General features: G+C 48.7%; 52 protein-coding genes across 52 annotated transcripts; 28 read left to right on the top strand and 24 right to left on the bottom strand.

The window, feature by feature from the left end:
- Window positions 1–526: 526 nt before the first annotated feature.
- LCP9604111_7634 (uncharacterized protein) lies at window positions 527–2785 on the top strand (the record flags this gene model as incomplete). The annotated part of the gene is made up of 2 exons (XM_039075688.1): window positions 527–958; window positions 1007–2785. 2 exons carry the CDS (start codon window positions 527–529, stop codon window positions 2783–2785), a joined length of 2211 nt encoding a protein of 736 aa, XP_038926249.1.
- A 1007-nt stretch (window positions 2786–3792) lies between these two features.
- Window positions 3793–5285, top strand: LCP9604111_7635 (mitochondrial 37S ribosomal protein uS4m; the record flags this gene model as incomplete). The annotated part of the gene is made up of 3 exons (XM_039075689.1): window positions 3793–3828; window positions 3890–4321; window positions 4380–5285. 3 exons carry the CDS (start codon window positions 3793–3795, stop codon window positions 5283–5285), a joined length of 1374 nt encoding a protein of 457 aa, XP_038926250.1.
- Window positions 5286–6129: 844 nt separating this feature from the next.
- On the top strand, window positions 6130–7623 carry LCP9604111_7636 (uncharacterized protein; the record flags this gene model as incomplete). Its single annotated transcript, XM_039075690.1, has 1 exon — window positions 6130–7623. One exon carries the CDS (start codon window positions 6130–6132, stop codon window positions 7621–7623), a length of 1494 nt encoding a protein of 497 aa, XP_038926251.1.
- Window positions 7624–8048: 425 nt separating this feature from the next.
- Window positions 8049–9485, bottom strand: LCP9604111_7637 (pyruvate dehydrogenase (acetyl-transferring) subunit E1 alpha; the record flags this gene model as incomplete). Its single annotated transcript, XM_039075691.1, has 4 exons — window positions 8049–8554; window positions 8626–9080; window positions 9151–9284; window positions 9363–9485. 4 exons carry the CDS (start codon window positions 9483–9485, stop codon window positions 8049–8051), a joined length of 1218 nt encoding a protein of 405 aa, XP_038926252.1.
- Window positions 9486–10467: 982 nt separating this feature from the next.
- LCP9604111_7638 (uncharacterized protein) lies at window positions 10468–11139 on the top strand (the record flags this gene model as incomplete). The annotated part of the gene is made up of 1 exon (XM_039075692.1): window positions 10468–11139. One exon carries the CDS (start codon window positions 10468–10470, stop codon window positions 11137–11139), a length of 672 nt encoding a protein of 223 aa, XP_038926253.1.
- Window positions 11140–14971: 3832 nt separating this feature from the next.
- On the top strand, window positions 14972–18781 carry LCP9604111_7639 (VWA and PH domain-containing RING finger protein; the record flags this gene model as incomplete). Its single annotated transcript, XM_039075693.1, has 3 exons — window positions 14972–15074; window positions 15318–15806; window positions 15864–18781. 3 exons carry the CDS (start codon window positions 14972–14974, stop codon window positions 18779–18781), a joined length of 3510 nt encoding a protein of 1169 aa, XP_038926254.1.
- Window positions 18782–19518: 737 nt separating this feature from the next.
- Window positions 19519–21086, top strand: LCP9604111_7640 (M48 family metallopeptidase; the record flags this gene model as incomplete). Its single annotated transcript, XM_039075695.1, has 8 exons — window positions 19519–20168; window positions 20246–20486; window positions 20549–20573; window positions 20633–20678; window positions 20734–20797; window positions 20845–20876; window positions 20929–20987; window positions 21037–21086. The coding sequence occupies 8 exons, from the start codon at window positions 19519–19521 to the stop codon at window positions 21084–21086; spliced, it is 1167 nt and encodes a 388-aa protein (XP_038926255.1).
- Window positions 21087–21376: 290 nt separating this feature from the next.
- On the top strand, window positions 21377–23278 carry LCP9604111_7641 (chaperonin-containing T-complex subunit CCT8; the record flags this gene model as incomplete). Its single annotated transcript, XM_039075696.1, has 3 exons — window positions 21377–21435; window positions 21550–21920; window positions 21996–23278. 3 exons carry the CDS (start codon window positions 21377–21379, stop codon window positions 23276–23278), a joined length of 1713 nt encoding a protein of 570 aa, XP_038926256.1.
- A 406-nt stretch (window positions 23279–23684) lies between these two features.
- On the top strand, window positions 23685–24400 carry LCP9604111_7642 (mitochondrial 54S ribosomal protein bL12m; the record flags this gene model as incomplete). The annotated part of the gene is made up of 2 exons (XM_039075697.1): window positions 23685–23930; window positions 24068–24400. 2 exons carry the CDS (start codon window positions 23685–23687, stop codon window positions 24398–24400), a joined length of 579 nt encoding a protein of 192 aa, XP_038926257.1.
- Window positions 24401–25156: 756 nt separating this feature from the next.
- On the top strand, window positions 25157–26378 carry LCP9604111_7643 (uncharacterized protein; the record flags this gene model as incomplete). Its single annotated transcript, XM_039075698.1, has 2 exons — window positions 25157–25289; window positions 25369–26378. 2 exons carry the CDS (start codon window positions 25157–25159, stop codon window positions 26376–26378), a joined length of 1143 nt encoding a protein of 380 aa, XP_038926258.1.
- A 357-nt stretch (window positions 26379–26735) lies between these two features.
- LCP9604111_7644 (velvet factor family protein) lies at window positions 26736–28195 on the bottom strand (the record flags this gene model as incomplete). The annotated part of the gene is made up of 2 exons (XM_039075699.1): window positions 26736–27738; window positions 27927–28195. The coding sequence occupies 2 exons, from the start codon at window positions 28193–28195 to the stop codon at window positions 26736–26738; spliced, it is 1272 nt and encodes a 423-aa protein (XP_038926259.1).
- Window positions 28196–30943: 2748 nt separating this feature from the next.
- Window positions 30944–32896, bottom strand: LCP9604111_7645 (uncharacterized protein; the record flags this gene model as incomplete). The annotated part of the gene is made up of 1 exon (XM_039075700.1): window positions 30944–32896. One exon carries the CDS (start codon window positions 32894–32896, stop codon window positions 30944–30946), a length of 1953 nt encoding a protein of 650 aa, XP_038926260.1.
- Window positions 32897–33137: 241 nt separating this feature from the next.
- Window positions 33138–34165, top strand: LCP9604111_7646 (pre-mRNA-splicing factor SYF2; the record flags this gene model as incomplete). The annotated part of the gene is made up of 3 exons (XM_039075701.1): window positions 33138–33344; window positions 33426–34064; window positions 34118–34165. 3 exons carry the CDS (start codon window positions 33138–33140, stop codon window positions 34163–34165), a joined length of 894 nt encoding a protein of 297 aa, XP_038926261.1.
- Window positions 34166–34332: 167 nt separating this feature from the next.
- horA (ubiquinone biosynthesis protein COQ11) lies at window positions 34333–35363 on the bottom strand (the record flags this gene model as incomplete). Its single annotated transcript, XM_039075702.1, has 4 exons — window positions 34333–34754; window positions 34809–35149; window positions 35208–35262; window positions 35318–35363. 4 exons carry the CDS (start codon window positions 35361–35363, stop codon window positions 34333–34335), a joined length of 864 nt encoding a protein of 287 aa, XP_038926262.1.
- Window positions 35364–35676: 313 nt separating this feature from the next.
- yaf9 (YEATS domain-containing protein YAF9) lies at window positions 35677–36526 on the top strand (the record flags this gene model as incomplete). The annotated part of the gene is made up of 3 exons (XM_039075703.1): window positions 35677–35709; window positions 35763–35787; window positions 35841–36526. 3 exons carry the CDS (start codon window positions 35677–35679, stop codon window positions 36524–36526), a joined length of 744 nt encoding a protein of 247 aa, XP_038926263.1.
- Window positions 36527–37192: 666 nt separating this feature from the next.
- LCP9604111_7649 (indoleamine 2,3-dioxygenase) lies at window positions 37193–38597 on the bottom strand (the record flags this gene model as incomplete). The annotated part of the gene is made up of 3 exons (XM_039075704.1): window positions 37193–37555; window positions 37634–38248; window positions 38301–38597. 3 exons carry the CDS (start codon window positions 38595–38597, stop codon window positions 37193–37195), a joined length of 1275 nt encoding a protein of 424 aa, XP_038926264.1.
- An 826-nt stretch (window positions 38598–39423) lies between these two features.
- LCP9604111_7650 (uncharacterized protein) lies at window positions 39424–40995 on the top strand (the record flags this gene model as incomplete). The annotated part of the gene is made up of 4 exons (XM_039075706.1): window positions 39424–39580; window positions 39635–39972; window positions 40038–40515; window positions 40577–40995. The coding sequence occupies 4 exons, from the start codon at window positions 39424–39426 to the stop codon at window positions 40993–40995; spliced, it is 1392 nt and encodes a 463-aa protein (XP_038926265.1).
- Window positions 40996–41145: 150 nt separating this feature from the next.
- On the bottom strand, window positions 41146–43445 carry LCP9604111_7651 (transcriptional regulator family TF; the record flags this gene model as incomplete). Its single annotated transcript, XM_039075707.1, has 6 exons — window positions 41146–41598; window positions 41656–42545; window positions 42598–42989; window positions 43048–43103; window positions 43169–43322; window positions 43375–43445. The coding sequence occupies 6 exons, from the start codon at window positions 43443–43445 to the stop codon at window positions 41146–41148; spliced, it is 2016 nt and encodes a 671-aa protein (XP_038926266.1).
- An 899-nt stretch (window positions 43446–44344) lies between these two features.
- On the bottom strand, window positions 44345–44954 carry LCP9604111_7652 (cytochrome c oxidase subunit 7; the record flags this gene model as incomplete). Its single annotated transcript, XM_039075708.1, has 5 exons — window positions 44345–44365; window positions 44439–44470; window positions 44531–44591; window positions 44673–44751; window positions 44923–44954. 5 exons carry the CDS (start codon window positions 44952–44954, stop codon window positions 44345–44347), a joined length of 225 nt encoding a protein of 74 aa, XP_038926267.1.
- Window positions 44955–45250: 296 nt separating this feature from the next.
- Window positions 45251–47761, top strand: LCP9604111_7653 (uncharacterized protein; the record flags this gene model as incomplete). The annotated part of the gene is made up of 1 exon (XM_039075709.1): window positions 45251–47761. One exon carries the CDS (start codon window positions 45251–45253, stop codon window positions 47759–47761), a length of 2511 nt encoding a protein of 836 aa, XP_038926268.1.
- A 430-nt stretch (window positions 47762–48191) lies between these two features.
- Window positions 48192–49381, top strand: LCP9604111_7654 (uncharacterized protein; the record flags this gene model as incomplete). Its single annotated transcript, XM_039075710.1, has 2 exons — window positions 48192–48561; window positions 48612–49381. 2 exons carry the CDS (start codon window positions 48192–48194, stop codon window positions 49379–49381), a joined length of 1140 nt encoding a protein of 379 aa, XP_038926269.1.
- Window positions 49382–49670: 289 nt separating this feature from the next.
- On the bottom strand, window positions 49671–50350 carry LCP9604111_7655 (thiamine-binding protein; the record flags this gene model as incomplete). The annotated part of the gene is made up of 4 exons (XM_039075711.1): window positions 49671–49734; window positions 49788–49890; window positions 50137–50242; window positions 50297–50350. The coding sequence occupies 4 exons, from the start codon at window positions 50348–50350 to the stop codon at window positions 49671–49673; spliced, it is 327 nt and encodes a 108-aa protein (XP_038926270.1).
- Window positions 50351–51269: 919 nt separating this feature from the next.
- LCP9604111_7656 (inositol-pentakisphosphate 2-kinase) lies at window positions 51270–52412 on the top strand (the record flags this gene model as incomplete). Its single annotated transcript, XM_039075712.1, has 2 exons — window positions 51270–52109; window positions 52206–52412. The coding sequence occupies 2 exons, from the start codon at window positions 51270–51272 to the stop codon at window positions 52410–52412; spliced, it is 1047 nt and encodes a 348-aa protein (XP_038926271.1).
- A 477-nt stretch (window positions 52413–52889) lies between these two features.
- Window positions 52890–53780, bottom strand: LCP9604111_7657 (uncharacterized protein; the record flags this gene model as incomplete). Its single annotated transcript, XM_039075713.1, has 1 exon — window positions 52890–53780. The coding sequence occupies one exon, from the start codon at window positions 53778–53780 to the stop codon at window positions 52890–52892; it is 891 nt and encodes a 296-aa protein (XP_038926272.1).
- A 3110-nt stretch (window positions 53781–56890) lies between these two features.
- On the bottom strand, window positions 56891–57465 carry LCP9604111_7658 (VOC family protein; the record flags this gene model as incomplete). The annotated part of the gene is made up of 4 exons (XM_039075714.1): window positions 56891–56909; window positions 56964–57055; window positions 57105–57267; window positions 57326–57465. The coding sequence occupies 4 exons, from the start codon at window positions 57463–57465 to the stop codon at window positions 56891–56893; spliced, it is 414 nt and encodes a 137-aa protein (XP_038926273.1).
- Window positions 57466–57943: 478 nt separating this feature from the next.
- Window positions 57944–58698, top strand: LCP9604111_7659 (uncharacterized protein; the record flags this gene model as incomplete). The annotated part of the gene is made up of 2 exons (XM_039075715.1): window positions 57944–58591; window positions 58648–58698. The coding sequence occupies 2 exons, from the start codon at window positions 57944–57946 to the stop codon at window positions 58696–58698; spliced, it is 699 nt and encodes a 232-aa protein (XP_038926274.1).
- Window positions 58699–59548: 850 nt separating this feature from the next.
- LCP9604111_7660 (uncharacterized protein) lies at window positions 59549–60668 on the top strand (the record flags this gene model as incomplete). Its single annotated transcript, XM_039075717.1, has 4 exons — window positions 59549–59552; window positions 59620–59634; window positions 59719–60322; window positions 60374–60668. 4 exons carry the CDS (start codon window positions 59549–59551, stop codon window positions 60666–60668), a joined length of 918 nt encoding a protein of 305 aa, XP_038926275.1.
- A 161-nt stretch (window positions 60669–60829) lies between these two features.
- On the bottom strand, window positions 60830–61476 carry LCP9604111_7661 (nucleotide triphosphate diphosphatase NUDT15; the record flags this gene model as incomplete). The annotated part of the gene is made up of 3 exons (XM_039075718.1): window positions 60830–60991; window positions 61111–61313; window positions 61389–61476. 3 exons carry the CDS (start codon window positions 61474–61476, stop codon window positions 60830–60832), a joined length of 453 nt encoding a protein of 150 aa, XP_038926276.1.
- Window positions 61477–61865: 389 nt separating this feature from the next.
- LCP9604111_7662 (nitroreductase family protein) lies at window positions 61866–62786 on the top strand (the record flags this gene model as incomplete). Its single annotated transcript, XM_039075719.1, has 3 exons — window positions 61866–62330; window positions 62408–62522; window positions 62581–62786. 3 exons carry the CDS (start codon window positions 61866–61868, stop codon window positions 62784–62786), a joined length of 786 nt encoding a protein of 261 aa, XP_038926277.1.
- Window positions 62787–64384: 1598 nt separating this feature from the next.
- LCP9604111_7663 (chitin deacetylase) lies at window positions 64385–65316 on the bottom strand (the record flags this gene model as incomplete). The annotated part of the gene is made up of 3 exons (XM_039075720.1): window positions 64385–64446; window positions 64514–64878; window positions 64967–65316. 3 exons carry the CDS (start codon window positions 65314–65316, stop codon window positions 64385–64387), a joined length of 777 nt encoding a protein of 258 aa, XP_038926278.1.
- A 391-nt stretch (window positions 65317–65707) lies between these two features.
- Window positions 65708–67116, bottom strand: LCP9604111_7664 (CCDC47 family protein; the record flags this gene model as incomplete). The annotated part of the gene is made up of 3 exons (XM_039075721.1): window positions 65708–66083; window positions 66144–67017; window positions 67062–67116. 3 exons carry the CDS (start codon window positions 67114–67116, stop codon window positions 65708–65710), a joined length of 1305 nt encoding a protein of 434 aa, XP_038926279.1.
- Window positions 67117–67638: 522 nt separating this feature from the next.
- Window positions 67639–69384, bottom strand: LCP9604111_7665 (MDM34 family protein; the record flags this gene model as incomplete). Its single annotated transcript, XM_039075722.1, has 2 exons — window positions 67639–68974; window positions 69050–69384. The coding sequence occupies 2 exons, from the start codon at window positions 69382–69384 to the stop codon at window positions 67639–67641; spliced, it is 1671 nt and encodes a 556-aa protein (XP_038926280.1).
- Window positions 69385–70490: 1106 nt separating this feature from the next.
- LCP9604111_7666 (uncharacterized protein) lies at window positions 70491–72479 on the top strand (the record flags this gene model as incomplete). Its single annotated transcript, XM_039075723.1, has 2 exons — window positions 70491–71974; window positions 72035–72479. The coding sequence occupies 2 exons, from the start codon at window positions 70491–70493 to the stop codon at window positions 72477–72479; spliced, it is 1929 nt and encodes a 642-aa protein (XP_038926281.1).
- A 587-nt stretch (window positions 72480–73066) lies between these two features.
- LCP9604111_7667 (cytochrome P450) lies at window positions 73067–74873 on the bottom strand (the record flags this gene model as incomplete). Its single annotated transcript, XM_039075724.1, has 4 exons — window positions 73067–73235; window positions 73326–73495; window positions 73622–74737; window positions 74805–74873. 4 exons carry the CDS (start codon window positions 74871–74873, stop codon window positions 73067–73069), a joined length of 1524 nt encoding a protein of 507 aa, XP_038926282.1.
- Window positions 74874–75409: 536 nt separating this feature from the next.
- On the bottom strand, window positions 75410–76862 carry LCP9604111_7668 (nucleoside transmembrane transporter FUN26; the record flags this gene model as incomplete). Its single annotated transcript, XM_039075725.1, has 2 exons — window positions 75410–76595; window positions 76690–76862. The coding sequence occupies 2 exons, from the start codon at window positions 76860–76862 to the stop codon at window positions 75410–75412; spliced, it is 1359 nt and encodes a 452-aa protein (XP_038926283.1).
- A 513-nt stretch (window positions 76863–77375) lies between these two features.
- mdr2 (ATP-binding cassette permease mdr2) lies at window positions 77376–79825 on the bottom strand (the record flags this gene model as incomplete). Its single annotated transcript, XM_039075726.1, has 3 exons — window positions 77376–77867; window positions 77921–78556; window positions 78614–79825. 3 exons carry the CDS (start codon window positions 79823–79825, stop codon window positions 77376–77378), a joined length of 2340 nt encoding a protein of 779 aa, XP_038926284.1.
- A 478-nt stretch (window positions 79826–80303) lies between these two features.
- On the top strand, window positions 80304–81812 carry LCP9604111_7670 (Hsp90 co-chaperone CDC37; the record flags this gene model as incomplete). The annotated part of the gene is made up of 2 exons (XM_039075728.1): window positions 80304–81262; window positions 81323–81812. The coding sequence occupies 2 exons, from the start codon at window positions 80304–80306 to the stop codon at window positions 81810–81812; spliced, it is 1449 nt and encodes a 482-aa protein (XP_038926285.1).
- A 420-nt stretch (window positions 81813–82232) lies between these two features.
- On the bottom strand, window positions 82233–83385 carry LCP9604111_7671 (clathrin light chain CLC1; the record flags this gene model as incomplete). The annotated part of the gene is made up of 4 exons (XM_039075729.1): window positions 82233–82584; window positions 82694–82794; window positions 82864–83096; window positions 83157–83385. 4 exons carry the CDS (start codon window positions 83383–83385, stop codon window positions 82233–82235), a joined length of 915 nt encoding a protein of 304 aa, XP_038926286.1.
- A 275-nt stretch (window positions 83386–83660) lies between these two features.
- Window positions 83661–85136, top strand: LCP9604111_7672 (CTD-interacting domain-containing protein; the record flags this gene model as incomplete). Its single annotated transcript, XM_039075730.1, has 5 exons — window positions 83661–83758; window positions 83818–83909; window positions 83965–84023; window positions 84075–84216; window positions 84271–85136. The coding sequence occupies 5 exons, from the start codon at window positions 83661–83663 to the stop codon at window positions 85134–85136; spliced, it is 1257 nt and encodes a 418-aa protein (XP_038926287.1).
- Window positions 85137–85500: 364 nt separating this feature from the next.
- Window positions 85501–86920, bottom strand: LCP9604111_7673 (t-SNARE syntaxin TLG2; the record flags this gene model as incomplete). Its single annotated transcript, XM_039075731.1, has 4 exons — window positions 85501–85740; window positions 85798–86141; window positions 86239–86759; window positions 86898–86920. The coding sequence occupies 4 exons, from the start codon at window positions 86918–86920 to the stop codon at window positions 85501–85503; spliced, it is 1128 nt and encodes a 375-aa protein (XP_038926288.1).
- Window positions 86921–87863: 943 nt separating this feature from the next.
- On the top strand, window positions 87864–88706 carry LCP9604111_7674 (calmodulin; the record flags this gene model as incomplete). The annotated part of the gene is made up of 6 exons (XM_039075732.1): window positions 87864–87866; window positions 87969–88025; window positions 88103–88118; window positions 88205–88330; window positions 88386–88598; window positions 88672–88706. 6 exons carry the CDS (start codon window positions 87864–87866, stop codon window positions 88704–88706), a joined length of 450 nt encoding a protein of 149 aa, XP_038926289.1.
- A 336-nt stretch (window positions 88707–89042) lies between these two features.
- On the bottom strand, window positions 89043–90091 carry LCP9604111_7675 (uncharacterized protein; the record flags this gene model as incomplete). The annotated part of the gene is made up of 2 exons (XM_039075733.1): window positions 89043–90027; window positions 90078–90091. The coding sequence occupies 2 exons, from the start codon at window positions 90089–90091 to the stop codon at window positions 89043–89045; spliced, it is 999 nt and encodes a 332-aa protein (XP_038926290.1).
- Window positions 90092–92939: 2848 nt separating this feature from the next.
- On the top strand, window positions 92940–94902 carry LCP9604111_7676 (glycoside hydrolase family 47 protein; the record flags this gene model as incomplete). Its single annotated transcript, XM_039075734.1, has 4 exons — window positions 92940–93640; window positions 93696–94481; window positions 94537–94794; window positions 94854–94902. 4 exons carry the CDS (start codon window positions 92940–92942, stop codon window positions 94900–94902), a joined length of 1794 nt encoding a protein of 597 aa, XP_038926291.1.
- A 79-nt stretch (window positions 94903–94981) lies between these two features.
- LCP9604111_7677 (uncharacterized protein) lies at window positions 94982–96751 on the bottom strand (the record flags this gene model as incomplete). Its single annotated transcript, XM_039075735.1, has 5 exons — window positions 94982–95807; window positions 95870–96012; window positions 96079–96303; window positions 96358–96462; window positions 96557–96751. The coding sequence occupies 5 exons, from the start codon at window positions 96749–96751 to the stop codon at window positions 94982–94984; spliced, it is 1494 nt and encodes a 497-aa protein (XP_038926292.1).
- A 1615-nt stretch (window positions 96752–98366) lies between these two features.
- Window positions 98367–100300, top strand: LCP9604111_7678 (putative GABA permease; the record flags this gene model as incomplete). The annotated part of the gene is made up of 7 exons (XM_039075736.1): window positions 98367–98525; window positions 98573–98643; window positions 98699–98812; window positions 98872–98954; window positions 99011–99412; window positions 99471–99796; window positions 99860–100300. 7 exons carry the CDS (start codon window positions 98367–98369, stop codon window positions 100298–100300), a joined length of 1596 nt encoding a protein of 531 aa, XP_038926293.1.
- A 1778-nt stretch (window positions 100301–102078) lies between these two features.
- LCP9604111_7679 (FAD binding domain protein) lies at window positions 102079–104129 on the top strand (the record flags this gene model as incomplete). The annotated part of the gene is made up of 3 exons (XM_039075737.1): window positions 102079–102082; window positions 102142–104066; window positions 104118–104129. 3 exons carry the CDS (start codon window positions 102079–102081, stop codon window positions 104127–104129), a joined length of 1941 nt encoding a protein of 646 aa, XP_038926294.1.
- A 738-nt stretch (window positions 104130–104867) lies between these two features.
- LCP9604111_7680 (uncharacterized protein) lies at window positions 104868–105470 on the bottom strand (the record flags this gene model as incomplete). The annotated part of the gene is made up of 1 exon (XM_039075739.1): window positions 104868–105470. The coding sequence occupies one exon, from the start codon at window positions 105468–105470 to the stop codon at window positions 104868–104870; it is 603 nt and encodes a 200-aa protein (XP_038926295.1).
- A 1411-nt stretch (window positions 105471–106881) lies between these two features.
- On the top strand, window positions 106882–108366 carry LCP9604111_7681 (uncharacterized protein; the record flags this gene model as incomplete). Its single annotated transcript, XM_039075740.1, has 1 exon — window positions 106882–108366. The coding sequence occupies one exon, from the start codon at window positions 106882–106884 to the stop codon at window positions 108364–108366; it is 1485 nt and encodes a 494-aa protein (XP_038926296.1).
- A 4997-nt stretch (window positions 108367–113363) lies between these two features.
- LCP9604111_7682 (homeobox domain-containing protein) lies at window positions 113364–114836 on the top strand (the record flags this gene model as incomplete). The annotated part of the gene is made up of 6 exons (XM_039075741.1): window positions 113364–113371; window positions 113577–113589; window positions 113688–113696; window positions 113768–113863; window positions 113928–114629; window positions 114696–114836. 6 exons carry the CDS (start codon window positions 113364–113366, stop codon window positions 114834–114836), a joined length of 969 nt encoding a protein of 322 aa, XP_038926297.1.
- Window positions 114837–124012: 9176 nt separating this feature from the next.
- LCP9604111_7683 (transcriptional regulator family TF) lies at window positions 124013–126165 on the top strand (the record flags this gene model as incomplete). The annotated part of the gene is made up of 5 exons (XM_039075742.1): window positions 124013–124230; window positions 124311–124703; window positions 124757–125170; window positions 125222–125451; window positions 125510–126165. 5 exons carry the CDS (start codon window positions 124013–124015, stop codon window positions 126163–126165), a joined length of 1911 nt encoding a protein of 636 aa, XP_038926298.1.
- Window positions 126166–126648: 483 nt separating this feature from the next.
- On the bottom strand, window positions 126649–128661 carry LCP9604111_7684 (alpha-amylase; the record flags this gene model as incomplete). Its single annotated transcript, XM_039075743.1, has 9 exons — window positions 126649–126933; window positions 127006–127246; window positions 127326–127472; window positions 127540–127702; window positions 127773–128001; window positions 128065–128173; window positions 128232–128347; window positions 128399–128437; window positions 128503–128661. 9 exons carry the CDS (start codon window positions 128659–128661, stop codon window positions 126649–126651), a joined length of 1488 nt encoding a protein of 495 aa, XP_038926299.1.
- Window positions 128662–129802: 1141 nt separating this feature from the next.
- Window positions 129803–132968, bottom strand: LCP9604111_7685 (glycoside hydrolase family 31 protein; the record flags this gene model as incomplete). The annotated part of the gene is made up of 4 exons (XM_039075744.1): window positions 129803–131486; window positions 131537–131707; window positions 131758–132165; window positions 132238–132968. The coding sequence occupies 4 exons, from the start codon at window positions 132966–132968 to the stop codon at window positions 129803–129805; spliced, it is 2994 nt and encodes a 997-aa protein (XP_038926300.1).
- Window positions 132969–133086: the final 118 nt, after the last annotated feature.

Below are 133086 nucleotides of genomic sequence, written 5' to 3' on the forward strand. Positions count from 1 at the left end.
CACCTTACCAGGTCTACCGTGCGCCTCTATTCCACACCCGTGAGCTGACAGGGCCTGGTGCCGAGAAACGTACATACCACTTTGATATTGATGTCACCGACTACCCCGCCGAAAGCGGGATGGTTGCCTTTGTAGTTGGCGGTGCAATTGGCGTGTGCCCCCTCCCTGCTTGGCATATCGGATTTTAACGTGTTTTGCCCATGTTAAGGGCCGCGTGCGGGTCGCTTCAGCCCCAGGCCCGTGTTTAAATTTTTTTTTTTTTTTTTTTTTGCTTATATCTTTTATATCTTTTCTATCTGGTGTACTATTCGGGTTTATTAATGAATCAATCATCATTTGACCTTCAGATATTACGTTCGTGACTAGAAATTGAAATTGGATGTGCAGGGTTGTTGTCCAGGTGCCTTGAACTGCCGTGCTCTCTCCTCTTCCACACTCGGAACCGCTCGAACTCGAGAATGATCAAAAGCCTTCCGTGAAGTTGGAACCTGTCAACTCCCTCTGGTAGTCCATTCATGGCGGGGGCATGGAAGACGACGACGACGACTACGGCTCCGACGAGTTCGACTCCCTGCCACCGGGGAAGTTGTATGAACTGGAACAGAATGCGTTTAAAGCAACGCAGGCGTCAGCCTCACAGTACCGCCCAAACCCCATAAACAACAACCCCGTGCTACGCACTCAAGCAGTACCATTAAACAACAATGCTGGACCGTTTAGACCGCCGCCTCGCCTCCACACCGGGTTAACAAACGACTACAATACACTGGAGATGGGGGAATTGGAGGCCGAGGTGTACGATAATGTCAATAATTCGCATGTCATTCCGCATGCTCAACATGTACTCGCTACAGATCCTGGATTTGCGGTCAACGAGCAGCTGGGCGATGCCATGGATGTGGACGAGTACTATGCGCAAGGGAACGCCCCCGCGGAGATCAATGCACGCCTGGCGCAGGTGGGTTAGATGAAAGATTCTTTGTATAAACTCTAACAATCCTTGTAGATGGAGCAAGAAAGAGAACAAATGTTACAGGAGCTAGCCGATGCGAGGATGCAAGTGGAAACGAAATCCGGTGAAATCTCGATCATTCGAAGGAAGCAGGCAGCGATGACACAAGACTACGACCGGCAAATAGCGGCTCTACGGAAATCCATGGCCGACGAAATGGCGAAACACAAGCAAGAGGTTGAGGCAGCCATGTCCGAAGGCAAGGTATTGGCGACAGAGAATGTATTTCTTCAGCAAGACCTTGTGGATGAAGCCTACCAGCTTCGGAACTACAAATCCAAGCATCGCGAGATGGAAGCCCCAGTGACTCCTCGAAAGTCCCGGGTGCTTCCTCTCCGCGATGGATTTGACGATGATGAAATCGCCGTGGTATCGCCCAGCAAGTCAGCAGCACGTTCCAAGCGAGCCACGCCGACAGTTCCAGGAAAACGTAAACGGCAATCAAGCCAGGATAGCCCTGTGCCACTACAGCTGAATACTGCTGGTGGGGAGCTTGTCATGACTGATGCGACTGATATTTCGGCCGATGTCGATGAAGTGAAGCGCAAGTCTGCAGAGGCAGGTCGCAATCAGCGATTTATGATGCGACTTTTGAGTCACCGTATGCATCCTAACCAAGAAACGGATCTCGAAGCCATGTCAAAGCTTGCGTTTCCCTCGGAACCGGATCAACCCATGTCCAGCTTCATTATGGAGATCATGGGCCATGCTGACCCGAGCAGTTACGTATTAGAATATACGCAAGCGATCGCCTCACTGTGGCAGCGCGCCATCAACGAGAAGTTCTACGAGCCGATTCCCCGTTTCGAAGCTATCATAAAATATAGTCTGATGTCGGATGACGTGCCACTCTCCGAACTGATTACACCTTTAGTTGGAGTCTTGCAGGACACCGTGGAAGTCAATGCAGTTCCTCGCTTCAAGTACGCCCCGGCATCACGAGATAAACGAATTGCTCGACAGACACCACAATCAGATCTGCAGCCCCTAGTCGACTCGACTGGGGCCATGCGTCTACTTTACCAAATCGCGTGTGGAGTACTGCACATCAAAAGTGCAATGGAGCTATTTTGGCAAAATATCCGGATCTCGTTCATTCTCGTGATGCTGCACCCGTCACATCCACTGGGTGACATTTTGCTTTTGATGAACATCCTGTCAACAAGTATTCGTGCAGATTCTTTTGGTCCGATCAGGAACTCTGACCAGGACCAATTGGATGTACAAAAGTGGATAGTGGACCGCCTCACGCATATGCTGAGCGAGCCCGCCATACCGGACGAAGGTGTCGAGCCATACACTGCATGCGACATTTGTGCAATGCGCCTCGAGGTCCTACTGCTGCTGGAGTCACTGGCATTCAACCCTATGGGCCAATCCCAAAGGCATGCCAGTACGATCCTGGCCTTGCACCCGAATGCACTCGCTCGTTTATTCCGGTCGATGCATGATGAGCTGGATGCACTTTACTCATCTCCGCCAGAGTCAGACCTACGTGTCGCGCTAGTCAATGGCCTTATGCGGCTGATTTTCGGTGTCATGCGGCTACACGGCCCCTTGATCAATATGCAGGAGAAACTGGCATGCGTACCTGGCAGCAAACAGAAACACCTTGTTGTGTTAACCCGCTTGGCCTTTTGTGATGGTACCGTGCTGGAGGCAGGCATCGATGATGAAACCGTTGATATGGCACATGAGCTACTGGAGGAATGGACTAATCCGCAAGAAGCGGACTCATTAGCGGAGGCTTTCCCAAGTACTAGGAGAGAGTGATATAGTGATCATAGGGAAGATGCTTAACGTTGTACGACTGGGATTTGTATGCATTGGACATGGCGCGATGTGTTGTCTAGGGGGTAAGAATATTTTCTGTACCATATACCAAACAATTTCATTTCGTACTTTATATCATTCAAGAGATCAGGAATGGTATACGTATCTTCAGTGGGAGGGATTTAAGACAAACGTGAGCGGCAAGTTGCAACAGTAGTAGACATCTTTCTCAATGCTTCACCGGACTTTTTATCTTTCAGCTGTGAAGGGAGAAGTGATAAAGAAATCATGTGCATGGCAGGTGCGACACGACATGGCGGGAATGTGCCAGAGAGATGATATCGAAGGACCAGAATGCCCCACGGGGTCGGCACAGAGAAGGGGAGATTGGGTATGGGGGCAGACTTGAACATTTCACGAGAAAGATTTCACGCGTGGTAGACAGGCTTAGGACACCATGGCCTCACTTAGTTACAAATAAGTGTGGCTACAACGCATCAACTAGTACATTACTCGTCTCCAATCTCGTGCCACTGGCTCGAGGATTGATGAAAAGAAGATATTCCACGAATGGAGGTGCCAAAGAATACGCCTGTCAATGACACGAGTGCCATTGAACAAACTGTTCCGCCGCGATGTGCAATGCAGGGACCAGCCTGTGGTGAACCGTCTTATTGATCACAGTCACCCAAACAAGGTAAGTATGAAGAAGAAAAAAAAAAAGAGGAAGAGCCTGGGGGGGAGGCATCCTTATATACCTTTTCCCTGGGGCGGTGGCAGATTCATACAGGGCGGTGGCATCAAGCGATATTTGATTGACCAATCATCAAGAGGATCCCCTTACATAATATGCAAACCAGGCAAACATCGAATCCAACCAGCAGTTGATTCCTGAAATTTAAGGCATTAATACCATACAGTCACGTGCTCTGAAGTTTTGAGACTCGGCCAATTCGGACTAGAAAGCATATCATTTTCTACAGCATTGTGTTTACCGAATCGCCATAATGAGGAACAGAGCTACCAATACTTTGTCGAAAGGCGTATGTATCTACACTGTACTCAATTCCCCCAGTGTCAGAAGACTAACAAGACACTGTTCAGAAAATCCGTCAATCATGGAGCAAATACAACCTGTATAACATGCAACGATTCCGCAGCCCACCCACCATCAATCGCACATTCTTCCAGCAGAAATGGTCTGCTAAGGCTGCTTCCCGTGCCTATCATGGCGAGCAGGTCCGCGAGGGACAGTGGAAACGCATGTTCAACCATCGCATCCGCAGTGTTATCCCCATGAATGCATCCGACTTGGCCGCCGATGACGGTTCCCAAGCTTCATCCGGTCGCGGCTCAGGACTCGATATGGGCGGCAAGCCCGCTTACCAGAAACGTCCTACACCTTACACCCAGATGACCTTTGCGCCCCTAGAGCGTCGGTTGGATGTAGCCATCTTCCGAGCTCTCTTTGCTAGTAGTGCCAGACAGGCGAGACAGTTCGTCATCCACGGAGCGGTCACTGTTAACGGGCAAAAGGTATGATGCGACGTGGGAAGCTACCGATTCCTTATTTACTGACTCGCTTTTGTGCTAGATGAAACATCCCAGCTATCTCCTCAACCCCGGTGACCTTTTCCAGGTTGAGCCAGAGCGCGTAATGTACGCTACTGGTCATACGAAGACTGCGTACGAGCGGCGTCAGGGCCGATTGGTTCGGAGAAAGGCGAAGGCACAGACCTCAGAGGAAGAGGTTGAGGCGGAGTCAAAGGAGACCGCAGAGGAAGAGACCAAGGAGACCGCAGAGGAAGAGGCCAAGGAGACCGAAAAGGAGGATCCTAAGGAGACTCTCAAGGCGCTTATGGCACAGGCCAAGTCTATCATGTCTGCCGGCAAGGATACACTCGCGCCCCAACGCAAGCAGGAGCTCCGTGGCTTCCAACAAGCTGTCCGCCGCGTATTGTCCCGCTCCGAGTCCAGCACTGTCCTCGCAGACAGCTTGGAAGCCCAGTTTTCCCAATTAACCCTGCTTCTCAAGGCCAAGCGGGCCGAGAAGAAGCCAGACAATAAGGACGTGAAACTCCGTCCAGAAGACGCCTTCGCATCCGACAAGGGAGATAGGGAATTGGCTGCCGCCAGGAAAGATACAGAAACCGCAGTAAGCGACAAACTCTCCGAAGCCTTCTCGCAGGCAACACTAGGTAATGAAGTCGATGCCTCGGAACTCAGCGACGAAGAGTTCGAGACGCTCAAGCGCGCTCTTACTCAAATGCGCGATAATCCTCTCGACAACAGCAAGACCTACTCCACCCCCTGGCAACCACGCCAATACATGTCTGCCTTTGCCTTCATCCCGCGCTACCTCGAGGTCAATCAGAACATTTGTGCAGCCGTGTACCTGCGCCACCCGGTGGCCCGTCCCGGTTCCGCCGAGGTGCCCACTCCCTTCGGCGAGACCATTGCCACTCCGGCTTATGGCTGGTACCTGAGGAGACGGTGGTAGAGGATTCGATTGGCCTGTCTTTCTCTGCCTAGCCTGTCCCTTCCTCGTTTGTCTCTACTGTTCTACTATTTCCCCCTAAACTTCCCATCTGTGTATTAGTGGGCGCTTAGATCTTCCTCCCTTTCTGCATATTTCTGGATCATGTTGACCATGGTGTTGGTTCCTGTTTTGCCTGTCTTTGGAGCTTTTTGTGTCAACCCCACCCCCTGTACCACCATAGCCATGATGTGTCGTAAATGGATATATTATTGATGTTGATGTTTTATGACCCTTGCGTAGACCTGGCTGCTTTGCCTACCTGTTATAGGTAGATATGTCGAGCAGCTTATTCTTGATGTACTAAGCTCTGGTTCCCCAAAAACTATTAGAGCCTCACATGAAGTTGTGAGGACATGACAGAACTTGTTGGCAGGTACCTAGAGGTGGTTGAAGCTCCAACATATACATCGCGAAAGTATAAATGTGCAGCACATGAATACTCAAATCCTATGAGAACTATAGAATTCAAATAGCTACATATAATTAGGCAGAATCAAAACACGATCAAATTGTCAAATGACCCGATTGAAGCTCATCCTCAGATACAAGACTGTACGGAGCCAGAGCTGCCATACTATGCTCGGCGCACGGGCCTCGTGGAAAACCCTCAGGTGAAATCCATCGCAGCTTTATCTTTATCCCCACAGATCGACAAGGACTTTCTGCATTGGTCTGCTACACTATTGTCACCCTATTGATGGCTATTTTGAACTAGGGAGACTATCCCCTGGGCCAATAGACCACCCAACGTGCACTGTTGGTCTCCCACAGCGGCTGCTCGGCCACCGCGCAAGCTGCTGTGCTCATGACGCGCATTCAACCACACGAATACTGCCATCCTTCGTATCATTATCCCTCACAAAATTACTTCGGGACAGTACCATCAGACCTGCGCTCAGGGTTCAGCCTAGCTTCCCAGTCCGTGGTAGTGAGGCATCCACATACGACCGATAACGCATCACAGAGCAGCCAAGGGACACATCGAGGGGCAAACCTAATCAAAAGTGACTCACGTGAAGGAGGCATCGTCGAAAGCGATCTATACTATGCGCCGATGCCGGTGGGCGTAGCTCAAACCAGCGAAGGAGTTGGGTCAAGGCTGATGTCAGGATCAACCACCAACAGAGGCACGAAGCGCAATCACAACGGCGACGATGAGTTCGATGGTGACACTTCACGGCAGCATAGACGTCTCACAACCAAAGAAGAAATAGTGCTGTTTGAGATCTGCAACCAAAATGCAGGGACCTTCGGCAGCCGCAGTAATCTGTGCAAGTGGTGGATATCCATCGCCGCCGAGTTCAAGCGTGTCCATGAGGGGCGCTCATACTCGTGGCACTCAGTGCGGCGCAAAGTCGAAATGGTCACAAGGCAGCGCATCAAGTTCCTCGAGGACCAGCGACAGCGGGTCTCAAACGCAGCCGGCTCAACGGCCGAGGAATTGATGAACCCGCAATGGCTCGCTGCTGTCGATGCTTGGCTTCCGACCTGGCAGCGGTGGGAAGAAGCCGAGAATCGACGCATTGCAAAGCGCGACGAGCTCAAGAAACGTAGACAGCCGCAGCCCTGGCGGCAGAATTCTCAAAATGGAGACCAGGACCCATGGCGGAACATGTCTGGGTCATCTGTTACTAGCCCGACTGATGTCAATACCTCAATTATGGATATGATGCATCAGCCTGTCGCGGATACCGTCGGTGATACTGCCCTCCCGGCTACCAGCCCTACACCCTCGCCCTCGATTACTGGTCCTACGCCCCCCGCGCATTTCCTCGAATCGCCCTCTACACCTGTCTCCGCGATCAGCTCACTGAAACTACCACCGGGGTTTGAGAATATGTTCTCAACCCCACAAGTCACTGCACCTCTTCCCTCCACACCCCCAATTCCACAATCCGACGGCCGTATAGTCTCAGCCGTCATCGAAACACTTGGAAAACTCAACAAACACCTAGAGGCCGCATCCGGGGGCGATATAGACGCCAGTGCCGCCTCACCCATGATCTCGGCTTTAGTACAAGCTGCCCCAGAACCCCCGGTTCTGGCTTTCCCCCGGCAACCACAGCACTCGCAGGTACAGCCTGCATTCCACCAACACCAGCACCAACAGTCACGGCCGCAGGAACAAGGTCTCAGTCACATCCAGATTGAGCAAATGAAGCAAGAGCTACGCCAGGAGATGCAGGCTCAGTTTCGAGGTGAGTTGGAGCGCGAACGTGTTGTGATGGAAGAAAAATTGGATTCTGTGCAGCGGACTCAGGACCTGATTCTTGAAATGTTGAGACAAGAGCCTGCTTGATGTAGGTTGAGCCTTGCTTTGGTACTTTTTCTAGACATGGCTTGTTGTCTCCCTTCTATTCTTGCTTGTACTTTTACTTTTTTTATTTCTTTTTGATGTGATACCCATAATCGACTGCGAAGGACGGCGTGCCTATATATCTTCGATGGCTGATATTGCTAACCAAGGCTTGTTTAAAATTCCTGATGAAGATATTGCAAGACTACTTGCTAAAATTTGATGTACTGAACTTGAAAAGGACCCAGCCGATGGCAATTGCTCTCTACTCTAGAACAGGAAACAAGTAAACAAACATAAGAGGAAACAGTCATCGGGCTAAATTACAGATAAATGATAGAACGACGCAAGAATATCTTCCCGAGCCTTCACACAACAATTAAAAAGCTCTTCCATGATGCACAGAAGTGCCTATAGGGCAAAACAATCTAGTAGTAGAAAGTCTCATCGACAGTACGACCACGCATCCACTTAGGCTCAGAGCCACGAACATAGATGTCCTCGAACAGGATGCGGGGAGTGTTATCGGGGACGGCCATAGCCTCAGCTTCAGCGACCTCGGCGTCGACGTTGGCACGGGCGGTCTTGTCGAGACCCTTGAGCTCCTCCTCGGAGACGACGCCCCACTCGAGCATCTTCTGCTTAAGGCCAGCGATAGGATCGTTGGTGCTGCGCATGCGCTGAATCTCCTCACGGCTGCGGTAGGTGGTACCGGGGTCGGACATGGAGTGGCCACCATAACGGTAGGTGACGTACTCTAGGACGAGGGGTCCGTTGCCGGTGATGGCGTAGTTCTTGCTGTACTGGACGGCGGCCTTGGTGGCTAGGACGTCCATGCCGTTGACCTTCAGACCGGGAATGTACTGGCCACGCTTATAGTACTCGGTCAGAGCGGAGGAGCGTGCGGCGGAGGTACCCATGCCGTACTTGTTGTCTAGAAGAACATAGCGTCAGTACATCTGCGGACTTTTTTGATGCTATTAAGACTTGGAAGAAACGACTTACTCTCACAGCCGAAGAGAACGGGAAGGTTCCACAGCTTGGCCATGTTGAAGGCCTCGAAGACCTGACCCTGGTTAGAGGCACCATCACCGTAGAGGACGATGGAGGTGTTGGGCTCCTCATTGTACTGCTGAGCGAAGGCCAGACCGGCGCCGACGGGCACCTGGGCACCGACGATACCGTTACCACCGTAGAAGTTCTCGGCGAACATGTGCATAGAACCACCCTTGCCGTACGCGATACCCTCACGGCGGCCGAGAAGCTCACCAATGATGGACTTGACGGTACCACCACGCATCATGGCGAAACCGTGGCAGCGGTAAGCGGTAATAATCTTGTCCTTGCGAGTGATGGCGTGCTCAATTCCGACAGCGACAGCTTCCTGTCCGACCGACAGATGGCAGAAACCGCGGATCTTCTTCTCCTTGTACAGACGATCGGCGGCCATCTCCATACGTCTGCAAAAGAACACACAGTCAGTCAGCGGCTAGCTCAAACATCAAAGATCCCATGCCATGCTTATCGTACCTCATCGCGACCATGTCGTAGTACATCTGCTTGAGCTCCTTCTTGGAGGTCTCGAGAGTGTACGGGGGTGGGTCGAGCTCATAAGTCTCGAAGCTCTCATCGGAGAGACGGACAGTGAACAGCTTGTGATCCTCCTGTTATAGCGCAAGCATTAGCAATGGAAACCCTACAAAGATTGAGCAGTTTCAGTTTTCCGGATAGGGCTAACATACATCAGGCAGTGGGCTCTCGACGTTAGCTGAAGCTGCGTCGGTGGTAACAGTGCGACGGGCAAGAGGAGTGAAGGCATGACGCCTCAAAGGCGCAGCTTGACGGACCGCGGCACGGAAGAGCATTTTGTAAAGGAATTGGAGATGGTATGTTGAAGGTGATGCACCTTTTTCCCAACAACTCTCTTCACTTTTGCCGTCTTAGTCAGCTTCCAGATCGGGGCCGCCCGGTGAGCGAAGTCAGGCCGGGTCCGATGCTTGAAAGTACTTCGCTCTCTGAACATGAATACTGTGATATTTGAGGTCTTCTTGTATTTGGCAACGTCTCTGGGGGTATTCGATGAATTTTCCCGACTAACAACTGGCATTTCTGCCTCTAGGGACTCTATTCGGGGTTTGATCTCCGATATCTCCACGGTGCGGTGCATCTCTATATAACATCGCAACTTCAACCCTTCGGTGATAGGAATATCAAATTCAAGCTTTTCTAGAGGACTAGTTACTTCTTCAATACCTGTAGGTGAAGTATTCTGTCTTTAACAAGCTTCACAAACAATGTATAGTCTTGTAAAGCAGAATATATACAAGGCTGTGATATATCAGTGACTGAGCTATTAACAACATGAACCTAACCTGATAAATAATTACAGTAGCAGTCACAAGAACAGACTCGCATATACTACATTCCGAGATATGTATGCTTTTACTATGACAAGACTCCCAAATGAATATCAAAAGGCAATTGATGTCAACCTCGGGACTATTGAGAGGAATAACCATTGACAGGCTCAAAAGGCAAAATAGCCTTCTCCCTAATCCTTTTGAGCCTTTCAGAATCTATATCCTTAGCTCAATAAGACCCCAAGAGGATGCTCTATTGGCTTTATTGACTTCAGTTATTCACCCTCCACATAGCAGTACAGTTTGTTCACGCATCGCATGTTGAGCAATGAACGCCGAGCCTTACTGTTTAAGATGCTGCTTTCCCCCTCATTGTCCTTCCTTTCTCTGCATCAGCTTCTGAACCGGTGTGACTAAGGTATTATTGTACCATACCTCTATCTAAGGTCAAAAATCTAACAAACCATCAAGTAACACTGATCTCGATATGGCGGAACCCGCTGCCATAGAATTTGTGACCGGTCCTCCCATCGGCCCCCCCATCACTACTGCAGAGCCCCTGATTGTGTTCGTTGCTCGTGGCGCTCCCCCTGCCGCACGTATCGACCCTGACCAACTGAAGTACTACCTTCGCCCCGCCCTGATTGAGCTCCAGGCAGAGTATGTGCGCAAGTATGGGAAGCTGGAAGGCCGTTCCTACTGCTACTGCCCATTGATTCATAAATCGATCACCCCTCTGCAGCCTGATAGTGACTCGTTCGAGTCCTTGACCGACATACTCGTGTATGGCCGAACCTACGGCCTCGACATCATGTTTGTCTTGAACCACTGGGACTCCATCACCAGTGACGGACCAACCTTTGCCAATATCTTCAAAGGCTTCCCGGATGTCAAAGTAACTATTCGCGTGTACGGCACGATTTCAGTTAACAACAATTGCGCATTCTATGATCTCGACGCCCACAGAGTCAGCGCTCACTACCAAGGCTTGATCAGACTGGAAGATGAGTTTGTTATTGATGATGGACTGCGTTATGTGGTCAGAGTCGAAGAAGTCCGCACAGTCAGGATCGGAGTGGAGGAGTCGATTGGCCTGATGATGCAAATGACCGGCCGACCCGAGTCAGAGCTGCGAGAGAGAATTCTGTGGATGCTTTGATGCAGGGAAATGAACCGAGGAATTGGGCTCTTATTCATGGAGATATGAGGAGATCTGGCGGACGTTCTCTCTCCATGGGTTTAGACATGTTATTCTATGCCCAAATTCTTTGTCCGAGGTTTGAAGCACCTGATGTATCTTCGCCAAAGCTTTGAGAAAGTGCACTTACACTTTCCGGGCAAGGGTTGATCTTTGCTTGTCTTTATCAAATGAAACAATACATTCATATCTCTTACTTCCTGTAAATGATTATTTCAGGCATTCTATAGTGTGGCCATGGATCGTGTTTATCCTACATGCACTCACCCAAAGCCGAAATTGATTCCATCCATGGATAGTCATAAAGAGAATCCTCTTGAAGCAATTGCTCAAGCATGCCGTTTCCGACAAATTCAAGATTGAAAAAGCTCGTCGTATGAGAAAAACCAATGAACTAGCCAGTGCATTAGTTGAACAATGATTTGCACCTTGTTTGATGTCACATTCTCTATGTTAGATCATGAAACCACCCAAGCCGATTATTCTGAACTTCGAATCTATCTATACTGACCATACTAGTATAAGTCAGAGTTGATTAGGAGCTTTGGGCTACATAACACAATTCTGCCGTACCAATCAGACGACACCCATGCATCAAGCGTGAGCGTTGTTACGCCAAACATTGTATAGACTGTTTCAAGTATGAACTCGACACATCACAGAGGCACGATTAAAGCCGTTGAACAAAGACAAGAACAGACATGTCATATTATCTTGACTAATACTAAGAAGATACGTGTCAGAAACATCAACACAAATAGTACAGAGTAAACGATAGACATGTCCAAAATTACCTTGCTGCAAAAGTACGAAAGCGATAGATCCAAAAAAAAAAAAAACGCTAGACGTCGTTAAGTTGTATGGGGTTGGACTGACGAATGACGCTACGTCCCCATCAGTTCGCGCATTGGCTCAAGTTTATATATAAATTATATTAACTTATATTACAATTTATTCGAATGGCCATGCTAAGTCTTGCAAATAAGATAATGGGTTGATTCAACTGAGACAATCCTAGTGGCCCGGGCTGATAGGATCCAAGACATCCTCGCGTAGGACCATGAGATACCTCGTTATGTACTTTGTGTGAGTCGATATGTGTGAGAACGAGTGTGTTCAGGAGCCCTTCATGGATTTGAAGCGTTCACTTGCATAGACGATCTGTTTCAGGTACACTAGACTATAGATCGGGTCTATCACACGTTTGATAGAAGTCGGCTTTGAGTTAGCCAACCCGAAAGGATCTATATCTTCGTTGCTACGTTGGAGCTGCAAGTCTGCATTTACCAAAGTTGACCAAAACCTCAAGGTCTCGAGTCTTTTATGCGCTAGAGATCATCAGGTCTCGGGATCGGCCCGGCCAATGAGACCTGCATGTACATGCATCCACTTGCATATACCTGCACGTAAAAATAACTCAACTGCATACAACTATTAAAAGACCAGGGAGTCGCCTTTCAAAACTTACGATGCACAAACTAGGAGCGTGCCATATCGCAGCCCTGTATCATCGGGATCAAGCCACTTGAGCCACTTCCAACTTGTAACGCACTAAGGAAGCGACCAGCTCGTACTCTGAAACCAGTGTTTCATAGGTACCTCAGAATTGGGAGGAGAGAAAAGATCAACCTGCTAAAAGGAGTTAGACTGTATTTACATTGTCTCCGCTCTGAAAACCTCAACGGTCATGATCGTTGAGTGATCTATGCGCTTCGTGTACAAAGTACATATATGTGGATCGTGATATGGATCATTATTGTAAGAATGCAGAGAATAGCCGGATATGTATGCTAATTGACAGCTCAGGGACGAGCAGTGAGGAGTTGTTACCAGTCAACTCCACTTTCCGTTGCAGTCTCGATTATCCTGCATGACAATTCTCCGACGCAGGATGACGTGCAGACCAGCACAAGGGGCGTGCCTACATGCATAGTTCGCAATAGATACAATAGCAAACCTCCACCTCAAAAGGGGGAAGCGTTGCCAATCGTCATCTACTGCTCCGTACGGAGTAGTCAGTGTTGTGTCTAGACGGCTTTTCTGAGACAGTGGAGAAGTAGCTAAAGTAAGCACAGACGCTCTGCAGTATCCAAAAAGACAGGAGTATGTCGATCACCGCGTAGACAACATGCGTACCCACCCCGGCAGCCGGTATGATCCATAAACGGGGGAGCTACAGTCAATGATGTGCAAGCCAATTTCTTCTAGCTTCGCCTCTCCTATTCCTAGCACAGATGGCTAAGCGCTAATGAGCGTGACGAACAGGATAGACCCGCCGGAGTCCAATGCAGACGTGACGAGGGAGCTCAGGAGTGAAAGCGAAGATGAGCCAGACCAATTGGGCCAAGGGCTTTTTCGTTGACCCAGTTGTGGTAGGAGCTAGGGAGATTGTCATAACCACTCCGTCATGTTGCTCATGACATAAACTTTCCGTTGGAGTCCGTTGAAGGAGTGATCGTCAAAGCTCCAGAGGTGCGTCTAGACGCCACTGCGTTCACGACATCCGGACCCGACCAATTTTGTTGATGATCCAGATGTCGATCACCGACAGCAGGGAGAGCTTGGAGCTGGGGTAAACCCTGGAAGGGTTGAAGTTGAAGAGAGATTGCGTCATTGCAGAATGACTTTGCCTGACAAAAAAATAAATCTCCGGTTTCCATAATTCTTCAGAGCCAAACCTTTTGACAGGGGGGAAGCCGTTGGATCGACAGAGAAACTTGCCACTGTCCGATGTTCCAGGCGCGTGGTCCTTAGCCAATATTGAGTGGGTATACGACTAGCGGATATATGAGCCACTTTCGATCACGTGACTGATTGGTACTTAGTCCCGCGTATGCCAAGTTAATCCGATCCGAAGTAAATCCACTAGCCAACCTTGTTATCACCACTCACGGATCCAGATGTCAAATGTTCTTTTGGAACGTCTGGAGTAATTCCCCGAGGTTGGTGGATCTGCCAAATATTTGGGTATCTAGAGTCCATGGAAAAGATGAACCCAGACAGAGGCCAGATTTAGAGTCAAGGTATAGCATAAGAACATAAGATGCAGAAGAAGAGGTTAATCAGTCCAAAGGTTAATAAATAATAGTTATAGTAATATAATCCAGGTACTACTCCATTTGTGCTCCATAGTAAATTAAATAAACCCGATTCCAGGATCAGATCCCCTATGTTGTAAGCGGATTGTAAAGCCGATCGGATATCCGATGTCACCCCGAGAGGACCACAATTGCATTGAAGGACCAAGGTACGGAGTAGGAGGACCCATTGACTAGTTACCACCTCACCCTCTGCACGGAGCCGTGGAATGCAAGATGGAATAAGAAGAGATATCACTCGTTCACTATGTATAAGGCGGATAATAAGGGGTGCAGTAGCGCCAACTACTGTAAAATATTCAATTAATTCAGGGGATCTCCACCTCCAAACCCATGGTTGAGGGTGGGACTATTGTCCTACCCAAGATCTTGACCAATTCCATGGTTTCTTTTTTGTTTTTTTGTTTTTTGTTTTTTTCTCTTTCTGTTTTAGTCTTTCAGTTAACCATGTGTCCACTCTAAAACGTGTTGTGTATACTCCGTGTACCCCCCTGTTCAGCTCCATCTTTCTTCATCTTTGTATACGAAGTACCACTATTACCTCTTGAAATGCCTGGATTTAATGTTTATTGTATTTGGCTTTAATTGTTTTTTATTTATTATCCTTTTTTGATTACTTTTCGATCTCCTTTTGCTTTGTTTTTTTTTTTTTTTCCTTCTTTTCCCCCCCACCTCTTTGTTTCCTTTGAGAGTCGATGTGGAAACGTTCACTTAGATCGGAGGACAACTCTGGGACCGACTCAACTCAACAACATCTAACTGAGCTGGGTCTCCTAGGTCGATCCAAAAAGCCCAAAAGTAAGTGTTCTGTGTCTCTCTTCCAGTATCTCGGTCTAGGGCCAAATGTCCTAGATCTGAGACTATTGTGGCCGGTTCTAGATGCCTCATGGGACAGGTCGGACTGAACCACTCTCCCCTGAGTGTGGTTTGCGCCTTTTTATTCTCTCTTCTATCCACATCTTCAATCCTTGAGCTTCGACCTCAATCTGCTATTAGCCTTGAAAGGTCCCAACTTGCTAACCGGATACCGGTGACGTATAGAATTTCAATTGCAGCCAGAATCATCCTCTCGTTCACCTCTCCGTTCATTTCGTTCGTTCACTCGAGGCGTGATAGACCGACCTAGCAGCAGTCTTTCCAACCAGGCCGATCTTACCCGGTCAAGAGCAACCTCGACTGTCGCCGGACAGATCAATTCTGCTTACCCGGAACTCGCTGGTCAATCTGCGCATTCCAATCGCTCTCGGGCATCATTTCATTCAAGGTCGGGACGGACCACCGGCCCAATGGAGGTAGATCGCACCCACACACGGAGGGACCGGACCTTTGTCGGGAGCGAATGCGCCGTCTGCGAGGAACCCTTGGAGCATACCCTACGCGGCGAGCGTGTTTTGCAGCTCTCGTGCTCCCATGTCTCCCACGAGGCCTGTTTCTATGAATTTCTGCGGGAATGCGATGGTCAATACTGCCCAACCTGCAATGCGCCATTGGCCTTGGACACAAGTCGCGGTGGAAATGTCTTGGATATCGGTACGTCCCTCGCGCGGGGTTGAGAGGGGCTCAGAAGGCTAATGTGATTGTCCCCAGAGAAAATCAGTAATATTGTCCGCTCAGTGACATCGAATGATACCGCTACAGTACGCAGTGGCTTGACAACACCAACTCCATGGGAGCAACAGTTGGGTCGACGACCAAGTGATACCGGCAGTCGTTACACGTCGGGTACCCGAGAGCCACCTTACAATCCCTCAACGAGGGAGCCACCTTCAATGAGGGAGCCATCTTACAACCCTTCAGCGAGGGAGCCACCCTACAACCCTTCAACGAGGGAGCCATCTTATCACCCCTCACCAAAAGAACAATCCTACAACCCATCGAGAGATTCATCATATAGTCGGCGAGATAGCCGTGATACCAGCAGCCAGCGTGAGCGCGTAGATCGATTGACTGTGGCCTCTAATCCTCGTCAACCCCACTCCCGGAATGGTAGCGCGGCCGGCTCATCGGGCGAATACAATGAAGGCCAGCACACCAGCACTGGACGGCGCCATGATTATGATGTACAGGCTATGGAGTCAGACCTCAGTCCTCGCCCTAAGGTCGCCAAGAATCCCATTCCCGCGCCGATAGTCACCGTCCGAAGCGAGTTCCCGACTTTGAACAGATCCCGCCAACAGCAGACCCTCACGTGTCTGATTACGGTCGAAGTGCCAGATGCCAATTGGCGTCCGGACTTAGATGACCTACGACACACGCCTTCGGGGCAATCGCAGCCGGATGGGGTCTACGCGGGACGATCAGGTGGTGGACAGGATGCTCGATCAATCCAGTATGAGCCAACAGAGAATATGGAAGAAGTGGCTGAGGAATTGCGCAGCCGCGTGGACAATTGGCACGGTCTTGAATTCAACCGGTTCGGCAAGCTGCGCCTCCACGGACACATGCGCGTGGGCAAGGATCGAGATTCCTGGCAGGAGTTAGAATGCTATCTTTTCAAAGAGATGCTTATCTGTGTGAAGGAGAAAAAATCATCTGACCCCCAATTCGATGCGACCGGACGACGCAAGCCTGTTCGTTGCAGTCTCAAGGGCTCAATTTTGATTAAGAAGCATTTAAAGTCCATCGAGGTGTCCCCAGATGAACCTGTTCTCTCCTTGAACCTTTCCGTCACCGAGCTGCCCTGTTTCTACCTTCGCTTCAAGAATCGCAACGAGCTGAAGACGTGGCGTCGGTCTTTGATCGATTTGCACCCAGAAGCCAATTCACGCCAAAATGACTATGACTATGATAACTCGGGGGCGGAGGACGATGACTACCGTGGTAACCGTGGAATTCAACGACAGGCTTCTATCAATTCGTCTTACGGCGCAGCAAAATCCATCAATACCGCCATTACAGACTACACCAACCCCGAATCAGAATTCCCTGCAATCAACACTATTCATATTCCCCTCGATCTTGTCGTGGTAATTCCGGTATCCTCATCTATGCAAGGCTTGAAGATTACTCTCCTGCGTGATGCCCTCAAATTCCTCGTGCAGAATCTCGGCCCTCGGGACCGGATGGGCCTCGTGACTTTTGGCTCGAGTGGTGGAGGTGTGCCCCTGGTTGGTATGACCACCAAGCCCTGGGCTGGATGGTCGAAGATCCTCGAATCGATTCGGCCGGTTGGTCAAAAAAGTCTCCGTGCAGACGTGGTTGAAGGTGCCAATGTCGCCATGGATCTTCTGATGCAGCGCAAATTCAACAACCCCATCTCAACCATCCTTTTGATCAGCGACTCTTCTATTTCCGACCCCGAAAGCGTTGATTTCGTGGTCTCCCGCGCGGAAGCTGCCAAGGTCAACATCCACTCGTTCGGACTTGGATTGACCCATAAGCCTGATACCATGATTGAGTTGTCTACTCGTACTAAGGGATCTTACTTGTATGTAAAGGATTGGATGATGTTGCGAGAATGTGTTGCTGGATGCCTGGGCGCGTTGCAGACAACCTCCCACCAAAACGTCAAGTTGAAGCTCCGCCTACCTGAAGGATCACCCGCCAAGTTTGTTAAGATTAGCGGCGCTCTTCACACCACAAAGCGTGCAACTGGTAAAGATGCAGAAGCTGCACTGGGTGATCTCCGATTCGGTGACAAACGCGACGTCTTGGTTCAACTTGTCATCCAGCCTGACAATGCCACGCAGGACAGCATGCCGCAGGATCCGTGGGAGAGCCTAGTCTCCGGATTGGAGGCTCTCGGCGGCGGTTCTGATGGCGATGATAGCCGAGTCATGAGCGTTGAAGAGGTTCCATTGATCCAGGCTGATTTAACCTACGGCGACCTCCTCCGTGATGGCCATCTCACGCACTCCCCTCGACCTTCACTCCTGGCCATTACTATGCTGCCTCCTAATCCTCGGGCCAAGGGCCATCGATCCCCTACGCCACCAATTCCTCCCCACCCCTCGATTGTGCAGCGCCGTATGGAGCTTCTAACATCCGACATGCTGACCCGTGCTCTCACTCTGGTATCTCGGGGCCAGAATGATCGCGCGATGCACCTTCTCAGCGAAACGCGCAGCATTCTCAAGGGCCTGGGCAAGGGTGGCCTACCACCGCTGCCCCCGGGTGCTTCCCGGTCCGACAGCGATGCCGACAGCCGTGGTGACACCCCAGTCTTGGCCTCCTCTCCTAAATCATCTACCTTTAGTGGAACCCATTCATCCGCATCCGACACCAACACTATCACACCACCCTCCGCGGTCGATACTCAGACGATGATTGCCCTGAACGCAGATCTGGAATCGTCCATGGAGTGGATCAACCACCCGGCAGTCTTCGGGCGTGATTCACGCAAAGCAGTGCTACAAAGCATTGGTGTGATCTCCTCGCAGCGCGCCTACACCTTCCGCACTCCATCCGAAGCCCACTGGGCCCAGCGTGTCTCCGGTGTGCGTCGGTTGACGGAGCGATCCCAAGACTGGCGCGAGACTGGCGACGATGCTTTGACGGAGGAGTAGGGAGTTAACTCTCTATAACCTTACGTCTTTTTCTTCGTGTTGACTTTTTTTTTTTTTTGAAACGCTTTCCTTTGTCTTACATTATTGACTTTTACATACCGAGTCGACGTGTTATTTCCCCTTTTTCTTCCCCCTTTGCGATTTCTTTTGCCATCCCTATGATACCACTTTGTTCCCATGACTACCCAACATGATACCAGGGGCTTTGTTCTTGATGTGTTTCCGCTGTATTTGGACATAACATCTCTGTTTCTATGTAATTGCTGACGGTCTCGGCTATGGTGCGCGGGTGGGATGGGGTTCTGTCGGTTTTTTAACTTGTTTGAACATATGACGATTTACCGGACTTGATTTTCTTTTTCTATACATCCAGCCTTGCTAGACTGAATCTATGAGTTGCCTTGGATTAGTACATACCCACCTCATCGAAACTGTTCTTTCTTAGGTGAATCAACTCGTAGGCCTGTCTATGTATGTACTGAGAGGAACGGTAAACTATGTCAAGACTAAATTTGAAGAAGAAACTAGGATATCCTCATAGTAGAGTGGGGATTCTGGAGACATGACGTTGCTCCCCGATGTCACGAAAACGGGGAGAGTGGCTGCTTATCGCCGTGTTGCTCAGTTCAACCTTCATGCAACTTCCCCGGGGAAGGTCTGGTTTACCTAGGTCATTGCAAGTTCTTGAATTCTCTCCTTCTCGGCATTTGCATAGAGAGGTAGACAGGTTCTCGACCATGCTCCGTCAATCTATGGCGCGTGCTTTTCGCAGCGCATGCGCATACCCTTTCTTATCGCCGAAGCCCTCCACCAAGCTCAAGGCCGCTTCACTAGCAGCTCAAACGTCACGCTCATACAATACCCCAGGGCCTCAGCTGTCTATTTGTTGGGCTCCCTCTCTGCTACGACAACCCCGACCGCGATCACAGCTCTCATTTCCCACACCTTGCCCAAGCAACCGGCGTACCTTCTCCTCAAGCCATAAATCCCCCTACCAACAAAGACGCAACCAATACAACCGATTTCGAGGCAGCGCCCGCCAACCCCTCGTCTTCCGCTTAGTGCAGAATGCAAAGCCGCACCACTTTGTTGCGATTGGCGTGGGGATATCCGGACTTTATCTATACAACACGGAGATAGTGGAGATGACCGGCCGACGACGGTTCAATTGTGTCTCTCGTCACCAGGAGCTAAATATGGGTGAAGAGAGCTACCGCGAGGTACTCAGTTCCGAGCGTGGGAAGATCCTGCCCCACAACCATCCTCTTACTCGTATGGTTGACGGCGTGCTGCAGCGGTTGATTCCGCAGGTGAATATTGAGGGCGCTGATTGGAAGGTTCATGTTATCAAGGATGATGGAATGGTTAATGCTTTTGTGCTCCCTGGGTAGGTTCTGTTGGGTTTGTGGTGTTGATGGTTGGATTCTATGGTGGACATCGCTGACGTTGTTTTGCTTCGCTTAGGGGGAAGGTATTCGTTTACACAGGTATCTTGCCCATTTGCAAAGACGAGGATGGCTTGGCTGCTGTTCTGGGACATGAGATTGCTCATGTTGTGGCTCATCATCCGGCTGAGCGTGTGAGCAACAGTTTCATTACCCTAGGAGCTGTCTTCGCTATCTCTTTCTTGTTCGATGTCTCCGGGCAGTTTTCTTCTTTTCTTTTGAATCTCATGTATAGCTTGCCGAACTCACGGACGCAAGAGGTATTGTTTTTTTTTTTGTTTGTTTTTTGCTATACGGTCACTTGGCTAATTTCTATCTACAGGCCGAGGCAGACAATATCGGGCTAAGTATGACCCCTTGAAGTTAAGGATCAACTTACGATTATGTGGCTAATGATTGTTGTCAGTGATGATGGCCAGAGCCTGTTTCAACCCCGAGGCTGCCGTTAAACTGTAAGTCAATATGATAGAATGGGCCATCGTCTTGGGCTCTGCTGATACTTGCTAGATGGGCTCGCATGTATGAACAGGAGAAACAGGCTCCTCCACAATTCATGTCCACTCACCCATCGGTAGGTTTGAAGAATTGTTTGAAGGGGTTATTACTAACTTATAGTAGAGTTACAACCGAATGGAAGCTATTCAAGGATGGTATGACCGTTTCCTCTGCGTTGCCCTATTTGTTACTAATTCGACTAAATAGGCTCGACAAGGCCAACATAATCTACGAGGAGAATGGATGCAACTCTATCAAAGGATACAGTAAGGTTTCCTTTCTTCGTTCCATATACTAAGCTGCTAACATTTCTAGTGCCTGGTTTCCACACTGCTTATAATTCGCATGTCTCATATTTGAGATGATCAATAGAGCGATGGTAACTGTATAATACCATTAAGCGATGTATTGATAAACATGAGAGCATCTCCATAACACACCTCATAAAATATACAGCAAAACCATATAAAACTTGAAGGATTAGACTCGTAAGCTGATCTATACTGAGCGCCAAGCCCTGGGCAACTCCCCCTCGTGCAAACCAAGCAAACCCACCACCGCAGCTCCAAAAATTGCCCGGCACAACAGCTCCAACTCTCTCACATCCAACCCATTTGATATCCAGTCGCATCTCAACCGGACGCGACCTAATATCATGTCACTATCAATTCCAGGTCCCTCCCAGGCGGGGCTCTTCAAGGCCGGGTACCAGAGGTGAGTTCGAAAAGTCGGGAAGCCCGAAAACCCACCGCAATAGGGACCTCCTTATCTGGCGCCCCTCCAAAAAGAAGCAAAGCAATTGACTGATCTGTATTTTCTGCTATACAGCCACGATTCTGAAGATGGTGCCGTTATCCGTAACATCGAAGCCTGCCAGGCTATCTCAGGAACCGTCCAGACCTCCCTGGGCCCCTATGGTCGCAACAAGATCGTCATTAACCACCTGCAAAAGATGATTCTGACCTCCGATGCGGCTACAATTCTTCGTGAGCTGGATGTTGTTCATCCCGCTGCTAAGCTGCTTGTTATGGCGAGTCAGCAGCAGGATGCGGAGATGGGCGATGGTACCAACTTGGTTATCGTGTTGGCCGGTGAATTGTTAAAGAAGGCAGAGGAGTTGATCCGTATGGGTCTCAAGACGAGTGATATTGTCTCCGGATACGAGAAGGCTCAGATCTTTGCCTTGTCGGTTCTAGAGGGTATGTTTTGCCCCCTCCCCCCCATGATTGGTTTGTCGATATACAAATGAGGGAACCGTTTCTGATTCCATCTAGAGCTCGAGGTCGACAGACTCCAGGATATGCGATCGGCAACAGAGTTGAGCAAGGCTCTCCGCACAGTGGTGGCTGCTAAGCAGTCTGGTACGGAGGACGTGTTGGCTGCGTTGGTTGCGGAGGCGGTTCTGGCTGTGCTGCCCAAGAACCCCGTTAACTTCAACGTCGATAACGTGCGAGTTGTTAAGATCATGGGTGGTAGCTTGGAACAGTCGAAAGTGGTGAAGGGTATGGTCTTCCCCCGGGAGCCCGATGGAACCATCAAGAAGGCCAGCAAGGCCAAGGTCGGCGTTTTCAGCTGCCCCATCGATATCAGCCAGACCGAGACCAAGGGCACAGTTCTCCTGAAGAATGCCAAGGAGATGATGGACTTCACCGCGGGCGAGGAGGATCGTCTGGAGATTGCCATCAAGGAGCTCTACGATTCCGGCCTCCGTGTGGTCGTTGCTGGCTCCACTGTTGGCGACTTGGCCATGCACTACCTCAACCGTTTCAATATCCTCGTCATTAAGATTCTGTCCAAGTTCGAGCTCCGCCGCTTGTGCCGCGTTGTCGGTGCCACACCTCTGGCTCGCCTGGGTGCCCCCATGCCCGATGAGATGGGCCATATCGACGTTGTAGAGACGACCGAGATTGGCGGTGATCGAGTGACTGTCTTCCGTCAGGAGGATGTTAACGCTATTACCCGTACAGCAACCATTGTCCTACGTGGTGCCACCCAGAACCACCTGGAGGATGTCGAGCGTGCCATCGACGACGGCGTCAACGTCGTCAAGGCCATCACCAAGGACCCCCGTCTCGTGCCTGGTGCCGGTGCTACGGAGATCCAGCTCGTCGAGCGCATTTCCAACTTCGCCGACCGAACCCCTGGTTTGCCCCAGTACGCCATCCGCAAGTTCGCCGAGGCCTTCGAGGTCATTCCCCGCACACTCGCCGAGTCTGCCGGTCTAGATGCCACCGAAGTTCTCTCGCGTCTGTACACTGCGCACCACCGCGCCACTGCCCCTGGCGAATCATCTTCCGAGGATGAGGGGGAGGGCAGCTCGTCTGAAGAGGAGGAACCACACTGGACTACCGGTGTGGACCTTGAGATTGGCGAATCTGACGGCACCCTGGACACTGTCGAGGAGGGTATTCTAGATCTTATGGCCACGAAGATGTCTGCGATTCGTCTGGCCAGTGAGGCTGCCCGGACGGTGCTGAGCGTCGACCAGATCATTGTCTCGAGACAGGCAGGAGGCCCCAAGCCACCGCAGGGTGGAGGTGATTGGGACCAGGACTAATTTAAAAAAAAAAGGAGCGATGAGGGTCTGGATGCTGTTTGATAATATGAGGCCTATAGATCTTCGTACGATGATACGCTTTTCGAGAACCATTGTAAATTGGACTACGTTTCTCTTCTAGTATTTTTTTCTTTGCTCTGCTCTCCTTCTATATTACTACAAAGATATCTTATAATGAAAGAACTCATACAAGAATATCGTGAGTGATCATACGTTTGGTGCTTCGGCCCTGTTTGCCTGCTAGATAGACAAGGATGCCTGAGGCACTATACATCACGTGCCACTCCCAGATTTTCCTCGAGTGTTTCCTTTCGGCATTAGTATCGACGAGCCGCGATTCCAATCCCCACCACTTTCGTCTAATTTTCCTTTCTCTCGAGCTTCCCGCCTCTTTCTCACCTCCGCCATGTCCTTCTCCACCCAGGTCGCAGCCCGCTGTGCTAGACAGCTCTCCGGCTCCGTCCGCCCGTCCTCCCTGCGCATCGGGGCCTCCGCTACATACCTCACAGCCCGTCGCACACCCAGCAGCCGACGATGCGAATCCACCCAGGCAGCCCCTGCTGCTGCTACCAACCCCAAGATCTCCCAGATTGTCGACCAGATCAGCACATTGACGCTGCTCGAGACTGCCGACCTGGTGTCTAGCTTGAAGGTGCGTTCGACAAACTACACATAATCGATTGGTTTCTAAGCAGGATATGCGGACCGTGCATACCTTTCTATCTACATCATCCTTTTACTCAATTGACATAAATGTCCGAACTATTGCTAATCAAAATGTTTGCACAGACTCGCCTGAACATCCCCGACCTTCCCGTTGGCGGCTTCGCTATGGCCGCTGGTGGTGCCTCCGGTGCGGCCGCTGCTGCTGTTGAGGAGGAGGAGGCTGCTCCCGCCGCTGCCGAGAAGACGCTGTTCAACCTGAAGCTCGAGTCCTTCGAGCCTACCTCCAAGCCTAAGGTCATCAAGGAGATTAAGACCATGCTTGGCCTGTCGCTGGTGGACAGCAAGAAGTTCGTCGAGTCTGCACCAAAGATTCTGAAGGAGTCTGTGCCCAAGGAGGAGGCGGAGAAGCTCATTGCGACGTTCAAGGCGATCGGAGCCAAGGCGACTATGGAGTAGAAGCTGTGTTATTATTTAGGCACGGGGAGCGGATAGATTGGGAAGAGAGTCGGGGAGGATGTTGTTGCTTTGGTCTTTTCCTCTCTCTTTATCTCTTTAAATTCTTGCTTTTGAGAGATCTTGTTGAGCATTTATTGTGTTTGGCCTGGCAGATCAAGGCAAAATGTACATTATACGCATTGTGTTCTGAGACCGTCTGGTACAGAGGGTTTGTTTGGTTAATTGATGCATTTAGCATATCAATGCTATTCTATTATCTTTAAAATCAGTAAATATCTTTAAATACTACTCTGGCGTATCGTCAGGTTGGTAGATCTAAATGTCGGAGCAGTTTGGTGAAGTTCCCGAACTCCAAAACTTCAGAGAAAACCTCCCCTCACCCTACCACCCCCACGATTTCCCTCACTCGTTTTCATGGCCAGACCATTGATTTTGCCGTTACAATGGTGTCGATTACATCAAGTTCTCTCTCCAAAAGCCCATGTCTTGCGTCACCACGGCGCGCAAGTTTGCACCACTCGAGCTGTCACCAATAGCAACACAACTACATCGAAACGACCCTTCCACACCACTCAAAATCGATCAGCTGTCAGGCCTTCTCGCCGAGCACCATCTGTTCGAAGACAGAATGCGATACCCGAGCATGTGTTGGTCACCGAAGATGGATTTAGAATAGACCGTGATGGGTTTTGGAATAGACACTCTACTGCGCACGTTGAACCAACGTTGGCTGAGTTCAGGCAATTTGCACGCAAAATGTATGAAGCTTATGAAAGTAACATACCGCCGGGCGTCAACTTGGCGACGTTCGTGTCCGTGGGTGAACAGTTGATCAGGCTATCGCACTCGCAGGTCCCTACCGCCAGTCTTGTTCGGAGTATCTCAATAGGTGAGTTCAGACTTCAATTGGTATACAGTGAAACGCTACGGATTAAATGGTTCTGTACTGATTATGCACTTTGTTATAGATGTCGACGCCATTTATCGAATCTCGATCCTTCTTGCAGATCTTCAAAAAGGCCACCACGTCTACCAATGGGCGTTGACCGGCTGCGCAAAAGCACATTCGCGCCGAGCCATTGTTCACCTCGTGAACCGGTATATCAGCACGCCAGGTGTGGACATTTACCGAAACACCGAGGGCATAGCGCAGGTCAAAGACTTGGCTCTTAAAGACGAATTCCCTCATGCGATTATGCTATATGCCAAACTGCTCATCTGGCGCGGTGAGAACGCAGAAGCCGCCCAGCTTCTAGAGCGAAAGATTCTGCCATATCTGCAACCCTCTAGCAAACGCCCTTCCTTGTGGGAGGATATAACGTTAGCGGGCGCATTTGAATCGCCCTGGCGGATGTACGCTGTGGCTATTGAAAAGGAACAGGGTCTAGCGGGTATCCTGAAGGCCACTGCGCGAGCCGCCACGGAGTTTCACGACCCGATCGCCATGGCTGATTTCGCCATCTCCGTGTTGGAAACGGAGGCCCCCAACAAGTACGAGACGTACGAGGCGTTCATGGGTGGCGCTGCAATGTGGGGAAATATTGCAGCCAGCTTTTACATTGCTAATTTTTATTACCTCACCTCCCAAGGCCAATTTACCACCGAAGCAGAGAGGAAGGCAAAAGAGAGGGAAGATGCTAATGCTGCGCGCAGCGCCTGGTTGAAACCCTTTGAGTCTATAGCGAGTGGGGTTGTTACGTTTTTCAACCAACCCAAGGATCATAAGACATACCGCAAGCTCGCGATGGATTGGTACGAGCTTGCTTTTGATGGAGGGAACAACGAGGCTGGGTATATCCTGGCCTTGCTCCTTCGCGAGGATGGCGAGATGGAGAAGAGCCGTGAGATGTACAAGCTTGCTGCTCGAAAGGGTCTTCCGGCCTCGTTGTCGAAGAAAAGCCTGGCGGAGATGAAGGATAAGTGGGAAGACCGGACATTCAACCCTGGTCTGCCTCCTAAGCTGTTGAAGCTTGCGTAGGTGGTTTAGAGCTGTTGTACTTATATCTCTGCTGTAAATTTTTTTGGCCTGTATTCCACCATGTATCATAGCAATGTTTCTTTATGTTTCTTTTTGGGCCTTTGGTTGATATCTGTTCTTCTATATAGCCCGTATCCCAAGCTGAAACGACAGAAAGAGAAACCAAAATGCCAGTAAGATACCAGAACTGTCGTCATGTTCGAAGGAAATAATCGAACGCAATCCCTGTTTCATCCTCGAATCAAATTTCCTTTCCTCGTGCCAAACCCGAGACAAAGCCATTCAGACTCCAAACCAACAATCAAGATATTCGAAGGATGATAATGTCAACACAACAGGAGAAGAGAAAAGAACCAATCACCGCCTCTTTTTCCCCTTTCCCTTCCCATGCCCCCTCGTCTTCAACTCTACAAACCCAAGCTCTTTCAACCCCTCGGCAAGAATCGACGAATCCCTCATCCCCGGAAAATCCTTTGCAGGATACACACGGAACGGATCAGACCACGCCTCCGCAAGAATCGGCATCGACTGCCCCGTATCCTCAACAGAGCCCCAATTCATCAATCGGAACTGGAGCCTATAGAGGCCCGCCGAGCGGATCGAGAGATCCGCAAAGATGAAAAAGGTAGCTGGTTGGTGGAGGCGCGAGGCGGCATTGTTGTAGGCGTGGTGAGGGGGGTTGTCTAGATGGGCATCGGTTATGGAGGATGGATGTGCGGGTGCGGAGTTGGGGTCTGGGTCGGCGTCGACGTAGAAAGGGGACATGAAGGCTTTGCCGGACAGTAATGGGGTTGAGAAGTTGTCGTCTGTACGGGCAACGCCGTCCGTTTCTCTTTCTCGTTCTCGTTCTCGTTCTCTATCGCGATTTCGATCTTGATCTCGATTCTGGTCGCGCTCGCGCGGATGTGTTTCTGTTGGCTCGGCCCATGGTAAAGAGGGTGAGACGGGGAATAGTAGACAGCCCACTGTGAAGCGGGGGTCTTGGAGGAGATCCCGGTCTTCCTGGGAGTTCGAGTCGAAGTCGGTAAGGAGGATCTGCACGATTGGAGGTGGGTCGACGGGGCGGCGGTCTCTGTCGCCTGCGCCACAGGCTCGTGCGGCGATGGGCTGTTGCCGGATGTGGAGATGGTATCTGGATTCGGTGGATGGTCGTCTGGGTCGTGGAGGAGGTGATGGTGATTGCGGCTCTGGGTCATGGTGGAGGAGCTTGTCGAAGCCATGTGGCATTCTGTAGTTCGCGTTTCGGGATTGTGGTTTCGGACCTTGGTGGGTACTGGCTAGTATAGGATTGAATGCGTGCGTAGCTGCACTTTTGTCTGACCAGACGGGGCTGGGCATGGCCGTGGAACTGTTGCTGTGTCTATATGAATTTCGCGGTTAGAATGTGGCCCTTGATCGAATGTCTCCCTGCCTTGTGTAACCTGTCACAGATGTGACGTGAGAGGAGGATTTTGTTCAAAATTCTCAAGCCAAAGACATCGCATCAGGACGGATGACTGACAGATAGAGGTGGTTTAATCGACAGAAACGAAAAGAGAGGGACTTTACTGGGACTCCACGTCGTATGTCCAGCTCCGGTGACTATCATAGTCACGGGCATGGCTCGAACTTGGGTACGTTCTCTCTTCGTATGGGTTGTAGTAACCACGGGCATCAGAGCTTCCAGGAGGTTGGTGATGGGATCGCAGAGGGAGCGTTTGGGACATATGTTGTGTATTCAGGTAGGCAATGTCGGACGAGAGCATATATCGTGGATCTGCGTTTCTTTCGGGAACAATCAAGGCAGGAAGCCTTGGGCCAAGGGGCGCCCCGTGCATAGGGTGCTCATAGCTCGTGCTCTGGGGTATGGTCTGTCGAGGTTCATGTCGGTATGGATAGGGCATTGGTATCGGGCCGCGGTGTTGAGTGCGGGGGACCGATTCGATGTATGGCCGCTCCGATGTGGAATTCCCACATTGCTGTGGCGGTGGCCTCGACATCTATCGGAGATTTGCGCAAGTGCCGACAGTTGGTCCTTGTGTTATAGTTTAGATATTGCCGTATTCGGGTTGGTTTCAGATGAGGCATTGAATATAACGCACAAAGCGATCAGATAATCACGACCAGAACAGAGCCAATGTCCCAGATATAATTATATAGGTTAGATGGGAAAGATAAACATATTCGGTCAATGAAAGCATCTGATAATCGGCATGTGAATGCAGCCGGTTAACAGCAATGCCTCATGACACGACTTGGGTATGATCCTTTTCTTCGTTGGCCCTGTAAGATTGGATCTATACTTCCCTAGGGGGTATTCGTTGGCCACCGGGTTTCCTCAGGGACCGAAAAAAAACGTCCACGCACAGCGCAAAATTTAAACACCCCTGTCCGGGTTTCCCGAGCTGTCCAATCACCCGAGGGCTGGAATATGACAGGGACCGAGGGCGAATAGCAAATGGCATCAACAGTATACTTCTTCTTGTTCTAGTAGAAACACATCCTCGACTGATGCTCTACGATTGGCGCCGTATCCACCGATGATGAGAAAGGGAAGAGCCGGGGGAACGGGCCGAGCGGGTTTTGCCACAAGAAGGGGAAACCAGTACTAAGACGTCTGCTGCGGACAAAGGTGTGGGCTGTGCCTCCATGGGAAATGGTGCGTGGAGGAGCTATATGAACTAAATGGACTGGCACTGTTCCTGGCAGAAAAAATGGTCCCCGACTCGGGGTCTTTGATCTCTTGAAAGACGGTCAGGCAATCGAATATGAGTGGAAGCTGTTCTGCATTGTGGAACTCGCGTGTACAGCTGGAAAGCTTTCCCTGGGAACCGGGGTGCGCTGAAGTATCTCGTGTCGGCATACGGGTTGTCAGTTTTGACCTATCAGGATATTGCTAATGGGGTCGAAAAAACGAGGCAAAGTGACAAAGTCCTTGTCGTGGAATGATGCCTTTTTGCGAACCGGTTTACGGAGTAGTACTCCGCAGTGGGCCACGAATTGGACCATAGGGCGGACTATCGTGTCTTAGTCCGTCGAAAATGATAAACAGTACCCCCGGTGTAATGGGCTTTGGAGCAGAAAACTCAGATCTCCGCTTTATAGAGTACAGAACAGCAGGTTTGCCGGATGCTGACCGACAAGCCTTCGGAGCAGCCAGCTGGTATCGACCCGGTTTTCAAATCCCAAGTGGCTGGAGCTGGGAAGCTGCCGTGAGGCGCGGTGATTGGCGTTCAACCGTTGCTTGGCAATCCTTCAGAAAAAAAGATCTGCCCCTCCCCCCACAACAGGGAATCTGGAAGCTGTGTTCACTGGGACTTACCGTGATGGCGGGCTGATCCTGGTATATGATGCAGTCCCGGAGTATACTTTCGACAGTGGTAAGCAGTAAGCCCTTTCGGAGGAAACACAGACGCATATAAACTAGCAAGTTCACGAGATACCTTTCCTGGAATTCAAGGTCAATTAACATTCCAGGACAATGCACTTACCATTGCACCCCCCCAAAATTATGGGTCTTCGGGCGGACTTTGACACCTGTTCCAATTGGGGATGGGGCAATGATCGTTTGCTGTCAGATCGATCGGCGAGGCAGCTGCAATTTGAGGCGAACGAACTAAGGGTAGTCGGACTCAACTGGGCCCAGGCGCTAGATACAGTCTATTGTAAATATAATGGATCCGTAAATTGTGGCTACATATATCATATGCGTTGCCAATGCTGTGGACTATTCGTGAAGATTTTGCAATGTTGGAAGAATTGATCTGTCCCAATAATGGGATTGGAATTCTTCGACCTGCAAATGCAGGAGTTGTCAAGGGTGACCGTTTGAAACTTCATTGGCAGGTGTAGGAACTAAGGCCCCGTGAGCTTCCAGGTCAGTTCTCATGCGTCGACTTTAGGCTAGACGCAGATCACAATGACCCCACTGCAGTACTTGGTGGTTGATAATTGTCCTATGATATAGCGCGACTGAGAAACTATGCAAGTCAAGGTTTTTCAGTATGCACCGCCACGTAGAAGTGTGGCTGCGCTGGCTGTTATAGTTCCCTGCAATAACTGCCTCGAGAGCGTTGCTGATCTGCGGTTACTGTGTGCTGCAGGGGAGAAGTGTAAGCCAGAATAGGAAGAGATATTCCGACAAATTACCATTCGTGGCCAGGCACATCCAAGACTTCGATGGTGTGCCCCATCCTTACGGACAATACTTGATATTGAAAATGGCTTGGGTGGCTTGACTCTAATGCAGGGAAAATTAATCTCAGTGCATGTCACTCTCCGAGGACGCCGGAAGCAGGCCGATCAGGCATAGGGTATAGGGTACATGGGTAGGATCTCCGTTGGATTCTAGTCGGAGGAGGCAGAATATCGTAGAGTTTCCGTTTGTTGAGAATATGGAAGTGATATTGGAGATGGAAGAGTAGCCGAAAAGGATATGCCCGGTGACTACAACGTTGTGGTACATTTGAATTCTGCCGAAGCACATCACCGCTCACTCATAACAACATCCAGTCATCTCAGTGTCCAAAAGACATTTTCATGATTTCATGATTTCATAGATATCTCACAGAGCTGTAGGAAAACGCTCAATACTCTAGATCTGCACTTGGATCTACATCCAGATAGTAAGGACCCCAGCAGTTCCGAGAATGAGTGCGCGTGCCCCTAGGATAAAATGTTCGCTCGTCAGGATTGGTTGAGAGCGATAGATGCATCAAGGCACCAAGAGGGCCATCCGAAGGTGCTCCACAGCTAATGACACCAGTGTTCTGCCCAACATACAGCCCGAGGAGTTCCCTGTGATGACGATCCCAAACCACGATATATCCAGATGGCTGCCATGGTTGGTCTGGACCATGCCGCATATCCATGCAGCCGAGTTGCATCAAATGTAAATTGTCGATCCCCATTTGAGGAACTGCATGAATGATCAAACGAGCCCGAATAAGGCCTAGGGTAGATGGGGTCATAGGCCCAGAGAAATCACGTATCGCCGGAATCCGGGAGTTAGAGAATTCAATCGGTGAGTGTTCTGGTACCCATCGGAGTTCCAGAGATTTAAATTTGGACCGAAATTCATTAAGCCGTGCCGCATTGTAATCAAGATGAGTGATGATATTCTGCGACTGTCCATCGTGGTCATTCAACAGATCTACGACCCTGGCCAGTGCAACCGGAGACTTGGAGCAGCCATGAACGCGAAGCTCTGCATACAATTGCCCGCCATGATCATAGCCAGCATATTTGTTATCAGTCTTGGGTAAAGGCTGATCACCAAATGCTCCGTAGATTGGGTCCAAGGCCGTACTGAAATGACTTTGACTCTCAGGGCTCCATTGAACACCCATCCTTCGATCCATGTCCTCAAGACAAAACTTAAGTAGTTCGAGGTAGTCCTCTCCCCTCACTAGGTCAGGTAGTGCCTCGCCTATAATAAGGTCATTAAGGAGGAATCGAATGTCCGGGAATTTCGCAATGAATGGCAGGTTATCACCACAATGTTGAGAGATATCTTCCAACCATTTCACCGCTGTTTCGGACTGAATATTTTGGACCAGAGCCAACACTACCTGATAGGCAGCGATGCAGCTTTGATAGTTCTTAGGTTGAATGTTCTTCAAGAAATGAGACCAGCATCTGTGAAGCACTTCATCATTACCAAGCCTAGTAAGTAAACAGATATAATCCTGGGCTTTGGTCTCATAATTGAATCGGTTGCCGATTTGATCAGTAGATTGCGTCCAGAATAAGGTATCATGCAAATTGCGACTTTCGGTCACAGATTCTCCTTCGCCTGTAATCTCGGCAAGAATGGGATTGGGGTCATAGTATGGGTCTTCAAAAACTTTGCAGTCAAGTGCTTCAGAGCAATATCGGACTATCCGCAGACTTTCCTTGGGACTTAGAGCTGGAGCGCCCATGTGGTGTTGGCCATCCAAGAAATACCTGAGATCAGAAGGCGAAAGATCAAGAGATGCGAAGTATAACGCTATAGTGTACATTCCAGGCCGGATGGGAAGCTGGAGACGCTTCAGCCTTGCAAACAAGTCACGTAGCACCGAGAGGATTTCTGCCAATGTGTTGTTACGTTGGCAGCGTCGCAAAGCGTGATGTAATGGTAAACAATTATTCGTCTGCAAAATCTCTGCTCCATGTCTGTCGTTGACATATCTCTCAATTAGACTCCGCAAGGAAGAGACATCGGCGATGTCGCTATTGGAATTCCACAACAACTCTTGGTTCCGCGATGTAGGCCCTTTGAGGGAGGTCCACAACGGGGAAGGCGGAGTATTCAACTTCCATTCGGTGATAAAAATCCCACGAAGGTATTCAGATAAGACCTCGTTAACATTCGAGTCATAAATTGGCTCAGTGGAATCTCTTAAAGCGAATCGAAGCATTTCAGACGGTGATGGGTCATGTGGTCGTTTAATCGTTGCGGGATAGAGACTGCGCACCAATTGCCGTGACAGAAAATTCCCAGTGTTAAGCCGTTGCCTGGCTTGCAGCAGCAACAACCGATTGTGTAGCCCTCCCATGACGACTAGAGTAAAGCTGATCCCAGAAGATGTGGAGAAGATAAACACGGCCCGATAAGGGGTGGAAGTCTGGGGTTTCGCCAGCAGATCAAGGGCGGTGTGGGAGGCGGCAATTGACCGCATTCGCGCTTTTATTTCATCTTCAACCACCTTCCATTTCCTATCAACCTAGCTGCCAACAAAACAATTACCGCTCTCTGTCCATAGCTGCTATTGGCCTATTGATTAACCCAAGGAAATCATGGTTCGAACCAGAAATGCGGATAAATCTGCCAAGGACGAGGCGAGCCAAGAGCAGTTCATTGAGCAACCGACCGAGAACACGAGCGAATCTCCTGTCGCAACTTCAGAAGACAAGGCCGAAACCCGAACAGATGAAACAAAGGATGACGCTGCATCTAAAGCGCGCGAGAGAATGAATCGGTTCAAAGCCTTGCAGGCTCGAGCTGTAAGTGGCTTCCAAAAATGATTTGCGCGGATCAATAGACTTGGCCAGACCAACCCCTTACATAACTGACATACCATATAGAAAAATGCAACGGAACGCAACTTAAAAGAGACTGCAGCTGAGTCTCAGCGTTTGACCACCGACCCGGCCCTGCTAAACACATTGTCCCGCAAGCATGCATTCGCCTCCCACAACCTCCTTAAAGCGGACACGGAAGCTGAAGGCGAGGATTTTGAACGCAAGCGTGCATGGGACTGGACAGTGGATGAATCGGAGAAGTGGGATAGGCGCATGGAGAAGAAACAACGTCACCGAGATGACGTGGCTTTCCAAGACTACACTCAAGATGCCCGGAAGATTTACAAGAGACAGTTGAGAGAAATGGCGCCAAACTTGGAGTCCTACGAGAAAGACAAGCTTGCCGCGATCGAGAGAGCCGCGGCCAATGGCGATCTCGAGATCGTGGAGACCGAGGACGGTGAAATGATTGCAATCGACAAGAACGGTAGCTTCTATTCCACTGCGGACTCCACTGGCTTTACGGAGAGCAAACCAGATCGGGCTGCTGTTGACAGACTGGTCAACGATATCCAGAAGGCAGAGGAAGTGCGCCTCAAGAAACGTAAAGAGCGCCGTGGTGGTGATGATGACGCGGATGTGACATATATCAACGAGAAGAACAGGCAGTTCAACCAGAAACTCGCTCGCTTCTACAACAAGGTCAGTGTCCCCTTGCTTTGTCTTTGTGTGATCTTTTGCTAACAGTTCTCTAGTACACCACCGAAATTCGGGACAGCTTCGAACGTGGCACTATGATTTAAGTTAAATGTGAGATTGATTGCGATATTTTACATGAGTGGACGTTCCAAGATATACAGCTGTACTTGGACAAGACATCAATCAACCAGCAGAGATTCCACGCGTTTTCCCCTCTGCCAAAAAAAGAAACATTGTTTACAAACATAAGTCACTTGATCAGCCAACAGACTTAAAGCATCGTCTTTCTCCAGGCTTTTGTTGCAAGTGCCTCGATCTGTTTTGTTCCGACTGCACCCTTGGTGGACTCGTCCTCCAATGCCTCGACCACCGCTTCGCTTACAACGTCGGCTTTGAGGGGCTTTTCGGCCATAGCTCCGAGGAACCCAAGCCTGTTCCCGAGGAATGTGTTGAACTCCGAGGCAACAAAGCCACCCATTGCAATTGGCAGCGTGAACTTCCGACTCGAGTCGTACATGAAGCCCGGGCGTATGAAGACGCTTCGTAGGTCCGGGAGAGTGGATATGATAGCTGCCTCTGCTTCTCTTTTAGTACTGATGTACCTAGCAGGCAGAACCGGTGCCCCGGCGGCTGCAGAGATGTAAACGAAGGTCGGAACATGTTCATTGGCGGACTCTTGGGCTAGTGCAATTGCTAAATCACACACATGTTAGCTTTTGAAACAGACTTTGGAACTCTTGTACGTACCCGAATCTCGATTCATCAGCTCATAGGTCAGCTGCCTATCTTTCTCCTTTGGTTCCAAAGCCTCGCCCTCTTGTCTTGTCAGAGTGTTCTGGCTTCCGAGCTTAGATGTACTAAAAGCTCGTTGAAGGCCACTGAGAATTGGCACTCTCCCTTGCACAACTCCCTTGTAGTCTGCTTCCAAGAGAATGCCCATTGAGTGAACAACAGCAGATGCACCATGCAGATGTGGCTTGTAGCTCTCTGGCTTGAGGATATCGGCCTTGGCCCATTCCACGGAGCCTGCCCAGCTGGGCCGTTCCTGAGAGTCGGTGACTGTGTCCCACCGGGGCTCACCAGATCGACTGGACAGCTATCAGTATCGTGCTCTTCCGTAGATTCATAAATAGGTGGGAAAGCTACCTTAACGATGTAACTGTCCATCCTCTTGCTGCTGCGGCTTTACAGATTCTGGAACCTGGAATAGCTAGTTAGTGAAATGATATTGATACTCTGCGCTGGCTATCACATACCCAAAAAACCGCTTCCTCCGGCGACAACTAGTCTTTTGTTCGGCATGCTGTAGTTTTGGGATAGCTCTGGACAATGATGTCACTAAAGAATTGGAACAATATTCCTAGCTATTTAGGCTCGCAATCGAGACTTTAGGGGTGAGCAAAGGAAGTCAATATGAAGCTTTTCAATAAGCAAAATAGTTAAATAATTCAAGGTAATTGTTCCTTGACCAGAACTCTAAAGTTGGTGTTCGGTATCGTTCGCCTCCTTGTCAGGCTTGAGCCCCGGCGGATTATCCTTCCTCCGTGCCTTTCTTGCGCCCTTGCTGCTCTGGACAAACCATGCCCATCTGGTTCTACCACAAACAACTTACAAGATGGTGTCTGCGACAGGAAACAAGCGCGTCAGGGTATGCTTCAATCTCTAGAAATATTACAATTAAATTAACTAACACGCTCGCAGGGTGTCTCGGTGTTCCGACCATTTGGTATGTCCGCAAAAAGCGCATGATCGCCAACAGTCACAAACTAACAAACACAGTATTTGGCAGTATAGCGCACCCCTTCGATCCCGATAACAGGCCCCCAGACTGTCCTCCAGATCACACCCACAGGTGGGAGATATTCGTCCAGGGAATCAACGGCGAGGACATCTCCTACTGGCTAAAGAAAGTCCAATTCAAGCTACATGAGACATATGCCCACAATGTGCGCTCGATCGAGCATCCGCCCTTCGAAGTTTCTGAGACTGGCTGGGGTGAATTCGAAATTCAGATCAAGCTTTACTTTGTGCCCGAGTCAAATGAGAAGCCCCAGACCCTGTGGCATAGCCTGAAGCTACACCCTTACGGCCCAGATGCAGAGGGAATGAAGGAGCGTCGAGAGACTGTGGTCAGCCAGAACTACGAAGAGATCATTTTCAATGAGCCCGTCGAGCCGTTCTACGAGATACTTACCGGAGGCTTTGCTGGTGGTCAGCTTGGCAAGAGCAAGGGGAAGAATACCAAGCAGGTTGCGCAGAGAACGGCGGACATTCCGATGAGTGATGCGCCCGGGAACCCATACAGTCGGATGACCGAGAGAAAGGAGCTTGATCGCATGGCCGAGGCCACTCAGACAGTTGAGCAGATGATCAAGGAAGAGAAGGAGCGGTTGATCAAGAGGGAGAGGTATCTGGCCGAGCTGCGAGAGAGTGAGGGTGTGCCCGCCAACACGAAGAAGCGGTGATTGCTTTACACGTTTCTCTTAAGCCAAAAATCCAGGCCATCGCCGTGTGGTTGGCTTTTGGGCACCCAGAATGTGCCTGGCCAACAATTCTCATCACCCTGGTCCAGATTTCCTAAGTGCTGAGACTTTGAGTTTGTCTACTGCTCTGAACAGTCGAAGTTCGTGTCTTTATGCTTTTGATAATCGCTTGACCACACGATACAACCTGTCTGTTTGCACCAAATTCATCACCACTATCGCATTATATGCCGGCTATGACCACGAGGCTGGAGTATTTGCGTCATCGCAGCTTTGTTCCTAACACTCACATGGGGCCCTTTTCTCGATATCCACGAGGTGGGACATTGCAGACCATGCTTTAGGGTCCTAGGAATGCACTAGGAATCCCATCCAAACCATATTCATACCAAGTTTGCGGGAAGGTTGACTCGGGGATTTGCTACTCACCTGGAAAAGAGGAAATTCCACAAGAATACAGTCCTCTCGTCGTTGATGTCGGATATCAGGACGTATCCAACGCTACATAATTCGCGACATGATTCTTTATTTAGGAAGGTCATTTTGAACTATAGTACTAGCGGCAAACAACCAATCTCAATTTACAATATTGCAAGACAATTCTATATCACAAATGTTCGTTTAATCATCCCACGTCCATATGAACACCTAGCACTTAGCGTCTTGAACCGTATCTCTGGTCTTTTTCAGGAAGGGTATCAAGTCGGTGCCACCAGTCCCAGCAAGCTTAGTCTTTGCGCCTGCTTCCTTCATTTGAGAGCTAGCCGTGGCTAGATTCATTTTGCCTTTTCCCTGTTGAACCGGATTAGGCTGTCTCGATGCCATGACAATGTATCGTGTGACCATCTGAATGTGTGTATCGCGGAAAGCCTTGAGCTCATTCACAGCTGCGTTGTATGCATCCCGAAGCGATTGAACCGACGACTCCAGTATGAACGGACGAACACTAGCTCGACCAGATAGCTCTTCAAGGAAGCGCCTATGCGGACCAGGCATGTAGTCTCGCATTTGCTGTCTTTGGTGTTAGTACTGATTCGCATATGTCTCAAGATAGAGACTCTGAAAACTAAGATCTTGTGATGCTCTTACCTGGATAAAACTAGGACCGCAAGCTTGCTTCCCATCCGTTGCAGAGTGCCTAATCCCAAGGAAAATATCAAGTGCTTGGATCAGTGAGCTCTGTGCGTTACTCCCACCACTCAACTGGAGCCAATTCTCAGGCCTTTCCACCCCATCACTATCACCAACATCATAGTACACACCCCTGGGAAGACCAGCGTGACCCATATTCTTACTTCCAGCCAAGAACGGCCGAAGCTGGTGGAAGAAGACAGCCGGTTTATTATGTTCGTACATCCTTTTCAGAGTCAATGTCAAGTCGCATAAGCCATCGGCAAACCTGTACAAGAGGGCAGTGAGTAGGTCTACGTCGTTGGCAGCAACTGCTTTGAAAGCGTCCCGCATCAGCGAGATGAGCTTGATGCCTTTGGCTTCAACGGCGACGGAGATCACCATGAACCATTCCTCGTCTTTTGTGCCGGTGAAGGAGGTTTGAATGTGGAGGTTGTCCGGGTCTGTGATGTCTGCTTCTGGGTGGGAAGGTATGAAGTTCCACAGTGTGAGGCTAGCGTATGTGGCGCAGGCGGGAAGTTCGAGGTGTGCTGATATTTCAAGGAAGGGCCTTGAGATTGAAGGAGGAAGTCTCTGTTATCTGGATGTTAGGGATATCTTTGTCTGAACGGTGGTGAGTGCTTACGTCTTCGGGGGTTTCTCCTCCCCAGATATAGGCATGGGCCAGGTATCCCATAATAACACATGCACGTCGCCATTCTGGTTCCGTTTTGAGATGCTCAGTTGTGCAGACGAGCATATTATCGATGTGCTCGCGGATTTGGCTTGTTTGGATGAGGTTCGGGAGTTGGCTGGCTATATCTTCCCAGGCCTCGTAATAGGGGTTTGCAAGTCTGGCCAGCGGAAGACAATCCGAGAGAAAGCCCTGCTCAGCATAGCTTTCGAAAATGTCATTGAGAACAGTATCGGTTGATTGCAGCATTGTGGATAATGGATTGTGTAGGAGTGTTAGTTCAGGAGGAAGAGCACGTCTGGCGTGGAAAGACAGAGGGAAAAGACAGCCTTTTAGGTTTATAATGCGAGAATAGTCTTAGTGGTATATGGGCTCATTATTGAAATATCTTACTGCATCGGCTTGCACCGGGCCATTTAGTCAAAAGATCTATACAATCCGGAAGATATACGGATCTATATCCGTGTTCCGCCTCTCCACGGGATATTATAACTGTGCGAGGTGATCCACAGATAGGCTTAGTATGACTCCGTTGGTTCAACACCGAATAATTTCAAAAGTACAACATACTTGCGGCATAAATTAGTTTCCTGTTACCACTTTTAGAGATCGACATTGGTCCAGATTGAAATACTTGAGATAGCCAATCTAACAAAGAGTCCTAGGTCGTGTTGTGGTCTGCATGGCAAGCCATCTGCAAATATTCATGCGTTAATGCATACAATCCATGGCAGATAGTCCTAGGAGAAAGAAATCTATATATTTTATGTTATGAGTGTCAAGCCATGATGTAACGATAGGTTATCCATGGAAGTAGCCAACCACTTATAAACAGTAGGGAGGCGGATCGGGGAGGCGGAAGCGGAACACCGTCCGGGTTTACCATTGCCAGCTCCTTTGAAGGTCCCTGGTCTCCGATTCGGTGCTCCCCTACTTGCCGTATAAAAAGCAATTCCATTTCCAACCTGCACTCATTATTCTTCTCTTCCCCTCATTGTTGGTTGCAACTAAAATCTTCACGGCTTGACTTAACTTACCATATTCGACGCATTTCACGAGAGCATTTATAGGCAACATGACGGGTAAATTATCAAAGCCAGTCTATCCTGCAGAGGCAGCATCCCAGGATTATGCCGCGTCTCTGGATGCGGCGGATCCTCTGCGTGGATTCCGCGACCAATTCATCATTCCCTCCAAGGCGAATCTCGCTACGAAAAAGCTGGCAAAGCCAGGTGAGAACCATATCCCCGCGGAAACGCGAAATCTAGTTTAACAAGATCATGCAGGTCTGTCGTCAGACCCAAGCACGTACTTTTGCGGTAACTCATTGGGTATCCAGCCCAAGGCCGTATCGAAGTATATGGAGGCTCAGTTGGATACTTGGTCGTCCATCGGTGTCTGTGGACATTTTACCGATCTTGAAGACTCACCATTGAAACAATGGCAGCTACTGTCTGAACAGGCAGCTGCTTCAATGTCCCGCATTGTCGGGGCCGCGCCTGAAGAGGTCGCAGCCATGGGAACGTTGACTACGAACCTCCACCTGTTGCTCGCAAGCTTCTATAAGCCGACTGAGACTAAGCGGAAGATTCTCATGGATTGGAAAGCATTCCCCAGTGATCATGTGAGTGATAACCTGCAATGAAAATGATGTTTGCAGGTGATAATCTATCGCTAACACGTTTATAGTATGCGATCGAATCACACATTGCTTGGCATGACCTAGATGCAAAGGAGAACATGATTCTCATTGGCCCAGACGAGGGTCAATCTGAGATCTCGACGGAGAAAATCCTGTCCTATATCGATGAACATGCCGACAGCGCAGCGCTGCTGCTTCTCCCGGGCATCCAATACTACACCGGACAGCTATTTGACATCGCCACAATCACCAAGTACGCCCAATCAAAGAACCTCGTCGTTGGATGGGATCTGGCGCACGCATATGGAAATGTGGAGCTGAAGCTGCACGATTGGAACGTTGACTTCGCGGCTTGGTGCACGTACAAGTACGGTAATGCCGGGCCCGGCGCAATGGGTGGAATTTTTGTGCACGAGAGACATGGCCAGGTCGATTACAGCGCTGGACCAGATGCTCCGAAGTTCCGTCACCGCTTGACAGGATGGTATGGTGGTGACCGATCGGTGAGGTTCAAGATGGACAACAGTTAGTTTCTTCTTACTCGTGTCGCGCGATACATATTCTAGCATATGCTGACCACCAGCAGAGTTCAAGCCTATTCCCGGAGCTGGAGGCTTCCAGGTGTCCAACCCGTCAGTCATTGATCTGACATGTCTTTGTGCGGCTTTGTCCGTCTTTGACCAGACCTCCATGGCCGATTTACGCCAAAAGTCAGTGAAGCTGACGGCGTATTTGGAGTTCCTGCTTCTCAAGGATACCGACGAGCAGACTCGTCTGTTTGATATTATCACTCCGTCAGACCCCAATGCTCGAGGTGCTCAATTGAGTGTTTTGCTCAAGCCTGGCTTGCTGCACAAGGTGTCCGAACGCCTACAGAATGCGGGTATCATCTGTGACAAGCGGGAGCCGGGTGTTGTCCGTGTGGCGCCAGTGCCGTTGTACAACACCTTCTCCGAGGTGTTCAACTTTGTCAAGGAATTCAAGGGCGCTTTGGCCTCTTCCTAGTTGATAATTAATATTGTGAGATGTGGATAAATGTCGAGTATGATAATGCAATGCACCATGAATGATATGCCGTGGGCTAGTAGCTATTCAATCACAGGATCGAAGAAAATGTAGAGACACACAAGATTTGAAGTCTGCTGTTCCAAGCCCTTAGAAATTCCCAACACTCTCCCAGTTATCACCACTGCGCAGGAACTCTTGCCCCTGAGAAAAGAAATTGGCGGCAAGAATAGAGAACTCATCATTAGACATCGTCAAGTGCTGCGGCGAGACCAAAGAGCTTGCTGGGTAGTCCTGACTAGGAAAGGCAGTATTGGTACCGAACGACTGAGACCGAATATTTGGTGTATCTTGCTCCTGGACACTCAAGCGGAACGGCGGAGGCAAAGGAGATGTCTGAGATACTTCTCCACCTGCGGAAGAAGAACCGACATAAAGTGAATCCCCAAATAGACGCCGAGCAGAGTCCGTGTCGCTGTTGGATGAGTATTCGAGGATTTCCCAGAATCGAGATAGGTCAATCAGGAGGCTTTGGTTTTGCGCGCCTGGGTCTGATTGGTAGGTTGCTGATACTGCGTCTTCTAGTCGCTGTAATCTATGTGCCTTTTGGTATTATTAGATTGTTGTTTTGACCGAGAGAGCCAGAAGATGGGACCATACCAGTCGAGCCATGTGCGGCCACCGTTCTCCCATGGTTTGCACAAACTTCACACACTTGGCGAATCTCTCACGCTTATGTTCCCTGATAGTCAGATCATCCGTGAAACTGAGTTGCAGCTCGATTGTAGCGACAACGGCGGCACTGTACCCCAGCAATGGATCTGATACTAGAAATGACTTTTCTTCAAAGCAGTTGATGAAGTGAATGATCCAGGTTGTATGCGAAGAGATCAAGTCTGAGCTGTGCTGCAAGAAAATCTCCGGGATGGTACTCCGGAAGTTCCGAAGACTGAGCGAGAGAAGCAATGGATGATTGAGTAGACATAGGCTGGTATGATACATGAATTGATTCAGAAACCACGGACCCCAGTATTCACGATGTGTCTGTAATTCCTCGAGAGACCGTTCCCCGAGGTTGGCTGGCTTGAACCTATGAAGATATGGCATGCGAGTCTCGAGGTCCATTTGTAAAGCGAGAATTTTGGAGTATTCGGAATGAGGAGACCAAGGTGGGACGTTGCTTGGACGCCCGTGAAGTCGCACGTACCGTGCTGTCCGTGCGAACACTTCGCTCAGCATTACCACATATGCAATGATTCCCTCGTCTTGCATGTCACTTCGCCGTGTTTCGGCGGTTGATGCTCCCGGAGAGAGGAGTGCTGGTCGTGTCGGGCTTTGGGGATATGGAGGGCCTCCGGATTGGGGTATGTCTGGGATTGGGAAGTCGCCGCCGTGTAGTCGTTTGAGAAGACATATACTCCAGAAGCAGCGTCTGCGTTCTTCGCGAACTATGGTACTGGTCGACGAACGGGGCTCTTGGCCGATATTGGCACATTGTGCAAGATTCATCGCTAAGCTGCTGTGGATACTGGACCGATGTGTATTGCCGTCTGGGAGATATTATTAGCTCGAGTTTAAATGTTGGAAACGCTAGGCTCATACTCGTAAAGTCGACCAAGCTCAAGATACAAAGACATTGAAGTGTCGAAAGCTCCACTGGCCCTTCTGAGACTCTTTTCATAACGAGGCCCCGAGCAACTTCAGCATAGCCATTGATCAGGCTAGTGGAATCGGCCCTGCTGTGGTGAGTGTACGAGAAGCGAAAGGCGAGTGCCAATATAGCAAAAAGAAGCTCCGCCTCGCGTGTTAGTAGAGTAGAAATAAAGCTATCCCTGTAGAAAAGAGGTAGAGGCTGAGAGTCACAGTATAGCAAATAGAGCTCCGCAATGGGAATAATCTCCTCCCATGGTGGTAGAGTAATCGATGAGCTTCGCATTGACAATGTCACGGACGGGACAAGAGATTCTGTGGGTATTTGCGGCTCACTCCTCGAGCTGCAACATGTTTCTAAGAGTAAGTAATTGCTTACATAGAGGTTCTGTATGTTCTTACCCAAGTACATCTAGAACCTCTCCCACTTTGCTTTCAAGGCTTCGCAATCTATCTTCCTATGACGGAATCAGTATTTGCATAAAATTTCTTCGGGCTTGCATTGAGAGATAAAAATACTCACCAGGACCCGAGATGTTCGAGGGTCTGAATCACTGGGTCGTGGACTCAACTCGGGATGTGGCCGACGCCTTTCATCGGCGTATAGGCATTGTTGCCGTAGCCTGGCACACAGAGAACAGACCGGCTGCTCTCCGGGGCATTTAGCTTTCTTACGCCTGGGAAACTGGTTAACGGCTATCTTTGTAAACAATCTGAGGGGTTTGGTACCTGCAGGGCTCACAGGCTTGACGAACCCGCTTAGCGGGTCTCTCTGAATAGGCGAAGCTCTCGTGTTCCATTGTTATATTCAATGCTCTCAAAGAGAACAGTCATTATAGGAGCATGGATCGGGTACTTCGGTGCCTCAATTGACAGGCTATATCGAGATATATATATGATTGGTGCATGCTCTTGCTTCTAGGGATATACAGGTTCACACAAGCAAAGCCATTGTATATTGTGGTCCAGAGGAAGTAAGACCATAAAATTGGCCGGGCTGTGAAACAGCTGAGTAATCAATTATAAAGCGGCCCGGGGCACCCGGGGGTGAGCCCATGGAAGCGGGCCGAGGGGGCGCCTGAGCCCCGGGCTTGAATCCTGCGATGCCCACAACCGTCTTTAGCACGTCCTGCCTCATCCACTACGAGCTTTTTCTGTACTCAATTTGTTCCATATATGTCCTGAGCAGATATTATTGAATGAACTTGTACGCCTGGAGCCCGCCTGGGCGAGGCAAGTAATGAGTCATCCATTTCGACCTTCGCCGAATAGTTAACTAAGATATCTCTCCACTGCCGTACATGTGAGCAATACTGTACTTAGTACCTAGACAGTGTGTTATCACCACTTGGATGTCTAGCTAGACCAACAAGAGCTAAGATAGCTCGGCTTCGGGCTGTTGCGAGTCACAGCACAACCATCTCTATTCTATCAAAAACAGTACCACCCAATTTGGGCGAGGAGACCGAACGAGTAGTTCTGTGAAACCAGGGAAATGATTTACGGCAGCATCTCTGGGATTGGCGCTTGAATTGATCATATGTACAGCTCCAAATCTGCGTGGCTGCCAACCCATCTAACCCCTTCCTGGAGTAGAAATACACCATACAAAAAACAACTGATGCCGCAGGTTGAATAACCAACGAAACTGGAAATGGCATCATTTGTCTCTGCCGGACTAAGTCTTGAGACCTATAATTTAGTACCAAGTCTTGTGGCCCTGTAAAGAAGTTAGCATATGAACGCTCGTGCTTCTCGTTAGAGTATGAGAAGTAGCGGATGGGTGGACTAACGAGAACCATGCGGCACATGGCGTACATGGTAGCTATTGACGATTAGTTTCTATCCTCGACCGGATCTCATATCGGAAGACGGGTCTACTCACCAGCACCGAGGCCGTAGACAGAGATGAGGTAGGGGTACATGACGTAGCCGGAGCGGGAGGTCTGCGAGACAATTCCAATGTCAGTTTCTTGTTCTTCCGGAAACTTCATTGAGGGCATATGCCCCTTCCGGCGGGTACTGACCTTGTACCATTGGCGCTTGCCATCGTGTTGCTGGAAGAGACGCTGGTAGTAGGGCACACGGTTCTCACGGAACACGAAGCTAAGCAGAACCAGTCAGTATAAATTGTAATTAATGGTGGGATGACAGGTCCCGCAGCCGCGTCAATCGTAATTGGACCCCGAAGATCGTGGGAGGAAATTCGATGGGCGCACTCTCAAAGTCGGGTTTGTGCGCGGGGGATTATTGTGGCAATTCGAAGGGAGTACATACCCAGCCATGCGGGAGCTAGTAGCACGGAACATTTTCGCGGTTGTAAGCGAAGAAGGAGCGGGGATGTGAGGTACGATGAGGGCGAAATGGGGATGTGAAGTTGGTCCCGGAATGAGCTGGATATCGTGTCACGTGCTGAGCATCACCTGATCGAATCAGACGTTGCATCTAGTCATCATCCCAAAAGGGAAAAGCGCCAGAAAAGTGCCCAGACGCGTATCAACGTTTGAATATTCGACAACGAACTTTTTGGATTGACGTGGGGAGCTCAAAGAAGGATGTTTGACGTTGATAATTTGATTTCCCGACCTTCCTTTCTTAATTACTCATGCGCCCGGCGCTTCTGCGACTGTTGAAGAGGCCGTCCGCCGTCTCGATCCTTGACACACTCACAGCAACACCGATCGGAATTGAGCAATTGGAGTCCAGGTACCGGTGTATACGATGTCATTCGCGAAGCGCCAAACAAGAATTACTCGAGGAACCCGACAATAACACCCGGCATCAGCTTGAGGATCCATGCCGAGGGAAACGGCCATTCAGCTTTCCCATCTACGACATTGAGGCCTCGAATGAACCAAACACCCTTGAGCCCACGCCTCTAGTAAAGAGCCAAACACCTAATAATACGACACAATGCCCTATCAAACTTCTGTCTCTCCGACCGGACAAGCTTGAATTCGAATCGAACGTCGGACACCTCAACGATATTGGAACGCGATTAGTGGACGATCCAGAGCATCGAAATAATTTCGATCTGTGGGAGGAGCTTCTTCGATACCGTCAGCGTCACTACGGCGACAATGGTACTCTAGACATATGGGAAGGGTTGAGGGTCCGAGTGGATGGTGTACGGCTCCCAGTTGCAGGAGAGCAAGCGGACTTCTTTTGGCAAAGCTTTGTGGACATGGGATTAAGGCGAGAGCTTTTTCTTAAGGAGGTTCTTGACTATGCTGTCATTTTACGGGAGCAACAAGGCAACGGATGGCCACAGCTGTATGAGCGCGTGGTGGGTGGACTTCTGGAGCAAGGCTTGACAAAACGTGCAGTCGAATGGCACAAGAAGCTTCAACGCTCTCATTTAGCCAGAGCAAATGACGTGCTGAAAATACTTCCCTCTGCAATGCATTCGTCTCTTCCGGCTGGCACGGAATTTGCGACTTTGGCTGATCTCGAGCGGTCGCCCTTGTCGCCGGGATTGCAAGCATTCCAAGACATATGCTCCACGATGCCCGAGCATAATTTTTATGGCCCTGTACTTGCGGTGCTCATGCAGCAAGGCCACGGCGAAGCAGCGATCTCAATGCATCATTTCCTTGCTCGACGTCAGGATCACCCACAAAGCCCCGAGGAAATACAGCCATTGCTGGAATATGTTGAGAAATTCGGGCTACGGAAAGAGTTCAATCGGCTCCGCGGCTATGTCAAAAAGCGATTTGATACCGAAGCTTCGATTGATCAACCTGGCCCAATAGATACAGCCCCGAAATCCAAGGAAAAGGGGTCGCAAGACGAAACACCCTTCAAAGATGACATAGGTGCTAAACTGTTTGCCACTCGTGCTCTCAATTTCGATATGATCGTTGGTGGCTTGAAGATGCTCGGCGTATCAGAGATCGGCCACCGGACATTGCGCGAACTAGCCACGAGAGCCCACGGTAATCAAGATCTTCTGGACAAGCTTAAAATACTTAAGCAGTCCGGTATTTCTATAGGAAGTACTGTCTTCTCACGCTTAGTCCAGAAACTTGCAACTCAGAACCGCGACATTCTCCTCTCCGATGTCCTCCGCAGCGATCAGCATCCCGAGACCCTTGAAGACAAGCGTATGCAGGAATCACTGTTGGTATCTTACTACATGGCCCGGGATTGGCGATTGTACAATATGACTCTAGCGGTGTTAACAGAATTATACCCGGGCGCACCAGATCTGTACGACATCCACTTTCGGAAGCATATCGCAGCCTGGGAATTGAGCGCGGCATCCAAGGTCGCCGACGAGCTAGCTCTTCGTGGTCGTACTTTGGGCGAAGAAAGCGTGGATTTCATGGCCGAGCAGATTCTCACCCCTCGGCGAATGAACCATCGCCCACCGCCGGGTCAACGCCTGTCTGCCGTCGATGAAGTGATCTTCATCTTCAAAATTCTAAAGCGCGTGGTTCCCGCGGGAGGGTATGTCAGTGCTGCATTCTGGGTTGAGATGCTCAAGCGTCTAGGTATGGCAGACGCATGGGCAGACTGGGATAAACTCCGAGATTGCTGTCAGTGGCTCGTTCGCCAATACGCTGAAAGCCCGGAGCAAAAGCCTTGGGCGAATTTTCCATCTTCCAAATCCCCTCTTGATCCCGCCAAGCAGGCAAACGGTCGCGATCGGCGTATGCTCGATCTCGTCTTTACCCCCCAAATGCAAGCCGCCATCGTCTCTTGGGGCTTCATGTTCCGAGTATTGGACACTACCGCATCGAAATTTGCGATCCCCCCACCTAATTCCCAAACGGACGAGAAGCTCATTCCATGGGTCCGGGGGCTGATTCTTCTTCGAGAGCTAGAAAAATCCGGTCTTCGTCTTGACAAGCGATTGATCTCACAGGCAGTTCGCCACCGGCTGGCCATGCTCTACAGCCATCATATTCTGTCAGCGCGGCGCATGAATCGCATGCTGCGACGGCGTAACCCGTATCCCCTTCAACAAGTGTTGAACGATGTGTTCCAGGCTTGGGGCGATCCATCTCTCTTCGATGGGATGGAACAGAACTTGGAGCAGTTGGTGAATCCGCCACGAGCAAGCAGAACGAAGCGACGCGCCCCGGGTATACGTTTGTCGCTTAAAGGACTATGATAGTTGCAAATCGCCTGTATATTAGCAAATACGTAAATAATTGATCATAATACCCATATTATCCGAGAATCTGCGCACAACATACTCCGTACACGTATGTCATTCCCCGCAGTTGAGACATTGATCGTCCAGGGTCAGTAAGAAAAACCATATATAAAACCGTACACAATAGTTATGCCTAGACAAGTGGGCTATGTCACAAATAGAGGAGGTCGATTGGTGTAAATGGCCCAATGGCAGTGCAGTTGCTGCTCCACCGATCTAAGAATAGTTGAGAGGGCAACGCGGCCTTGGAGACAAATATTTTGTTTATTTGAGGTCTTGTGTCTCCTTTCTGTTTGTTTTGTGTTTCTATTTCTTATTTCTATTTGATCTTTCTTTCTAATCTTGAAGTATATTGGTACATCTAATACATCATTTGTGTACAGTTATGCGAGTATCCAACTTTCTGGCATTCCTGCCTATGGTCCTTGCGAACCCTTTGGTCCAGACGAAGCGCACGACAGCATGCAACAACTCTCCTGATCTCTGCTCCAAGTCCTATGGAGAAATTACACATCTGGGCGCCCACGATAGTCCTTTTGTGCGTGACTCCGATACTGGCAACTCGCTAGCTGCCAACCAGTACTACGACACTCCAACACAACTATCGGCGGGTGTCCGTTTAGTAACAGCCCAAGTCCACAAGAGCAACTCACAATGGCGCCTATGCCATTCCAGCTGCGACCTGCTAGATGCGGGGTTGCTGAGCGATTGGCTGAAGGACATCAAGACGTGGTTGGATGATAATCCCAACGAGGGTGAGTTAGTTCCGCGACGACGTCTAGAAAGGAAACTAACATCCAAACAGTGATCACAATCCTCCTAGTCAACTCCGACGACGCCACAGCCTCCGAGCTCAACACCCAATTCACAACAGCCAATATTACCGACTACGCTTACGAGCCGACATCCCCAGGCACCGCCCCGACCACCTGGCCAACCCTCCAAACCATGATCGACGACGGCAAGCGCCTCGTCGTCTTCGTGGCCTCACTAGACACCAGCACCACCTACCCCTACCTGATGGATGAATGGAGCTACATCTGGGAGAATCCATACGACGTATCCTCCCCGTCGAACTTCTCATGCGAGGTGGACCGACCGTCGGCATACAAAGACAACAGCGCATCGGCACTAGCAGCCAATTTTCTCCCATTGATGAATCACTTTCTGTACTCGAGCAGCCTCGCGATACTGGACGTTGAGTACCCGAACTCCAGCTATGTGGCCACGACGAACGCCGCGTCCGGCGGAACGGGCAACCTGGGCACTGCGGCGACAACTTGCAAGGAGGCGTGGAGTGGGCGACAGCCGACCTATATCTTGGTGGACTTCTTCAACCGTGGTCCGGCGATCGATACTGTCGATACCTTGAATAATGTCACCAATGCGGTTGGCCGCACGTCTGTCTCGACTTCGGCGGATTCGACTAGTGATGCCTCGTCTACTAGTAATGTGTTCAAGGCGCTGGTTAAGCTTGCGGAATCGGCGAAGTCGGGCACGTCGGTGTCTATGGGAAATTGGATTTGGACTGGTGGGAACTGGGGTAATCTTCTCGGTGGGGGAATTTCCTTCTGAGCTGAGTGATTTGACCTCGGTTTCTTTGCTTTTTTACATTTGAAGCGTTCGGATGTATTTTCTTGGATATCTTTTGAGTCCTGCGATATGGGGCTGTGCCCTGACTGGACGGTACACAGGGATATAGGACACTTCCATTCAAGAGCAAGGCGTTTTGGGTTGGAATTGGGATGTGATGGCAGGTTTCAGCATTTCCCCCAAGCTCAGGATATCTAGTCTAGTCATATAGTTTAACGAATGAGATGATTCAAAGTCAATTGCCTTTATTGCCTTTCGGAGTTGAACTCCTCTATTTTTTCAATAACTGCTGCACTTTGGTCACCTTGTCCTCAAACGACTGCACCTTATCGGTCCTAATAAAGACGATCAGCAATGAGAAATGGAGGCATTAAACAGATGAACGCACCTCGACCCAACGCGAATGTCAGTATGAATCCGAACAATTCCCTTCTGATGAAGGATCGTATGCGCCTGTCCGATAACTTGAGAAACCCGATCCCAAGGTCCTTCTACAAAACCAGGAACGTCAGTAAGTATAGGAATAGTGTCACACGGGCCTGTCAGCTCTCAGCTCTCTCTTTCTCCGGTGATTTTAGTTACAGCCGTAGAGACAAATCAGCCCACAGTTGGAGATGAGAGGAGCAGGTTCTACACAAGTAGGAACCGGAATGGGGCCGGAGTGGCCGAGGTAGTACTACAATACTATGCATAGTGTAGTACGTATTATAGCCTCGAGACATGTACTCCATACGTACCGAGGGTTGTGCCTGCGGAATGCATGACATATTTCAAGCCGCATGTTTCGATCATCCGATAGACGTCAGCGACTTGGTCTGAGACCGAGGGCGTGGAGGTGCCCATCTGGGGTTATGCTGTTAGTCGGGGGAGGTGAATAGCAGCATGTGACTTCCTTACAGGGACCAGACAGAAGTCGGCGATACAGTGGGCGGGGGTTGCGATAGTGGCCATGTTGGATGTTGATGGTGAAATGGCGGGGTAAAAGGATATTGGGGTGATGTAGGAGGGAGATTAGATGGAGAGATGAGGAGAGATGAGATGAGTATAACCCGGGGAAATGATGAGGATGTGGTCAGTGACACGCCATAGAGGGTTGAACTTCCATTTCCGACATTTACGACATTTTTCACTCATCTTGACATATTTCCTTATTGCAGACATTTGCAGATTCACATCCCAACTGATATTGACAGACCCTCGAGCCTCTTTCCAAGGCTCCTGCACAGTCTCACTCGCTGCATCTCTACAATTTGAGATATCCGATTTCCTGACCGCCATTGTCTTTAAATACGGCTTCATCGGATTTTCTCCTCTGAATCTGGGGATTTCCAATTCTACAACTTCATGGAGATCTTCCTTTTCATGATTTCAGGTTCCTTGATTTCATGATGTCCCGAACTTCCTAGACCCTTTAACTCCTTTGCTATGATCGACTCTAGGGGTTACGCCACTCGCACTCTTATTGAGTCCCCACAACTAAACCCTTGCCCCGGGGGTTTTCAGTCAATGTCGGGCTTCTTTGTCCGGAATCTCCGTTTTTTTCTCGAATCCTACTCCTTTCGGTTGGTGAATGTCTTAGACGTGCCAGTTGAATTTCGCTTTCGAAGCTGATTGGACACCCCAGCCTGGAAGTGAGATCCGACTAAACTCGGTTTAACCCCTTTGGACCACTTTGAGCCTCTCGCCACTGGATACATCTGCATAATTCATTAAAGCATTGTTTCACATTCCCAACCTTTCGATCTTAGATTCTATTCTACGCATTATCGTCGGTGGCGGAGTTAACAAAATCGATCTAAATCGATTTGTCTACTATCAGCCACGTCATGATCGCAGAGGATTTCCAGCCCAACGCCCATCCTTCTAACGGATGACCAAACCCAATCTCCTTGAACTCCCCTCGGGAGTTCGGCTCGTTTACCTCGCCGAGGGAGGAGCAAATGTGATTTACCGATTTGTTGGAAATCCAGTACTCGTTAAAAAAGACTCAAAAAGGCCACTATCTCCACCTGCATTCGAGGATCATTGCAACCTACCAGCCCAACTCAAGGGAAAATTGCTCCGACTCCGCAAAGAGACTGCAGCCGACATCTCCTACAAAGAGATTGCTAGAAACTTTGACACTATCATCCGACCATTATTCAAACCAGAGGAACTAGTCGACCAAACCCTCATTAGACTCCCAGAGGGTCTCCTCTCTAGCTGCAACTCGCAACTTCAGATCGCCGAATTAAACGGTACGCGTCCGAAGAAACGCCATGGCAGCTATCTCTGTCTACATGAGCGATTCGGTCTCCTCATCACCGACATGACAACGACCGAAGACCCGGGCGCGAGCCTAGCCGAGCTGAAACCCAAATGGCTCAATCAATCGCCATCGGCGCCTACCACAGCGCATAGGTGCCGGACTTGTGCGCTGAGGGAGATGAAAAACCGCGAGTCGCAACCCCTAGGCCTGAAAGAGCAGCGGTCCTTCTGTCCGCTGGATCTGGTGTCCGAGCAGTATGAGAATGTTCTGCGAGCGACAGGGTTTATCAAAGGCTGCACGGACAGATCGCGACTAGCTCACATTTTATATCGGAACTCGACGCTACAAAGGCTGCAGTCGCTGCAGAAGACCGAAAGAGATGTCGGGCTGCAGGGTCCGGCGGCGCAGTCCCGGGAGATGTCGCTTGCGATGACGCTGAGGGACTGTACGATGTTTATCAAGGTGAGTTCATGCTGCAAAATCAATTTGTTGTAGTCAACATCAAGATCCTGTCTGTTGCGAAACATGATCTAGATTTGGATACTGACCGATCCACAGATCCCACATGACGAAAAATCACCTGTTGAGATCCGTCTTGGTGATCTCGATCTGAAAACAGGCGCTGGGGGGAAAGCTGGCTACTGGCGAGACCTGGAAACACGGCTGATTGACCAGGGCTGGTATCGGGGAAGCAATATCAGTCAAGCTTCGGGCGAGTGCGCTTTACATAGCCCGCGAAGACCCTCTCAGTCTTATTTAGCATGAGACTTATACCAACCTCGTCTAGAAAGGCGATTCCTTTGATTATTTGACCAGAGGCAACAGATACCACGAGTCGTTTGGCCTGTATAGTAATTTTTTTTGACTTTTAGGATTTTGTTTCGGGGTCTTCTTTGAGGGTTTGCGCTTTGGTTTTGGGCAAAGGTGTCCTCATATTATTCTGTAATGACTACACGTTTAGTCGAATATGAAATATTGCAAAAATGCCACACTCAGCTGATATCGTAGAAAGGAGTCATCGAAGCCTAAGCTGACCTGGGCTAGTACTGCAGCCTGCAGGTAGCTATCCGCTTATTCAACACGATTTAAACGCTTCGGTTTAACCCATAACATTGAGATCAACCGAATGCAACAGTAAAATCCAGATGGATCTGGAAGATGCCCAATTCCTACGTACAGATAGAACAACTTCTCATTGAACCTGCCGGCTAGTAGACTTAGCAACTCTGTGCTCGTATGCCCTCAAACAAGGACGCCCTTGATATCCTCAAATTCTTGAGGGCCATCCTTATCAGCAGCTAATTTAGCAAGCTCGTCCGCCTCTGTATTCAATTCTCTTGGAATACGCCAGAATTGAATACGCATTCCTCTGTCATCCCACCGTTCCATCTCCCCGAGTAAACACTGCCAAAGGTCCTTATTTTTGACTGGCGTTCCGCCACTTGTTTTCCAGTCCTTCTGTATCCAATTTTTCACCCACTTCGTTATGCCCTCTACCACGTACTCGGAATCAGTAGCGATGACTAGACAGCGACATCCTTCCCCAAGCCAGTAGCGAAAGCGCGTAGCTGCAATGACAGCGCGAAGCTCAGCCCGATTGCTTGTTTGCAGGTTCGCGATACCAGTGGGCCCACTTTTCTCGAGAGGGAAATTTAAAAAGCCATGGAGTAGGGGGTTCGTCGTAGAATTCCTGTAAACAAAGGAGCAACCAGCTCTTGGGTTCGCACCACCGTTGTCTAAGCACGCGCCGTCCGTGTAAACCAGGAATTGGGTTTTTTGGCTGTTGCGGCGAATGAACCGATATACAGGTGGCAAGGCGTTCTCGGATTTGGTGAGTGGGAAAAGCGACTTCGGGGTATCATTTGGATTTGGGGGCATAAACTTCGTGGGGAAGACGCCCCCCGTGCCGACTCTGAGCTCTGAGCCTGTTCTCGGTATAGCGACGAAGCCGTCCGTGTGGTCGCTTGAGTCTAAGGATTCTACGTCGTCATCGTCATCATCGACGTCATCGTCGTCATCGTCGTCCATGAAGCTGTAGTCCACAGTGCAGTAGCCGCAAACTACGAGTCCGTGCTGTCTGCACACTAGGCGGCCATTGGGAAGTTCCACGGGCTCGTCTGGACGCCACGGCATGTTGGATACAATCGAAGTGGGTTGTCTGAAGATCTGAAGGACCAATTTGTAATCCTAGGGCACTTCAGATCAGGTATATGGAGAGCCACAGGAATTTGGATAGGGACAAACTCAGCAGGGAGAAGGCTGGAGATAACGGTGAGGTGAGGGGAATGGAAGACGATCACTCTTACCTAGGAATATCATGGCGGTCAGCGACTCTACCCCACCCTGATCGACATCCCATTCAGTCTCGAAAATCAATATAGTTAGAAGCCATTCCCTCTATTAAGGAATAGGATGTAATCATAGAAGAGAGAGTACGGACGTGAACGGGTTTGTATAGATCTATCTAGGGCCTATAGTTAGACATTACTTTCTATGCTCCTCCTATAAGAGGTCGGGACCAATCCTTGGTAACCATAGGTACGGAGCTTGTGCTACTCCTTATGTGGCGTAAAAGATTCAATGATGATATATATTGACAGTGCGCTAGTAACTAGGCGAAGCCGATCATCTCAAAGATCAGCCAATTCTTTTTGCATCAAGAAGGCGCAGGTCAACTGAACTTTAATTGATTGAGAGATGTATTCATAGGTGTCTACATGTTTGCAGTGAATCTGAACCCGAGACACTTAGATGAAGACCAGGCTCCCTGTCTTATCAGGAAGTCTTGCGTTTACCTGCATGGGACCCACAGCAGTGTGCCAACGTCTATCATTTCAGAGATAAACTCCGACGCTTCATAACGTAATTCACTACCAAGCGGCGCACACACCCAAGTGGCGCACCCTATCTAACCTATTAAATTTAAATGCATATATCTCAACCATAACGCCATTAAATTAACTAAACTAAAAAGGATCATTTATCTGGACACCTATTGATCTTATGCCCTGTCTTTCCACACCCACTACACCTTGGTGCAGCCCGTGGTCGTGGTTCCAACCCTGATTGAGTGCTTCCGCCCGGGGGGTATAGGGGTGTTTCTGATGCTTCCACCAACCCAGCAATCAATTGAGAAGCTTCCTGAACAGAGAGGCCTTCTTCGGCAGGTATCTACCGTCTAGATTGGGTCCGTTTTTGCTTCTTCTTCTCATTTTCAGCGCGTAAATCCTTGTTTTCCTTTGCTAGTAGAATAGCGTTATACATTGCAATCTGGCAGCCTTTGATAAGTTGGTTTAATGCACATTTAGAAGGACTTGTTAGGCTTCGAGATTGGGTACGAAGTAAAGCTTTGATTGATAAAGCCTATCGACGTAGGTCTTTCCTATTGAAAGGGGTTTTTGGGGTAAAATTCCGGCTTAAATCGCTACCCCGGCTTAGGGGGGGGGTTGGTATTCGAAGATAAATATCGAGTTTTAAAAGTACCCGATTAGGTAAAAAGGGTACTAGACCGGCTGCCCTAAAGCTATTTTTAATCGTTTCCGATTTAAAAGCTTTAATTCGTACAGAGGGGTATACTTTAAGGAAGTCATCTTTATCAATATAGTTAATCCTAGCCCGTATTTTCATTTCAATCAACCAGCTGTACAACCGCTTTACTACTATAAAATAACCGATATCGAGTAGTTATAAAAGGTAAGATAAATACAGTAGCATATAAATTAGTATAATTTCATTTTACTTATAAATCTCATTAAATTTTAGGGTTAAATGGCTTCCGTGACCATTAAGTACTAGAAGCCGATACCAACCCTTTAACCATATAAAAGTCGATAGAATAAAGAGCTTTTAAAGCTAGCGAAGTCCAATTTCATCAGAAGTCCAGCCATTTAGACTAACTTTAAAACGCTAGTTATTTAGAAGGTTATTAAACCAAGATTCTATATAGACCTTACCTTTAAAAATAATACATAGAGGGAGGGCCCACCCCGCTGCGTTTATACATTTAATTGCAATTACCTACTCGCGATTTCTAGGTTATAAAAGTGATTTCCAACTGTAGTATTCACATCTAGTAATAACCTTTACTATTATAGTTAATCCTATAGTAAAACCTATCTTATCGAAGTTATAAATATCGTCTAGGTCGATTCTGTATTAAGTAATAGTATTTTAAATAAGATTAAACCATTCCCCAATTATTTTCGGGTCTTCACATTTTATACACTCGTAATTATAACGTCTCGAGAATTGGGATATAAGGATAGGATGCCGTTTAACGAAATTTGTGACCTAATTTATACCAACTGAAATAACTAGGCTCGTTCTACGTTATTTAAGAAGAAGATCTGCCATTTCTCGTACCATAGAGGGCCGGGGGGCTGATCTACGAGAATCCATAGAGAGAATCCATTTTTCAAGTGATTCCTCTTCAATTTATGTCAATTTACGTGAGTTAGCGCGAGAAATCGCGAGGTTTTGTATACCGTTAAGGCGGCGGCGGAGGGTGGTTTCGGGTACATTAAAACGGCGCGCTACTTCACAAGTTGAGGAGATTTCTTGATTCTTAAAAGCCTGGATAGCTAGTAAGATCCTACCCTCTTGCTCTACTGAATTTTTAGAGCCTCGGGAGCGAATTGGTGGCATAGTGGGTGGTTGAAGAAGAAAGGTTTAAATTAATTGACGCGTTTTGGATGGGGTGCGCCACTTGGGTGTGTGCGCCGCTTGGTAGTGAATTACGTTAGACTGCCGAGAGCTCAAACTTAACTTCCAGGTGTTGAGACTGATTGGGATAGAAGCAATGTTCGGCTCTTGGAATAATTTGAGATGCGATATGTCCAAGTCAACAAACTTCAACTTCCCACTATGGGCAAGACTTGAACCATTACATGGTGAGGGCGATTTTGCAAGCATTTACAGAGGCCCGGATATTCCGATTGATATCTGAGAATGCGTATCTCTCTTCGTACCAAAGACTCGAGAGGAGTTGATTTTCTACCACTTTTTTTGCAACAGAATTAAGAATGCATTAGAATATCAATACATTTCGAGTTTCCGACTTTTATAGATCATAAGATTTGGGGTTTGAGGGATACACTTGCCTATATATAATCTGCAGGCTGCTGTCCCAGGTCATTCTACTTTCATAAGGTCTATTACACCAGGAGGGAAAACAGGCCCATAACGTAGTTCCCGCTATGAGAATAGCTATCCCATTGTCTCGGCACAGTCGGTTTATCGATAAATCAAACATAATTCGACACTCTGTCGCTGGGGTTAGTCAACGGAGTACTCCAAGAGAAAAGGGGAAACGCTCACTCGATAAGATTTCCATCAGGATCTCTCACGTATACACTGCGCATCTTCCCAACGGCCCCGGTTCTTTCTACAATCTTGGCACCTTCGAGAACCTGTAGAGATCAGTCTCCATCTGCATCCGAAAAAGCCGAGTATTCATACTTCAACTCTGGCATCCTGAAACACTTCCAGGACCTTTTCCACATTCTCATCGGTCAAGAAGCACAGATCGGCACTTCCCGGCATTACATCTTGGGCCTTGGGTTCGAATTCCTTGCCCGATTGGTGGAGATTTATTTTCTGAGAGCCAAAGATGAGGGCATGTCTATTATCGTCAATTGCCTCTGAACATCCACTAAGATTGTAAAGAAAAGAGGGGTTACCTCTGAACGGATTGGTTAGTTGGTGAGGTAAAGGTCTCATGCCGCATGCCGAGATATGTTGTATAGAATGCCACGGTTTTGGGAATGCTATGGACTGTAAGGACCAGGTGGTCTAGAGATTTGACGGTGAATTTCCCCATGTTTGTATAACAGTATCGATCGTGATGATACTCAGGTGGTTGATACTTAGCTGGTTGCCTAACAGACAGCCCTGGACCGGAGGCCGTGGAACATGACTCAGCAGATATAGGCCCCCACCGGGGCAGTACATCCGATGTTGCTTTTTATATGGGATGGCAGAGTTTCTAAATTTTGGAGCATTGGTCTCTGAGAGGGGTATAAGAGGTGGCTAGGTATAAATGCGTCGTTCGAAACCGGATGTAGCCACAAATCATCATTCCACTTACCCCGCTGAAGCCCCGAGGGGAATAGCTTCATGTATGTTTCTTGGCATCCGGTGGCTCAGCAATCAGTGAGATCATCGGGCATTCGCCGAAGTAAATGCCGCAACAGGGATAAGTAGCGCAAGATACACCAATGCAACCCAACCCTAGTATAAAGAGGTGCCCCGCATAATCCCAGCGCGTCCGTCTTGCGATTAAACACGGCATACCAACCATGTCCTACACCTCCTACTCTGACGCTCGACTATCGCGCTCATACTCCTCTAAGCCCCGCAAACCCCTTCGATCGCCAGACCGCGATATCGCCTTCCGGAACCAATACATAGCGCGCTCAAAGACAACCCTCGTGCTCAGACCATTTGGCAGCCCCCAATCCGCCGTCGCATATAAGATCACCGAAGAGGATGGAACACCACAGTTCACGGTGACTGGTCGCAAGTACACCGATCGCTCGTGTCGGGAGTTTCGCGATAAATCGGGTCTGCCGCTCTTCGAGCTACACCGGAAATTGTCGTGGACGAATAGTTGGTCGATTAGCTTGCCAGGCTGTGATACTGCGACGATAGCTACTGGCACTCCGCGATGGACGTTGGGCAATACTTCGTTTGGGAATTTTGCTCTTTCGTTCGAAAATGCGGCTGCGTTTGAGGGAAAGCGCGGGGATGAGAAAATGCTTACTCTGAATATTGAACGGCATGGGAATGCGCTGGCGCTTTTTGATGTCGTTGATGGGGATGGGAAGGTTGCTGAAATTCGGGAGAGTATTCGTCATAATGAGAAACTGGCTTTGATGAGAGGCTCTAGACAGGGGTATCGACCTGCTATGGATGTCATTATAATGCCTGGAGTAGATATTTCATTGGTGCGTATTCGAATCTTCAGGGCTCTTGGTGTATAGATTGACTGATATTTGTACAGGTTGTGACTATCGCTGTTATAGTATCTGACTGGGTTTTTGGCTCGAGTTGATTAAGCTCCTTGTTCTTCACTCTTCCAAGTATAAAGCAGGGAAATCAAGCAAATGCCAAGGTGTTTCCAGTTCCTGTGTTGAGCTTGGCAGGTATTTGAGAAGCTGGTTCTCTATCAAATTCACTATAGCCCAAGATTCTCTCAAATTCCGTTGCTTTGCTGTATGGTATAAAAGAGTGAATCCTCACTTGTGAATCTTCCTGATATACACATACTCACTATCCATTATGGCTACCATGGCTCTCTCGTTCTTACATCTGAAATACAATCTGGAAAGCGAACCCGTCTAGTCTCGAAAATCAAACAGGACCTGAGGCAAGGCTTCCAAATTCTTTCCACGAGGCCGACGACCTTCACTCTAAACAGGCCAATGTCGTAGTGTCTGTTATCTTTGCAAATTATCTCAACCGTAAGATCTAGTTCGTTTAGGAGTGGTACCGAGACGCCTCAAGTGGCTCTCATAATAGAATATCATTTGTTGGCCACGATTTCAAGTCCAGTACAATAGGCCGCAGAACACGAGAGCCATTGAAGTTTATCAGCCCTGTGGGGCATGATAAGATCATGTATTCGTCCTTCTTCTTTACTCATAGCTTGGAATGCAAGGATCTTTCCCCCTTTGACTCCGTGTTGCATCGGATCTTCGTTATTTTAGACCCTGTTCATGAACATGTGCCTCGAAGAAGCGATGATAACCTCGGTATTCGCAGCGAAATGCTCCTTTTCTACTCGGGTTGGCTAAAAAAGTCAGCCAGCCACACTCGGGAACCAAAGGCCTGTGCAACACAAGCGCAGAAATTGCTGCTGATCTTGGGTTAAAATAGCCGCCCTTTCCCCTCCTCCAATATAAATGGGTCAGCTGCAGAATCCAAATTGCCCGAGATTGACTTTCATTTTTTTCTCATTCTTGGACCTTTACAGGACTACTCAGACTTTGTGTGTGACTATCGGAACTCTCCCTTGACACCATGTTTAATCTCTTGGATACACCGATCATCAAATCTTCGCTGAGTGTGTTAGTTGGCTCTGTAGGTCTTTACTACCTCAACACAAAGATCTCAGAGCGAGTGATAAACAACTTCCAAGGCAGCGAGGCATGGATCCCAGAGAATGAGCTGGTTCTCTTGACTGGTGGCAGTGGTGGCATCGGCAGAGAAATAATGGAAGATCTTTCTCGCAATAAAGTACGCGTTGTGGTCCTCGATATCATCCGGCCTACCTTTGAGCTTCCAGAAAACGTCACATTCTATCAAACAGATGTGACATCGGCCAAATCTCTTTCCGAAGCCGGCGCTGCTATTCGAAAGGCACACGGAGAGCCAACTGTTATTGTGAACAATGCTGCTATTTTCCATCATGATACCATTCTAGATTTGCCAGAGGAGCAATTGCGTCAGGCATTCGATGTCAACATCATCTCCCATTTCCTCATCATAAAAGAATTCCTTCCGTTCATGATACGTATGAACCGCGGCCATGTTCTTACAGTAGCGAGCGTTGCGAGCTTTGTTACTCTCGGCGAGATGGTGGACTATGCTTGTTCTAAGGCTGCCGCTCTTTCTTTCCAGGAAGGCCTTCGGCAAGAGTTGAAATATTGGTACAAAGCTCCGAATGTGCGGACGAGGTCAGTCTGGCAAAGTCTTATTCAAAGAGAAATTATGCTGACCACACCTAGTACCATTCACCCCCTTTGGGTTCAGACTCCCATGATCGAAGGCTTCACTAAATATCAAGCTGCTTTCGATCAACCACTCCTAGATCCAAAGGACGTCTCGCAGGCAGTGGTGGAGCACCTTGTTAATCGGAAAAGTGGGCTAACCGTCCTGCCTAGACATTCCTCGGTGATTGGGTCGCTGAGGGCCTTCCCACTATGGCTACAAGAGGCAGTGCGATCATACTTTTCGAGTTTTGTCATGCGAGTGAGGATTCAGCGGACTGCTGATGAAAATTCTGGCTCGCATGTTCCTTAGTTTGACTTGGATCTTAACAAAGCTTCAAGGTTGTCTCCATTGGAAGGATCAGGGTGAGAGAATGAATCATGAGGCTTTGATTACAGCATCCGGGTTATCAGATATCCATAATTTACACAGAGCGTTTGTTTAATTGCAATTTCGGCCTATGTGCTGAATATTCAAACTCGAAAATCCGGACGTTGTTCAAATAATCCCAAAAGAGGCGAAAAGAACCTTCTTCCCTCGAACCCGTCACCAGCCTTGATTTGCTCCTCCCCATACGCCCGCAATTCATCCCACGAGATCCATTCCCACCCCTCGCACCTATCCGGCTCAATTACCTACCAAGAAGTAAGCCGCGTATCCTGGTTCTGTTCCTGCAGTGTACGCAGCCACGAGACGGGGGTATATAAAAACAGAAAAACACATAAACACATAAAACAAACCTCAATCAACCTACCTGGGGTTCAGCACCATCCTCACAGACAGCACCCATGAAAATGGTAATGTAGTGCTTATTCTCCGCTTTCAAGATTGAATTCGTGGCCGTCAGGAACCGCACATCCTGAATCTTCAGACCTGTTTCTTCGAGAGTCTCACGGACCGCGCAAGTCTCAAAAGATTCACCAAAATCAAGGTGTCCACCTGGTAGTCCCCATGTGCCTTTAATCACAAATGGTTAGCTTTGATTATAATTGAGGTCTATTGCATGTATAGTATTCTATTGGATGCACGTACCAGCGCCAAGGCTCCCCTTTCGCTTACCGATCAGGAATTTGCCTGCAGCATTGAGAACAAAAACGCCGACTCCGACTTTGGGGTCCATTTTGTGATGTATGGATGTTAGAGGGAAGAATATGTATATTGTATGAAGAATGACTGAGGATTCAACGCTTATCGCGAAGTGGGGCTTCTTCGGGATATTAGTAATTAGACTTCTGCACGAGCCAACCTGAGGGGTTTGGGTCAAGGCCTTGAAACTGCTGACTAAGCCAACTGCTTAGTTATCTATAAATAGTTGAATCCGTAAATCCGTAAATCCGCGATATCACGATGGCCGGCGGAAATTGCCCCTACGGAGTACCGGGTACAAGCGTACCGAGTCCCCCGGATTAGCAATTGAGTGGTAAGCAAGAGTCCACAAGTCTGTGTGAACATATATAAAAGACAGACCTCCACAAAACACAATATATACAACACATCCGAACCCCCAAAATGACCACTCGCTTCACTCAATCCCCCCTACTCGCCATAACCCGCGCAGCATTATTCAGAACCAGGACAACACGCCTTGTATCCAACTGTCAACCCCAAACACAAACACCCCGCTCATTCTCCTCCTCAACCTACAAGCAAGCCCCACCCCCAGCAACAAACATGTCTAGCGCTTTGATCGATCTCGCCAAGAACAGGCGCACGATCTATAAGCTCGGCAAGAAAAGTCCAGTCTCAGATTCTAAGATCGAAGAGCTTGTCAATGCCGCCATCTTGCATGTCCCCAGTGCGTTCAATACCCAGTCTACGCGGCTAGTCGTACTCCTGCACGATCATCACGATAGACTGTGGGATATCGCCATCGAGGTTTTCGAGGGTCTTGTTAAGACGGGTAAAATCCCACAGGAGATTTGGGAAAAGCAGACGTTGCCCAAGTTGCTTGGTTTCAAGGGGGCGTATGGAACGGTACGTAATGAGCTTTTAGTTTTGGGTCTCCTGGAACTCGAGATCTTTAGTCCTGTCCATAGCTAATCAATATCCAGATCCTCTTCTATGAAGACCCAGCACACATCAAACCCATGCAGGAGAAATTCCCTGCATACAAGGATAATTTCCTGCCGTGGGCGGACCACTCCAATGCTATGCATCAATACTTCCGTATGTTTACTCTTTTCTTTCTTCGTTTCACTTCTTCCCCCATTCTAACGATTACCAGTCTGGACAGGTCTTGAAGCACTCGGCTTCGGTGCAAACCTGCAGCACTATAGCCCGCTCATTGACGCTGCTACTGCGAAGCAGTGGGGTCTGCCCAACGAGTGGCGAAATGTTGCGCAGCTAGTCTTTGGCAGCCCTGAAGCTGCTGCTGGAGAGAAGGTACAGAAGCCTGTTGAGGAGAGGGTGAAGATTTTTGGGAAGTTATAGGTTCTATGTAGATATACATGGGGCAGGAATTGGAGTATAGACTTTTTATATAGATCGAATTAGAGTGGGGGTTCGAACAGGGTGCCCTACTACTAGCGATGACTTGGCTGAAACTCCAGTTTTGTTATTATTTTCGATAATAGACCAGTACACCACTCTCCAAACTCTGTTCACCTGGACTTGGCGTAAGAGCTGGTCTCATCGTAAGTGGAGTGAAATATATAGAGTGTTCCTTGATCAATCATATACTCGACCACTTGTCCAATCGCACGACCGAAACCTCGTTCGTTTTCAAATGGCTCTTTCACCAAGTGTGCCCCAATCCATGGGACTTTCAGTTCACCCACGGCTTCTAGGATAACCGGGACACCACGCAACAGTATACAACATGCGGTGTCTGTATATATAGCCAGTGCTGGTCGACTTGAAATCAGCAAAGCGAGTGTTCACGCTCGCCCTGAGGACTGCCCCAAGAACCTGGCCCACAGCCTCAATTCTGGGGATGAACGAATTCAGAATATGTGGGAGGAGCAAGGCGATACTGGCATCAAAGTCAAATAATGTACGACCTGGAAGACTTGGGGCTCTGACTATTTGCGCTTCCAACTCAAATTTATCGGAGTTGGGGTCGAACGATGAGATGAGTGAGAAATTGCAACTTATACGCGACATAGCCTTCTGAGAATTGGATGCTCTGAATTTTGGGATGCCGTTGCTATATTTCTAAACAGACAGAATTAGTTCCTCAACGTATACCGATCTCCACATATAAAGAAAAGAGTCATACCATCGACGGTTGGGATTGTACTCTCGAGGTCTATGGGTTGTCGATCTGTGTGCATCCTGAGCAAGTCAGATTATGTACGGTTCAAAAGAAGAATGGTAGAAGCCACTCACACGTGTCTGAGTGCCTTAGACACTCTCATCAAAGGGCACAGTGGGTAGCAAGTGCCAAGTAATATAATGTTGTCTGCGAGAGAGAGAGAAATGGCTCGAACATGATATGAGCTGGACACTCGGCATGATATAACTCGACAGACGATGATATATAGTTAAGTGACCAAGACGTGCGACCAGAAGAAGATATATTGCTGATGATAGACTTAGTAGTACCATGATGTTTTTTAAATAGCGTCATGGGGACAAGGGTATAAAGGCCTGGAATCCATAAAGGACCACAAATGGGCAAACAAATGTCTGACAAGCTGCATGTGAGCAATCTCACTGTGTCAATACAAATACCAACAGTACCCACAATCTTTGCATTTCATTGCGGAGCGAAGCGAATCAATTATATACTAGATGGTCACTTCTCCGGATTGTGTTGATGACCGCGTGCTAATCCTACGATGACAGTAGACACTGGTATTATATGAAAATAGGCTGTCCAGGCTGATAACCTGGATTACATTGACTGAGTGCGCATATATATAGAACGTCTTCGTCAAGAACAAAGAATAACGCAGAAGTTCAGTGAAACCTAGGAGTTCTATACACAGACACCCCTTTGACCCAAGCACAAAGACGAAAAAGAACAATTACCAAGACCAACCAAGACCAACCACGAGATAAAACACACCCCCACCAACCTTGACCATCTACCTCCCAGCACGATACCAAAACTCAGACGGATCACCAAGACACTCGCCAACAGGAACAGCTATAAGAGAAACCCGTTAGCCTCACCCCATAACCACCGACAAACACAAAGGAAAAAGAAAACTTACGTCTCAACCCCCTTCTCTGAACATCCGCAAGCATATTATCCACCAAAATCTCAACCGTATGCTGATGCGAATCATGGGCCAACACAATGGTGCCACCAGCATCAACCTCCCTCTTGAACTTTTCAAAGCTAACCCAATTCGTATCAGGATTATCATTCTCATAGTCCTTTGTATCAACACTAGCCCCAATGACATGGTATCCCAGATCGGCCATAGCGCCGAGAACGACGGGCGTGTGTCTGAGGAACGGGGGGCGCATGTAGGTCGGGAAGAAGCCTAGGATGCGTGTGAAGGCTTCTTCGAGGATTGTCATTTGGTATACGATTTCTTCGTATGAGAGGGTATCGAGGGAGGCGTGGTTCCATCTGGACGGTTATTTGGTAAGTGTATGTTGGGGCTTGGACTGGCTGGGCTGGGGAAGAGAGAGTAAGCCAGTGGGTGGTATAAACGAACGTATGAGATCCCAACTGGTGTCCTTCTGCCAATGCACGCTGCACTATCTCGGGTGATGCATCGATGTTTCCCCTGTTATGGCCGTTGAGGAAGAAGGTTGCCCTTGCGCCGCGTTGGGCGAGGGTATCTAGTATCTGGGATGTGTAGATGTACGGGCCATCGTCGAAAGTGAGGGCGATTGTGTCCGGGATGGTACAGCGGGTGATAATGGCTCCGGATGGTAATCTGGAAGCGTTGAGCTGGGTGGTATTGGTGGTTGTGCTGGCGTTGATACTGTTCCCTGTGGGAGCGGCTTGGGATAGGGTAATAGCTGAAAGGAGCAATGAGATTGGAAATGCAAGGAAATGCATTGTGATGAATGATTGAAACAGGTCAGAGTATATAAGGATAACCGAGTAATTGGAATGACTGTTGATGCTGGATTGGAGTGATGGGGTGAGGTTGGGATGTTGGGATTGACGAGATGTACGGCAGTAACGCCATCTACTTCGTTACTTCCCTGGAATTCAAATCAGACACAGGCCTCAATGATCTGAATATAAAATCTGCATTGAATATAGTTGAACGTATGAAGATTGCATCCCACTCTCATGGTAGATATCATATCTTCCACAAATAAATATGAATACATCAAATTAAAAAAGGTATCAAAAGGGCAGGATAAGACATTCAACCCGCACCTTTCCCACAGAAAGGAGCGAGAAGACAGAATAGAAATCCTCCAAAGCGAAAGACACCCATCTAGCCCTTCCGGGTGCTCTTCTTCGCCTGGCGCCTCTGTCCCTTTTGAGCCTCGCGGTCAAGGAACTTGCGCTGCTCCTCGGCGCTCATTCCACGTAGGATGCGCTCACGCTCATCCTTCTTCAACTTCTCGGCGGCAATGCGGCGCTCCTCAGCCTTCTCTTCTTCGTCGACACGTCGCAGCTTCTTGATCTCTTCTTCGCGGACGTTACGGACCTTGCGCATGACTTCGCCACGGAAATGGGCGGAGGCGACCAGCTTGTCAGATAAGCGTAGGAATTGATTGAACAGAGGGAGGGTGGAGGCGTAGCCTGATGCAGAGGAGGCGAGGTTGGCGGAGAGCTGGATGCGCTTCTTGGGGACGGTCTCCTCGATCCTAGGAACACACATTGGTTAGTAACGAATCCGATTTAAGCCTCGCACTGATGCTACTTACTTGGTCGGTCTGTCGACAGGCTGGTCCGTCACGATCAAGAACTCAAAGTCATTACCAGCCTGCTCAATGGCCTGGATCAACTCCGGGGTGAGGAGAGTATCGCTAATCTCGGCACTCTCAGTCATCACGGTAACCCACGAGGGGAGCTTAGGATTATCCTTGGAGAAAGTGATAGAGGCATCGTAGCGGTCATTGCGGAACTTGCGCATATGGCTCTTGTGGACAACAGCCCAGATGAAGCCGTCGTAAGTCGAGCTAGGCAGCTTAACAGGGGAAGCATCCTTAGCGATAACGGGAACCAGGTCCTTTTCTTTGCCATCGAAAGCATACAGCAGAGCCTCGTATTTCTCAACGGGGGGCTCCCAGCTCTCAAAGAAGAAGCCCAAGACATACTCCATGACGAAGGTGATGGGGTTGTATCGCTTGGGCATCTTGATGTTGACGTCGAGGAAGGCAACGTTTTGGCGGCCAGTCGCATACGCGGCGAACTCGGAGGCGGTCTTCTCCTTCAGCAGCGACTCGGGGTTGGCGAGCTCCACGGTGATCCCGTCCACGGCAGCCGGTCGGGCGATTCCATCGAATCCGACGACGGCAAACTCCTTCTGAAGAGAAGGTACGTGGGCCTGCGCCCAGTCCCTCGCCCTCCTTCGGTTCTTGCGCACTCCCCAAAGGTGGAAGAGGACAATCAAGAGGATAAAGGGCATAATCATCGCCTCCTGCTTGAAATCGCTCGGGGATGTCCTCTCCCATACCCGGTACCAGGCTGTATAGGGGACGGCCTTGGCGGCCAGTGTGTTGGCAGCTGGAACGACAGTCGAGTCGGCGACGAGGGAGGCAGGCGACGGGTTGGGAGCTTCCACGAAGTCGGCGAAGTCTACCAGAGTTAGCTCAGAAATTGAGATGTATCAATTAACATACCATCATCGGGCTTAGCCTCATGGGAGCCAAACACGTTCTTGAACATGCCCGCCATATTGGAATTGGTGTGATATGGATGGAAGGGAAAGGAGTGGGAAGGAATCGAGAGATGTCCGGTGCACGGTGCCCGGTGCGGAGCTAAGTTCCTCCCGGTCTAGCGCTGTCTCCAGCTTTTTTACCCGCATCGCATCGGAGATATTTAGGCGATTTAGGCGATTGGAGCGATTGGAGCAATTGGGAACAAACATATTTCATATAATTTAGACCCCCAATATCCATCTCATCTGCTCTAGGTACCCCATGACCTGCCTAAAAATAAGAAATACATAAAAAAACAATGGCTAATGAGTGTGGTATCATGTAAAAATGAAACCCCGAACAGAACTCGACGCCAGCTGTACCATGACAGGACCCAATTTTGTACACTCCCGCTCCAAAGAAATATCAGTTAAGCCCCAAAAAAGGAAGAACAAAAGAACAACCAAGAAACGGTAAGACAAAATAAGGAGAAGTAAGGAAATCGTAACGGTCATGCTCGAGGGTTGCTCGAGTGTAGAAGATATATGGAGGTGAGTGCTCAGTGGCCGTACGCTGGGGGAGGGCTGTCTTCACGCTGGCGACTCCAGAAGCCGCTGCATGCATTTGTCATAAGCTTGTCCTCGCGCATTCGACGAGCGATTTCACCGGCGAGTCTCTCAACCAGGACGGAATCGACGCTTTCGTTGTTGGCATTCTCGTCTTTGAATGTCGTAGGCAACGGGGTCCGTTGATTGCTAGACGGCCCCGGTGTGGCCTTCTCATTGGGATAGCCACGCACAGTAGCATGAGGGGTGGCATGCACGTCCTCTGCTTTGGGTCCACGGATAGTCTCATGGGAGTATGATAAGTCTCCATCCCGACGTGTGGGGCGGGAGAAGTTGGACAAATGCCTTTCTGGGATAATGGGCAAATGGGAGTCGGCTTCGGGTGATAGAGGTGGTGTGACTGGGTCATCTGACGGCTCATTTACAACGGGCAGAGGCGCAGAGGCGATAGAAGGCGTTCTGGAGGACTCGGTCATGACGCTTTCATCGCCGACGCTCATAGCGTCATCAGTTGTCTTGGGGCGGCGCAGGTCCACAACACGCTTCTTGCGCTTCCGGGCGTGGGCTTTGGAATGACGTCCAGCGCCTAGACTCAGACCATAGGTACTAGTACTGAAAGAATGGCCAGACATAGAGGGTCGACTTTGCATGGAGACAGTGCTGGCGGTTTCATGAAGGGAAGACATGCTTCCCATTTGGGAATGCGTTCGTGAAAGGGTCGGGCTCAGTGGTGAGATCACGCTCGAGGAAAATTCGCTGGGATCGATTGGAGAAGTCCATGCTCGGTACACCACTTCCTCGATCGAAGGAGTGAACAAAGACAGTGTACGTTGCGAATCTGTCAGAGCGGCCAAGCGAAGGAGGTTCTTTTGTGAGAAAAGCGAGTGAGTCTCGACCGATGAATCTAGAGAGAGCGATGCGATTTCGGATTCATTCAATGCATTTCCGAGTGAGTCGACGGGATCCTGTGGCGGGCTAGCCAGAGGATCTTGGCCAGGGCCTTCGCTTCTTGACTTGGCTGTGTTATCGGTCTCGTCGTTCATTTCCTCCCCTGTGCGATATTCCGGAACCCATATACGGAGCGACAGTCGATGAATGATGGCTGGAAGCTCGTCCATGAACAATATCCGAAGCTGGGCTTCGATTTCTTTTTGTAGGAAGTCGCGCACAAATGGGATCGAATCGAAGGTCGACGAAACCTTGAGTGACTCAAGGGGATCATTGCGGAACACGACTGTAATTCCTTTTTGTTTTGAGAAAACGAGTATGACGAATCCAGAAAGTTTGAAGTCGGAGAGGGTGATTTGTAGAGGTATGGTGAGCGGGGTACTAAAATCACGACAGTCAGCAAACACATCTAATAGATTGGAGTCAAATAAGAGATAAGTGGGACCATAGACTTACGCTGCAGCAAGAGGTACTGGCGAGCCAAAAGTTGGTCGTGTGAGCAGGAAGGTATTGAGCGGATTCGCCTGAACGCGGGTCTTCAAGGTGAGAAAGGCATCACCAGTATAGGACATTTTGAAGATGCCTCGAAAGCGGTCTTCGGCCAAATCCCCAATTTCCAAAATCTCGAGCTCGGGGGGGATGGATCCCAAGTTCAACTCGGTGACGTGAATATCATCGACAATTATGGGGGGTTTTGGCGATTTGTTAAGTGCGGCAGTAAGCAGATCTTGGGCGCGAGTATAAAAACTCGCGTCCGCCATCAAAGGCGACCAGTTGAAGTTGAACGCCATGCCCAAGCATCGAGAAAGGATTAAAAAGTGTTAGAAGGACATTGGATGAAGTCTCAAAGAGAAGAGAGAGGGAGGGCGGGAGGCGGAAAACGAAAAAGCAGAAAAAAAAGGCAAAGCACCCGAGGCGCGTGCTTCCGGGTCACTTAAGGACTTTTCTGTTATTGTTTTCTTCATTAAGCTTATTTTGTTTCACTATTCAGTTCGTTTTTAATTGGATGTATCATTCTAAGTATTCTTATCTTTTTTTGGGTTTCTTTTTCGCGTTTATGCTATATTCCTTCGACCGGATACTACAAGGGCGGTACGTCACAGTGTGACTTCTCAGGGACCACTTCCGGTCAGCCCCGGCGTCATGTCCACTGTGGATGATATTGGGCCATTCACCGTCCACGGTATTCGGGCTGCACGTATCTAGACTCTTGGACTATCGGCTCTCTTATGACCGTGTTGCCCGGAATCTGGAGAAAGGGGGGGGAAACACGGGATGTTTCTGAAGGTGTCATACTATACGCAGTGCAGCCAGCGTACAGAAACAGCCACGGGGATGCAGATCTTAAAGTATGAGTCCCACGTTCGTTTCATGTACGATGTAAGGGAAAGAAGACTCCGAGAGAAAGTGCAGGTCTCAGGGACAGAGCAATGAAATGAAAATAAGAATTTTATCCCTTGTATAAAATGAGGCAGGGTTGGAGAAGTATACCCTTTCCCCGGACTTCTGCCTTGTTACTGAACATAAGCCAACTATTTCTGTTCAAACACAATCACATAAAGCTTTCTTGCACTCAATAGTCTGTAAACCAAAGCAACATCAATTGAAGCACTCCCTTCCCCGTATACTCCGTAAAACAGTACAATAAAAGCCCAGAGGCCAAGGGCAGAATGTTTTCACCGCAGTAACCATACGCTAATCCCGATTAGGTTAAACATCAACACGATCCATCACTTCTGGCCCAAATCGTCTCTTTCGACCGCTTCCTGTCGAACAGAATCATCCTAACCCCCTTACACGGAGATTCCACATATCAGGGCTAGTATACTGAGTGTATAAATATTCCTCGACAATGTCAACCCGGTCACACTCGCCAGTCTCGAGTCACGCGACACCAATGGAACCCAAACAATCCAAACCCAAATCCGTAGCTCAGCGCAGAGTGTACGGGAAACGAAGAGCCAATGCCCCTAGGGCAGTATTTGATCATGGAAGCCCTGCTAGAGATACCAGATCCAAGACCCAATATCTCGACCCCGTGGAAAGCCTCCAAGCGAAACTAGCCCAAGTGGCAATCGATGACGACTCAACCCTTCAACAAGACAATTACACAAAGCCTATCAAAACTGAGAGCGAGCAAGAGCAAGAGTTGACGGAAATTCCCTTGGGTGAATCGAGTCCGTCTACGATAGAGGATACCTCGGACACCCTGACACCGCGATCCTCCTTCGAATCCTTCTCGGAGCAGTCGAAGCTAGAACCGAAGAAATGCGAAACGATGGTGGAGGTCAGGATATGCCCGAAGAATCCAGGAATACTTCCTCAAGCCATCCCAGATTCCCCAGCTATGATGCCAGAGTCCACAAGCGAGGATCGAGAAAAGCCAAGTACATCCTCCAGAAGAAGAGCGGAAAGAAAAAAGATTCCTGCACCAAGACGGTCATCTGGAGTTGTTCACGACAGCAAGGCCAGTGATTATGTTAGCCCAATTCTGAATGAGGCACTATCTCCGATTGCCGCCCAAGGCATTCAGAAGTTCAGCTCGTGGGCCTCACGATCAGCGAACATGTTCCACGTCGCAAAACTCGCAGAGGGATCCTACGGTGAAGTTTACAAGCTTCACCTGCGGGAAGAAGCTTGCAGGCCGGTGGTGTCCAAGTCAAAGTTGGCTAAACTGAAATCATATGGCGATGGAGTCTTCAAGGTCGTGCCTCTGCGAGCAAAGAGCGGTCCAGGATCCAAAAAATTCACCACCATCGACGAGATTGTTTCCGAGGTCAAAATGCTCAAATATTTGGACCCGATCCCTGGCTTTGCTCGCTTTAGAGAGATTCATGTTGTTCAAGGTCGTTTCCCAGAGTCGTTCCAAAATGCATGGGACCACTATAAGAAAACCAAAGATGACTGCCTAAATCCCAATCCATCCAACAAAAGAGCTTATCCGGATACGCAGCTATGGGCAATCGTGGAGATGGACGATGCGGGATGTGAACTCGAGAAGTTCGCTTGGTCATCGATTTTCCAAATCTATGATATCTTCTGGGGAGTTGCCATGGCTCTGGCCCGGGCAGAGGAGTATGCTATGTTCGAACATCGAGATCTTCATTTAGGAAATGTTTGTATACGTTCTACGCGGGAAGATGGTTGCTTGGATCCCCCCACAGAATTTGATGTTGCACGACAGTCATCCTGCAGTGGGTTTGGAATCAGCTCCCTTGAGACTACCATTATTGACTACTCGCTCTCTCGAGCGGATCTACTCCTGACCGATGACCCCGCTGGTCTCACTGAGGTTGCATCATCTGATCTGGACAAGAAGCAATTGTTCGATGCTATTGGCCAAGATGAAGACGAGATTATGCAACGAAACACCTACCGATAGTATGTTACCCTATCTCCGCTGATTTGCTTTCTTTACCAACTTGCTAACTTAAAATTCAGTATGCGCGCAACACTCTATACTGGTTGCCCTATAGAAACAGAAAAGGTAGCGGATATTCCTGGCATCTGGGCAGAATACTCTCCACGCACCAACTTGGTGTGGCTACTCTTCCTGCTTCAGAGTCTTTTCAAAAATCGCAAGCCTGAAGCATTGTTTGTACAGCCACAGCGAAAGGCTCTTGCGCCTTGTTCGCCCAACAGAATGACACCAAAACCGGAGACATCCAAAGGGAAAGACCAAAACATGGCCGGGTCCCTCAAGGAAAGACAGTCCAAAGACGTGCAAGCTAGTATCTCGCGGCTGAAGCAAGCACTAGAGGGCAGACTAAAAGCCGTCCTTGAGCTCCTCGACTTGGAGCATGGACACGAAGACATGTGTTGCGCTGCGGATTTGGTGGCCTACGCGATGGACTCGCGATGGCTGAGTGAACAGGACTTTTTCTGATGATTCCTTAGTATACGAAAAAGCATTGCCTGGGAGTTACATGGACTTTGTAATTTGCATGGTTAGGAGTTATCATTTGTTCACATATTGTGGGCTTGGGGCTAGTTATTTAGATAAAAGGCGCATTGCCTCACTAGTACAAGGGATTTGCATATACAATATCTTCATATTCTATATTGCATGCAAAATATATTGCTTTGCCTCAAAAGTGAGAATAATCAAATACGATTTTTGAACAGCCATAATAAACTGTCTAGCGGTTTCCGGCCAAGTGACCATACCATGACAGAAGACTGTATTTTGATTTTGATTTTTCTATTCTAGCGAAAGCCCACTTTCAAATGCCTCCAATCTTTTGTACCGGGGGAGTAGCCCACAGATGACTAGGTACATATGTTATGTACTGACAATCCCAGGGAGGACGAAACAAACAGCCCAGCCGCAACCCCGAGACAAAAGAAGAAAACGCCATTGCTAGATTTTCGACAAACGCTTTTCGGCCCAATGCTTTTTCACGGTTGAGACAACAACACAACAGGATGAGCTGTTAAAAGGAGATCTCGTAATTGTCTCATGAATTCGTGAATTTAGAGTGCAGAACCAGCACCGGCACGGAAGAGCTTGACCATCAACTCGGGGCGGCTCCAGAGCGCGAAGGTCTTCTGGTCAGTCCAGTCAAGAGACTTAGAAAGAAGCTCCAGGTCGAAGTTCCACAAGAGCTTGGCGAGCAGCAGGCGCATTTCGGCGTTCGCGAGGCTGTAGTTAAAATGTTAGCAAACACTGTTAAGCACGACTGAGGGGAAAACACGGATGGAGTGAGTAGATAGTAAGGGAATGGATGCTTACTGTTGACCGAGACAGTTGCGTGGACCGTAGGAGTAGGGCTGGAAGGCTTCCTTCTTGTCGTTGGCGTACTCGTCAGACTCGTTCAACCAGCGCTCTGGGACGAATGCCTCGGGATTCTTGAAGTGCTCAGCTGCATGGAAGGCGGAGTAAAGCGACATAGAGACGGAGACCTGTTTGTATTTACTTGTTGTTAGTATTGAGAAATCTAAGAAATTGGATTTGTTGTGTTGTGTCCATGCACTTAGTACATTTCCACAAAACACCACATTACACCGGTACCGGCATACTGTACTCACATTTCCAGGGACATATTTCTTGTTAATCATGGCGCCTCCTTCGGGAACAATTCGCGGAAGCATCGAAGGAATAGGCGGGTAGATGCGCATTGCCTCAGTCAGGACAGCGTTCAGGTACGGGAGATCCACGAGGGTAGATAGCTTGATGTCACCGTCTTTGTCAAAAGCACCACGAATTTCCTTGACCAAACGCTCGTACTTGTCACGGCAGCGCAGAAGGTAGTATGTCACACCTGAAAGCAGGGCAGCCGTAGTCTCACTGCCGGCCAGAACAAAGACCGCCGAGTTTGCATCCATCTCCTCAGGCGACATTCCCTTTCCATCCTTGGTATGCTTGAGGATGTATGAAGTGAAGTCGGGGCGAGTGGCACCTAGGGCAAGACGACGACGGACCTTCTCAACGCTCAGGTCGAAGCTGGCTTGGCGCTTCTCAAGAAGGTGCTTGGGAACCAGGACGCGGACCAAGGGAATGAGGAAAGGGTAGAACCAAAACACCTTGAGGTAGGCACTTGCCTTGACAGCATCCAGAATAATCCGAACCCACCAGTGGTATTCGCTGGTTGACAAGCAGCCGAAGGGTTCTCCAAATGCGAGGTCGCCAATCAGGTCGAAGGTGGTGAAGTTGAACCAGCAGGTGATGTCAATGTCCTGGGATTCAGCACTGCCCATGAGACCCATAAGCTTTTCTATGAACATGCTGGCGTACATCTGGAGGATCCCTTCCTGCTCGCGCAGGGCTTTGTTGGAAAACGCATGGGTCAGCAAACGGCGCATCCGGGAGTGGTTGTCCTCATTGGCGGTGATGATTGCATTGACACCGTTGGGAGTGGGTGCATACAAGGCGGGATCCTTGATGAAGACCTTATGTCCCTTCTTGCGGTGACCGTAGATGTCCTTCCAAGCGGGTGCAGCACGGTAAACGAGGGCATTCGGGGCAATGCGGACCACGTCTCCGTACTTGTCATGGAGACGCTTCACGGTTGAGTGCTGCTTGCCCTGGATGTCCCAGACGAGATGAACCAAAGGAGTGATGGCAGCCAGCTTGGGTCCAGGGTAGCCACTCAGGGAGTGGAAGCAGAGAGTGTAGATGATCCAGGTCACATAGTAAATGAAAAACTGTGATAATTGATTGAAATGAGACACACCACACCTTAAATACCTGGTTTTGTATGTCAGTACTCACCAAGACAAGGAGTCCACTCAGTAGACTCCAGAATGAAGGGACAGCTAGGGCATGGCACCAGCCGCCCATAGCCAATGAAACGAAAATCATCATGAACAACAACTAGAGACTGTAAGTTATACAATCAAAGACATCCAGGATGTTTCTCTTACTGATGGACACCCGAAAGGAAAGACAAATATCAAAAGAGGGAACGGTGTGGAGGGAAAAAGGGAAGAGAAGAGAAGAGAGGGTGAAGGACAAGACGCCGAGGAAGCGCGCGGGCAAACAGAAGATCAGACGACAAGCGGCTTGTAATAGGAGTTGACTAGGAGATGTGAGATGGTGAGTGATTGCTTTTAGGAGATCGCTTAAAGTCCGAAATGACTGGCGTGTTTAAGAGTGATTGAAAACATGAAGGGGACAGCCGGCAAACTTCGCCTTGGGTCTCAACTTAGGGCTCCTATCAAACGGAAAACAGGGGCTACATTAAAGGGCTCAAGGGCTCAATGGGTCACCTAGCAAACAAATGCTTATGCTGAGACCAAAGGATAGAAGTATTTTCATGGTTCGTCATTCGTGATATTTGTGTCTAGAAGATGAACACAAGTTATACGGCACCGAAATCAACCACTGGCGACAGAGAAACTCAACAAGCTTCCAGCAGCCAATCCACCGACGAGAACCATGCTCATAAATCCACCAGCAGCCGGCCTTTCATCGGCAACAACCCAGTGACTAGCGCCCATCATACAGCTTGTGCCCAGGTACCCATTTGTTGCACCAAAGAAGAACTGTATAAGGAAATAGAAAATGTCACTCTTAACGGCAGCGCCTTGGCCGTTGATGTTGCAGAGCTGGTACATGGGAATGAAAATGACACGCCCAATGGCCACCATGGCAGCCACCTGAGGATGTTGTCCCAATGACACTCCTGGAATAGCCACACACATTCTCCCGGTCAAGTCGCCTAGGTTCCAGAGCAAAAATGCCAAGGGAACAAAGACACTAGGATCGTAGATCCGTGAACTAGCAGGATCGTTGACTGACCTGATTTCCGCCGTGTAAACTGGGAATACCATGGAGACCAGAAAGCAGACGAAAACAGCAAACGCCAGAAACCGTAGCTTGACGAACAAAGTCCAGAGGCTGACAGTCTTGGAATTTTCACGGTCATCCGTAATAGACTCATCGTCATCTCTTGTCAACTTTTGTCTTGAAGAAGGTTGTTGCCTCAAAAGATAGAGGAAGGCCAGCAAAGCAATGGCCGAGACACCCGTAGACGTAAGGAAATAAATAAACGCCGACGTCGACGCACTCGTCTGAGGCATGCTGGGGTCTTGCTCTTGGTCTCGGCCGCTATCCTCCTTCGGGGGCACAGCCAACACAGAGAAGATCTGAACAATGCAAGGCAGCACACCAGCAACACCCTGTCCACTCATGATAGCCTGGGTATATTCATCCCTCCCAAACCCGGAGACATACGCAAATACGCCATTCTGGTTGATACCAGTGGCTAGACTCGCGGCGCACACCATCACCATCAGGAAACCAAAGTACGCTCGCGGCGAGGAATCGGTCATGACAACTGCCGAAAAGGCCAAAATAGCGAAGACCACAGAGTTCAGCAACAGCGAAAACGTTATCCGCTGTGGATAGGACGCGTTCTTCTGTAGCTTTGCTAGGGTAAAGGCGGCTCCGAGGTTGGTGACGGTTGACATGGACTGAATCGACGGTTGATAGTGTAGCCTTGTCCAGTCGTCCGACTGAAACCGGCTGTAGAAATATGGTGCAGCGGCAAGGAACATGTTCCTAGATCATGCTCTGCGTTAGCTTCATGGTCGGCCCAACACACATGTATGTGGCTTGTTTCCTCCGGGTTCGGAGACTGTTAAGTTCCGCTTACCACGCCCACAGCATAGACACCCCGAGGAGGAAGAATATGCCATAATGTACTCTTGAAAAGGGAGATTGCTGCTGTCGCTGCGTGTATGTTGTCTCATCGGCGTCGTCTGCGGCGGAGTCCTGTAGTCGCTCATATGCCGCTGGGCGGGCGATGAGACTACGTATGCGGTTCATGGCTGTATTTCAACCACTACTTCTTATGTATAAGCAAAAGATTCTGTACAAAAAAGGGGATTATCTCATATCAAGGAGCTGTAATGCGCTGTCGAGGTCGTCCGCATATGACTGGTTACTAAGCAAGATATGTCGCTGGACCCGCACCGGACTCCGGACGGCGATCTCGAAGTTCTGATGTTAGGCATTATCCGGTACACACATGTCCTTCAGTATAACCTTTCTTTTTTTTTCCATGACATGCCAGAACAGAGGCGACAGAAACCGAACCGAAAAAAAAGTAGAATTCGAACAATAATATTGATCTTTGTACACTGTAATTACATAGTATCTATCGCAAAGTCTAACAGGGAGAATGTGTAGGTGGAGAAGGGAGGACGTGAGAACCGTGACAGGTGAGTGTAGATGAGAACATGTATTTTGACAAAGAAAAAAGAAATCTACAAGAATGAGCAGACATCATAGTGAGATGTAGTGTAGGAATAGGAGGAGTGAACGAGGTGTGGAGTACGATTATTCCTTTTTCGAAGAGGCTGTCTCTTCTACCTCTTCTACATCATCTTCCTCCAGATCAGGTTCTGACTCCGTCTGGAGCTTCCAGGGCTCATCGGCCTCAGTCGGCTTGCCCGAAGGTGACGTTGTTTCGCCACCACTCATTTGCCATTCCATAAGCTTCGTAAAGGCGCCATCCGGGCGAGAACTGAGCTGCTCGTAGGAGCCTTGCTCGGCGACCCTGCCGTCGGGGCCTAGGACAATGATAGTGTCGGAGCGCTTGATGGTGGAAAGGCGATGGGCAATGCTAATTGTAGTGTTGTTACCGCTAAGCAGAGCGGCCAACGCACTGTTAACGAGGGTCTCGGATTCAGCGTCGAGGGCGGAAGTGGCTTCATCCAGAATTAGAATATCAGGCTCCTTGATAAGGGCACGCGCAATGGCAATCCGCTGCTTCTGACCACCAGATAACTGAGCTCCACGAGCCCCAACGTGAGTATCAAGTCCATCAGGCTGCATTAGGTTAGCCTAGGATCATAAAAATAATAGCTGCTGGGTGGACTTACGAAGTCGCTGATGAATTGACAGTTAGCCTTGCGTGCAGCAGCAATGATCTCTGAGCGTGTTGCTCGAGGCATGCCGTAGGAGATGTTGTCGGCGATTGTTCCAGAGAAAAGTACAGGCTCCTGGGAAACCACGCCAATCTTTCTGCGAAGGGACTTGGCGTTCATTCCCATGATATCTTTCCCGTTGATCAAGACCCTGCCCTTGGTGGGGCTATAGAACCGGAGCAAAATTGACGCAATAGTGGATTTGCCTCCACCAGATGGTCCAACGATCGCAACGTTAGTTCCTTGAGGGATTTCGAAGTTCAAATCTTGAAAGATCTTCACAGCGGGACGGGTAGGGTAGCAGAACGTGACATGCTCAAACCGGATGGGTCCACGCGCGGTTTCAACCTTCATACCCTTGGTTGGGTGGATCGTGGGCTGACGATCTTGCAGCTCAAAGAGTCGACTCGCCGCACCCACACCCTTCATCAGCTCCGAATAGAAGCTGGAGAGACCGAACATGCTGGAGCCTGCATAGGCAGTGTACATCAAAAACGAAGTCAATTCTCCAATGCTGATAGCACCTGACTGAACCATCCCACTGCCAACATATAGCAGGGTCAAAATGGTCATATTTCCCATCAAACCAGTCTAGTAAGAAGTCAGTCAAAGTCGCAAAGCGCAAAAGAATCAAGACTGCCGACCCACCGAGCTGAAGAAGGTTGCACTAATCAAAGACTCTTTTTTACCAAGCTCGAAGATCTTGCGGACTTGTTTGTTGTACCGGCGGACTTCGATAACTTCACCGGCAAACGACTGACTAGTCTTGACATTGCCCAGACGCTCTTCCGCAATCTTAGTCAACGATCCCAAGTTCTTTTGAATTTTACGACTGAGGTTCCTGATAGCTCGACCGTAAAAGAGAGCCCCGAGACCGATTGGAGGAAGCAAGACGAGCAAGATCATGGACAGCTTTGCACTAGTATAGGCCATCAGACTGAACCCAGCAGCACCGCTAACAGCAGCTCGTAGACCATCGGACAAGTTCTGCGTGATACTCTTGCCAACAATGATAGTGTCGGAGCTAAGGCGCGATATCAGATCACCAACCCGGTTAGCATCGAAGAACTCGGCATCCTGAACGAAAGTTTGACGGAAAAGCTTGGAGCGTAGCCTGGCAACAATTCGCTCGCCAACAATTCGAAGAATGATGATGCGCCCATAGTTTGCACCAGCCCCAATAAGTAGGATTCCACCGAGAGCGGTGTAAAACATGGGCATACTCAAGCCGAACAATTCGCTACCTCCTTCGGTTACACCTTTGGTCGCAGAGTCCATAATTTTACCAATGGAGAAGGGAACTGCCATTGTGATTGACGAGGAGATTAGGAGGAAAAAGAAGGCAAAACCGAGGGCCTTGGATTCGGGGCGCGCGATCTTCAAAAGCCGCCAGATTTCTGAAACCCCGGACTTCTTTCCCGCTGCGCCTTCCTTGGCCAGTCTAGCGCTCATGTTGACCTGCGCTGCCTGCGCTGCTCGCTCAGATAGTTCAAACCCCTTGTCCTCCTCCTCCTCTTTCGGTTCTGTAGCTGACCGAGTAGTTGGCTCTATGGAGGTTGCGGGTGGTTTCGCTTGGCGAAGTTGAGAAGTCGAACATAGAAAGCGTGCTTGTGAGACAATGCGAGATGTAGAGGCGGTATATCTGAAGCTGATATTTTGAAGCAATAGTGGGTTGGCACCATCCCGGAGTGTACCCGAGGCGGTTGAATTGAGACGGTTCAACCCATTGTGGTCTCCGGAAGAGATAAGAGACGATCTTGTTTTGGGAAGTAGATCGCAAGCAAAGGAGCTATATGGTCTCAAAGCCTGCCGTGGGCTAACGCCCAAGGCCAGAGAGACCGGCAGCCTGGCACCGCGCATCTCGGAGTTGGATCGGAGTTGGATCGAAACGGAATAGAGTTACAATGATGTCACCGAATAAGACGTCGACCTGCCATATCTAGTCGGAATATGTTCAAGTTGAGTACATCACATGGCACACATTCAGCTCCTTGGAACGTGCGATGGATGAACGGATGTGTCTAGAGCTTCGCCGGACACCCACGGCCACCGGAAAAGCGGTTTTCGGGGCTGATTCTGCCCTATTTGACCGCTTGTGATTTTGCCTTTATCTACCGCCCATAGAAGCCCGTCGAGAGCTCTGGATACTTCATCTGCTCGGGCGCTAGAGCTTCATTTATTTTGATTTTCATAAGAATAAATCACTTCGAAAACATATTGGTCAAATTGTTGCTATTCACGTCAAGATCAGAAACATTGTCTCTCACCTATTTCCTCTGCCGCTAATACACCCACCACCCCACCTCATACCTACTCTACACATTCACTGTCAGACAAGATGGTTCTTGATTATAGCAAATGGGACGCCTTGGAGCTGTCAGATGATTCGGATGTCGAAGTTCATCCCAATGTCGATAAACGTTCTTTCATCCGAGCAAAGCAGGCCCAGATTCACCAGCAACGAGAGCAACGTCGCCATGAAATCAAAACCCTGAAGTACGAGCGCATTATCAATGATGGATTGCTGTCACGCATCGATAAGCTTCTTGAGTCTCTCAAGAAGCATGAGGACTCGTCTGCTTCCCCTGATGAGTTCATTTTCACAACAATTATGGAGTTCGCAAGCAACCCCGCCGAAGACCAGGCCCCCACCCCGCCGGAGGGAGTATACACACACGAACCGGAACAGCCCAAATTTTCCCAGATGATGAGCTCACTGGTGGATCAGGTGAAGAAGGAAATTGGTGATTCTAAGCCTGACAATCTCTTCAAGGCATACATTCAGGGTGTGAATGGACACTTAGAAAAGATTCAAGGACTCCAAAAGGAATTGTTTGCAAAGCTTGCGCAACTTGAGAAGGAGGAAGGCGCTAAGATCACCAGTGATCAGCTACACGAAGGTTTCAACCAATCACATGTGGCCAAGGCTGATGAAAAGAAGAAGGCGGCTGCCAAACCAAAGGAGAGCTCTGTTGAGCTCCTGAACCCTGGTGCGGGAAGCTCCGCCGCCAAGGCTGACGATGAAGGCGACGATGATGATCCTGCCGATATCGAGATTAGTCCGCTTGCAAAGAAGTTCGCTCAGCTCAAGCCTGGAGACTACAAGGCCTGTCTTCAGTTCATCTCAGCGAACCCCGAAATTGTCGCCGAGAAAGAGACCGACGGACTACTTGTTGAGGCATTCAACAGTCAGCTCAAGGGTCAAGACGCCTATGCTCGCCAGTGCGTGCACCAAGGTCTACTTCTGCAATACTGCCGCTCGCTCGGTCGTGACGGCATCCAGCTGTTCTTCACTCGGTATATCAACCTCCTAGCTATTTTTTTTTCCCGGTCAATGGCTAACATATGAACTTCTAGCATCACCACCAAGGATCACCGCGCATCCACCCTATTCCTTAATGATGTCAATGATACTTACGCTCGTATCAAATCCCGCTCCGCTGAACTCAGCAAGGATGGCTCAGCATCCAACGATCCTGCGGGCGTAGAGCAAATCCAGCTGCACGCTGTTGACCCCAACACCAAGATCACTATCAACATTCCTGCCGCTAATAGCGAAGATCCAACTGAGATTGAGGTACGCAAGATCTTCGACGCTTTCCCTGAAGACCTGCAAAAGGCACTGGCAACCGAGTCCTTGGACGAAGTCAACAAGGTTCTCGGCAAGATGTCTGTCGAGGAGGCAGAGGTCGTTGTGGAGCAATTGGGCAATGGCGGCATGCTCAGCTTGGAGGAAGGAATCGTCGACGCCACGACAGCAGAGGGCCAGAAGAAACTGAAGGAGTTGGAAGAAGAGGGAAAGCAGGAAGTTGGTGAGCCCGGTGGTGATATTACCGAGCTTGACTAAGGATGCTTCAAAAGCGACGATGATATGAATTAAGTATGCATTTATTTCTCTTGATCCGAGAACTGGTTGTCCAACTATTTCCATGATTGGTGTACATCCGTATTGTACTATTAAGCGTGTAATAAAGATATCTACTCGGCACGAATCGGCCGGAGAATGAAATCTGTGGTATTAACGATGCTATCAATTTCAGCGAGATACTAATTTACAAACCCCCCTAGAGACTTCGCTGCGTGGAGTAAAATAAAATAAAAAGAGAATAAGAGACGTAGCGCCCAAATCACGGCAAGGCTACCAAATAATGCGGGGAGGGGGATGTAGAAAAAGCCATATCAGATGAGTAAATGTGGGAAACTTGTGAACCATGTCTTAACCCCGGACCCCCGAATCTTCTATCCCCCACACGCCAAAGCAAACCACCTAGATTCCGCTGGAGCCAGGAGCCTCCTGGTCTTTTCGGAGGTCGATCAACAATTCACGGAAACGCTCCTTTCCGGAGCCGCTGGCACCGCCCGCGGAGCCCTTGCCCGATACATCAACCAGCTTAGCAATGCGCTCCCAGCTGGTGCCTCCGGCGGAGGTGTCCTCCCGGTTGGCGAGGAACTGTTCGGCCTCGGCGCGGGCGTGGGAGCGGTTCTTATCGGCCTTATTGTTGTAGGAAACGTAGAAGTCGTCAATATCCTCCTGTGCCTTTTTGACAGTACTGTCCTTCTTCTCGGCGGAGACCTCGGCACGGCGGGCAATCTCAGAATCACGCTTTTCGCGCCATTCGCTGAGAATTCAAAGACAGAAGTTAGCTTGGGGGATCCGGGCCGAGACAGGATGGATGCAGATCGCAAAGGCAATGCGCCCCATCATCCAGAGTTTGAGATTGGACTCACCGAACGGCATCTCCCTCATCTTCGGGTTCCTGTGCGCTCTGATATCCGGTACGGGGGAAGGGTGAGCCGGAGCCAGTGATTGTGCCGCCGGGAGCAACGCGCTGCATAGATGTAACCCCTGGTCAGCATACTGCATGTCCACCACCATGTATCCAATAGCCAATTCGTACCTCATTCAGGTTCTGCGTCGCTACAGAGGGGAATGCTGATTCAAATTGGCCAATCTCCTCAACGGGCTCGTCACCTGCACCGAGCAGGTCATCATCCCCCGCGCCTACATTCCCGTCGGCAACGTGGTCTTGAGAAGTAGCGAATTGCTCGGCGTCTTCACCGAGCACAGCACGCTCGCGAGCAAGGAAATCGTCATCGGTGGTGGCTTGGATATCGGCTACTTCGGTTTGACCTAAATGCGGGTCATGTTAGCTCCGGTGTAAGGAGAGCAAGTAAGGCGGGTTGAGCATACCCTCAGAGAAGTCCTCTAGGGAAGGGAAACGGTCAGCCATGCTGGGAATGGATTGTATTTGACTGTTGTATGACTCAATAAAGACGTTTGAATCAAGAAGATGGTCGTAAGGAGAAGAAATCAAAGGACCAGGAAGTAGATAGTTATAGGAAGTAGTGTTGACAGGTGTGGCCTGGGCGGGCTCGGAGGCCCGTTGTTCTGCCGGATCCGGGGCGGTAAGCTTATCCATGTCTCAAGCTTGGGGTACAAACCACTTGATGTCAACTTCACTTGTGATGAGAAAGGTTGGGAGTTCAGATTTTCGTTTGATATTCCTTTGACTTTATTTCGGTGGCTTTACTTGATTGCCACTCAACGCGGTTCCAAATCTCTCCAGTGGTCTCCAATTTCTACTCGTTGTCTATTTGTCTCTAACAGCGATTGCGACTTGCACTTCAGATCTGATAATTTCACTTCTCAAAAGCTTGCTGTTCAATAAAACAAGTGCTTACTATTTTTGTCATCATGGCTTTCACTGATGACGCTGTCAAAGCAAAGCTATCGGCTCTGAATGACACGCAGGAGAGCATCGTTACTGTTGCGCAATGGGTCATGTTCCACAGGTACAGACACTTGTTCCAGCCTCAAAGAGACTTGCTAATTCTTTTGTCTGTAACTCTAGACGCCATGCTGAACGGACTGGACAGATCTGGCTTCAAAAGATCCGCGACTCGCCGCCTCCCAAGCGACTCAACCTGATCTACCTAGCCAATGGTACAACATGTCCTCCACACATGAGCCGCACTCCGCTTGCTAATCATATCTATAGAGGTGGCCCAGCAATCTAAAGTACGCGGAAAAAATGATTTCCTCATTGCGCTATCTCCGGTTCGTCTCCCTGCCAGTCCACGATCGCAACTCAAACTAACAGAACAATAGATCATCGTCGATGCTACGTCAGCTGCTTACAAGGGCTCCTCGAATGAATACCAGCAAAGGATCCGCCGAGTCGTGGAGGTCTGGAGACAACGCAATGTATTTGACGGGGTTATTTTGGATGCAGTGGAAGCTCGCATAGACGGTAGGTCGAATCAATAGACACGAGGATGCACTATCTAAACTGATCATGTTGCAGAACTCGACAAAGCTCGTCCTACAAACAAGAAGCAAACCCTCGGAGGATCTTTCTTCAAGGACACTTCTTCGGGATCCTCCCCGTCCGAACTGCAGCCTCTCAACCCGTTGCAGGTTGCTCTCAACAAGGCTGTCATCAACTCCCACAATTCCGCAACAACCGCTACTTCGGAATTCGACAAGCTTCATGACCCCAAAACTCCTAAGGCTACACTGCCCGTTCACGCTGCGCGTCTAAGTTCACTCTTGAAGACACTCGCCAACGCAGAAAACTCTCTCTCTGAAGTAATCAAGTCGCGCCGCGCCTTGATCGATGGGCTCGAGAAGATCCTGCAGACCAATCGTGCAGAGCTATCGAAAGAAGAGGCCATTAGCGCCGAGCTTTCACAGAAGAAAGCCTCGGCCGATACCAAGAAGCGCGAGGTCGAAGATGCGATTATGCGCGGTCTGCCCAGTGAAGAGTCCTCCACAAACCCTGGTGAATACAACGGACACGATGATGCACCCGCCCGCCCAACAGTCGAAGCTTTGACACCTCCCCCGGTGGAGGCTATTACGCCAGTGGGATCCCCACAACCAGGAAAGCAGCAGCTTCGCCGCGGCCCTTTTACCGAAGAGGCAGACGACGATGTCTCAGAATGGAACCCTACGAACACCGCCAACATGCAGCAGTCAGGCAACGGGACTGCCGTCTCCGACCAACCCACTACCATTTCTCCGAACCATGGCAATGACTTCGATGTCGCTGCCGATGTCCATGCAAAGAGGCGCAAGATCTCCCATGGTGAGGAGGACTATGCGGCTTTTGCAGCCGGCGATCTAGATTCCGATGTAGCTGATCTGCTTGCGACCCAGGGTAATCGGTGAGTGAGCTTGAAGTATTATGATCGAGGCCATATGTTACCCTGGTAATTTATGTGCATCGCGCCGTTTCGTGTGATTTATTCATTTCTTTTCTATTCAATCGGCTTATGTTCGATATCATTTATCTCGTGTATGAAGTAATTAAATGTATAATGTAACCTGGCATTGATCTACAGGTCTGTAGTCCAATTTTCGAATTTTCCCAGTGCAAGTAAGTGTCTTGCGTGAGATCTAGCATCTCCATATCCATTGCCTATTTACTCTAAAACTAAGCAGCTATGTTGTACAGCAACTACCAATATGCAAAGGGAACGTCTGCTCTTCTGGTCACATTAACTATGAACCAATGCTATTAAAAAAAGAAACATCATCGGAATATATCCGGATCCATCCATCGATCTCGCGCGAAGCGGTTCGACAACTGATGTCTTCGCCCCCGGTAAGCCAACACGGAGCGGATATTGTTCGAAGATTCATCCTCCGGAGGCGGCGGCGGGGAAGACTTCCCCTTTGGTTTCACAACCAGTACAATTATCATTCCCACGACGATCAACAGGAGTAATAGCATGACCTTACGCTTAGTGGTTCGTTGTTGATAACTCGTAGCCTATATAAGTCAGTTCCTCGCTCTGGGGGGGAAGTTGCTAGTAAAGAAGGAACATACCACTTTAAGCTCCTTATCCGCAGCCTTAACCTCGGTACCCATTCGCTCGACGTTGTAATCTATACGGTCTAGCATGGTTCCCTGGTCGATAATCATGCTCTGCAGTTCACGGAAAATATCCGAAAGCTCGATAATCCCCTTTGCAATATCATTGATCTCGCGCTCCCGCTGTGCGATAGCAGCATCATTCTGACCGGTCTGCCGTTGTGAAGTCTGCTGTAACATGTTCTGCGAAAAGGATCTGTCGGCATCTGACTCCATCATCGACGGATCCGTGTATGGGTTCTGGGTCTGCGTAGCCGTGCCATCGAACGGTGTCGCGATACCCTCGAGATCTCGCAATTCTGGACAGAGACAAATCAGCACATGGAACCAACCGATTCGGCCTTCACCGGGAAGAGAACAAGAACAAGAACACAAAAAGAAAGAAGGGTCTCATACTCCGCAAATAAGTACTCTGCTTCTTCCTAAACCTAGCACTAGCCTCCTGCACCCTCGCAGCAAGTGAAATCTGAATATTCTTCGCCATAGTCTCTTCCCCACTCGTAACACCCCCATGCGCCTTAGACTCGCCGACCATAGTCTCGATGCGCATGATAGCGCGCTGGCAATCATGAAAGGAGCGCGTGACATCCTGCGTCAAGCGCTCAATAACGCCCTCGTCTTGCTTGCGCAGGTCCTCGTCGCCGAAGCCGGGGAGCAGGTGTTTCTGGTGCAGCTTGTCCAGCTGGGCGGAGTTCTGGGCAATCTCGGCTAACTGCTCGGAGACCTCTTCCTGCACGTCGACCCAGCGCGGCGGTAAGAGGTCCATTTCAATGACCATGTCGCCATCTTCGTCTGTTTCGGATATTAGGCGCCTATTTTCCTCCGGGTGCGAGGGTGTGTCGGAGAAGCCATTGGTTGGTGTGAAGTGTGGCTTTTTAGCTGGGTGGTGGATTAGGGATTGGCGGTAGGAGAGGTAGCTGGATTTGGAGGTGGAGTGTTAGTTGCTGGCATGCTTTATAGGCTGAGTTTTATGGGTGGTGTTTCTTTTCTTTTTTTTTTTGGCTCTGTCCGGCGATGACGGGTTGCGCTTGGGTAGGGTACATGGGGATGCATACAGGTTGGTTCGATCCCGCCACATTGTGAGGGCGTTCGGAGGATCGGGTTATGTCAGTTTATTAATTTGGTGAGGTTATGGAATCATGATCAGCTGGGGGGTGATAGACTGGGATCAAAGGGAGATTGGGGTCTCGATATAGCCGGAAGTGAATGATAGGAGCTCTCCACATGTCGGAAGGGGTCACGTATGCCCGGTATTCACCATGTAACCCTTGGTTTTGTCCACGTGGAGTTGGGGTAATTTTGGTATGGCTGGGTAAACTGTGAAGACAGCTTGACCTGGACATATTTGCTATCAAAAGACACTGAGGTCTTGAGTGTTATTGTGCCAATCACTGCAAATCGCTTTACTATGAGTCGCGTGCTCAATTGAGTGACATGGAAACCCCGGGTTTTGAGCCTAAATAGGTAGAAATAGGGCATTGTCGAAGGCTTATAGTTGAAGAACACATCGCTTTATTCAATTAATATAGGACGTCTTGCAGTGTTTACTTCTAGATCTATACATCCACCCCGCAGTTACACTCTATTAAGTAGGATAAACAGAAATCCCCAAACAAATAATAGCCAAGACCCCCCTAAGCAATTTGGCTCCATTCCACGTCGATTCGGTATAGTACTGTTAGCCCGCTCAACGTAGCCCTGGAACCCCGGGATCAAGCTTTCTGTCCGTTACATCCGCATGAGCATACAGGAAGTAAGGCGATGATAAACAGTATTTCAACAGATATTTAGATATATGAAATAAGCCAAGAATATATATAAAAATGACCTGAACATGCATTCCAACTTCCAATTGTGGCAACATTCAGCCCCAGAGAGGGGTCCCACCGCCCTAAGATGAAACGAAGCTGACTGGGCACCTCAGGCACGCTATTTTGGTAACTCTTGTAAGGCTATTCCCCTTAACCCTCTTCTTCACTTGACCCCTCCTTACTTTGTTGTATTTTCCATCTACATTTATCATGGTATGTCCCTGATCCCCTAACTTCTCAGTTGTGTTGTCGAAAATTCAACCCCCACATTGCGGGGCATTTCATTTGAACTTCACTGACCATCGCATTCTCCAGGCTGATTCCCTCACCGAAGAGCAAGTGTCTGAGTACAAGGAGGCCTTCTCCCTGTTTGTGAGTGACTCAACATACAGATTGAAGACTTGATAGTCGAAAATATGCTGACCGGAGTTGGTTTGATTGCGAAATAGGACAAGGATGGCGATGGTACGTGTGGTCGCGCCCGACAGCTCAGTGTCCTCTGCGATCGAATTTCACGAGAAAAGTATTCTAACATACAATCCTACTAATAGGACAAATCACCACCAAGGAGCTTGGCACCGTCATGCGCTCGCTGGGCCAGAACCCCTCCGAGTCTGAGTTGCAGGATATGATCAACGAGGTTGACGCCGACAACAACGGCACTATTGACTTCCCCGGTATTTGACCATAACCTCCTGGTATAAACGAGAGACGGCTACTGACGTGCGGTAGAATTCCTCACTATGATGGCTCGTAAGATGAAGGACACCGATTCCGAGGAGGAGATTCGCGAGGCATTCAAGGTCTTCGATCGTGATAACAACGGGTTCATTTCCGCTGCTGAGCTTCGCCACGTCATGACCTCCATCGGCGAGAAGCTGACTGACGACGAGGTGGACGAGATGATCCGCGAGGCGGACCAGGATGGTGATGGCCGAATCGACTGTATGTTTGGAAACAATCTTGGAGCCTACCGGCACTTGCCTGCCCAAATGCTAACCTCTCCCTCTCCATACAGACAACGAGTTCGTTCAGCTCATGATGCAAAAATAAGCGACACATTTCACCGTGCGCCTTTTTCCATGTTAGCTGACGTCGCGGTTTTTAACGAGAGTGTTTCTCTTACATTTCAATTTTCCAATACCGATTTCCTGTAGTCTATGCTCACTAGGCTATACATCTTGGATGATTTACGATCAAGCGTGCGCTTTGAAATCCAGACGGAATGGACTGGCAGTACTTTGGGTCGAGTCTTCATAATATAGGAATGATGGCTCCATCCCTATGTCCTATAGTGCGAGACTTGTTCCAACCAGCCAATGTCCATAAAACACAGTAGCAAGCGTATAAGAAATAACCATCATACCAACCGCCACCATAAACACCCAGCTATCGATTAAATCTCAAAACCTCCATAAATTGCCTCGCAACATCCGCCCCAGACCACGGATTAGGATCTTCCTCGGCACGCTCGCCAATTACAGAGCTAGCCCCATCAACTCTACTATCAATCCTAGCGTCAATGCCAGACGACTCAGCCTTCTTCCACCTCCTCAGCCGATCCTTAACCTCCATCCCAACGTTCGGAATAAGAATCGCCTCCCGAGCCTCAACACCCAATCTCCCCCAAAACTCCCGAATCAACGACGCAGTCGCCGCATACTCGGCATCGATGTCGGACTCCTCAATTGCAGAGCTATCGAGGTTGATCCCGGCAGTTTCAACGTCCACATCACCCTCACCCCCAGCATCAACACCAGCACCAAATGACCCATCCTCCCGATCTACGGGAATGGCCTCTACAACCGACGGACCACGCCACTCAATCTCAACAACGGTACCACGCACTCGCGCCGTCGGGAACGTCTGCCGGACATCACCAAGACGCACGCGGAAGTCACCAACCTCGTAGACGATCCCGTTCGGGACAGTGAGGGTGAGCCGATGGCTCCAGAATGGCTGACAAGCGTAGGTGAAGTGCTGGAAGAGGGTTCCGTATGAGGAAGGGGGGACAGTCGTCATGATCATTGGCGGGGAGGCGGAGTGGTCTGGCGCGATGGCATTTACGGGGCCAGGCGCGCCTTGGGTTTGATTTTGGTTTGGTGCTGGGATGGGCTTCTCGGGCTCCGAGGTGTAGATGAAGCCGTGAGTTGGGTAGTGGGTTAAGGAGAGGAATTGCATGTAGCGTGGGTTTGAGGGTTTCTTGTTTGAGTTTGAAGAGGGGAGTAGACCTGGGGTGTCGCGTAGGAGCTTTTGCTCTAGGCCCCAGCGGCCGATTGGGATTAGTTCTTCATTTGGGAAGGCGGCGCGCAGACGCTCTGTTATTATTTGGAGGGCTGTTGAGGCGTTTGGGTTTGAGGGGATGAAGTAGACGCTTTGGGGTGTTAGTTTTGCGTGTTTCTATTGGATATGGAGTATATTTACCCTGTGATAGGCATTTTTATGTTTGTTTTCCGGGCAGGTGCAGAGGAAGAGATGGGACTAATGGCCACAGCAGTGTTGAGCTGAGGGATATCAATTGGGAAATTGATGCGGCGATAGGTTCCCAGATAGTCTTAAGTCCTGTTGAAGGATTGATTTGGGAATCTGTAGCAGGTAGCGACCATGCAATATAGATATAGAGATCGATCAATAGCAATGATGATCAAGTCCAGTGCCAGAGGAATGCCAAAAGATGATTCCTAAACAGGACGGGAGTTCAATCTATATATTGATTAGTATAAACATTGAAAATAGGAATAAACTGGTACCTTTGGACAATTTATATGTATACGAGGTTGTTATGGAGAATCAAGTACGGGGCAGCCTGTAGATGAAAGCCTGCATGATAGCATTGAAGTGCAAACAAAGCAAACATCTAGTGTACATATTTCAACCTCCTCGGATGAACCGAATCCTTTTATTATTCTTTTTTTATTATGATATTGCAAGGTATTAGAAGCCTAATAATATACGTCTGCGCAGAATCTAGAAAATTTTCTGAAAGCAAAGTATATTATGCATTCATTTTCCTGTCGTGTGACAGATTCAATTGGTAATGAAACGAAAAAAGGGGTATGGATAAGTATAGCGAATATATCCAGGGCTCCCAAAAAGCAAACCACCGCAATATTAAATCAGATCACTGGTGAAATCTAGAAAATCCTGCGCGGTAAGGACAATGTCTCCCTCCCCTTATGCCGGTGGTCTATCATACACTGTAATAAATGGGAAACTGTACCAGACATGCTACCAGTGGAAACCTCGACCTCGTGCACAGTACGCTTACTGCGATACTACTTGCTGTTGGATTAGCCGAGGGATCTTCGGATCTATTGGTATAGGGTTTGAATGTATGCCTTCTCTCGAGGGGGCGTGGACTATTCGGTAGTGCTAGTTACCATTTTTCAATGGAAACTCTTATCTTTTTTTTTAACATAGAGATAATCAAGACGATTCGAACCTCACCGGAAGAGTTAGATAGCCACTATAGGGCATTTCATCTGAGCTGAGATAACGATTCTGAAAGCCCCATCTCAACGGTGAGTGTTGGTCAGCTGGGAGGGCGGCGAGATGGCTGAAGGAATCCCTGGTCAGCTTGTATGTCGTGGTAGCTACCCACTTTCTGCTGGTTGTCGACACAAATCTGTGGTCTTATCTGGCACGTTCTTGGAATTGCCTGGCGGGTACCATTAGAGATCCAAGTCATGTCCAAGCCACTAGACACGGTACTGAAGCTTCCGATAGTGCGTTTTTCCATTTCTTCCTCGTCAAGAACCGAAGGTCGGCATATTATTCTTACAGGTCCTACACAGCCAAGTGACATACCGCTCAATCTCATACCGGATCTACCAAGACACAAAAGTACTATCCCTTAGAACAAGGGAGAAAGTCACCATGTCGACTTTCAGAATGCCCTTCTCGCCTAGAAGTCGAGATCCAGTACCCTGGTGGGCCCATCCACGACCGAATTGCGCTCGAAGGAGGGGACTATCTTGATGAGCCCAGCATGTCCTTCCCATGTAAACCTATAACCCATCCCCCCAAACAACTGTGGTCTTCATCGAGTTTTTGTGTATATCTGATCGGGATAAGCCGATAATGACAAGCCACTGGTTTTCTGACCTTGACTGAAGGGACTCGATAAGATTTTTGGCACAGGCGCGCAGCAACTCGAAACGGGAGTGGTTGACGACGTATCCATCTGGAAGACTGTTTGGGATAGAATATAAGGAAGGTATGGTACGAGAAACGGCTTCAGGAAGAGAAAGATCTGGGCCTGCGAAGCCATCAGTTTTTAGAGACGCTATTCTTGCGGGACTTGAGGGGGAAAGTCGGTTGAAGCGTGAAGAAAAGGAAACGACAAATAGGGAAGGTATAAACTCTGGAGTGCTCCGCCTTTTGGGCCTTGAGTCCCGTCCATATGGGTGGTCAGAGTATGGTGAGAAGTGAGGGCAATCAACGAATTATCGCAAAATAAACAAAGTACTCCGTTGGGTAATTATGGTGAGGGTGAGGGTTTAGTGAGCACCTCACTGGTTCATCACGTGATGGCTGGTTATGAATGAATAAATTATGTAATCTAATTCACGACCCCGGGCTACCTGCCCTAATTGAACTTTACTTGAACCTGACTCTGAGTGCCCTAAAAGTGGCGACAGCTGAGATAGGAAGCCCCAGTAGGCAGGGTACATATGCATACCAAAGCACAGCTTTCAGACCCACAATGTGTTATTGTCCGATCTTCCAGTCTGAAAATCGTCAAGATCAACCCTTACCTAACTACTCTATCAGGGACAGTCAGGGGCCGCGGTGGGGTTGGTGGCGCTGAGCAGAGAGACGTAAAAACCGTCTTGGCGCTTTTCTCACCAGTCTAGACTTGACCATTGATATTACTCTATTAATAACTCTACAGATTGGACCCTGCAGTCTTCCCTTGTTGCGTGGCCAGGTGTGAAGGGGGTGACATTCTCGAATTGCGCCAATGATCATTCGATGCTCTCCAAGATCATACCTCGCATTAACTTCCAAAAGCCACCAGGGACGATCAATGGAGCTCCAAACCGTGTCTGATTCCCTAGAGACCTCTCACAATCCATGACGTGCCACCTTTTGTAAAATATGTTTCCTCCTTTGTTTGCTCTAATTATGTATCAGGATCTTGTTCACTGAGACATGCCGGCATTTGCTACTGGTCCCTACTTGACTTGACTTGTACATCATTCCACTCCTTCTCTAGGCTTCCTATGACTATTCCTTTGTTGTCTCTTGGGTTATTTTGAAATCTCCCTATTCCATTCATTTATTATGTACAACAAGCGCAAAAATCGACCTTTGTCAACAGCGTTGTTTCTGATTGTCGCGACATACGTTTTCCTCTTCTGGCTCCCTAGTACAAAAACATGCCGAGGTCGTCTAGCAAAGCCAATCTCCAGAAAAGACAGCACTATTCGGCATGATGCTATCCGTCTAGATAAAGTCACCGAGCGATTCCCTGTTACAGAGTACATACCGCTACCAACAAGTTCAGCGAAAATTCCCCGCATACAGCATGACTTCCCTGAAGAAACCCACGGTGAGCGCAAGGCCAGACTCAAGAAGCGGGATGCTGTGAAGGAGGCGTTTCTTCATTCATGGAATGGATATAAGGATTATGCGTGGATGCGAGACGAGGTGAAACCTCGCACTGGAGGGTACCAGGATACCTTTAATGGATGGGGTGCCACGCTTGTTGATTCGCTAGATGCGCTGGTGATTATGGGACTGGACGATGAGCTCCAGCTGGCTCTGGAAGCTCTGGAGGAAATCGACTTTACAACGACCAAGAGCAGGCAGGTGCCTGTCTTTGAGATCATCATTCGCTATATGGGTGGCTTTATTGCTGCTCATGATCTGACCGAGGGCAAACATCCTATCCTGCTGAGAAAGGCTGTCGAACTAGGCGAGATGATCTTCAATGCGTTTGATACGCATAATCGCATGCCCCAAGTGCGTTGGGAATGGATAAGGTATGCCCAAATAGAAAATAATACGCAAGGAGAATTTGTGACTGACAATATCTAGATCCGCCCAAGGCAAAGAAATTACACCATCATCACGCACAAGCTTAGCGGAAATGGGCTCCTTGACGATGGAGTTCACTCGCCTGACCCAATTGACCGGTGATCCCAAGTACTACGATGCCGTGCAGCGGATCATGAACGAGCTCGAAATCGGACAAGACAAGACCCGGATGCCTGGCATGTGGCCGACCTGGATTAACACCGACCTAATGACATTCGACGACTCCGAATTCACTATCGGTGGATGTGCCGATTCCGCGTACGAATACTTGCCCAAGGAACATATTCTCCTAGGTGGACAGACAGACAAATATCACCGAATGTACGAAAAGGCCATTGAAACATTCAACGAGAATCTGCTGTTCAGAGGAATGACCCAGGATGAGGACCAACACTTTCTCTTTACGGCTAACGTCGTCGCACTACGGGGTGACTCGAAGACCTTCCAGTACGCGCCTGACCACCTCAAGTGCTTCATGGGTGGCACCGTGGCTATTGGAGCTAAGGTTTTCAATCGACCGGAGGATATGTATGTTGCTCGGGGACTTACCGACGGCTGCGTCTGGGCATATGATGTTATGCCTTCAGGAATTATGCCGGAGGTTTTCAGAGTCAGTCCTTGCCAGCACATTGATGAATGTCCGTGGGATGAAGAGCAGTGGATGTCAGATGTCATATCGCACTCTATCGATACCGAGGAGGACCGCGAAAAAGCGGAGGTCCAGATCGAGGTTGAGCGTCTGCCACCCGGTGTGACTAGTGTCCGAGACGCATCGTATAAACTCAGGTACGAATTTATCCCATTCCTCCCAGTGCAGCCCACTAACATATGCCTCATCCAGACCTGAAGCTCTTGAGTCTCTATTCGTCATGTACCGGATTACTGGAGATAAGACTCTTCAAGACTCCGCGTGGCGCATGTTCAAGAATATCGACAAGGCGACCCGAACTAAATTTGGTCATTCGTCTATTAACGATGTGCGTCATTTGAAACCGAAACATGAGGACAAAATGGAGAGTTTTTGGCTTGCCGAAACTTTGAAGTACCTCTATCTCATCTTTTCTGAGCCAGATCATATCAGTCTGGACGACTATGTGCTGTACGTTTGCGGCCAGCTGTGTTTATACTATCTTCATGAGCTAACACTTTTCTTTTTAGGAGCACTGAAGCCCATCCTTTCAAGCGACCAACAACTGAAGCGTTATAATATTGAAACTTTGTGTACAACTTCCCTTTAATATCCCACATCCACACATCCTACAAGAAGGCATAATATAGAGATATAATTATACATAAGCAGTAACATCAACAGAATTAATCTTCAAATCCTCCCGCCTCCTTAACTCAGCCTCATCCTCATCCTCATATTGAATCGAATACCGAATCTCCTTATGAATAACCATCTTATCCGCCCCCTCCTCATCCTCTAGCTCAGTCGCATCGCTCGCATGCCGAGTATGCGACCTCGGCATAAGCTCAATCAAATCCGACTCATCCGTAAACAAACCCCCAGACCCAGCCCTTATCCCATTCTTCCCTTTATCCAGCATCTGAAAGCTCAACTTCTTGCGCGGCGCGCTGAGCGGGAACATTGACCGACGCACTGGTGGGCAAACTGTATCTGAGCTGCCACTATACCCATCTCTTGTATTATTTCCAAGCGCTCTGTGCGCATGGGTACTGGTATTAAGACACAACGGAGCGCCCTGACCAGGGCCATGATTCTCTGACTGTTGCGATTGAGAACTAACGGCCGGAGGAACCGGTGGCAGTCTTGACCCTGTACCAACTCTTTTCCTCTGCATGCGAGAATGTGACACAGACCTCGAAGCGGTATTTGGATTCGAGCCCGACCCAGACCCGGTCTTCGAGCCTTCTCTTGTTCCGTTTGATCTCGACGCGCTACCTTCCAGCGTTGAGTCACCCGCCGTACCGTAGTTAGTGCTAACGGCTGCCATGAAGGGTCGCAGACAGAATACGCTGCATGCGACTAGGGCGTACTGGAGCTCGACTTGCATCCAGACTGTTGGGTTGACGGCGGCGAGGGTTGTATCTTTGCTCTTTAGGGCCGTGTGGAGGGTTGAGATGTGGATTAAGGAGAATATTATGAGGCTTGGTTTAGGCGGTTAGTCTTGGATTTGAGGTTGAGGATGGGGTGAATGTAGATTACTCACGGAAAGCGGAATATAAATGCGAAGCCGACGGCTAGTTTGCGGCGAACGGACATAAATAGGCCTTTGAGGAGGACCACGGCTAAGATGAAGAGAAGGAGCTCGGTTATAACATCGACTGCTGCGATGAATTGCCATCGTATGTACTATTGTTGCGAGGTGAGAAACGGCTTCGGGGAGTTGATGCGTGGTATATCATGGGGTTTACGTACCAAGTCGTTGCATTGCCCACCATCACTCCGCCAAGGTGTGTTTAGCTCACAGTTAACTAGGACAATGAATATAGCAGGGATAACCCAGGCAGTGCACAGAGCTAATGTCGCCCAGGATGCGCGGTTATGTGGTTTCTGAGGCGTGAGGCGGAGGTAGATAGCCACGACACAGCATTTGGAGAGGTAAATTATTATCAGCGCGATGATATCGCTTGCTGCAATTAACTTCGTAGCTGCTCAGTTTAGGTCCATTGAAGTAGTAGAATTCAAACAACTTACTGCCTGGATCTGATCGAGTCGACCATCCTTCAATAACGATATAGAAGTCCCGAACCCGCGCGAGCACGCATAAAAGATGAGACTTGATTGTACCACAGCGGTAGCCTATACAACAAGTAAAAATAATATGTCAGCAGGGTACGTGCTCAGATAATTCTCCCACCCCAAACTTGACTCGACTTGTCAAGCCCTAACTCACTGTAGCACCCAACAAAATCCAATCGTCGCGCGCAAACGGCGGAATCAGCATGAGCCGCACATATAGCCGAATCAAGAAACATGCGAGAGATACGACCAGTCCCAGCGCGGCGGTAATTATCACCCATGCGCCATGATGTAAGTCATCGACGACCTCGAAGGGTGGCGACTGGCCTGGCGGCACATATGGGCCCATGGCAGAGGAGGAAGCAGGAGCCGCCGCAAACGATATAATCTCAAAAGTACCCTTCTCGTGGTTATGATCTATGTCATGTGGAGGGAAGGATATACTGTGGTGATAGTATGTGGAATGTATATATGGGATTCGCTGATCAACACAGACACAGAAGCGACTGTGAAAGGCTGTCAGATCCGGGAGCCATGTGGACTGAATGGCGGGATGTAAATTACTGCGGAAGAAGGGGTTCGATTTGAGACGCTTGTATACGTTGTATAGAAAAGCACAAGCAGGAGGTATGCGGGCGTCAAGGCGAGGCAATAAAGGTTAAGCTAGGTTCCATTTCTCCCACTCACTTGGGATTATGATTGTTCTGCCTTCGTAGGTCATATGCCGATATCCGATAAAAAAGATAGACTATCGAGTTCAGGCATGTACGTAAATAGGGCTGGTGGGATTCGCTCGATGTGGGCGGATGCTGTAGGTGTATCCGAAAGCCTTATGGCTGGTTTATCCCTTTCTTTCGTTATAGGATATAAATGGTGGCAATTATCATTTTTGGTTTAAGCGAAGGTCAGTTGGAATGGTGATTTTACTTCTCTCCCTCACGTCGAACTTCGATGTAGTACGGAGTTATCCGTACTGCGAACATGCGTTTAGGGCACGGCGGTCCGCTGTAGGGTTGTCGATCATCGTGCGCCCCTTCGGGATTGGGCTGTGGGTCTTTAGGAGGTTGTGATCCGATAGGCCATGCGGTTTTCTCTTGGGCAAATAAAGCGAGGGGTTCATGCATCCACCCGTTATTTGGTTCGAGCTAGGCATGGAGTGTGGCGGAATTGTCTGGGGGATAAGCAATGAGGGACGTGCGACAGGGATTAATAGGTCTAGATGGCTAGCGCAGATGATACATCAGAAATGTGTCGGGCAGCGGTACCGAAGGGGTTAGGTTTGTTTATATTTCGTACTTTGTATCGGCTACAATTTCGGTAAGTGTGTTCTTCAAACAAGTTATGGTTTATATACAACAGTGATAGAGATATATAGAAGTATTAGAAGATTTTAGAGTGGCATTACAACCCCGACAGTCAGTCTAAACCCCAATATCTTCCAAGATTACAGGTATTATTCAACCCCTGGCATGCAAGGTCGCAATAGCCCCATTCCGGGCAACAGACAAGGGATAGCAAACTCCAAAAACTAGTTTCAACAGTTCCATTCCCGATCGAATTAGATGCATCACCATTTGGCAAAGAACGATGTATCATTCGGATCGCTGCTTGGGTGTTCCGAGGAGATGTGCTCTCCCACATGGTGCACGAGAATTTTCCTTAGGCCATGCCTTGCTCCCACGTCAATACCACGCTTCAATCCCCGAAATCCAGTGGCCGTCATGATTCTAGTCCTTCGGGCTTTCTCCTAATACCTTCTTCTTCTGGTTACATTCATTTTTGTTCGCTTCATTAGAGGGTGCTTTTGTCATTGGCACTTTTGTACCCTAGATCCCCCGGGGCGTCGAGTTGCCAGAAGATATTGACTTTCATTCTTATTCTCGCAATCCCCTATATTTCTGCGGAGAATTTTCTTGTCTCATCTTCAATAGATTACATTTAATCGTTCAGCCACGCCCGCAATCATGACAGTCATCAGCAGATCCAGACCTGACTCACAGCAGACGATGACTGGCCTTGACGACGAGGAGTACGCGGAGAAAGGCCTTGTTGAGCCTCAGTATATGGGCACGCTGGCGGATAAGCGTGATATGAATGCTCTAGGTCGAGTGCAGGTTCTACGAGTAAGTAGCTCTACTCTTTTTGTTCCGGCTGTGTTAACATCACAAAGAGAAACTTTCGGTTTATTTCTATTGTAGGATTTGGATGCACTTTGATCTGCACATGGGAAGTTATCTTGACGTATGTGCGAGTCCCTGCATATGATAATTATGCAGACTACTGACTCCATTAATAGATTGTTGGCGGCTGGCTTGACCGATGGGGGTACCGCGGGCTTGATATGGGGGTTCATCAGCGTCACATTGGGGTTTACACTTGTCTACGCCAGCATTGCTGAGATGGCCTCGATGTAGGTGACTGTCGGCTTGCTGCTTCTTCACAAATCACCGCTAATCAATTGATAAATAGGGCTCCCACTGCTGGTGGACAGTACCATTGGGTGTCGGAGTTCGCACCAAAGAGAGGACAAAAATACCTCAGCTATATCACAGGTAACACAGCCAGTTCCTGTGTAAGTCTAACCAGCTAACATATCATATTATCTCAGGATGGCTTTCTGCAATGGGGTGGCAATGCGCCATTGTATCCATCGCCTACCTTGCTGGCACAATCATTCAAGGCCTGATCGTCTTAAACCAGCCAGACTATAACTTCCAGCGATGGCATGGCACCATGCTAGTAATTGCCATTTCGACATTCTCAATCTTATTCAACACCTTCTTAGCCAAGAATCTTCCCTTCGTGGAAGGACTGATTTTGATCATTCATGTTGTTGGTTTGTTCGCTATCATCATCCCGTTGTGGGTACTCGCACCACGCAACAATGCCCACGCAGTCTTCACCACGTTTAACAATGGGGGCGGCTGGGATAGCCCTGGGACGGCAACAATGGTCGGCTTGTCCACTACCATAACATCCATGCTTGGTTATGATTGCTCGGTTCATATGTGTAAGGAAGAACTCCACGAATGATCACAGACATGGTATATCATGCTGACATTCAAAAGCCGAAGAAATTAAAGACGCATCAGAGACACTCCCTAAGGCAATGATGTCCTCTGTCGCCGTTAATGGCGTGTTGGGGTTCATTATGTTGATCACACTGTGCTTCACCCTAGGCGAGGTCGACAGAGTCCTCGATACCCCCACCAGATTCCCATTTATCCAGATATTCTACAACACCACGGGTAGCATCGCCGCGACAAACGCCATGACTGCCGTGCTGGTGGTGACGCTGACCGCCAGCACAATCACCGAAGTGGCGACGGCATCGCGCCAGCTCTGGTCGTTTGCCCGGGACGAGGGGCTGCCCTTTTCGTCCTTTTTCGCATATGTAAGCCACGTCTTCTACATCCTAATAAGAGGTGTAAGTCCAGCAGTATTAACAGATAACCAGGTCACACCAGGCTGGAACATCCCCCTCAACTCCGTGATGGTATCTCTAGTTATCACAGTACTACTATCGATGATCAACATCGGATCAGAGGTCGCCCTGAATGCCGTCATCTCGCTCACCATCACATCCCTTTTATCCGCTTATATCATCTCGATCGGGTGCGTATTCTTAAAGCGCATTCGGGGCGAGCCGCTCCCACACCACCGGTGGTCACTTGGGAAATTTGGCATGGCAGTGAATCTTGGAGCGTTGGCGTTCCTGTGTCCGATCTTTATCTTTGCGTTTTTCCCTCTGTCGACGGATGTTACGGCTGAAACAATGAACTGGAGCGTGGCGATGTATGTTGGCATCATTGGATCTGCGACTATTTATTATTTGGTTCGGGGAAGACATCATTTTATTCCGCCTGTGGCTTTGGTCCAGCGGGATGAAAATAGTTAGAGTATTTGGTTGGGCTGGAGGATTTGTTTTCTTTTCTGTTATTATTTTTCTGTTTATGTTTGGATGCTAGAGATGACGTGATGACGTGACGTACTCCGTATATACTGTAGGTACGGTCTTGGGATTCTGCTGTTATTATCGATTATCATTATTTCATTCGTCTTCAAACAGACCAACATCGTATAATAATGACGTGGTACACACCCCTATCTGTGATGATAGTTACTCGATTAGGAGGTCTCTCGGAAGTCCAGCCGGCCATCGGCATTAAAATTAAGTTATCAGATGGAACCTGTTAGCCCTTCTAAGGTTTCTTCCCCCTATAACTCAAACGCTTTATAACCCGCGTGACTACGGAGTACGGAGTACTCCGTACTTTGTACGCAAACCCCAGCCTTCCTACCCGACGTGACAAAGAATGTCGAATGGACTGATGCAAGATCGCGAATGCAGTGCCACTAGTATAGAATAGAGACTTGGTGAAAACACTAAAAGCCCGGGAGACGGGCTACATATGCACAAAAGAATCAGCTGATTCCGGTAGGGAGTGGCTTCAGACATGTTATTATTGAATCGACCAGCCTATCAGTGAACCTTTCAGCCTGAAAGCTCCAGGGGTGATCTGTTTCACTGGTTTTCTAGAACATCCCTAGCTCGTTCAAAATCCGACCCACTGATTGATCTCGGCCTGGCATCCCCACATTGGACCGGATGGTTGGGAAATTGGTTTACCGAGGGTAAGGGACGTGTAAGCTATGAGAGCTGTGATGGGCCAACGGGATACATAACTCTACCGGTAGGTCCGGCTGGTCGGAAAGTGGGGGAGTCTATAGAGCGAGATCCATTTGGTATTTTGTAAAGACGGGGCCTCGAGGCTTGGACTCAGGGGATTTTGATTGCAATCAGTGCCCCTTTGCAAATAGAACACACATCATGTGGAGAGCGTCGAGACACGTTGGGTTATCAGATGGGATATGATTACATACTCGGACATTGGAATCCGCTGTTTGCTATCTGATTGATCTGATAACCGAGGTATCATGTATGGTACTGTCACGTTACATACATTACACCTGTTCCAATTCAACATTTCCTGTCGGCCCACCCCGGAACTTGCATTTTCTTGTGCGAATTCAAAACACCCGTGTAGAATCCCCCTGGTCAACGTAAGATATGTCTATATCATATGACATTTGAATATGGTAGCAGCCAACTGGGAATCTCTCGGCGGTTTCCGCCACCGAATACGGGGAAAGTACAAGTGCACCTTCATATGCACCGTCGATCTGGATGGATACAATGACCCCAAATGGAGCCGGTACCATATCCAGTAGTCGAGTCCTGATTACTGCTGACATTCGATATCAACGATAAGTCGAGATCTTATATTCGAGCTCTATTTACATGTAAACGATCAAGGCCGGAACCAACCGCGTAACATACTGGTGACGAGGAATGTGGCGAATCTGATAAAATCCCTGTTCTGTTTCCGATCTTCAACGCTGTGAGACCCTGTATTTCTCATTCCCATACCGTCATTTTCGATTTTCCCGATTCTCTTTACGGAACTATCGTCCCGACCAATTCTTCGGATCCGCTTTCTCTTCCCTCATCCCACTATTCTGTTTCCATGCTCTATTCATAGAAAGAGAAAAAAGGGGGTTCTACTACATCCCCTTGCCATCGTCACGTCTCGACTCATATACCCCGGTCTTCCCTCATTGCGCCGACTTTTGTACAACTTTTCGGTGACTCCCAACACTCCTCTCAATTTCGTCATGGGTAGGTGGAGGACACCCCAATCCCAATTCAGTCCCAGACTCACATGCTGATCGAATTAGTTCATGCCGTTCAATCCATCATGCCGTCGTCGACTTATGCGTCAACGGGGTCCCGCCCCCGCAGAGGCACTTATCAGGAAATCCCAAAGTCCTCGACTTCCCACCCAGATAACCCAATTCCAGAAGAGCCTCGAGGTGTGCGTTCTCTCTCGGTAACCGACATCAATGTCAACGTCATCTCCTCGGGCTCCTCCCAGGGCACTGCATCGAGCGGCTCGAATTCTCCCAATAGCCCTCTGACTCCACCCACCGAGTCCCAATCGGAGGATGAAAATGCAGAGGAAAAGGTCGAGGATGTCCGGCAAAGGCGACGAGCATCTACTGTCCTCATCTCCCAGAACTCGGACGACATGCGAAGGGTGTTGGGGAATGTGGGCACAGCAGGTACTCAGAAGCTTCAATCCCTCTGCTGTGGTGGGGGTTGTTGCCGGGGACAGGCATTGCGTCCTGTAGATGGACCGATCTCAGGCTTCAATTCCATCGTTGGACCTGTCGGCAACAAGGCCTTTGATAGCCTCAACCTGAACCTCGATCTCCTCACCATGGACAGTGAACTTTCCAACATTGCCCCGCTCCCAGAGAAGACCGTTTCATTCAAGCCGATCCCGGCATCGGCAGTCGATCTTACCTTTGGCCCTGCCGACCACCCGCCGGAATTCGTGCAGCCGCACCCACCTTACCAGGTCTACCGTGCGCCTCTATTCCACACCCGTGAGCTGACAGGGCCTGGTGCCGAGAAACGTACATACCACTTTGATATTGATGTCACCGACTACCCCGCCGAAAGCGGGATGGTTGACTTTGTAGTTGGCGGTGCAATTGGCGTGTGCCCCAAGAACAAGGACTCCGAAGTCGAAGAGGTCCTCAACCTCCTAGGTGTCCCAAAGTCTATGCGCGATAAGAAAATCCTTATGCGCACAACCAAAGGCCGCTGGCCGACAATCTGGGGCGACGACAAGCCTCGCGAGCTGATCACTACCCGTCGCGAAGTCCTAAGCTGGTGCTCCGACATCCAGAGTTACGCCCCAACAAAGCCACTCTTCCGCCTCCTCGCCGAGTACACAAGCGAGCCAAACGAGAAGAAAATTCTCGAATATCTGTCCTCAGCCCAAGGTCAAGGTGCATTCTGTGACCTACGCACAAGCTCTTTTGTCTCCCTCACCCAACTCCTAACCGCTTTCTCAAGCTCTCAACCACCTCTCGACCATCTTCTCTCCGTTCTCAACACCCTCATGCCCCGTTTCTACTCCCTCTCCCAAGACCCCCAGATCTCCTGCCATTACAAAGGCACCGAATGCCGACGCCTAATTGAGATCGCCGTCACAGTCGCCGAATCCGATGACTGGCGCGGTGGGTCCCGCACAGGCGCAGGGTCCGGGTTCCTGGAGTCCCTCGCACGGCGAGCGATTGCCGCCGAAGCCTCTGGCGAGAAAGTCGATCTCCACGTACCCATGTTCCGAGGACTGATGGCGAACCCGCTTGCAACGCGTTTTGCCTCGGACGGTCCAATGCTGCTCATCGGTGCGGGTGTTGGCATTGCGCCTTTCCGCGGCTTCGTGCAGCGCCGTCTGCAGTCGGCTAACTGCGCCAATAAGGTCTGGGTGCTGCAGGGTGTCAGGGACTCGCTCCTTGATGAGCTTTACTCGGGCGAGTGGGGCGTGCATGAGGATAAGGTGCGCACTGTTGTGCAGAGCCGTAGGGGCGAGAGTCGCTATGTGCAAGAGGAGGTGAGACACCAGGCTGATCTTGTTTGGTTTGTGATCAACTCGCTTGATGGTCGTGTCTTTGTTTGTGGTTCGGGTAAAGGTATGGGTGAGGGTGTTGAGGCTGCTCTTATTGATGTTGCTATGGCCAAGGGTAATCTCAATGCCCAAGAGGCCGATATGTTCTGGCAGCGGAAGAAGGAGGCTGGACAGTATATTGCTGTAAGTTTTGATGTGTTTTGATGTTTATGGGCTATGCTGACTTGCTGTAAGGAAACTTGGTGATCACTTCAATTATACGTGGTTGGCTTGACGCATTATGCCTTGATGGCTAAGTGCTCATTACAATCATATGCAAAAAACATTGGTCTTTCCTTTGTACATATTTGTTCCTGTCCGCATGTAAAAGCTCTGCGGTTGTTTGTTTTTTCCTGTTACGAGCCCATGGCTAGACACACTCGACCAGGTCGTCGACTGGCCTTCCATCATTTTGCTCTTTGTCCGATTCATGTTCATTTTAGCGAGGTGGTTATCTGTTTTTATCTTCGTTTATATTTTGGTATCCCAGTTCTTGTTCCTCGGTTTCATCCCTTGTGATCTTTCTTCCAGTTTTGAGTTGAACATGCATAAATCAATATTTGTTTCTATCTGAATATTCATTCTCCATACACTGTCCCAATATTGTCATGCTGTATTTGCTGCTCTCTTCGGGACAGTCTCAGCTACATCAAGGAGTCCCGACAACTCTACCCTATTATTCCATCAACTAGCATCATGTCAGCTAATGCATGCGACCAGAATGAGGGCCTTCCCAATTTGACTGCCTCCTTTGTCCCATTTCTCTATCATCATATGCCGTCAATTTGAGATTGAGGAGTGACTGCTCCACGGAAAGTAGCGGTGTAGTGGTAAGCACTCTGAGGCAGCTTAAAAAAAGAAACATTGTTCTTGAGACGTCGAATGAGATCTACCCAAAAGGCCAGGGTAAAATAGGGACGGCGTGTGCAAAGAGTCAACCCATCACTAAAGCATAGCAGCAATTGCCACGACGGCGGCTGCCCCCATTGGCGCAGCAGTAATCATGGCGGCTGCCCCATTGGGAGTCTTAGTTGCCTGACTGGCAGTGAATAAAGCTGTTCCGGCCGTGACATCGATCCCGTAGGAGGTGTAGGACTGCGTTGGCATATTTTTGATGGAGGTAGAGGTGGAAGTTGAATAGGAAACGCCTGCAGTGGTGCCGGTGACTTTCACGCTAAACGAACAAGAAGGAGACTCGGTAACCTTGGCAAAAGTACAATCGAAGTTGTGGGTTCCAGTCACAGCATTGATCGATCCTGAGCCTGACACGGTATAGACACCCGTGAGACTGTAGGTTTTGGGGCCCTGGATCATGGTCCAGGGTGTAGCGATCTCGCAATCAGACTTCGGCGCATCGCTCAGACATCCGATTCTGTAGGTGGTAGCGACGGCATTGATCCCAGCGACGCTGGCAGCTGTGCTGGTCCATGGGTGGAGGTTCAGTTGACGAACCCACTCCATTCCGCCCCCGAAATAGTTGATTCTGGTGGTTTCATCTGCGGTTACGAGAGCGGCTAGCGCCGTTGCGAGAAACAAACTTATACGCATGATGGATTTCGTTTTTGGAAAAAGCTTGTATGAAAAAGCAACCGACGAGGGAAGAAGGAGAAAGGAAAGAAATAAAAGGGGAAAAAGTCCTCTTTAAGCCGCGTTCTTCCAGCCAACAGGGCTCCCCGCATGAACTCAGCCTTGTAAACGGGCTGATACCCTGCCAAGCTATGCAGCTAAACAAAGTGAGACAGTCTTATCGGGTCACAAGGGACATGTGTAGGGCACCTGGTCAACCCTCCATTTGATGTTCATCTTCTGAGAAAGGAAATAGAGAAACTGACTGCAAAAACAATGAAGTCTATCTATATGTATTTTTTCCCCGTAGAGTGGCTCAAGAGGCGGGGGCCGTTTCAACACCCCTGCATCAGGTTGGCCATCATCGGGCAGTGACATGGCTCACCGCCAACGCACAGGAAGTTGCGCTTATTTTATATACCGTTATTGGATTTTGTTTAAGACAGGTTTTCTCCAATGATGATTCACCATGGCTGTGTGCATGAATTTATAAATGACTTGGCGAGCTGTTGAGATAGGCAGCAGAATTTGGGGTAGATGCCCGATAGTTCAGGCCAGTGGCTTATGATATATCTAGACACAATAGAAGCAAGCGACACAGGACCGACACCAATCGCCGGCGATATAGGCTCTACAGGTCATGCAAGTGTAAGACTTCTGATTAAAGCGCTCTTACATTAGTATACATGTTGCCAGTATAAATAGTCAGCTACAAGACCCAGCAAGTCATACATAGTAATAGTATCTACATATAGAGAGCTAGTCATACACTCCTCTGTCTTCCTGATTCCCTATTGTCTCATCAACTTACCATAAGCCCCAGTGGTTCCAGGCTTCTCCCCTTGGCAATTTCTCTGAATACTTCCTAGATATGTCTGCAGCTGTCCCATTGCGTGTTTCCCGCTAGTAGCTAGTCTTTACAGGGGGGTGCGAACTATTTAACATCCACTCGTTCGAACCCCTTGCACACCAGATGCTAATCTACATATGAGTTAGATCGTTTTGGGCCCGCAGGTCCCTAATGATAGGACCATGTAGTGAGCTAGTTCTCTCCTTTCTTATCTCTTCTTTGTTCTCCTTTCTCTCTCCTGTCCATTTCCCTCCGTGGGAATCATACGCACAATCTTTTGTCAATTGCCATCCCCTTGTGTGGCAGTCATTAAAGATTGTTTATGGTCATTTCATCATAATCTCATATGATAAATCCTGTCGGGAAGTATTCCAAATTCCGATACTTGGGACTAAACATCATTCCGTTTGATAAACAACTTCATCACCGCCCCCTATCATTATAACCTTGAAAAAAGTGAGCAAATTGAGACATCAGCAGTAATATTCCTGAGGTGCTAAATTCCTTAGCACTGCCTCTCGATCAACGCTGAAGATTGGAGTGATGAACCATCTGTGTGGTGACAGAGATGGTGAACTGTTTGCCCGCAGCTTGGTTGCTTTCTTCGCACACTTCGCCGCCTCTAGCGATTGGTCTTTTGAACCATCACTGCCTAGCAGCAGTGATGATCCGCTTGGACTGGAGTTCCTATCCCGCCATCCAGCCTTCCCCCGACAGATTGCCACTGAAGGGCTTATACCCCTTCTCGACAATTACATAGACCGGGCCATTTCAGTGTTCGAATCAACCAGTGATGTACGATTGACGCCTCCACAATGCAATTTGCCGCCAGCTTCAAGTATATATGACATACCACAAGCCCCGGTGTTCACTATGTCACAGTCCATTGAGGATAATATGCAGACAGGCCCCCCGGGGCCGAAGGATTTGTGCCAGATAGCTTCAAGCTGCATGCTGTCGGCTTTTAACTTGAGAAACGCTGTCAAGGGCGCCAAGGACAACCTTATACGCACCGCCACGGACCGCCCGACAATTCCTAAATCGTCTATCGTTTCTAGTGCTGAATACGTGTTTGCTACCGTTATGTTCGGAGGACTCTGGTACTTCTACGCCAGTCATTCTTCGGTCAAACCAATTTTGGACACCTGGTGTTCATGGCTCAATGATCGGGTTTCCGGTGCTAGGGCACCGCCAATCACGACTATTCCTTGGCTCGGCTCTACTAAATCGCTGTTCACTGCCGATACAGAGACAGATATTCTCGCGACTTTGTGGACTTTCGTGACCCGCGGTGCTGGTAATCTCCAGCCTACTGGGTACCAGGCTAGCTTCTCTGAGTTCTATTCAATGATGGCCCTGCGAGCAGGCGTCAGTTTTGTCGCTTGCGATGGCACGCTAGTAGTCGATGTTGCTGTCGTCGTGCAGACAGTGGCCCAGATTCCAAATCTAGGGTATGACGGTATGACTGGGGACCAAAGGGGAGCCGCAATTTTTCTCAATGGCGATATGGGCAAAGCTTGGGCTACTCATTTTCTTGCAGCGCTCCGTTGGTATACCATCTGCTCTCCTAGTGCGATGGGATTGAGCGCAATAGCGAGCGGCTTATATGCATACACATCAAAACGCCATGGGCCTGGTTATTGGAAGTACGTCCGCCCACGACTCATCTGCGCGCAGGGTCATACGTCCGGGTTTGATTTGCCCGTCTGTATCCCTAGCTTTTGGTACGATGGTGGGCTTGAAGGGTGTCGGCCAGAGCCCCTCCATCCATGCAGCCACCGCCCACGACCGATCTACATCTCCCCCCTGATTGATGCAATCAACGCTGTGTCCTCAATCACAGAGTGTGAGACTTATGACCAATGGCGCTCCCAAATTGATACATCCGTTGCCAGTGTGGATAGTTGGCTGCGCGACCTAGCAACTCATGGTGAGAGCGATGTCCTGCTCCGTGCCACAGCAGGAGCAGCCCCAAGCTTCATTAATTTAGTATCTAGCACCCTCGCTGCTGTGCTGGACTATGATTGATCTCCTTGTGTGAAAGTCAACGATTTGATTGAGGTATTCTTATAATGATAATACAATTGACAATTGACAATTGTCGAGTTGTCTACCGTTTCTTCATAGTACTCCTTAATTTGTAAAACCTTTCCTTCAGGCAATATAATAGTCGAATATACAATTAAAATCTATCATACCTGTGACATAGAAGAAATAAAGTTAAGCATTCAATGGTCTACGCAGGTGAACCATGGTATGGACCAATCGCTGCCCTCCTATTGGCTATCTTTCTTCTGGATATATGAGGCGGTAGCATATCCGTCATCTAATGAATTTTTTCCTACTTTCTTTCTCAACACCTTACTGTCAAAATGGCACAACACGGAATAAACCCAGAACTCCTTCCCATCAGAATTTCTGCAAGGGCTTTGACTCCAACCCCCAATACTTCACATCTTGATCTCCTTTACTCCATTGTGGAAGCCACCATCCAAGATGTGCAAACTCGATCTGAGGCTCACCCAGACCTCATTATAATTACTGATATCACAACACAGGAAGGTCAACAACTCTGGGACGTGCTAGATGAAATTTCGAGTCGAACGGGATCCGAAAGTGCCTCGATACGCACACTAGAACCTTGAGTATCAAGCTATGAGTCCTGGGCAGATATGCTAATAACACACTTATCGCTCTTCAACGAGGTCGAAATTTACGTTGCTGAGATCATATGGTGCTTGCTCCAGGTCAGAGATAAGACCTTATTGTTTATTGCTTTCTGGGACTATAATAGGATCCCGAAATAAAAATTCAGTTGATTCTTCCTCCTCTTTCCCGCCTTCTTTTTAGAAGCCCAAAAGACGTCGACGGCGATGATCTTCCTATACATTGTGGCGTCAACAGTCACACTGCTATATCATGGTAGGGGTCGAGGTGCGGCAGTGCTTCTTATCCCCCTTTGGCAGCTTAGAATTGCTGCTTGGTAGGCTGAGACCCTTGTGCCCTACAATAACCTGGCGAAGCCGCCGTCCACATCAGCCACCGAGCCAGTCATGTTCCTTTCTCTACCGACTACCCACGTCAACCGAGAAAAGATACTAGCCAACCGAAATATCGACGTTCACTCCTTGCCTCCAAATTGGCTACAGCAAGTTCACATCGATGTTTACTACGGGATATGCGCGAAATCTCGATCGGGAGGACTTGGTGATGTCACTGGTGGGCTTGATCAGACGAAGCGAGATATATCAGCGATGTCGCAGGCCGCGCTCAGTAACCGGAAAGGCAAAGGAACAAACCGGGCAATATCTCGGGTATGCGCTGTGGGGTCACTCTTCGTAGGCTGGAGACTTCAGTCCGATGGCGAGGGCTAAATGCGAAATAGAGTCATACGACTAGTGGAGACGCTTGAACAGGAGAAAATTGCCCGCAGAGTAATCACAAAAGTGCAAGCCGAAAGAAGTTCCACTACCGTGAGCGACGCTCTCAGTTCGAAGCTGTGGGAATGCTCAGAAATTCCTGTTGCGACTACGACAGATATAGATGCAATTCCACATTTGTGCATCTTTAGATAGGAAACAATCCAAGCACTTGAACTTCGGTTATGTATCCCTCGCTTTTGTTTGGCATGTGGCTCAAATTGTATTAGTCTTGCTAAGTCTCCGAAACTGGGACCTTGTGAACCAAATCGAAGGAGGTACGAAAACGATCCCTCACATATGATAGTGGGCTATGTCTTCCTCGCTGCTCCATACTCGTACATGACCTTCTGGCTCGAACCATTCAGGAGGATATATATTCTCAACGAAAATGATACTGCATTAGGAAGTAGCAGGAAGTAGACATCTCACATATAATTAGAGTCTTTCCTAATCGAGCGGGGTGATGCTAGATGTCGATTCTAATTTTAATTTAGCCGACAAGGGTAGCAAACGCCAACTGAGCATAAAGCAAACAAAGAAACAAGGTAGGCTCTAGTCCCGAGTCAGGCACTCACGCATAACCGACCGATCACCCGGGCTCCTGTCGTTACCTTTCACCCTCGAAACGACCCAACAGGTCATACTACTCCACGGGGACAGGAATTATAAGTCCGGGCACTGCCTAAGTGCCTAACTCATTCAAGCAAGAGACTTCTGACCCCACCTACGTCATTCTAAAAAGCAAGACCCATGTAAATTAGTAAAGTATTGATCGGACCAATAGAGAAAAGAGTAAGTAATATCGCCTTACATGGCGACGAAGGATTGGTGGCCTCATCACGAACTATACTCTTGGCACACCGGAATCATGCATGGATACACCTCCGGTGACACGAGTCTAAGTTGTTTTGGGCAGGCAAAAAGCAAACAATCTGAATTGTCCAGGCCTACAGGGTACATGCTGAAAGAAATGTAGTTAGTACCAATGTAGTCGGGTTGGCCTTATGCAGAGGGGCCCTTTGGGATGCCTAAGGTTGTATTATTATGTTACTATGCTACAGAGTTTTATGCCGCTAGGAAATTGGTTCTAGAAGTAATTCTTGGCAATGACACCTAGAATCCTTATAATGGACAAAGTGGAAGCTCAAATGTCAGAATCATGCAAATAAGGTTGGACAGCCAAATTTAGACCGAAATGGGAAAAAGAAATAAAATAAAATAAAATAGCCGGAGACCCAAGAACCGGGAAATGGAAATGACAAATACTGCATGTGTAGTTATATGCTCCCACCAATCTGGAGTAATTCCTCCGACGGTACGGAGTAGGTATATGAGCCGATAGTACTCCGTTCTCAGTACTATGCAAGAGGCAGAGAAACGACCCTCTCTATCTCCCCTCTAATGGATCGGCTTTAGACCAATAACCATATTTCAGATCAGTCATTTCGCCAGGGACAACCCTGGTTGCCTGCGAGATCCGATGATCTGCATTCCTTCATGCACGATCTCTGATCTCGTGAATGGGGGTCTCAGGGCATGGCAGGTATGACGGTCGGTTAGAATGCCAATTTCTTTCTTTTTTCTCCGTTTCTTAGTTAGTTTCTGAGTCCGGAGGACCTCGGTTTGAGACTTTCATTAAATTAGACTTTCGAGTTCCGATTTTTCATGCCAGATCTCTGCAGAACGGCGAATCAAAGTGAAGTCTCGGTAGATCCAAAGCTTCGAGGCGCTCCGTTCCGATCGGGAAATAGTTGAATTTATTTAATTCGAAAGGGATCTTCCTGGTGATGGGTGGATCGACTGGGCCCAAAGGACTTACCTTAGGGCCCGAGGTGACTGCAGTGTTAGGTTTTATTAAACTTTGAACTAAATAGACTCGGGTGTCAGATGAAGACAGGTTAATAGGGGTTGGATGTATATACGACACAATATGAGTCTTGCATTTAGTACATTTAGTTTACTTTCTAGATTGTTTTAGGAAGCTGTGCAATCACGAAAATCACCCAAAAAATGAATCCATCATCCCGCGTTGATTGGCTGACTAGCACACTCAGCTTGCATTTAGTCTTAGTCCAGGGATCCCCAGACATGACAGATTTGCGCCATTATTGAATTCTCAGAATGTGACTAGTTGCTAGAGCGGGTCTGTTAGTGCCGTGTGTGTGTCAAGCTGAGAAACTGCTCCAGAATATAGTGGTCCAGATTACATCGTATGGACGCGATACGCGAGTCCTAATTAGCGCAAATCTCAATTTACGATCGGTGACATGCGAATCCAAATGACTAAAATGCAACGCACCTGGGAGATATCATATGCGAGTGTATTTTCACTCCAATCAGATCAACACCCACTCACCAGCCCAGTGCATAATATCGTGAAAACAGGATGGGGAGAAAAAAAAAGGAAAACACCAAAGCGGGTTCTCCGGGTGATCCTTGATCTGACATACGGTGACAGGAAAGAAATGCCAAAAAGAGACCGAAAAAAAGGCCCTAGACGCCACAAGCTCTCGAAGGAAGTGGAGATGCAAATTGAAGAACCCCTAGGCGATCTATCCCTGTAAGCCAGCACCAGCCCCTCTCCCTTTCCGGTTGGTCGATCAACCACCGTGCCCACCGATGAGAGGCTCAGGCAATCTACGATCGATCCGAGGCGTCACCTCTGCGGATTCTGATTCGTCCAAACTAAATCCAGAACCTGTCTGTCTTTCGTCCCCACCGGCTTAAGCTCTTCTCGGAACACGATCTTTTTGGAACCAGTGACAATTCTGCTTGAAGCGGCGATCTTTTCCTACGATTCGGTGTCTGGAAGATCCACCTGGGACGCTTTTTGGGTCTTACGCGAAAGGCTCTCGATTCTGCTTGTTATTTCCTCTTCCATGGTAGTGGATGTTCCCTTTTTGATTTCGCCACGAACCACTCCGTACTCCGTAGTCCGTACCGAGTGCTGAATCTCTTAAATCCCCAGAAAAAGCAAAGTGGAGGTGAGGATTTAATATATTAATTACAGACAAATACTTCACTTGGCCTGACTCAGGCACGAATGCCCCTGTCTGAACATGCAACCTGTCCTACGTAGTGGTACGGAGTATATTTCTGTTAATTGTTCTTTTATACATTCGTACTTTCAAGTCCTCCGTAATCGTATACTGTTCCATCTTCCTTAGTGTGTCAAGGACCTTGTCTTTTCCAGCTCATGTAAATGGCAATACTGCCCGCTTATAAGCACTGGCCTGGCATGGGATCTCGAATTTGACGTACACTAGTGAACCACGTCTTTTTGAATTTAATTATTCGATTTTCAATATTCCTCAAACTCCTTTACCCCGAAACATCCAATCACAACATCGGGACTCCTACAATAACCTACGCTATATGGAACCGGGAGGAGTTCGTGAGATAGATCCTGACGCTAAGACTATTCCATTGACAGACTCAAAGAAAGACTCTATCTGTCAACCTTAAGAATCCCGCACTTGTCTCTTGATTTACGCCCCCTTCTCCGCTCCGCATGCCCTTCACACGGAGCGCTGGTCTCTCCGACTCATGTACCCACCAAGCCCACGATCGTCATTTTTCGGCCCCCCCTGTTCTTACTTTCCCATGGACATGTAACAGCTGGATATGTCTTTTTATTTTAATTTAATTTGAATTTACTTTAATGTAGATTTCGGGGCCACTTTTTTTTGGTTGAAATAATGTACGGGGCCCTGCATTATTTGAGAAACCGCATTTCCATCTTTACCCTCATTCCCCAACCTTGCATATAATCTTGGCCTTTCTCTTTTTTATTTTACCATGTCAACGTAAAATCAGCCTGCTTTCCCTGGTGAGTGCTTCTTGGATACGTCCTTCTTCCCTTTTACCTTGCTGAAGAAGCCTCGAACTACAAACTCGTCTGATATCCATTCTAACTGTCGAGTATAGTTCTATTTTGTAATACATTGTGAAACTCATCCGGACACTTCTATCCTTGTCCCTCCCCAAATACCTTGTCTATGTCACAGTCCCATGAGGTAGACGAACATACCAATATGGCTATTTCGTATACAACCCAGTCGTCGACCGGACACCCTCACCAAACCCTCCCCTCATTCAGAGAGGTAAGATATCACCCTAAAGCGCTTTTAGAAATACAACATGGAATCAACATCTAACCTCTCTCAGCTCCTCCCCGCTCACCTCCACGATGAAATCGAATCTACCTCCCCATTCTACACCCCCCGCCACTCACAAGACCGCCCACCCTCAAGCCACGAAATGGCCGACCCCCGCTCAATCTCATATGGCAACCAACCCAACCAAATCCCCTACGAATCCCACCGCGAATACACAGTCTCCCGCGGGCCAGACCACCAACCCCGCATGCCGGATCCCGGCCACCACCACATGCATCTATCCGAGAACGCATCCCGTGGGCCCAGCCCAATTCTCCCCCCTATCCGCGACCTGGACTCCATGCCCGGTCGAGCAATGAACCCGTCCGCCAGCAGCGGGTATTCTGAGCGGCCCCCACGCTCCGACCCCTTCATCGCCCAGGAATATCGCCAGCCCGCGCCGACGGCAGCCATGTCTGATCCCCGCGGCGAGCACTTTACCCAGCCCATCATGCATCCCCAGTCGCCGTACGGACATCCTGCTATCGGGTATGATGAGCAGATCTCGCCGCAGATGATGGGGCATGGGCAGGGGAATTTCGGGATTATGGGTGATCCGATTGATCCTAAGACGAAGCGGAGACGGGGGAATTTGCCCAAGCCTGTTACGGATATTCTGCGGGCTTGGTTCCATGAGCATCTTGATCATCCTTATCCCAGTGAGGAGGATAAGCAGATGTTTATGACGAGGACGGGGCTTTCGATCAGTCAGGTGAGTGCTTTTATGACTAGGGACTGGTAATTGGCTTTATGGCTTGCTAATGCTTTGGTTGGACAGATTAGTAACTGGTTTATCAATGCTCGGAGACGACAACTTCCTGCGCTGCGGAACCAAATGCGCAGTGGTGCGGATACGGAGTCTCAACGACAGTCGCCTTTTAGTGATGTCGATGAGCACATTCCCTCTCCTCGTCACTAGAGTGCGATGAACCTGCATCTGGGGGTTTGACTTCGATTACGGCCTTATTTTTCTCTTTCTGTTCATTCTTCAACGTTACACGGCATTCGCAACGTCAGCGTTTTATTTACTTTACGACTGGGAGGCTTTTATATTATATCTCCCTACCATTTACGAGTCACGGGGTAGGATACGGCGAGCTTGATAGACTGGCTTTTTACTTTCTTTTTCCATGTGTTTTTTTTTAATGTCTTGCTTTGTTTCTTTCTTCCTTACCTTCCAGGTCTCTGGAGTTCACTCTACATGTCGCATTGCCGTCCGGTACGGAGACTTTGGTCAGACATTATATTTTGATACCCTTTCTTTGGTCGCGTTTACCAAGCGGGAACTTATTATCAACCGGCACAAGAGGTATACGGCAAATTATGGCATTGGCAATCCATCGCACCATTTCTATGATTTGCTCTACATGTTTTTTCCCTCCATGTTACACCGCATTTCCATGAGTGCCACTGGACAAAACCCGCGAAAATTGCATTACTAGGCGTTTAGAGGAATACTCGACTTTCAAATCATAACATTCACTTTCCATTATACTCTGGTTCTATCGCTCCAATACTGATCTGAAATGTCAAGCAACACGGAGATACTGGAGCGGAGCAGATCTCAGCTGTCCACCGCGCAACCCGTCTCCACTTAGTCTCCATCATCGCGACTAACCTATCCATAGTCTGGCTCGCAACCCGTGGAAACCTGGATCTTGCCTTACCTGCGACTCATGGCACCACTTTTTTTCTTCGGGGGGGATATCTCCACGGTATTGCGAGCCGGTGTGGACTGAGATTGCTTTCTATTTACTCTATGCATATATGGATACGTGTGCAAAGTACGGAGTAGATATCCAAAGTATTTGGATCTCTCTAACTTGTTTTTCTCTCAATTTCTACTTCTAAACCCAGAAAATATTTCGATAGAGAAATCATGATTTTTAGACTGGGGCTACGCGATCCATGGTTTGCACTATTCATTCAATCAATTCCAAATTGATAGACTCGTAAACTAGTGGATATTATTCTAAAACAGTACATGTACTCCGTACTCCACCCGGGCTGTCAAGATCGACCCCATTTTTGGCTTTTCCTTCTGTTACCGAACCTCAACCTCATTTCAAGGTTCCTGCCACGGTCTATGTTCTTTTTGACTTTCTGGCAGCGCTTAGAGTTCAGTCCGCGCGGTTACCGAGAGGTGAGGTTGCATTGGATTTTGCGTTTCTAGAATTGTGGGAAGTATGAACTTTCAAGGTTGTGAATAAATTCCAAATGACGTGAACTGACAGCTGCATGGAGTCTCATTTAGACTTCAGCTTTTCGGTCCCTCCGTTGAGTCCACATATCTACAATCCACCGTGCCATGAATTCAAAATACGGTGATGCTGCCATTATATTACCAGTATCGACGTCGTACACACCTAATAATAGAGACACAGCTCCTTCCCCCTTTGGCATAAATAGCAGTAGCGGGTAGCCACGTGACTAGCGCGTGTCATGTGGTCACGTGACTGGCTGTGCTGTCGTAGAAACCCCGTAGCACTTCTCTAAGAATTGTTCAGACAGTGCGACGTAGCATGGGCTTATTACAATGTAGACAATTCTACACTGCCAAACCCTACTATAATAAGGAAGAAGCAAGTCACAGTGTCAAAGGCCGACACTGGAATAACATGGAATTTACTTTTACTCCGTGCCAGCCACGTGAGCCCGGGGTATGTTCGGCACTTCTTTCCCTTTGACAGCCCCGAGGCAATAAATACCAGACTTAATTTCGATGTGGGGTTGAACATATGATTAAACATTTGCAATAATGGGATGCTGAATATTATTTATTGGCCCTTTTATCCGATCGAGACATATCTGAATCAAGTGCGGTTGGAACTGAGACAGATGCAACTCTCTTCCAATCACATCGCATTACTAAAATATCGTACCGACAACACAACTAGTAGACAGATCTGTTAGGGAGGTTTTTAGATTTCCCGAGCTGCCCGAAGAACACAATTATGGGGTCCTGACATGACCCCGAAAACTTACCTGACTGCCGATCTTGGGCTTCGGCCATCTTCTTTGCAGCGGTGGGTACAATATCCGATGTGGGTTCTACCATCATAGCTCTAAATTGGAGACGTCAGTGAGGGGACTGAGAACTCATATTGTAAAAGTGATATCCAACGCATCGAATGAAAAGGGGAAGGGGCGGGTAGAAACAAGATTAGGGAATAAATATCAAACGCGACCATATCTAGAATGCACGATGTACCTCAACATCATAAAAAGCAAAACTAGAAGAAGCAAGCATGCTATACGTCCAAAATACAAGACTATACGAACCCCGTGACCCAGTCCCACATAGGGGGGGCAGCGGATATGCAAGCCACTGGCACAACCTTGGAAACCCCAGCATCCAGCACTCCGTATATCCGGCGACCACGACTCGTCGATCTAAAACAAAACGCACTCGACAAAGTCGTGCAGCGTACATACATACAGCCTACAGCTTTTCGTCGATCTCGACCGAATCACAGTCCATGGAAACCTTCACCCCCTCCCTACCTTACGGTTGGACCTCCCTGTCACTTATCTGCTAACCGAAGCCCAAGCAAACCCCGTTGCTGCACCTCACGCTTTCAGATTCCGTTTTCACCCTCATTTCCTCGCGAGGACGATACAACCCCACTTAGCCATTCAGTAGCCAAATACGTGCATCCGACCCGTCATATAGCGGTGAAATCGACGTCTGACATTTCGTTGCGTGCAAGCGCAAGTATGCAACCTTGGGACTATATAGGCAAGTACCATGCATGTGCTGTGCTCCGTTACTCCGTACACCCTACATACATGCTAGGCGCTTGCTACGTATGTGTGCGTCTTCTCTTCTGCGCTGTCATGGGCGTTTGGGCCTCGACCGGGAACGTGCATGTCGATCCCAACGACGTCCCTGCTTAATGAGGGAGGAGATGTGTGTTTCTCGTTCCCATGGGATGTGTCAACTTTGATTTTCGTGAGCTGTCTCATGTCAGGATTTGGGTTGTGACGATCGCGTGTAGATCGATGGATGGGTTCGTGCGAGCTTGAGTCTCACCGTATACTCCGTATACTCCGTGGGACTTGGACGATACCTGAGCACATGTGTTGTACTCCATACTTCATACATCTTTGAATCATTGGATCGGAGTACGCGGAGCAGTATAATATGTGATATGATTTAATCCGATCACATATTGGATGGTCGTCCTCGCGTTGAAGTGGGAATTAAAATTGAGGCAGCCCTTGATCTACCTTGGATCATGGCATATTATTTGTTGATAATTATTTTTATTTTCCTCGCTACATACAGGCCGGCTACGATGATCTTGGTTTAATCATGTCTAAGCTTCCAAACTTTGAATCTTTAATTTCCAGATGAATGATCGGCAAACCCACCCACTGTACACTAATTACTCAAATCAATAGTGCCGTTTAGTCTGGCCGTGGTGGTATTTTTGACACTTGCATTCTCCATTTTTCAAGGATCGTCGTCCGGGTCTGTTTTTATTTGTGAACCAGGTTATACTTCGTAGACGAGATAGATAGTAGCTACAAGAGTCGACGATGTATGAAAACTCTTTCCTCGATGCTATGAGCCAGGTATCATTATGGGCTTATATAGATTCTGTCTAGGTACCACTAGATTCTATACTGTTTGTTCGTTTACGATGAGGGTATGGCTAGCCACGTTCTAAACTGGATTTTGCGATTAACATGTCCAGGTCCCTACGTAGATAGACTCTTGATTACGTTGCATGGCGCATATAACTACTAATCCCAACTAGCAGTGAATGCTGCTATGTACTCACACCTCTTGTGATATCGAAAATGATATCTGTAGTCACACCTTCATCTGTGTGTTACCATTCTCTTGTAGCCGCCACAGTTCTGCAAGGGTGGATGCAAGTAGTAAATAAGTGCATTGGCTAGTTCTTATGCACAATTTTCAGGCCTTAGTCGTGCGTACTGCACATGTAATGCCATGAAGAAATACGAGAAAATATATACAAGATGTCAGGTATCAGGCATATCGCCTAAGGTATTCAAGAGCCTGCGCATCTCATTTAGGCACAGCAATGCACAGTTCTTACAATTACCGCTAGACTACTCTAGTATCAAGCGTGGCATTTGGCCTACCTTCTGATAGAGGACTCTATTCTAGTGGATTGCCTATATAAATACCTTGGTCTGTTGGCGGGTAATTTCAGACGGCTGGACCTCTGCTCGTAAACACCTGCTACTAGAATATAACTTCCCTTTGCAATTTGTGGTATAACCGTGAGATATTCTATGTTTGTAGGACTCGGGTCTCGGTAGTCTCTTTTATTCTTTCTTTTGATCTTGACTTTGCTACTACGATTTCAGTATCGAATATCTAAAACTATTGGAAATTTCATATTCGTGTGCCTACCTTTGTTATTCTCGGGCTATGTGATAATGGGCTTGATGGTTGTCGTTTGCCAAAGCTATTTTCGAAAAATGGCTGTATTGGTTTGGCTCAATATACCTTACCATCGCTCTGTTACTACTTCTGGCTCTTGTAACAACGAGGCATAGCTCATACCATTTTCCTGCTTTCAAGACAAATTTGATGCATTTAGGGCTTTCACTATTCCTATGCAGTTTGTAGACCTCCCTTTCTTTCTTGTTCTCTTCTCACGGGTAGCTTGTTGTGTTGGCAGTCTCTTTATCTGGCTGCAGAGATGTTTCTTCTGGGTTCTTTGGGATGAGACCTTTGTAACTTTATTCACATGAAGATATTTAGAAAGCTTGATGGCAGTAGCTAGATCATCTTCTTCCATCCATCTGACACAGTTAATTATCATCTTTGGTTGATCATATCTCTTCTCTTATGCAGACCTATACGTACGTCAGAATTTCTTTACGACTGTATGTTGAACAAAACTGCTTCGAATAACATGTTATGCGGCACCACACTGTGTAATATAGAAGGCAAATGGTTTATTGATAGAGATCTACTAGGTGGAACGTCTCGTGAGAGAAAGTGACAGGTGTGTAGATTGAGATGGATAATGATGGACAAGGAGGAGAGGAAAAGGGAGGAAGGACGAGACTAGCTATTCTATTTAGTAGTGGGATCTGGCCACCTAACATTTATGTCCTTCATTGGATCTTCCATGATGTCCAAAACTAGGGTTCAATCATGTCTTCTACGCAAGTTTCATGTTCTATTAGACTTACCGTGATAATTTCTTTATGAACACGTTCTTTTGGATCTACACAGAACATCTTTCAGCTTTGGCTGTTATGGCAGCTCCTCGTCTTAGCATTGTTTCCACCTGTTTGAATGTATACTATATTCAACATAGCGCTCATCTATATATTTCCAATTAACAACAACAACCCACGTTAAATACATTGATCATATATTTCTACCCTATTTAACTCCACATTGGCATTCTATAAAGCTAGAAATATGTCAACATTCACGCAGTCATTAATCTTATTTTCATAGAAAAATCTTCACCACTGGTCAAAGTATACAATCGGATCAAGAGGCAACCAATCCAGTTTATCATAAGAAGTGATAAACGCGTCCAGAAAACCGTGCCACTTATCGAACGTAGTATTACTCAATCAGACGCAAAATATCAACTCTACAAGCCTTGATTTGGCAAATCACATGTTTGTAGCAGCTCATTCAAAGTCACGTGTGCAATAGGCGGGTCTAAGCGGGTATAAGCGTGTCCCACAAGAATTCGCTTATAGCGCACATTTCCACACAACTGTCCATAACAAGGCCGGCTGGCCCAATGGCAAGGCGCTTGACTACGAATCAAGAGATTGCAGGTTCGATCCCTGCGTCGGTCACTTCTTTTTTGGATTTTCTTTTGCTTAGGCTTCGTAAAAGCTTAGAACATGTTGTTGCGATCGCATTTTTGCTAGGGAGATACCTGACAATGCTCTCTTTTTTCTTTCCGAGTCTGTCATATACGACAGTGCCAGGGAAGCAAAGCAAAATTGCAAGGAGACGATGAGAACAGAAAAATAGGAAGACAGGACGCTCGTAGTCCCAGAGAGAAGGGGTCACGCGCAGCAGGCAGTTTAATGACGAAAAGCCTAATATACAAGGTGACTTGTAGAAAGAAATGCATCGAAGCACGGTACTAGCATTGGGAAATTAAGCCGAGCATGTGAAAGCAGCGATCTTAAATGAATTGCGAGTCTCCTAATCAATATTCCTCATCAGCTGCAATGTACACGTGTATACTGTGGACTGCACGTTATAGTTAGACATAACCCAACGGTTTCCTAAGCACCCAGGCGGAGACGCAATCTAAACAACTGCAAGCATCCACATATTCTCGACATACATACATACTCCGTACATATTCAAAAACTCAATTTCCAAATCAAGACTTATCCCGCGGGTAGCCTGAAAACGCCCCGGAGCTTTTAGAGCTAGATGAAAGCTTCGGCTCTTGCGACTCTTGGTCGATAATAGGGACCGGAGTCCCGGGGTTCCTAGGATCCCGGGAGTCCTTCTGTCAATGCTAGCAAGGAAATCCCGATCCGGAGATTATGTCCAAGCTTAAAGCTTATGCACGTGAAACAAGGCACATATATTGCATGTTGGCCGTATCGGGATGCTATGTTAAACGGAGTGTACAACTAGAATAGTGCATTGGACAAAAAGCTATAATGTGCGCTAGCTTTAGACACGGTGGGTCGGGTCGAGAGATCTACATCACAAAGATGTGCACGTAGCTCATGTCTCTAAACAAGATAGGAATATCTAGTAGTCAAATAGTCCTTATCTCTGAGCATGCATACCTATTCCCTGCAAGTAACTACGTCGAGAACCTTGTCTGCATCGAAAGTCGCCTAGCTTGCGAGCTCTCGGAAAATTAGATCCAAGTCGCGTGGTTTCATGGCAATTGTTCATTGGAGGAGTCAGACAGCCCTGCAAGGAAGATGCAGAGAAGCAAGAAGGAATAGGGGGGAAACTTTATGTCAGCCAATCAGATATTGGTATGGGCAGCTTGATCTGACTGTATTGCCTTGTTGACCCCCTCGTCGATGCATCACGCTCATAAAGAGTAGTAAGAGGGGTTGTGGCTTCCTGTGATTTCCACTTGCGCGCCGCGACTCAAGGTTTGCCACTGCATTGCTGTGCCGTCAAGAAGCGAGCGATATACTTTCTCAGTATCATTACCCGAGACAGGTTGATGCGATCGGCGTTCTGTAGAAAGATCTTCTAGAATCTACAACATCGAGGGTTGCTTCTCCCAACTTGAGAGATAACAGTATTGTTGAGAGCGCATTAACGCGACGATCGTGGTGATGTTGTATTTGTCACTGGGTCTAGCACTCTATTTACCTCCTATCAAAGCTGGACCTATACCTACACCCTTGTCGGTGATTCCAACCCACATCTTAGCCGTTCGAGGCGCATCGCTAAATCTCTGGGCATAGCTTGACGGGCCATTCCGGTACGCTAAATTCAAAATTTTACCTAATAATAAACTCGATATAGCTCGCATAATGGGGCTTAATCAAGGATCCCGATAACGAGCCAGGCCGAGGTGAAAATGTCGGCTAGGTCGTTGTCAAGGCTGTGGACCTGGCCAGCCAACTGTTACCCCAGAGTTCAATGAGCCAAGCAAGTCCAATCCAGCATTTGATCAGGAGTACGTTATTCGCGTATTAACCAATTTAAACTGACCGCTTCTTGGTCCGGGATTCCCGCATCCAAGACAAAAGAGCACTAAGAATCGGAACGGTCGGGAGTAATTCCTCTGCATGAAAGTTATATTGCACTTGGATAGGGTGGATCATTCAGAGCCAGGGAAAAAGATGCCTCGGATGATCTCCGCGGGCGACTAATATATATTCTTCCGCATTGCCACTCAACGTTGCGCGATTAGCAATTTTAGGATATATTGGAACAATTGCTAGGGTTGCATCCTGGGCTGGTCTTGAAATTTGATTAACGAGGCCGATCAAGGACGTTAACATATATTCTTAGAAGATTGAGGTTGATCTTAATTGCAGTGCGATCGGCGCTGTCAATGATATGAATGTGATATGATACCATCCTCTGGCTGTTGATTTAGCTGAAACTAAAACAGAATTAAAATGGAGAACGGGGCAAACAAGATTCGCCTATGAGATCCAACAAAAAGCAGCCAAAGGACGGCTGGAAATGCCATATCTCGAGGCTAAACAAGAAGGGTATTAAATGGCAGGATAGCCGTTGTTAAGCGGGCCTGGAAAGTTACAAGGTGACATTGCTGCGATCCCCAAGCCTGATAGCCATTTCCCTTTGAGACATTGCACATGCTAACCAATTATTGCCGAGTTATCGTTGTGTGCCTGTTGTCCCTCCCCACTTGGATCCTCAACCTCCCCCCACTTAGGACGAATTTAACGAGAGGCATTGCCAAATCATACTACAAGGTCTGCCCTTCTTATGCTAGACCTTTGTCTAGATCAGGATTATGGCGGAAGTCCCCGAGCAAGACAAATACGCAAAGAAGGAGTTGCATTAGATAGGGAAAAGGGAAAGGATCCCACGATAACCTCGGACTGGTGAAATAAGACGAACAAGTCAAGAATCAAACGCAAAAGGACGTATGGAGTATAGATCGGGCCACTCAGCCCACTCCAACCCCCCTCTCCTACGGTTCTCGTCGGAGAAACTGGGCCAGGGGAGTTAATACGACATTATCAACCCCTCCTCAAAGTATGCACCGACAATCGCTGCCTTTCTAGAAGCCGGCGGGAAGTTTTCAGATTGGTGGATGCATATTCGATTACCCCAGGTCCGCCATGGTCCGCTAGAATCCGCCATGAACGGGATGTACCTGCGCGGATTCTACGATATCGTCAGTAATCGGCCTCTTGTCGCAATTGGCTAAAAGCCCTCACCCGGGCTAGTGCTCTAGTGACCCGCTATTATAAGGCTTGGATCTCCCTGATAGACATGATCTTCAGGTTTCTGATTTTGGGCTTTTGCTTTAAGGGTCCAATTGTTGATCAGCCTTCTCTTCCTACTCTCCAACTTCTCATCTTTCTTCCATCATACATAGATGATCCCCTAAACAGTACCTACATACCTTCAATACCCACAGTAACCATCCAACACCCAATACAATGACGAGAACCGGCCCTACAATTAATCCTATCTCGTGGGACACCAAGCCTATTGTCCCGGATGATGGCAGCCGAATTGACTCGGTCGCGTGTCAAGATGCGAGGCCAAAAGGGCGCATCCGACGATCAATGACTGCTTGTAATACCTGCCGCAAGCTGAAGACTCGCTGTGATGTCGATCCCCGTGGTCATTCTTGTCGTCGCTGCTTGTCACTTAGGTTTGTTTGGCCTTTTTATTCATGCTGTTGCTTTTTTGGAGTCTGTCGTTTCCATATGCTGATTATTATTGTCATAACAGGCTGGATTGCGAGCTCCCGGAGACAACAGAGCGGTTCCAGGACAATGCATCAACCTGGTCCGACGCCACCGCTATACCATCGATCGAAGAACGGCTTGTCTCTCTCGAACGAGGCATGGGGGAGATGATACATCTGATGCGGCAGATGGTGAACCGCTCCCCCAGCATGCCCTGCAGCCCCACCTTACAAACTAGAAACCACAGCATAGATGGAATATCTTCAAGCGATAGCATGTCCTCATCTTTCTATCCGCTCAAGCCAGCGCAACTCATTCGAGACCTGCAAGCCGAATGCTTCGGCGAGAGAGATCAATTATCAGATGCCGACATTCTCGGAGATATCGTCACCCAGGGCATCGTAGATTCCAAGCTTTCCATGAAATTGATTGAACTGTGTGTTTGATTGTGTGTTTGCCACTGGAATTCTCCGCTAATCATCTTGCTAGTTTTGTCGAATATTTCGGCCATTGGGTCTCAATAAATCATCCGTCCAGCATTCAACGGTCAAATACACTCCTCTTCAACACCGCATGTCTCTTGGCTTCGCGCTATCTGCCTGGCCTACCACAACACACTGTCCGCGATATCTCACTTTGTGTACAACATGCCGTGGCGAAGGTGCTGTGGAAGCCCCCGCCCATGACAAGCGATATGCTGCAGGCGTTGACATTGCTCTGTCTATACTCTACTTCCATTCACAAAGAAGGACTCATGGACGACTGGTTGCTGAGCGGGATCTCAATCAACCATGCGCTCATCTCATTTAACTTCCTGAATACCTTGCCAGGAGATCGTTTAAATCCAGACGAGCTACTTGCCCAGTTGCGTCTGTGGAATACACTCTGCGCAACCCAGCTACAGTATGTTCTGTCCATTAAAACCGTCGGATATACGATCTAATAACCCAATAGCTCTGCCCTCGCAAATGGCCGCACCGTCAATATCCAACAACAATACATCGACCAATGCCCCCGAATCCTAGAATATGCAGCCGCCACACCAGAAGACGGGAGAATTGTCGCAGAAATCCAACTATACCGCATCGCCCTCCGACTTCAACACAACCAGCACCGTCTCCGATTCGCAGAACCCGAATACGAAGAATTGGAGCGCTGGAAATTGGAATGGGCACATCTTCTAAGTACATCAACCCTATATGCACATCAAATCCAATCTCAATCTAACACACACCCCTACAGCCACCAGCGAAGACTCAACGCTCAACCTAAGTTTCTGGTTCTGCCAACTCCTCCTCCACCGAACAGTCGCCCGCCTCCAACCGGACAGCGAGCGCCTCGTTCCAGAAATATGCGGCACCGCCCGCCTAATCATAACCCAATTCCTCCAAACGCGCTTCACCTCCGCACCCGCCTTAATCGACCACGTCTACTTCATCGTCGGCTACGCCGCGCTCACGCTCTGCGACTACACGCTCACCGACCCGCTAATCAGCCAAGTCCGCGGCTTCCTACTGCACCTCGCCCCCGGCGGTGACAACCTCTCCTACCGGATCGCGTGTATTGTCGGCGAAGTGCAGCGGCGGTACTCGGAGGCGAGTGTTGTTACCGCGGGGTCGCATTCGTCGTCCCCGGTTGCGGAGGTTAAGAGCATGCAGATGTTCGGTCCGTCGAGCCATCATCGTACCGGCATGGATATCTCGCAGCTTATGTCTAGCTCCGAGGGCTTGGATTCCCTTGTTGAGGGGTATAACTGTCTTGAGCAGATGATGCCTGGGTATGCGGCTCCGCAGCCTGCGTTTGAAGCTCCGGATTTGTTTCATCATTCTCCTCCGACTGGTGTGACTGGTGGGGCTATGCCTATTGGTCTGGTGCCGAGGGCATTACATGATTGGTGATGGGATTGTGGGCTTGGCCTTTTGGTTCTAGATCATTGGAGTTGGTGTATGTTAGGTTGATATCGAGGTTAGATTTGGGATTTGGGTGTTGTGTTTTTTCTGGCGCAGGATCGTAACAGCAAAAGCACACCTGAATGAAAATAGTCATGACTTGTTCGAGGATTCTTCGTTTCGTAGTTTTATTCATTATAGTGAATCTTATCTATGGCTGGATTCATTTAGCAACTATTACAATACATTCTCCATTCTCCATTCGGTTTTCAGAATTCACTATCATCGCTACGATGTAAACACCAAATCAACATAATATGATACAAACTTCATGAATCCTTCCAAGGTAAGTACAAAAGCACCAATCAAGTCATTAGACGCATTCCCCTTTGCCAACGAAGCACAATAACTATAGATGGTGATTAAAAGAAACATATATCACAGGCGGGTAGTTGAGCCTCGAGTCGACCACCAATACCCCGAACACGAGATCTACGACGAACACAGAGTTGAGCCCTCAAGTAAAGAGGTAGGCAGTAAAATCCTGGGCTCTCCACCCGCCATAGCAACAGACACCTCCCCACTATCACCGGCAGTAACACTAGCGCAGGACACAACCTCCGTCAACTCCTCACCAGCTGCGAATCCAGTATCAGGAATTGAAGCCGAGTACTCTGCACCTCCTGCACCGAGATTGCTCAATACAGTGATTATTTGTCCGCCGTCAAAGCCCTTCCGCATGGCGATGGTGGTATCGTCTTTGTAGATTGGGTAGTTCTGTCAAGACTGAGTTAGCCATTTACATTCTCTTATTCCTTCCTTTCGACAGACATAGAGACAAGCATATACCTGGTAAATAGTATAGTTGGTACTTTTAGCAATCGCCTGGTTTCTCGCAGCATTGGCCGTTGCAATGAGCTTGTACAGTTCGCTGTCGGTGTTGAACCCGGACAACCATACAGCCTCGCGATTAGCTGGGTCTTCGCCACCATTGTAGTGTTGCTCCTGCCCGGCGTAGACGATAGGAATGCCGTCTGCCATGATAGTGAATGTGACTGCGTTCTTAGCGAGGGCAATGTCGTCGGTGACGCTGGGTTTCGGAAGGAGAGATATTAGCTTCTAGACATAAAGAATGGAGTTTCCGGTGGTCTAATTGAGTTTTCACTTACGAGGCAAAACGAGGGTTATCATGATTCTCCACAAAGCTCCCGAGAAGGGTTGAGTCCTTGCAAGTCGATTTCACCGTATTTATCATGTTGTATAGGTCGGTCATGCTTCCAGAGGTCGATTGAAAGGCATTGAGGAGTGGGTAGTAACTATTTTCAATTAGCTTTTAGTTTCCTCTGTGTATCTGGTAAATTCCATGGACAAGCGGGGTCGCACATTGGATAGTTGAGCACTCCGTCCATTACCTCCTGGTATGGACAGGTATAATCAGCGTCACCATCAAAGACCTCGCCTACGCAGTAGACGCCGGCGGCTTTATTATAGCCGGGCCAGAAATCTTTCTGGACGTGTCTGACTGTGTCAACGCGGAGACCGTCGACTATATACCAGTTAGTTTTCGGATATGGCGATATATCTTGCCGAAGTGAGGATTGGAGAAGACAACTTACTCGAGTAGTTAGAGACCAAAGATCCAACCCAGTCATACCATATGTCCTGCACCTCGGTGCTCTCTGTATCCAGATCCGGTAGCGAAACATTGTCATCCCCAAGCCAGCAGTCTTGCACCATGGTATCGTTGCTGTAATCGGCGATTGAGCAGTAGGGGTGGAAATACTTCGCATCGTTGAAGGGGTTGAATTTGGTGTAGTCTACGTCAGTGCCTGCGCCATCGTAGCCCTTTTTATCCAATACATATCAGTTTCAGCCCGCATGATTGGGGACATGGATGCATTAACTCACCATGTGGTTTGCTACTACATCGACCATGAGATACATATCGCGTTCATGCAAAGCCGTAGCGAGAGCCTTGAGATCGTCTGCAGTTCCGTAGTTCGAGTTGAGAGCATAGCTAGGGTCTGTAAGCATGCAGGTCTCAAGGGCTGTCTTTTCTGTTTTGCGATACCCACATGTCCTGCTGCCAGTATCCGTGATAGGCATAGCCATACGCAGTATCCTCGGTCAATTGGCCAGTCACGGGAGTGATCCAAATGGCCGTGAAGCCCATTCCTTGGATGTAGTCCAGCTAAGCAATCGATCAGCTTGATGATATAGGTAATATTAGAGTATTACTGACCTTGTCTATAATTCCTTGCCAGGTTCCGCCACAGTATTTCTATCCAGCGAGTACGGTTAGCTCTATCTCATTGTCACATAGCCGATATATAGACAGAAACCGACTCTATCACTGGTATCACAGGTGGCAGTAGTTGAACCATCCGTTCGGGCGAATCGATCAGTGAGCATGAAGTAGATCGACCGTGAGCGCCATTCATCTGGAGTGGCAGCAATGGCAATGCTAATCAAGCTAGCAAGCCAAGCAAATCGTGCGAGAACCATCTTCAGCGCTGATAATCAATGTGGAAAGAGAGTAAAATCGTTCAGCAACGGGATATTCCAACAAAAAGCGCTGCAAGGGACTTCATATAAATATTCTATCAAAAGCCGTGCATACAGCGACAGACAAATAGAACTACCGGAGGCCAATAACTCTCGAAATCGGACTCCGAGAAGGAGTATAACTTAAACCAATAGACGCTAAAAGCTTAGACGAAGATCTTCACAGATGCTTCCACTTAAATCAGAAGTAAATCCCTCTAAATGCCCGTCCCTAGCCACAGCCATATCCAAGATGAAACTAGAAAAGGAGAGAGAGAGAGCTGCTAACTTCATATGGTCAAGAACTCCGTGATTAATTGAAAGATCATCTCCCAAAACAAAAATCCCATAGTCATCCTTCACATATAATTCGTCAGGTCCCCAGCCCTGCCGGAAAAAAAAGCAAAGTCACAAGAATGCATGCATAACCTTGAAATTATTAGCCCGGATTACAAGGCTAGCGCATGGCATGTGCGAAATTAAACAATCCCTGTTGAAGCCCCTGACGCGGGCGTTGATCGAATCAGCGTGCGCAGGGACTTGGAGCCCAAATTTGCAGGGACGCGGGGGGCGGAGATGGGGTTGCAGTGGCTTGTCGGCTCGTTTGAGATGATGTCGATCTCATGAACTCGGGGTTTACTCGGGATGCTATTGGCCTAGGCGATGCTGCTAGGATGGTTAAGGCTTATACTCCGTATGCATAGAGACAATGTGAGTATATTATAGCGTGAAATGCGATCAAAATATATATAGGCTTCATAAGTCGGCCCGACAGAATCTGTGGATTATTGAACAGCCTATTTGTTAATGCGACCGCGGGGGTGTGGTGTCTCTCTACTCAGCTGAATGAGCTTACGGAGTCGCCGGCACTATAACAATAGGCGCTCGGTCTTTTGATAATAAGGAGCCCGGAACAATCGGAAGATATTGCGAACGGAGAGGGTATGTACTAAACTTGAAACAAGTCCATTGTGTAAGGATTGTCCAGTGTGTCGAGGGATGAATAAATGAATGTGATTGCCATTAGGATAGACTATAGAAAAGACAGCAGATTCGCACAATAAAAGACACAATTCTACATTCTCTTGAAAGATTCCACCATCTACCACTTCAAAGTCCAGTTCCCACTGAAAGCACCCTCCTTGGTCAACTCCTGCAAACCACAAACACACAACACATGTGATGTAGCATTGTATTCCACACCAGAAGCTGGGACAGGCATGCCGTTAAGTCTAACAGTGCCAGGTTTCTTGGAAACACCGAGAACAGTAACAGTAGCGAGAGGATTCGACTCCTCCCAGTTACCTTTTGCCTTGGCACTCAAGCTGGACCCCTTGACCTTGAAAGTAACATCAAGCGTGTCATCCGGAACATTGCTCTCTCCGTCATCGAGATATAACTTCCCAGAGGCAGCTCCACTGCCGCCGAGAGCAACAAGCAAAGACCAGGGCGTGGCACGCGCCTCCTTGGTAGTCAAAGCCGGCTCCTGCATCGGCAAGACGCTGCCTCCACGCACGAAAACCGGGATATGCCCGAGCGGAGCGGGGATGGTAGTGTTAACACCTGGCTTTGCGTCCACGGTGGTCTGAGTGTACCAATCGTACCACACCTCACCGTGCTTGAGGCCTGGGAAAATGCCCTTGACAGAGATGGCTTGCGGCGCGAGTACGGGGATGACCATGATTGAGGGGCCGAGGAGAAATTGGGTGTCAACTGCGGCGAGGGAGGGGTCTGTGGGGAACTCCCAGGCCAGGGCGCGCATGACGGTGGAGCCAGTGGTGTGGGCTTCGTGGAAGAGGGTGTAGAAGTAGGGGAGAATTGCGTAGCGGATCTCCATGGCGGATTTGGTAGCGGCCGTGACAGATTCCCAGATATAGGGCTCTTGAGGGATTGCGGAGAGGGTGTTGTGGTTGCGGTAGAAGGGGAAGAAGGCTGATAGTTGCATCCAGCGGTTGCAGAGTTCCTCGTCGGTGTTGCCGTTGAAGCCGCAAGTGTCGACTCCGAACATGGGGATTCCGAAGAGGGAGAATGACAGGGCTTGTGGGATAGAGAAAAACATATATGCCCACTTAGAGGCATTGTCACCACCCCAGTGGCCGGCCCATTTACCGGAGCCTGCGAATGTTGAGCGGCCGATGATGAAGGGTCGCTTCTTTTCATCGACCTTCAGCAGGCCATGATAGGTGGCGTTGAGGATTTGGTGGCCGAAGAGGCTGTGAACGTCATATTCTTGGACGCCATCGGAGTGAGTGGCATTTGGAGACACAGCGTGCGAGCTGAGGTCGTGGCCATCTTGGTCATGATTGATCACATATGGCGGGTAGTTGATGTTGCGTACTCCCGCAGTGGGTGTGGTCCGCAGATAAGAGATGGACGAAGAGGTAGAACTGCCAGTTTCGGCAGCAGCAGCCTGACTAGATGACGCTGCAGACGCAGATGCAGCCTCTGTCTTGTTTCTGAGCCCAAACCCTTCCGGATAGTCATAGATCACGTTGCCAGGCTCTCCGGGCAGGGAGAACGAGGGGTGCGCTGGGTTCATGCTAAGATTTCCAGATCCGCAGCTACCAACGCAGAAGGAAGAAACCTCACTCATATCAATCCAGATGCCATCAATGGCTATTTTCTTGTTCCAGGTAACGATTTCGCTCGCCCAGAAATCGCCTGTCTTAGGATTGTGCCAGTCGGGGAAGACAGTGTAGCCGGGCCAGACAGCGCCGATGTACTCACTTCCATCGGGATTCTTCAGGAAGACGTCATCTTTGTGTCCGCGGGTGTAGGTATCATAGCTGAATATAAATCAGCTTTGCTTCTGAAGAACAGACATAGGGGAACTTACGCATCGGAGGCATTATTGGGGTTTGGAATGTAGATAGCCGAATCTATAATGGGAACATAATGACGGCCACTGCGGTGCAACTTATCTAGGAACACCTCACCCTCACGGTAGGGATAACGATATTGATCATTGTCGAAGTCGCGGTAACCATGCATATAATCAATGTCATTCCTAGTCATGTTAGGACTTGAACCATTAAAAGGCACGATGAGTCAATTTACCAGATAGTCTCGAGCGGGATTTCAAACTTTTCAAAGTTGGAGACAACTTGTTCAAGTTCCGTCCAGTTATTGTAACCCCAGCGGCACTGGTGGAAGCCAAAAGTGAAGTACTGCTGCAATGCTGGCAAGCCGATGGTGCTCAACTGGTAGTTCTTGGTCACATCCGCTTGGCTAGGACCAGAGTAGAAAGTGAGATCAATGCTACCTCCCAGGGTGCGCCACTTCAGGCCCTCAGGGTTCATGACGATCTCCTGACCGTGGGCATTTCTAGAGAAGACACCGTGCGAGAAGGAAACATAGTCTTTAGACGGATCGGCCTTGTCACTTGCAACGAGGATATGGTGACCCTCATTGTTAACCTCATAGTAGCGAGTGTCTAGATAGAAAGGATGGGAGCCGTAAATATTGCTGTATAAAAGTAGTCAGAAACAAAGAGCAGTACAATTGAGGGGAAATATATATTTGGGAAATGTGACTCACTCATCAATAGGGTCAGCAATATCCGACGCATAGAGAGTCAATGTGAGATTGTTCAAGAGGCGCAGCTGCTGGATGTGCTCTCCAATGCCATACAAATTATAATCTTTAGGCAAGGAAGTAACAAACTCAACAAACTGGTCCTCAAATACCAAGACTGAACCAGTGGTATCGAAGATGACATCACGGGTAGCCTTGCGGGTCACCTTGAAATGGAAGGATGGCTTATTCGACCAGGTGATCTCAAGATCACTATGCGTCTTTGAAGCATGAGGGTCGGAAGTGGGTCGGGGAACGACATGCTCATCCAACATGAACCACGAATAGTTAGAAGAATCGAGATAAGTCGGGACAACCTGGACGTTGAGACGATCATTGGCGAGGTACTCGATGGAAAAGTTCAGCGAGTCAACATCGGTTCCGTATACATTGCATGGCTTTCCGGCTAGCGTCAGGGTAGCGGTCAATCCACGAGCAGATTCCTTGATGTTCGATGCCTTGTACCCGGGACAAACCGACTGCGCATCGACGGCTTCGGGGTCATCAATATTGGCGATCTGCTGTACGCCAACATCTGCGCTAGTGGGAATGGTAAACTGTGTGTATTTTCCCGAAGAAGTTGAAGAAGCAATGTCAGAGTGAGAGGCTGGGGCCGTAGGGGCGGATTTTAAGTAACCACCATAGGCTGCTGGCAAGAGGCAAGCACAGCCAAGAAGCTTCTTCGCGCTAACCATAATAACCACTTCGCTAGTCTAGTAGTCGACCGGGGCTATTTTCATGCCAGCTCGTTTTTATAATGAGCGTAGCCAGTTAGTTATAGCACTGCAAGTGTACAGGAAGTTGCGGCCCGAT

Source organism: Penicillium roqueforti (genome assembly GCF_015533775.1).
Source record: "Penicillium roqueforti strain LCP96 04111 chromosome Unknown scaffold_25, whole genome shotgun sequence".
NCBI lineage: Eukaryota > Fungi > Ascomycota > Eurotiomycetes > Eurotiales > Aspergillaceae > Penicillium > Penicillium roqueforti.